The sequence below is a fragment of the Miniopterus natalensis genome, chromosome 5 (assembly GCF_054644295.1).
Source record: "Miniopterus natalensis isolate mMinNat1 chromosome 5, mMinNat1.hap1, whole genome shotgun sequence".
Classification (NCBI taxonomy): Eukaryota; Metazoa; Chordata; class Mammalia; order Chiroptera; family Miniopteridae; genus Miniopterus; species Miniopterus natalensis.
In genome coordinates, this window is record NC_142085.1 from 23,158,317 (window position 1) to 23,302,495 (window position 144,179).

General features: G+C 42.4%; 1 protein-coding gene across 1 annotated transcript; it reads right to left on the reverse strand.

Moving 5' to 3' along the window:
- Window positions 1–13,976: 13,976 nt before the first annotated feature.
- Window positions 13,977–88,060, reverse strand: ELOVL5 (ELOVL fatty acid elongase 5). Its single transcript, XM_016198046.2, has 8 exons — window positions 87,980–88,060; window positions 43,164–43,229; window positions 39,957–40,144; window positions 22,998–23,075; window positions 21,995–22,166; window positions 20,119–20,243; window positions 17,620–17,754; window positions 13,977–15,840 (listed from the first exon to the last, which is right to left on the reverse strand). The coding sequence occupies exons 2-8, from the start codon at window positions 43,219–43,221 to the stop codon at window positions 15,697–15,699; spliced, it is 900 nt and encodes a 299-aa protein (XP_016053532.1). The 5' UTR covers window positions 43,222–43,229; window positions 87,980–88,060; the 3' UTR covers window positions 13,977–15,696.
- Window positions 88,061–144,179: the final 56,119 nt, after the last annotated feature.

Below are 144,179 nucleotides of genomic sequence, written 5' to 3' on the forward strand. Positions count from 1 at the left end.
GAAAAGGTCATTCTGGGTTTTTCAGGTGGGCCCTGAATACAGTGACAAGTGTCCTTATAACAGACAAAAGGATAGAGTAAGAAGTGGAGAAGGCTATGTGAACATGGAGGCAGAGACTGGAGTTCTGCAGCCACAAACAAAGGGATGCTGGCAGCCATCAGAAGCTGGGAGAGGCAAGAAAGGATTCTCCCCGCCCGGCCGCGTGGCTCAGTGGTTGAGCATCTGCCTAGGATCCAGGCGACTGAGGTTCGATTCCCCTTCAGGGCACATGCCTGGGTTGCGGGCTCGATCAATGACTCTCTCATCATTGATGTTTCTGTCTCTCTCTCTCCCTCTCCTTTCCTCTCTCTGAAATCAATAAAGATATATTAAAAAAAAAAAAAAAAAGAATTCTCCCCTAGAGCCTTCAGAGGGAGCACCGCCCTGCTGACACCTTGACTTCAGACTTCTCTGGTCCACAGAACTGTGACAGAATTTATTTCTGTTGTTTTAAGCCACCAAATTTGGGGTAATTTGTTATGGCAGCCTTAGGAAATCAGGGCTAATTACAATAATTACTAATAATATTAAGCATTTATTAAACTTGATTATGTGCCAGGCACTCTGCTAAGCCCTTTTTATAAGTAGTATCTCATTTAAACCTCACAACAGCCTCATAAGATAGGTGCTGTTCTTGTGTCTATTTAACAGATGAGCAAAGTGTGCTTCAAATAGGCAAAGTAGCTTGCCCAAGGCCATGGCTAGATAGTAAGCTGGAATTTGAACTCAGGTCTGCCTGACTCAAAGATCTCTTTTAAGTGCCAGAAGGCTTCCTGCCTAGTCATTCCTCTGACTCAACAGAGACAACCCCATGCCTCGTGGATTCTAGCCGAATGTTACATGTTCTTTGTCTCCTTACTTTAAAAGAGGCCTAATCCTTTCAGCAGCCTCTCTCCCGACCCTCATCAATTTACTACCACCTCCAAGTGAGATATAAATTGCAATCCCCATTCCTCAGACCCAGTAGATCCTGGGAACACTGTTTCTGCCGAAAGGAACAGTAAGCACACGCAATCACGTGTACTTCTCTGCGTCTATTTGGCCTTTGGGTTATTCAGTTTTATTTGCAGATGTTGCCAAGATGAGTCAGAAATCTGGAGAAACTGTGTGTCCTTGGGGAAGGATAGTGGTCAGGATGGGATTTTGTTTCTTTTTTCGGATTTTGAATTTGTGTGAAGACTAACTTACTGTCTTGGGAGAAATAGAAAAGTTTGTTTTCTCAAGACTTTAAATACATTCTCTGAGCTAAGTTATCAGAACATCAGCGGGACAATGGTGATGGCCTTGTCTTTTGGGGGCTAGAAGGGCTTGTTCTATTTATTTATTTATAATTTTTCCCCAATTACAGTTGACATTCACTATTATAATAGTTTTAGGTATACAGTATAGTGGTTGTACATTTATGAAACATACGAAATGATCATCCCATAAGTCTAGTACCCACCTGGCACCATACATATTTATTACAGTATTATTGACAATATTCCCTATGTTGTATTTTACATCCTGTGACTATTTTGTAACTGCTAATTTGTACTTCTTAATCTAGAAGGGATTATTCTTATCTGCTGACAAGCCTAGAACTCTGTGTGGGGTAGGGGGGCGGGTCTGGATGTGTTGGCTACTTTTATTTTTCTACTCTTTATTTCTTTTCTTTCAAACAAAATCTACCCCATTTTACAGGTGGAAACATTGAGCCTTGGTGACTCAAAAGGATTTTGAACTCAACCAGGCACACTTCATTACGAATGCTGTGCTTGTCCTCTCAAGAAACCACTTCATTTGGTGGAAACGAGAGCTGTTACACAATGAGTTTGGAGGCTAATTTTAAAGCAAGTCATGTGTCCCTCCTGTTGCTCTGACCCAAATATGAGACAGGGATTCAAAGTTGCACGCGAAGAAAAGCAGAATCAGTCAGGAGACCCTACAGGAGCAATTCGGTTGATTCCGGGAATGCAAGGCTTGATTTTCAGCCACTGCGACGCTTCCTCGCTCAGGACTCCTTTGCTGTTCCAGTTAGGGCCCTGCCCCGAGACCTGAGTCCAGAGCCAGGCCTGGGGCTGACCTGGGGCATTGTCCTCTCTGTCCCCAGATTTCCAGAGCAGTAAAGAGATGCTAATCTAACCTCTCGCACAAAGATGGCTTTGTGCTGTGCTGACCGAGACAGCTACTAAGGTTTGAAACCGGGACCAAAAGCATCCTCTTGTTCTCTTTGGGGGCTGATGGTGAAGGTCAGGACAGCTGGCTGCTGACAATCCCTAAGGCAGCCCAGGGCTGGGAAGAGTGGGTGCAGGCAGAAGGCACTGGCCTGACAAAATGGAAGTTTGCTCTGATTTCACTTCTCTGATCCACTTTTTCCTGTCCACGGCTCCTGCACACAGTCATTGGGCCCTGGGACCTCCCCTCTCTCATTTTTCTAAACAAAACCTGCTCCCAGGAAAGAATCTGATCAACTCCTTCATGTCAAGCAGAATGGACACACTTCTCTTCCTAGGAGCCTTTTCATTTTGAAGGCTTAAAGGAAAAATAAGGGGTCTCTGTGCATGTTCAGATGCCCGTGAAGTTAGGTAAGATGGGTGGACCTGCTCTGGGGGCACGGATCCAGGGGGTGGGCAGGAAAGTTAGGGGGAAAGCGAGCTGGGCATTTCAGAAAGAGAGGCAGAGTCATAGAAAGGGGTTCAGTGGGGGACGAAAGAGACAATGGGAGCCAAGGAGGCAATGAGCTAAAAACCCTGACCTGAAAACTCATGTTGAAAGTTATCTGTCTTTTCCCTCAAGTAAAAGATTCAAGAAAAGAAAGTATGTATGTAAAACGCACATTTATACTTCCATCCATCCAGCCAGCCAGCCAGCAGGCCAACCATCCACCCAAATGAAATTGTATTTATCATGTTCTAGGTATCAGAAAGACAGCCAGGAACAAGATATATGACATTTCTCTATGCATGGAACCGTGAGACTTTCTACTTAACTAGTGGGTGAGGCTAACAGCAAACATATAATTTTATGTGCTTGTTAGTTTTCTGAAAAAACAGGGTAAGGAGATAGGAGAGTAGTGATGAACCCGAAAGGCAGTTGGGGTGGGGAGAGCGTCTGGATGAGCAATTAGGAAAGGCTTCCTAGGCAGGGTGAACAGATTTAGCAAATAAAAATACAGGACCCAGTTAAAATTTGAGTTTCAGATAAATGATGAATATGTTTTCAGTATAAGTATGTCCCATGCAATATTTGGGACATACATGTACTAAAAGTTGTCATTTATCTGCAATTTAACTGGGTGTTCTGCATCTTATCTTATAACGCCCGTGCCCTCAACCCCAGGAATGAGATTCGGGGGTGTTCAGGAGAGAACACAGGAAGTGCAAAGCTTTCCAGGCAGAGATGAGCTCAGGCTGTTCAGGAAGAAGCCCAGTGTGGCTGGAATAGAGGGAGCCTGGCTGGAATAGAGTGAGCGGGTGATGGCAGTGGCCAGATCACGTGAGACCCCAGGTGAGTGTGAAAAGTTTGAGTTTTACTCTGTGAAATTTTAAGGCACTGCAATTACTCATTTTCATGACTATTCCAGTTTAGTATTGGCTCCCCCAAAGCAGGTACCATTAACATTGCTTTAAGATCAGACATTGCCCAGCCAGGCGTGGCTCAGTGGTTGAGTGTCGACCTAGAATCCAGGCGATCGGGCTTCAATTCCCGGTCAGGGCACATGCCCGGGTTGCGGGCTCGATCCCCAGCAGGGGGCGTGCAGGAGGCAGCGGATCAATGACTCTCTCATCATTGATGTTTCTATCTCTCTCTCCCTCTCCCTTCCTCTCTCTGAAATCAATAAAGATATATTAAAAAAAAAAAAAAAAAAGACCAGACCATAAGATGGGAGAGTAGGGGCCCCTTCCCTGGAGAAAAGTGAGCTGCGTTTTCCCTAAATTCACTTGACCTGCCCCATCTCTTTCCACCCTATTCACTATTATCTTTAGTTTTCCTAGCACTGGATAGAGCCTTTTCATTGTACCAACAGAAATGGGTTTAAAATGCTACTGGGAGAAGAGACTTAGGGGCTCAAATTCTTACTAGTGTGTAAATGACTACTAGGAAGTATTTTCAAAGTGAGGAAGAAGAGAGCATGTAGGTCAAGGAATGATGGGGCAACAAAAATGGGAAATTTGGGGTGCTGATGTCAAGTGCTGGCAACTTGAGCAGTTTGCCTAGCTGTGACCCTAAAGCTGAATGTTAGCTAGATAGAAAACCAATTCTCTCCACTTTCTGTATTGAGATGGCCAAGAATCTCTCATGGAAGAGAGATTCAGAACCAGGCTGGTTGCAAATGGATACTACCAGATGGCAGAGCAGTCAAAATATTTAGCTGTAAAGCCCACGATGTGTTTGGGAAAAGGCTGAACTTGCATTCCTGCCACAGACCTTAATGGGCTCCTGTCTGATAATGTTTCCTGGCTCCTCTGTGACTCACAGAGTGACTCACAGCTTGACTTCAGGAGTTTGCCACTTTGCAATGGCTTATCTATCAGAACCACCCTGCTCTCCTGCTTTCTACTAAAAGATCCCCTATGTTGAAAAAGTCTTGACTGAATTTCTGACAGAGTGGCCCTACCTTATTTTCCATGCAATGTGGGGTGTTTTGGACTCAATACTAACTAATCTTGTGAGGTAAACAGAAAAGCAACTGTGCCCTCTGTTATGGAGATGAGGGAACTGACTGTGAGAGGGCCGTCTCACCCAGGTTCCAAGTGGCAGAGCATGAACTTGGATCTTTGACTTGTCAATTCATTTCAAAATTATTTAATGACTTGTGCAAGATCACACAGCTACTTGCTGCCCTCTAAAATAAAAATATGTTCTATAAAAGCATTGTTTAGAAACCAAGAACAGCAGTATCTACAAGGGGGGAAAGTTTCCTCCCACTTTTGAATCACTAATTCTGACCCGTTCAAAAAAGTTAATGACCCCCCTCCACCATTATACAAATAATAAATGGTTATTGCAGAAACTTTGGAAACATTAGAAAAACACAAAGGGGAAAATAAAAATCATCTGTAATTCTCCCACTCAGTTATAATTGCTGTTGACATTTTGATGTTTCCTTCCTGACTTTTTTCACACATATGTGAGCATATTTAAACAAATCGGAAAAAATACGGTATAAACTGATTGGTAACTCGCTCTTTCATCTTTTTTATCTAATGGTGTTTCCATGACCATTTTTTCACATCATTAAAATTTTTCACAGCATGTTAGATTCATAGCATCCTGTCCGTTAACCTAAAAATAAAAGGCCAAAGTGAAAGGCAACATTTTTTTGAGATGCAAAAAAAAGAAAAAGCTATTCAGGGACCTCTGTTTCAAGCAGAGGCCCAAGTAATGTTCCAATGAGGAGACAAAGGCAAGGGGTGTTCATGGGAAGGGGAAGGGAACAATCACATCAGCAGAAGGAAGGCATTTGCATGGGTGCAGATAAGCTAACATAGTGACGCTAATTCTAAAGAATGTTTTAAATTTTTAGTCCAGTGGTCATCAGTCCAGTAGTCATATCTGCTTTCTTGTTATCCTTGCAAACTGTTGTTTAGGCTCAGTCCAAAGGTTATTTTGCCCTGTTTTAACATTCCAAAGTTTTGAAGCCTAAAGTGCAAGACAGTTCTTCTGGGCTGATAGCTCTGGCTCCATGATAAAGTAGTTCCTTTTATATTATTTTTTTACATATCCTATGAATGATGTCCTGAATTTACTTCACCCATTGGGACTTATAAGTTGTTACCAATTTTTAAATTATAAACACCACCATAACCGGCGTGCTCAGTGATGTTTCTACTCAGTAAGTTGTCTGGGCCTTGGTTGGAGAAAAATTATAAGTCGGGGAAGAAACAGAGAAAGTTAACAGGCATTGGTTTGGTTTTCGTCTGTTGGAGAGAGAGGTGAGGCTGCTGATTTCAAGTGTCTCCTCGTAAAGGTGGCTCCCTTCCCCTGTGCTCTTAATCCTGCCCTGCTTTGGCTCCACGCTCCCCCCATGCTCCTCCCGCTCCTTCCGCTTCGGTCCTCTCTGTCCGGCTTTCAGCTGCAGTCTCCGCTTTCCCCGCCACGCCCTGGGGACCCACCTTTCAGAATGTTTTCTGTGTCTCAACTCAGTGCCTGAAAAGTTATTTCTAAGAGCAGCCCATGGAGGATCCTCTTCACAATCGCTGAAGTTGTGCCACAAAGCCCTTTCGCGAACGGCTGCACCAGTTTGCCTGTGGGCCCACCACACACCCAGCTGTCACCGCCCTGGGAAGTGGTAGTAAGTTCAAAGTCATTAATGACGGTGTGAGCTCAGGGTTTCTTTCATTTCTTTGCTAGACTAGGCTACTCCTCCTCCATTCCCTTCTCATTAGGCACTATCAGTCTCTTAGTTCTATTTTTTCTTTTTAATTACTTATTGATTTGAGAGAGAGAGGAAGGGAGGGAGGGACAGACATGGATTCGTTGTTCCACTCATTTATGCATCATTGGTTGCTTCTTGTATGTGCCCTGACCGGGGACAGAAAGGGCAAGCTTGGCATATAGGGCGACACTCTAATCAACTGAGCTACCCAGCCAGGGACAGTCTCTTAGTTCTAATAACAACTAGAAAAATTGGGATGGTTATTATTCCCAGGCTATAATTCAAGAGACAAATAAGAGAGGTCATAAAATCAAATAAGGCTCAACTGAGTGCCCTAAAGGAAAAAGTCTGATTTGTTGCAGGATTCTAAGAATAGTTCCCGATGCTGTCCTTCACGTTCATGATTATTTTCGTCTTTAGCTCTAAATCTGAATGCCACAGAGCAGTAGAATTTATCCGTTGTTCAGAAGGGAACAGACAGCTTGTTAATCCTTAACATTGGTGGGATTTCACTGCTCCATTGATGCTCCATTCTGAAATATAGCTGGGTCCACTTTTCTGCGATGATTAAAATGTCTTAGTGATACACTCAGGGCTATTAAAATACAGTGTCCTTCTTGTGTGTGACACGATTACAGCTTCTCTCTCCAAGGGAGGGTGCAGGGGACATCTGCACTCATCATCTCATATTCATTCATTCACAAATTCATTTATTCAAGTATTTCCTATGTGCCAGGCAAGAGAAAAAGCCCTTGTCTTCCAGGAGGGAGACAAATAAACAAATATCTAACAATGACAACGTTACAAAGAAAAATAAAGCCAAGTAAGAGAATGGAGTGTGTGGGGAGGTGATATTTTTGATCTGGTGGTTAGGGAAGGTCTCTTTGTGGAGGTGGCATTTAAGTGGGGAGCTAAGCCATGGAAATAACTACCTGGGGAGGAGCAGCGGGGAAAAAGGCTTCTAGGTGGGAAAGGCTCCGTGAGAGATCCAGCAGAGGTGAGGGTGGCTGAATACATTGAACGAGGGAAAGGGAGGGAGATCTGAGGGGCTCAGGGCCAGCTGAGGGAGGACCTATAGGTCATGGAAAGATGTAGGATTTTATCTGCAGTGAAGTGATTGTCTAGAGGTGGCCCCAAGGCAGAGGGAAGCTAGTGGCCCTAAGGGGTCCATGCTCTTTCCCAAGTACCCACTCATTATAAACTGGAAGCACTTAGGGATTCTGGGGAGAGTCTCTGGGTCCTGTAAAATGGTCACAACAGCTGCTAGGCCCACCCTCTTGGTGGTTTTACAATCCAGATGATGAGCTGTTCTGGCATCCTAGGTCTACTAGGATGAGATTTTTAGTGGAAGCTGACTTCATTCCTGCTAGAACCACCTCATATCATCGCCAACTGTTATGTGGGGATCATAATTCCTTCTGAGTCCCCCTGTAGACCATGTGATCTATATGTATTTCAATCCTAGAGAATCATTCTGAGTTTTTGGTGAGGAAACTTGACAAGGCCATATTGTGCTGTAGTCAATTCGGGCTATTATAATGAAGTACCATAGACTAGGTGGCTTATGAACAATGGAAATTTACTTCTCACAATTGCGAAGGCTGAGTCTGAGAGGAGGGTGCCATTGAGGCTCAGGTCCTGGTGAAGCTCTCTTCTGGGTTGCAGGTGGCTGGCTCCTCATGGTAGCCTCACATGGCACAGAGCGGTGAGAAGCAGGCTCCTGTGGCTCTCATAAGGACACTAATCCCACTCATTGAGGGCTCCACCCTCATGACTTTCTCTAACTCGAATTACCTCCCCAAGTCCGTATTTTAGTGCCACCACACTGGGGAGCAGGGTTTCAACATATGAATTTGAAGGGGACACAAACCTTCAGTCCATATCACATGGCTGAGTGATGGTGGGATTTAAACTCACATCTAACTGGCTGGACAGCCTGTTTTTCTTACTCTGCACCACACTGTATAATCCTTCCTGAGGACTTCCACTCACTCATCAAAACATTTATTGATCGTCTGCTGTGTGTTTCGTGCTGTACCAGGCACGTGTGAGGGGTGTAGACACAAATAAGAGACAGTTCCTGCCCTCAAACATCTTAGAATCGAGTGGGCTATCTAGAATCTCCACTACGTCTCCCAGAATGGAGTGAGGTTATAATGCACAAAGTCCCGCCCCCCTACACGCACACACAAAGGCACGCACACACCCCATTTTAGACTTTCTGAAATGGAGATTTGCCTTATTTTCACTCAACAACCTTGCCAGCTGCCAGACAGGATGTGCCATCGCCATGCATGAAAAGCATTCGTTGACCCATTTGCCCTTGGTTGGCACTGGTAGTACTGTTCACGGTTGGATTTCACTTACACTTGAATCCTTAATTGTCACTTTAAAAAATCTTCAAAGAGATAACCCTATGATGACAAGTTCACATGACAAGTTATTAATATCTGCCCATCATGTGTGGGCAATGCAACCGAGGGCAGCCGGAGCTGCTAAGTCCCTGAGTGCTCACACAATTGTCAGAGCCACGGGCCGGACCCACTCATGCATGGTGATGCTCACTCAGGTGGAAAACAGACCTATCAACAACTTCGAGATGACTTTCTAGAGAAGGCGTAGAATGACCCCTTAGCTTGAAAAGATGAACTACCAACTTAAACACATAGGTAACAATTCCGATATCCTTCCTTATACCTCAAAATAATCTGTTATAAACAGTGCCTAAGGCTATTCTCAGTGCTAGTACTCTGGTTGTTTCCTTCAGAATAGTTCCTAGAATTTATAATAATTTCATTTGTCTTTCTTCCAGAATGAGGTTATCTTTTCATTGTTGTTTCCCCTGCAACTGGCAAAGCGCCCAGAGCAGAGTATGCCCGCATCCTGTTGTCCTAGAATCAGGAGCAGGGGTTGGGGGAGGCAACACATTTCTGAGATGCTATGTACTGATCCCTGGCCCAGATGATTTGGAACCACCTTTCTTTAGCGTCTGGAGAAGCTTAGACTCAAAAGTTTACTGTGATACTGAAAAGAAAAAAAAATAAGTGTTATGTAGCTGTCTAAATAATAGTTGTCTCAATTTATCTTTTTTTTTTCTTTTTTAAGAAATTTGAGTTCCCCCACCAAAAGCTCATATAGCTTGGTGGAAATAATTTGTGTTGAGTAATAGAATTTGAAAGCTGATGCAAAATTGATCAGTGTGCACCATCTTCTTTGCTTACAAATTTGGTTTTTCTTTTAAACATATCTTTATTGATTTTACAGAGAGGAAGGGAGAGGGAGAGAGAGATAGAAACATCAATGATGAGGGAGTCATTGATCAGCTGCCTCCTGCACCCCCCACATTGAGGATCCAGCCCGCAACCTGGGCATGTGTCCTGACTGAGAATCGAACCCAGATCTCCTGGATCTTAGGTCGATGCTCAACCACAGAGCCACACCTGGCCGGGCAAATTTGGTTTTTCTTAATAAATAAGTGACTGTTACTGTAAAGTCCTGTGCGAGACACTTTATATTGCATTTCTGCATTTAAACTCAGCCATCTGAGCTAAGCATGCATACAGGGTGTCCCAAAAAATTATATACACATTTTAAGAGCTGATAGCTATAGATTCTATCACATTTTGAAAATGAAATGCATTTTAATAAACACTGTATTCAAAGTGTGCATACGTTTCTTTGGGACACCCTGTATTTCTCTTTACAATTGAGGAAACTGAGGTTCAGAAAAGTGAGGTGAACTCGCTTTCAGTCCCATGATCAATAGCAAGCCTTTATTCTAACAAGTATGAGATATCACCTCCAAACATGCAGACCTGTTCAAGCACAGATAGGAGTGCGCCTGTGCCCTAAGACACACACCCTATCGCACCCAGGTCTAAAATAAGGGGTGGGATTTAGGGTCTACTTGGGGCCATAACAATTCCCCTCTCTGGTGCCCCTTTAAGAAAGGCACTGTGTTCTTAAGATTTGGATTCCTACTGCTCCCTTATAGGGATATGTGTGACTTTTGGTCTTGGTCTTGAAATACATTTTACCAGGACTCCTACAGCAGATGGCTGGAGCTCCACGTGAACAACACAGTGAGCAGACAGGTGGGTCAACCCCTGGTCACGGGGCCTTCCAAATGACTGACAACCTTAGCATTTCATGCGGGAGTATAGGATGCCTGAGGTTGCTGGAACCTGGGTTGATGTTTTGCTACAAATAGGCACTTGTCTGATTGGAAACACTGTCAACGGGAAGACGTACAATTTGCCTTGGTTAAAACACTGTCAAATTCATCAGTTAAGGGAAATCTGCATCTATGCCCATTGTTTGAACAAAGAATGCCAGTAGCAATATGTGTTTACATAATGGCCTACACATTTCTTGTTTACAAACCAACATGGAATCCCACCCATGGACAGTCCTCAGGTGCCCCAAGTTTTCAGACTTCAAATGCCATGTCTGGTTAGGAGGGATTTTCAGAAGGGCTGAGGCCCCCTTTTAATCTGTCCATCTGACAGATGATTCCCATCAATTTATAACTAAGATGTGAGTCCCAATTCTTGGCACAGTCACTTTCCTGCTCCTCCTTAGCAAGAGGGCATCTGGGCAGGAGGTGTAGCTAAGATGAGTATGTAAGGCATAATTACTACTTCCCCTGGAATATCTAAGCAACATTCTATTCATTTTATCTATGAGCACACACCCAAATTCCACCCTCTTCCTCTTTACCTCTTATATGAAAAACGAGCAGTTTCCCCCATACATTCAATAGTTCAGTGACATGTGCTCTCACTGTCTCAGCCTTCAATCATTCCCTCATGCCCTCTCCTGTGCCTGGAATGCTGTCTCCCAGGGAACCTTCAGTCACCAACTACTGAAATCCAGACTGGCTTTGCAGGCTCAGCTAAGCCCACTGTTTCACAGACTCCTCTTCACACTTTGCAAGAAGAGTTCTCTCTCCCAGACTCTTACAGTTGTTTTCTATCAATCGCGTGGCACTCACCATAAACCATCCGGTGCTGAAGTCATCTGTAGGTATGTTTGATCCCAATGTAGCAAAGGCTTCTGTAGGGACTGAAGTCATTTCTCGCAGATCCCCATTCGCTCGATACACCTTGCTCAGTCCTCTGCACCAAGCCCTCTCCCAGTGGAGCAGGCACATTCTTCAGAGGTCTGGTCAACTCAAGAACATAAATAGGCAATGGGGGTGCAGTAAGCACCGTTCAGGAGAGTCTGGATGATCTGAGAAAGGGACAACCACTGACAGCCATGTGACTGGTCCTCTGCCACCATTACATCATCAGTTACTGGGTCCCACTCTGCTTGTTCCTACAGCTTCCAGTCTGGAGCCCGACATGTCTTCCATGACCTTGGACCATAAGCCGGGTGCAGACATCCCACAAAAACAATGGCAAAAATCAGCCCAGAAGCTTTCTCCCTTTGGGTGAGTGCCATAAGTAGATTGCAAAAGAGAGAAGATGAGCTCCTAAAAATGTCAACGATGACGAAAATGCATTTTAAATCTGTTTAGAATGATAACTAGGGACTGGTGGTACAATGCCATGAGGGCAGAGAACAAACAAAGGCAAGCATTGTCTTCGCCATCAGGGACACCCTTCTCCAAATGAACAGTGTAGAGAAAAATCGGGTTAGAATCTGACATCTCAGGCTGATGAGGGGATAGTAGGAGACACCTGTTTAAAATGAGTTCCGATGAAATATCCCCAGGTACTGAAACAGCCTGCGGGTGGGACTGCTGTATTGCTGTCAGAGCTCTGGAGAAACAATGAACACTAGAAGACTGGAGATCGAAAACACAGCCTTTTTCCAAAAGGGAAATGAAGTAAACTCTAGAAACTGCGGGATGGTGAGTTAACTGTAAATTTCTGGCCATATCTGGAATATAGATGGTGAACATTTTGACTCCTAACGATTGCTGGCTTCTTTTCAACTCTTGATTCAACAAAGAAAGTGTCATACAGACTTCCTTCCCTTTGTGATAGGATTACCAGAGCTACCAGCCAAGGAAATAACAGTAAAACAGTAGCTGACAGTGCAGCTGATAGACCAGTGAGGTGGACTGAGCGGAATACCATCTTGAAGGTAACAGCTAACACTTCAGTAGTTTACTCTGTGCTAGACGTGATTCCAAGGGCTTTTTATATCTCTTATCTATTTAACCCTCCTAACGACCCTATGATGTGGGAGCTCACATTATCTCATTTGGCAGATGAGAACACTGAGGCCAAGTTAGAGCATGTGTCTCAAGGTCATACAGGTAGGATTCCAACCAGGCAATCAGCCCCAAATCCCAGTCTCACATTAGGCTCTCCTGCCTTTCCACATGAATGGCAAGGCTGATAAAAAGAGGGGAAACGGGAGTATCCCTTTTCCATACAGGTGAGCCAACTGGCCCTCTCACTTCCACACAGGAGGGGGAAAAGTGTGGACACACATCTCGCCCTCTCCCCACTCACTTCTCTGAGGGGAGGAGGGCGACGCTCTGGTTGCCAAGCCTGGGAGATGCCACTGAGCACACTTTCTTGGCGTGGTAAGATCAGGGCAGAATTGATACTACAAGGGGAGCTTGTAGTTTAGGTGGGTAAATTCCAGGGCTGATATATAAAATATTTTAATTACCAGCTCACCATCAGACCAGCAATCAGGAGAGAGGCAGCCATAAACCGCTTATGTGGCTGGTATCAGTGATGATAAGCTTATGTAAATAGGATATTAGCCTGGATATTTAGAGAGTCCTATTGTGATCTCAGCTCCGCCAATCCAGTCTTCTCAGTAAAGGATGGGCTATTTTGATTTCCACTAGTTTGGCTTCTATGTCCTGTTTTTTCAATTTGTTCTGGACTTAAAAAGGGGAAAGACAGGATATGATTAATCATCACCAGCAAACCTCCAATCGTCCTTTGTACTTTTCAGATAATATCCCAAATACCAAATGCAGTTTCTGATGACATTTTCAAGGTGATACTGACAAACTAAAAGGGACTCAGATGCCAGAACCAAGCCTACACTGGGAGCTGTGTGATATAAAGTAGATGGAAGGAAGAGGGGCCCCTCATGTCATCACTCCCACTGTGACATGGATGGACCTGAAAGGCCACAATGGGGTGGGCTGGGAGAAGCCAGGATATGGGACAGGAAATGGTCTTTGGCAAAGAAAGTGATAGAGTTTTAGTACCAAGGCGGGACCTCATTACTTTAGAGTAGGGGGTCAGCAAATGAGGTGTACTGTCTGGCTCTCTGCATTAAGAAAGTGTGAACCTCTGGTCTACTTAGGAAAGTGGCTAACAGCCTGGGGTACGGGGAGAGAGGGGGAGAGAAGCAAGAAAGGAAAAAGGAGAATTCTTAGAGTTAGACTTTCGTGGAGGAACTGGGAAAAGGCAGAGAGGAAAGAATTAGTAGGACCAACACCATGCCTTACTGTGTGGAAAGCCCTCCTCGTGTGCGCTGGGCAACATGACCTCACACTGCATTATGGACATCCATCATGTGAGTCCCCAGAAGGTGAAGAAAGTGGATTTGTCTCATCCTTCATAATCGGCAACACAAAAACCACAGACAGCGCAAGCACAGGTAATCAAAAACGTTTTAATGATTAATGTTCAGACATTATTGAAGAGTGTGGGTATATCCAGATGAGCTAAAGCACACTTTGACAGCACACTACTGAATGTTACAGTTTCTGTATTGAAATATGTAAAGACTTTCACAAACTAGTACCTGGGAAGACGTACATTTACAAATATACACATTCTAGACTTGATAAGGTAAATGAAAACAGATGCTGTGACTCCTTCCAACAGAAAACCCACAAGACTAACTAGAGAACCAACTGGCTCCCTATAATATGAATGTGCAAAATTAAAGCATGATATTTACATAAATATCAAACCAACAATTAGTTTATACATTGTCAATGACTTTCTAAGATGTGTCACGAGTGGTTCCATGAATATTTTTCCCCGATGGAGAAGGTATTCAGAGACTAAATGCTGACACTTTAAAATGACACACACACAAGTCTGTATTTGTTTGACCATTGCCTCCGAAAAGGTGTGAGACATGACTTTATAAGTAGTCTATTCTTTTTAAACAAGCGGTTCTGAACAAATCTTTAGATTCTAAGCAGAAAAAATATGACAAGTGCTACTAGAGTTACATTAAACAAATGATCTCTATCCAATTTCCCAGTTCTCTTATGCTGTAGCTATCTGTTTAATTTTACCTTAAATTTTTTTTAGGGAAGGTCCTTTGCCCCCCCACACTTTATTAATTTTGGTAAGCTAGGCACATTTTAAAAGGAAGTTTGTGTCAACATAGATAGCAGTACAGAAATCAATCTGCATCTGGACCCTGGCAACCACTGCTCATCTGTGGGAGTCCGTCAAATGTTATATAATCAGTCCTCGCGCTTGAAAAATCTATCTCCTCTCTCTAACAAGTGGAAGCAAAATGGGCTTTGTTTCCCGTATAAAAACATTGAGCACTTCAGAACTTAAACATGGCCTACTCATCCTACACACTTCCTAAAATCTTGAAGATAAAGAATATATATTTAAGTTTCATCAAGACTGCTTTAGAGCCCCCCACCCCTTTTTACATTATTAATAGTGGCAATCAAAATAAAAAAATAAGATCTGTTAAAAAGTTAAACTGACTGTTCCACTAGAGTTGAGCCTGCCTGATTTAAAGCCAATATTACAAAACCGAAGGTGCCGTTTCTGACTTCACATGTACAAGTCACCTGAAATCATGTGTCACACGCTAGTTCATAAATCATGGTCTTTGATTTTTCTAATCAGAGCTATTGAAAAGGAATCAAAACTCGAAACGTACCCTAATTAAAACTAATAAGCTTTGGGCCCTGCTTTTAAAATTTTAAGGCATGTGTGTTTCTCTACTGTAACATTGTACAAATTTACAATCACATGCATGATCTACAGTAAAAAAAAAAAAGTTTGGATTACAGTGTTTTCAAATTGTGAATCACAATTCAGCACCTATCATGTTATAACTAATAAGGCAACAGCAGTGTCGTATACTACAATAACACTCCCTCCGCGCTGTGGCGCAGGGGTCGGCGAGAGCCCAGAAATGTTAAAAATCTTATGCCTACTTGTCTACTCTATATATGTTTTTTAGGGGTTTTGAAGTGATGAAAAAGGTCCTACGTGAATCACACTATTGTAGGCCGGACTAGGTACAGCAGCTGTTAACGAGCATCGGGCACAACTCATACTGTGCTTACAATCAGACGACGTGGTTTGGAGGTTTGCAACTCTTCAACCTCAATCCTTCCGTTGCTTCCTCGGCTTCACATTGTTTTCCAGGGACGAGAAGCTGTTGGTGTGTCCGTTGGCAGCGGCCAGGGACCCATTCTGGTGGTCCCTCAGGTGCTCTTTCCGTCGGGAGGCACCCTTCTTGTTGTAAGTCTGAAACACACAGGGGCAGATAGCAGCAGGTGACCTGGCACTGTGCTAGGGTGGCACCCCTAACACTAACCCAGTTTCCCTTCAGGGCCCAATGCTATCAAGAAGGAATTTTTGTAGTCGAGCAACCATGAGAACATTTCTGGGTATTTTTTTTGCCACTGGTTTCAATCACTCTTCTGTTTTTTGAGGCTTAGCCTATAGTTCACTGAGTCATGGGCTGCAATAAAAATACTATTTTAAAAATTAAACAGAAAAGTCAATTTACACTTTATTGTTGTGCCCCTTCAGTATCTGGATGGCAGAGGAGAGGGGTTACGTGACCCCACTGGTTTCTCCTAGTCTGTAGTACGTCTTTGGGAACTCATAGCCCTTGTCTTCAAGAAAAGGCTCAATAGGCCCTGGCTGGGTAGCTCTGTTGGTTAGAGCGTCGTTCTGATGCATTTGATCCCCGGTTAGGGCCCACACAAGACTCAACCAATGAATGAAAAATAAGTGGAACAACAAATTGATGTTTCTCTCTAAAAAAAAAAAAAAAAAGTTGCTCTGGTCAGGTTGCTCAGTGGTTAGAGCGTTGGTCTGCACACTGAAGGGTCTCGGGTTCGATTTCCAGTCAAGGGCTGGTACCTGGGTTGCAGGTTCCATCCCTGGCCCCAGGAGGGGTGCATGTGGAAGACAACAGATATGTCTCTCACGTGTATGCTTCTCTCTCTCCCTCCACCTCCCCCTCTTCCACTCTGTAAGAATCAATGGAAAAAATATCCTCGGGGGAGGATTAACAACAACAAAGTTTTAAAAAGTTTAAAAAAAAAAAGATGTGCTCATTACTTCAGCAGCTATTTCGGCCCTTGTGTACAAAGTGCCATGGCTGTTATAAGCAGCTAACGTCAGCATTATTGCACCTTCATGGGGTCCTGTCCTTTAACTCCCTTGTCCTGATGAAACGTCCCAAAGCGCAGCACGCACTACTAGGCCATCGGTATGTGAACTCAACTCCAAGATGCCAGCCCCGGTGTGTGTGAATCAGAGCACAGGAGGGCAGAGGGAAGAGGAAACGTGGCGGGGCCGCCAGGTGGCTGCTGGACATGACCAGGCTCTACTGCCCTGGTGGCCGTGGTCTCTGTCCTTGCCCCTGACCTCCTGTGCCCGCCCTGGAACCAGACACTGCCCACGGGAGCCGGAACATACATCACCCAGGGGTGATGGGAGGCAGGGCAATCTGCAGTGGCTGCAAAGTGGTCAGGCTCCACCGGAGATAATGTGCCCTAAATGGACCCTTCTGTGAGTAAAACCCGCATTACATCATGCACTTGGAAATGAACTGAGCCTCCAAACTGGAGAAGTGGATGTGCAAGAAAACTGGGACAAAGGGCAGATTTCTATCTATAGCTGATAGACTGTGATGGAAATTTCTTCAGACATTTAATTTAACGGTGGCAGCAGGGCTGTGAGACTTCTGACTGAAAATCACTTACCACGTGTCTGCCGCAGGTCTTCAGGGAAGTGATATAGGAACCTCCTGAGCAGTTTTGCTTTTCCACATAAATCCCAAGCCTCCCTTTCCAAAAATCTAGGACTTGGGAGGCCCAGGAAAGATATAGCATCTTCTACATTAGCAGTGATCCTCCCTCCCAAAGGCAGGGACTGCCCTGTCACTGTGACTAAATTAGTGCCCAGTGCCCGGCACAAGGCAGGGCCTCTACATGTCCCCCTTAAACGAACAGGTGAGGGTCTCTGTGATAAAGCCCCAAAGCCCAACTGCCACCGACGAGGGAGACTTACCTGAATGTAGAAGTTTGTGAAGAGAGTGATCAGAGAAATCATGTATCCAATCTGGAAATATAACCAACCAAGAGGGAACGAACACGGCCAGATGACCCCGCAGGTGGTCTGCACGATTGTCAGCACAAACTGAAGCTGATGGGAGAGAGGGGACAGCTGAGCCCATGGTACAGCCCATGGACAAGGGGCCACGCCAGACTGGGCTCTCTACCCTGCACCCCCACTTGTGAATTACACTTAGAACCTTTCTGTAGGTACCACAAACACGAAGCATATGCTAAATTTATCCCAAACTATACATCTTTCTGTATTTGTCTTATATACACTCTTCTTCCCTTCCAAGCTACTTAAACCACCTTTTCTGAAATTCAAGGAACAGTTAACAGTACTGTATTACATCCTTCAAAGTTGCTCAGAATAGATCTTAAAAGTTCTCATCACAAGAAAAAACCTGTAACTATGTGAGGTGATTACTGTGGTAATCATTTCCTAATACATACATATAATTGAATTGCTATGCTGTACACCTTAAACTCATACAACGTTATATGTCAATTATGCTCAACGAAGCTGGAGACAAAAAGAAAATGTTAAAAAAAACAACACAGCCAAAATACACACGGAAACTTCAGGGACATAGTACAGAGAGAGATGCAAGTTTTTTTTTGTGTGTGTGTTTTTTAGGGAGGAAGAAAGGGCGTGGGGTGCATGTTTAAAGGGAACCAGTGATGTCCCTACAGAATGTCCGATCCTGCTGGACACCTTTCCTAGTCCTTAATTGTGTTCCCTTTTGGTTTGGTGAAGGCTGATAAGTAGGTTTAAATTCTTATCGGACTATAATGCAAAGTCCACAGAAAATTTTTGACGAGTAAATCTTGAAAAGCATGTAGAAGTGCTTGAAAAAAATGACGCAAGGGTGTTACCTTGCTGACCAGTTATTCTGTGCCAGAACTCACCCATGCGGCAGGCTACTCTTCTGTCGTGAAAGGTCAACAAGGTGTTTAAAATGACTTAAATTAATGTAAGTGCGGACACGAGTCATCTCGTGACCAGTCAGCAATGTTCGGACACAGAAGCATGTGTATACTGTGACCCGCCAGCAAGGTGTTAAAATAAAGTGTGGCTACCGGAGGAGCATCTTACAAGAGAAGTAATAGCAGAGGGCAGGGTTCTGCAGCTACATTTTGGGCCTAGCTCCAGTGTTACTGTATAAAGAACTGCTTTTTCTTATTTTTCTCTTTTTTAAGGTAAGTACCCTTGGCTGAGTAATAACTAGAGGTGGCGCTTAAAATCTCGGCAAACTGGGTGTTATCTTCTGCCTCTAAGGGCCAACTTCCCCAGTCAGTTCTTTTAAACTCTGCTTCGGTGGACCAGCGGCTGTGTAGTGTAAGCCAATCTCATCGCTGCTCTTCGAGTGTAACACAAGGACTGTACAACAGCTGATGGGAAGTGATAATGAAATGTCAAACACATCAGGAGTTCAGATCGTCTCCAATTCCCCCCCCCCCAGGTTGTTATTTTTAAATATTGAAAAATTACAATCAACTTGGAGGGATCTGAATCCCCTTGGTTTCTTTGGAAAACCTGTTAAAAGGCAAGGGCAGGTATGTGTTGATGTCTCAGCCCCCCGTCAGCTAGTCTGGGCCTACTGCTTCAGTGTCCTCTTCTGCAAAAGGGTAATGATAACATGACACCAGGCTATTGGAACAATTCGTGTAGAACGGCTTACTAAGCACGAGTGCCCAACATAAGTAGACTCCACAATGTCAGCGTTTATCATTAGTAACAGTATGAATGATGAGTTGTGGAAGAACTCATGAGGGGAGAGGAATAGGGGTCTATGAGATACTGCCAGTGAGGGAGTGCTTAAGAAAGGGATGGTGAGAAATGACCACCAGGTGCAAACAGTTGCTGGGGGGCCCTGGCCTGGTGAACCTGGGGAAGGGGGCTTCGTCTGGAGCACAGCAGGTGTCATTCTCACCAACAGGTGCTCCATTACAAGAGAGCTGAAGGGTCACCTGGCACCTGCCTTAGCAAATATACCCGCTGCCTAAGAAGCTACAAGCACCCTGGACTCATGCCCCTCCATGGCTCCTTCTGAAACTCCTGGGAACACAGATAAACAGCTTTCACTTTGGATTTTGGATTGTAATTAGTGGACACCTAGACAGACAGACACACATATGCACACATGCTTTGTTTACAAACGAAGAACAGAGGACTGAACTTCAAGTCAGAAAATTAGACTCCAGTCCTCATTCTGCAACTCAACTAGCTGTATGCCCACGGGAACAGTTTCTCCATTGGTTAAAATTAAGAAAATTTCCCTCTCTGACCATCTCATGGAGTTTTAATTGGAACACATGAGAAAGGGTGGGAAAGGCATATTGTAGGTGCTACTGAACAACAATCAAGCCAGGAAGGCAGCAGGAGCACCCCCAGGAAGAGCTCTGTGTACCCCCAGCAGCGAGTGCTGGGGAAAGAGGCTGAGGCACTCACCAGTTGGCCCTGAGTGATGTACTTCTTCCACCAGAGGTACGGACGCATGGAAGGGACCGAAGACAGACCATAGTACGAGTACATGAGGACATGGATGAAGCTGTTAAGTGTGGCACCAAAATAAGCTGCAGGGACAGAGAGGATTTGGAGAGGAGGGTGCATCAGTGTTTTATTCGGAACAGGTAAAAAAGAAAAACAATCCAAGATCCTTTTTAAATCTGAAATCAGATTATTTTGAACAGGGGCTGGCAAACACTGCAGCAGCGCTACACAGATGTGTAATCGGAATTCAGTTTCCACGTGGCCAGGCAGCCTTAAGCCTAGGGTCAGGGGCAGCTCCAGGTGGGTATCTAACCCGGAAGCCATGAAAGCACCTGCCACCCCCCCCACACATCTAAAGGCTTTGCTGCCAGAGCCTCACCCACTCCCAGAGGCAGCTGCTTTTCTCTGCAAGCCCGGGGCCTCCGGGTGCTGAGTGGAAGGCTTGGGAAGACTGCGACGGGCGCTATGTTCAAAGCCAGCTATCTCTGCACACTGGCTGCACACGGGCCAAGGCTTGGAGAGGCCTTTGAAGTCACCTCCTAATTACTCCCCAGGACTGCAGTACTGAGACCATATATTTTTACTGCTAATGCAGTTCAGAGTCCAGTTCCTTAGAGATGAAAGACCCGCCTTTTATCAGATGATTTTTAATTTCCAGTCGGATCCCCAAGTTCTTTTTTTAGACTCTGTCTTCCTCCTCCACAGCAGGCAACCAAACAAAGCTATCTGGCTTTCCATGTGCAGTCAGAGGTGAACAAGGCTGGGGGCAGGGAATGAGATTCGACCCCTGGCTATGACAGCAACTGGCTGTGTGATCTTGGACAAGTCACATCCATTCTCTGGTTGTTTCTCATGGGCCAGGTTAAAATCTGTCATCCTGTAAGGTCTTTGAAACTTTAAAGCACTCTTCAAAGGTAAGGGGGTGGTGTTTCTATGAGAAAGCTAAGCCAGTTAATCCACAGCTATAAAGTATCGAGGGTGAGGAAAGAAACAACAGTAGTGAGGGGCCTGCACCCCGAGTGCACCAACCCTTCTACCACCTCAGTTTTCTCTTCAGCTGAAAGGAGCTGTATATGGAAAGTCTGTTCCAGTTCTAAAATTCTGTGACTGAGTCTTGGTGGGCTGAGTGAATTAAGGGCAGTGCTATCCCTAAGGGGGGGAGGGGGGAAGAGAATAGACGCAAAGGTTCTCATTCAAATTTGTCAGTGATGGATGACAGGAATTTTGATTAGGACATTTGTGATAACTCCCAAGCCGAACCGGAAGGTGACAACTTACTCTCTGACAATTGTGAGAGAGTTCAGGTCATAAGCTTCCCAAAGCCACCCACATCCTGCTAAACATGCTTCATGGAATGTGAGGGCCATGATGCTAGAACACGTGCGCGTTCCCTGACGCAACGCGTAGCTGAAGCTCTGCCTTGTTATTAGCCCTGCTCTCTGGGGTTCACTCAAAGGCGTGATTCCATCTTCCCGGCCTGCCCGTCAGTCAAACACCTTCCAAATCGTACAGAAACAATTGGAAATAACCTGGAACAGCTGCCCTGTGTGACAGGAAGTACTGTCCCTATTTCTTAATATGCCCCAGGCTGGGACTCTATTAATAATTTCCCTCCTCTTGCCAAAATCAGCACAGGACATTTACTAAACTAGAGAAAGGTTTTGGCCACGTACTGAGCACACAGGCCACGCAAACTATCATTAGCAGCATCCCGGACACCACGTTCAAGTGCTTGACCTAGAAATCTATGGAAACGGCTCCTTGTCTAAGAGCATTAGTTCCAATTCAGCGCTTTTCCTCACACCCCCCCCCCCGCCCCGTCCGTGAGACTTACAGTGGCCGCAGGGGACCCAGTTCATCACGAACCACCAGATGTTCAGCATGGAGGCGTGGTGGTAGACGTGCAGGACCGTGATCTGGTGGTTGTTCTTGCGCAGGATGAAGAAGAAGGTGTCCATGAACTCGATGAGTTTGGAGAAGTAGTACCACCAGAGGACACGGATAATCTAGGAGGAAGGGCGTCAGTGTTCCTCTGAAACATCTCCTCTGACATGTTTACTGACATCCTGGAATCAAGCCCAAGCACCCTGCTGGCCCCACAGCCCTTTGGCAGTCGGGAGCACTGGTCATTCTGCAGGTGGCTTTCCCCAAAGAGCATGACTGGGGGTGGGGGGAGGTTTGAAATGACAACAGAGCAGGTTCTGAAAGGGCCGCTGACACCCTTTAAGGCTCTAATAAAACAGGATTGTTTCTTCAGAAGGAGCCTGCAGAGCCATTGGGACAGAGAAGCCACCTGAAAGGCACTCCTGATTCCAGGGGCTGGCATGGGGCAGGTGGCAGGGCACGAGGCAAAGAAGAAGAGGAACTGAAACTGTCAGTGTCAGGTCCCCGCCCAGCTGAACAAGCCACACAGGTGCTCAAAGGAGATGACTGCCCTGCTGAGCTCGCTCCAGCCTTTTATGTAAGAACAAAGCACTCCAGAGTGGGAGTCAGAATCTGGGGCCACCACGCAGAGGGCACTCAAAGGAACCAATAAAGCATTTAAGATGTTACTCTATGATCCTGCTCACATAAATGTTGCACAAATACTGATAAATGTATGCATTTTCCTCCCTCAAAACTGTTGAGGACTTACTTTTGCAGAGAAGAAAACTTTAGTTTTCATCTTATACCTTTTCATGTGGTTCAAATTTCATCTTATGTGTACATAACGTTTTTTAAGATTCTTTTTAAAATGTCAATAGGGATGACCTGGACAGTGAGGTTATAAGCCGTTTTGTCTTTTGTGCAATTTCTTTATTAAAAAAAAGATTTAAAATAATAAAGAGGGACAGTACCTTCATATCTGCTTCTCCTGCGCTGCGTGTGCCCTGACAGAAGAAGTTGTATTTGCCTTCCCATACTCCTGTCACTAACTGAAAAAAAGGAGAAAAACCAATTACCAACACTATCAGAACCATTAAAGCCCTAATCAATAAAAGTTCATTAGTTTCAGAATCACTGAAAATTGACCTGGCTGAGGCAAGTTTGCTCTGAGCAAAACACATAACAACAGGGGAGTGTGAATTAAGTATAAGTTGAAATGATTTGAGTCTCAATTTCACAAGGGTGGACCCAGTGACAGAATGAGTGGACCCAGGAAGCACTCCAGGATGCAGTTTTCCAAGCTGCTTTTTTATCAAGCTCACTTCCTCCAGAGCGCTCAATTCCCGAAGCCATCACAAGCGCCCTGCCAACTCCAAACCCAACCACAGGCTCCCAGCCCTGCCCCCAGAGGCCTCAGGGTAGATCACAGCGCAGGCTTTCCTCACCCACTAATTCTCAAACCTGAGTCCAACCAGGATCAGCTCAAGGGCATATTACAACAGATCGCTGGCAGGGTTTCTGCCCCAGCAGCAGGCTGCCTGGGCAGGGTTCTAAGAATTCCTATTTCTAACAAGCGCCCACACTTCGGGAACCACTGCTGTAGCCTCGGGATAATTTAGTCTAGCCTCATCATTGCTTCCTGTTGCTGTGTCATCCGCTGGATCCATGCATTAGACCTCTGCAGACTGAAGAAATTGAGCCCATTCCTCAGAATTCACCTACAGCAGAGCAGGCATTGTGGTGTCACAGAAAGGACCCCAGAATCAGGGTGCAAGCTCTAGGTTACGGACCTGCAGTATCAGGAGCTCACTGTGGGGGCCTCAGTTTCCTCATGTGCACACAATGAGCACCCAGAGGAGAGCCACAGTCCCACTCCACCAGTCCAGAGGGAAGGTCTGATTTGACCCCCCTCTGCATGTCCACTGTCTACTATGTTCTAGACAAACACCCTCGAGATGCTATTCTTTGTCCATGTAAACTGTTGCTCCCTGCCTCCTCCTGAAGCCTAGGGCAACCTCGAGTTTTCCTGGTGATAGTGCCTCTGGTGGCCAATTGGCACCAGATGGGGAGACATTTGAGGTGGCCTGCCTTGTGCCCGATCTCATCCCGGTATCCAACCCAAGGACTGACCCTGTTTCTCAAAGTGCGTTTCCCAGTCCAGCTGCATTAGTCAGATGGAAACTTATAAGACACGCAAATTCTTGAGCCCACCCCAGACCCTCAGAATGAAAACTCTGGGGATGGACCACCAAGGCAGGGCCTCCAAGTCCTAGATTGCAGACCCTTTAAGAATCTAATACTATGGTTTACAAAGTGTGGTCCCAACCTAGCAGCAGCAGCATCACCCAGGAATTTGTTAGAAACACGAAATTGCAAGCCCCACCCTACACTCACTGAATCAGAAAATTCTGGATGTGAAGCCCAGCGGTGCGATAACACGTTGGTTGCTTTCCAGGTGATTTGATGCAGTTAAAGTCTGAGAACCGCTGGCTGGGAGCTGTGGTTCCCATTCCAGCTGCTTAACAGGATCACCTGGGGAGCTTTTAAAACTTGCTAAGGCCTAGCCTCCCCCCAGACCATTAAACCGCAATTCTGAGGAGCTTTTACAAAGCTCTCAAGGTAACTGATGTAACTAGGAGTGGTAACAACTGGTTTCGAGCTCTTTAACTTCAAATATGATTTGCATACTAGTGCCTTGAGAAAGATGTAACTGAGAAAACAGGACTCCAGAGCCTCCCCCCATGCCCCTGCCCAAGGACTCCCTCAGGAACAAAGGATTGCAAGGGTCTAAAGACACACTGTTAAACCTTCCCCCAGTCTGACCTCAGAAATAAATCCTGGCAGTGGGTGCAGCCACTGAACACCCTGCTTAGAAGCTGAGTGTTCTATTAACTTCCTTTTTGTTGTTTCCTTCTGCTTTGCCATCTTCTATATATAAAAAAGTATTAAGAGTTATCACAGTTTTCCATGGCCGAAGATCAGCACAGAGATTTAGAGTACACCTAAGGGGAGGCGTCATCCTATGATGAAAGCACTGGAATTAGGAAGCACCGGGATTTCGTCATACTATGATGAAAGCATTTAGGATTAGAAGTGCCAGGGCCAGAGGCAAGGCAGCTAATTCCCTTAGACCTTGGCTGTTTTACTGTAAAAAGACAAGGGTGGACTAAATCTCTCTAAAGGTTCTGTTCTAATTTTCTACAATGGCTATGTTAAGACTTCTTGATCTGATCTTCGAAAGACCAGCACCCACAAGGTAATTTATCAGAAGGAATATTATCCTTTTGGTCTTATACAACTCTCTAAAGTTATGGCTAGATAAGCATACTACATGCAGACCTATCAGAAGTTCCAGGAATCAAGATAAAGCCTGAGTCCAACGTGCAGTTGGGAGAAGTCCAGCAACTAAGGATATAAAGAAGCCACACTGAGACTGATAGGAGGGGTGGAGACGTGGAACAGGCTGGTCCCACACATACGTGTGGTGAAAAAATCAAGAGGACTATCTCAGCTATACAGGCCCCCCTAAGGAGCGAGGGGCCCAAGCCCCACACCATGCCCCCAGCCCAGGGTTCCAGTGCCAGGAAGAGAAGTCCTCATAACTTCTGGCTATAAAAACCAGCAGGAATTGAGGCTGAGTGAGATGAAGGGCTGCTGGAGTCCCAGGCAGTTCCTCCAAGGGCCCACACAGGGACTTACTTGGACTCACTCCCTCTGAGCTCCAGCGCTGGGGCAGCAGCTTTAAAAGTACCAGAGACACACAGGGAGGAACTGAATTGTATGGCTGCAGGGTGAGGATTAGAGCGGCAATTTTCTCCCAGACAGAACTGCTGGCAGAAGCCATTGTTCCTTTGCTGAGCCCTTTCCCCGCAGAGCTGGCAGGCAGGCATCATATCTGAGTCTCCATCAACCTGGCTCCCTGGCTCACACTGTTTGCCCCACCCTGGTGATTCCGAGACCGCACAGCACCCAACTTGCAGGTCTACTCAAGCTGTTTCCAGTGGCTTTTCCATACAAATGGCCTGTCTTGGCTCATGCTTCAGACTTTCCTAAGATCTCTTAAAAAAGCAGCATCTGGACTCAGCATGCCTGTACCTCTAGCTAAGTGGCCGCAGGCCCGGCACCAGCAGCTGGCCTTGGTTTGCAGCTTGGCCTCTCCTGGGCACCTCCAAGCCCAGCACAAGTAGCAGCCATCTGCAGATCGCTCTGTAGCTCATGCTGGGTGGCTCCAGGCAGAACGCAGGCAGCGGCTGACTTTGGCCTACACCGCTAAGAGCCCCAGAGCCAGTGTTCCTGGTTGAGAACTTCAGACCACACCACAATGAAGCACCATCCAACCGCCTCCACAATGACACACGTAAGGGGCAGATTCAGTGGGCAGCTGAACCCCACTGAAGTAAGTACTGCTCCATGGGATGGGCTCCTGCACAGCTGATCCTCCAGGGTGGTCACAGCCAGTCCTTGCAGCTGATTGGCCTGGGGGTAAATCCCTCACATGATGGGCCAACAGCAACGAAGGCTCAACTACAACCAAAGGGTGTACACAGCCCACATGGGGGGCATACCTTAAGTGCCCAGCTCGGGGGAATGGGGAGGAACTGTGCCACAGGACCTTACAGGACACCTTATACATAAGGTAACTCTACCAAGCCCAGGAGATGTAGCAATTCTACCTAATACATAGAAACAAACACAGGAGGCTGCCAAAATGAGGAGACAAAGAAACTTGTCCCAAATGAAAGAACAGAACAAAACTCCAGATCAACAACTAAACAAAATGGAAACAATCTACTAGATGCAGAGTTGAAAACACTGGTGATCAGGATGCTCAAGGAGTCTAGGGGAAGAGTAGATGAGCTTAGTGAAAACGTCAACAAAGAGATGGGAAACATAAAAATGGGACTAGAAAACATAAAAAAGACCCAGTCAGAAATGAAGAATACATTAACTGAAGTGAAGAATACATTATAGGGAACCTACAGTGGCATAGATGAAGCAGAGGGTCAAATCAGACATGGAAGACAAGGCAGCAGAAAACACTCCATCAGAAGTGACAGGATCTTAAGAAGCTATGGAAATTCCTTGACACATGAAATAAGGGAAACTGAGCCAAATAATTAAACAAGGCCAAACGATTTGAACAATTTACAGCCAGCTAATGAGTCACAAGGTTTTATATTCCCTCATCAAGGTCACCTAAGAGCAAAGGGTTTACACGTTGAGACTGTTCCCGGACAGGATGGCTTGGTCCTGATGCCCTCTTTTGTTGACATTCTTTGAAAATAAAACTAACCAGAAAATAACTTCTGACCCTTCTATACACACATTTTGATGAATCAACATATTGAAGGAGACACCTGCAAAGCTAATGAATATTCTGTTAAGACCCTCCCCTGAGATCTCCCCTAGGATTTGGCCAGCCAAAGAAAGATAAAAAGCTTCAAGACCAAGGTTCCTCATGGCTTTAATCTTCAAAGTTTCATTGTCCCTAGCTTTATTATTATTATTTTTTAAAATATATCTTCATTGATTTCAGAGAAAGGAAAGGAGAGGGAGAGAGAGAGAGATAGAAACATCAATGATGAGAGAGTCAATGATCGAGCCTGCAATCTGGGCATGTGCCCTGACCAGGAATTGAACCCCAATCGCCTGGATCCCAGGTCGATGCTCAACCGCTGAGCCATGCCCCGCCGGGCTGTCCCTAGCTTTAATAAACCTACTTTACCCGTGGTGCATTCTCACTAGAGCAAACCCATGACTCGTATCTCTGTTCTCTTTCTCTAAGGGTCCCCATGAGACTTGCAACCAAGGGAGCAGCAGGCTGTGGCAGCTCGTCCCGGGCTTACTCCCTGAACCTGTCTCCAAGGCCCCCCTTTTCTCTGTCTCTCTCCTGTTGCTTCTTCTACTGTAAGCCCTTCCTTTGTTTCACTGTCCCCAGCTTTAATAAAGGTACTCTCAAAATCACCTGGATTCATGTTGTGAAATATTTCCTGAACAAAGTCAAAAACTTACACACTACTGACGGACCCAAGGCAGACCTGCTCCAGGTCTGGTCCCCATCTGGTAACAACAATAGAAAAAAAATCCCTCAGAAATGAAAATAGTTTAAGGAGCCTCTGGGACACTTTCATATGTACCAACATTCACGTCATGGGGGTGCCAGGAGAAGAGCAAGCAAGGAATTGAAAACCTATGTGAAAAGATGACGGAAAACTTTCCTAACCTGGTGAAGGAAATAGGCTTAAAAATCTAGGAAGAGTGGAAAGTTCCAAACAAGACGAACCCAAAGAGGCCCACAGCAAGACACATCATAATTAAAATGCCCAAGGTTAAAGACAAAGAGAGAATCTTAAAAGCAGCAAGAGAAAAGCAATTAGTTACCTACAAGGGAGCACCCCTACGATTGTCAGCTGATTTCTCAACAGAAACCTTGCAGGCCAGAAGGGAGTGGCGAGAAATATTCAAAGTGATAAAAAACATGGAACTACAACCAAGACTGCTCTACCCAGCAAAGCTATCATTTAGAACTGAAGGTCAGATAAAGAGCTTCACAGATAAGGAAAAGCTAAAGGAATTCATCACCACCAGACCAGCACTACAGGAAATGTTGAAGGGTCGTCTTTAAGAAGAAAAGAAAAAGAGAGATAAAAAATATGGATAATAAAATGGCAATAAATACGTATCTATCAACGAATGAATCTAAAAGACAAAATAAACAAACAAGCAGAAAAGAAATAGACTCATAGGTACAGAGAACATTTTGACAGTTGCCACATAGGAGGGGGGTTGAAAGGGTGGGTAAAAAAGCTGAAGGAATTAAGAAGTAAAATCAGTAGTTACAGAAGAGTCATGGGGATGTGAAGTACAGGACAGGGAATATAGTCAATAATATTGTAATAACTATGTATGGTGCCAGGTGGGTACCAGATTTATCAGTATGATCACTTAGTAAGTTATATAGTATCTAATTACTGGGATGTACAACTGAAGCTAATATAATATTATATGTCAACTGTAATTAAAAAAAATATATTTTGAAGTAAAAAAAAAAAAGTGCAGTTGGGGGTGGGGGCTGATGGCCTGCGGGTCCTTGGGAGACCTGAGGTAGGAAGAAGGAAGTGCTGTCTTGTACAATGTACCTCACTGTTCTTCCTTCTACCGCACAAGGAAACTGATGAATTATCTTCTGTGGCTGGAGGGTACAGAATGGGAACTGAGGGTTCCTGATGAAATTTTTACACAATAAGGGCAACACAGCAAAGTTTTCATAAAGATAAATTTGTACAATTTAAAATATAGCTTTATTTGAAATAGCCATACTTAGCAAAATTTAAAATTTACTAACATGATTGTTCTTGTGGCTTGTTTTCAATTTTATTATCATATGAATCTAAAATTCTAGGCCATACCATCATTGTTTTCCAGCTACTGTTCTGGTTTATGGTGTCTCTTGCCGTTCCAGAATGGACGGCTGATGTGTGTGCACGCAGAGGTCCAGGTGACTGCGTTCACCAGTGTGTACCCTGCGAGGGTGGGAAAGCAAGGGACCGCTCTGGGGAAGATGACGACCACTTCTTCCCCATGACCCCATAGATGCCGACCTCAAGGGTGGGCACAGGTTGAGGGGCCTGTTAACTCTAGCAGAAGGCACTCTCAGACACACGCCTCCTTTCTCTTAAAATGTCTTTCAGAAGGAATCCAGGTGGGACTGCCTTGACTCTAAGTTAACCAACCTAAAATTCCATTTACCTTTCCCCCATAAATGACAACAAAACAAAACAAATTTGTCTAAAATACCTGTCTTTGGAGGCTAGAGAACTCAAACCTAGGTCCTGGATGATGAACTTCCTGATACTGAGCATAAGGCAAGTACACAAACCAGAAGCTTCTCATCCAGGGCCACCTCGCTGCACTGAGCCCCCCACGCATCTGCCCTGGAGGCTCCTGCGGGAGCTCTGCCAGGCTTCACTGCAACGCTTGACCCATCACTGTTGCCACTCAAACCACAGAACTGTGTGTCGAAAACCCTCCAGTGACTCGCCACTGACTTCAGAATTAGGGTACCCTAAACCCCAGGCACAGTATTCAGGTACCCACGTTCTTCCACAATGTTCCTCCAAGCTGATCCTCCCTCCCCTACCAACAGCAGACAGGACCCGCTTCCGCGGTCCAAGCCTGCCTCTCCTTAACCACTGCGCGTGCCCAAGGGGCAGGGCGCAGGTTTGGGCACCCGCCAGAACCAGGTTAAACCCCAGCCTCCCAACTACGTGTAGCTGGGTGACCTCGGGCACGCTATTTTAATCTTCTTAGGCCTCAGTTTCCTCAGCCCTCAAATAGGATAAAAATAACTCCCGCCTCTTAAGGCCGATGAAGTGAGCAATGCTTCTCTTCTCCCACCGGGAACGCAGGGTAAGCACAATGAATGTAAGCAGAGACTGTTACTTTCTTCCTTTCAGCCGAATGCTCTCCGCAGCCACGTACCCCACCTCCAGCTCTTACAATCCTATCTACCCTTCCACGTTCAGTTAAAACTATTCTCTTCATGACTGCTCCCTGGAGCCCTCCAGCCTAGAGTCCCTCCCCTTCCTCCAAGCTCACCCGGCCCTGACTCATTCGCTCAGGTGCTCCCTCCCTTTTAAGCTCTTGTTAATGGGGCTGTCTGAAGCTTCTCGGCAAGCTCTAGGCGGGGCCCGTGGCTCCCCTCCACAGTACACGGAGGTGCGGAACAAATACCTGCTGAGCGAGTGACAGCAGCTCAAGGTGCTGCTCTTGTCCCCCAGTTCTAGGCCTCATGTTTTATTTGCAGGGGAAAAAAAGGCTTTGTTTTTGTTTAGCAAATGGAGGAATTGAGATGCAAGAAAGTGTTCTAATGAGGCTTGAACATGACAACATTCATCTGAATTCTGTTCAAGAGATGAAAACCAGTCCTCACAATATATACTCGTGATATGAAAAATCCCATTCTTAAATATCCTTGGCTTCAGGAGGGATAGAACAACTTAACACACGGGGACCAACACCTGAGTTAAGGTTTACTCATCTAAGAGTCTCAGAGCATCCTCCATAAATGGCCAGGATCAGGATCTCCCTTCATTCCCATTCAGAAGAAAACCAGAGAATTCTGTGCTTTCAAACCCTGTGGTGACTCATGGCTACAAGTAACAGACTCCAGAGGCTTTCCACTCGAAGGCCTGGCCTTACCTCCAGTCAGTCTGAGGAGGAGACAGTGCTCTGGTCAACGACACCTCAGTCACTATTTCCCTCCAGGGCTCAGGCTGCCTTGGTCAGTCCCTGGAAATTCAGGGGAGAAGGCCAGGAGGCTGGACAAAGGTGAGGCATAAAGGAAGGGCTTCTTCGAATCAGCTCAGGAGAGGGCAGGACTACTCCAATGAAAGAGGCCACAACGAGCAGCTCCCCACTACCTGCCCGTTCCCTGAGCACCACCGACCACTCTGAGAGCATTACACCCTCCTGGCTTTTTCCAAGTAATCAAGCCACAGCAGCATCACTGCAAACCATATGTGCTTTCTCTTTCCTTGGAGCAAAGCAAACTTGAATCAGTCCACAGCATGTGAAGAGCTGTAATTAACACTGAGCAAGAAGCTTTCTTCTCTCGTGAGACAAACTCAATAAACAAAGGTGGTTTCACGCACCTTGTCATTCAAAGAAAAGTTAGGCGTGTACCACAGCTGGGTCTGGGATGACGCAGTTCATGGAGTGAGTCATATCTAATGCTGAGAGTTGGCTTTCCTCATCTGACACTACATTTACCCACCAATGAGGTTTAACCTTCTGCTCTCCATTTCTACGGTACTTTATGGAATGCTACCAAGGCAGCTCCAGGAACAAGGTCATTTGAAACACTTAAAAAATAAGCAGAAAAATGTCATCATGGGTGGCTGTTATCAGTCATTCACCCCCACATCCCAAGGTGTCAGAGCAACAAGATAACCCTTTTGGTGAGAAGGGCCTGATGAGCCATGTGGTGATTAACTCCTACGCAGAAATGGAATGAAAGGTAATGAGACAGACTATCCACACTGGCATTCAAATGTATCAAGGGACATTTCTAAGCAACACCACCAAGTGTGTGGGGTCGGCAATTTACAACTTGGTTTCTATGTGAACCTCTGAGTGCATACTTTTTAGATCTGGTAGAAGCTCATGTTTTTCACAAGGAAACAGACGAGAAGTGATAATGGATGGCCTGAAGTCATACAGCTTCTTGGAGGCAGTGCGAGGACCAGCACCCAGCAATCCTGATTCTCAGTACAGACGCAACATGAGACAGCGGTTCCTAGCTCCCCTGACCTTCTTTGTGTCTGAATCCTTAGGGAGGCAGAGTGGGCTACTCCACACATGAAGAATTCTGTGGAAAATTCTGCATCTTTATCTTTGGCAGATGCTTGCTTTAAAATTAACCACCAGCTACTCCAAAATTAAATGTACCTGTTCCCTTTAGGGTTTAGCTGGCCAATCTCCGCAGTGCCATTACGGAAGGGGGTCAGGTGAAAGCCCATGGTTTTGAATTTCAAGCCTTTCATGTCCAGAGCATAAGGATGCTCATTAAGATAATTTTACACCTATGACCTCCAGAAGTGTTTTTTTCCCCTTATGACGGGGAATACCATTGGGTTACAGCTGAATGGAACACTTTTGGTTAAGTCATAAGGAGAGGCTCTGTACACTTGAGAATTCTTAAGAACAAAGCACAAAGAAACAGCTTGTCCTGAGCCCAGCCTGAAACAGGTATGCCTGGCATTTCTCCCTGAACTCTAGGCCTGGCCCTCTTATGCTGGCAGTCCTTTTCTCTCTGTTCAGGCCTCCAGGGAGGTTGCTTCTACATACCTGGCAAGAAGCATTTATTTTATATTTCACGGGAGTGCTAGTGGAGAAAAGTCTCAAGCTAAGGCTTAGCATTTTCAGGCAGTACTGTCCAATGGTTTGGAGTACAGACTTGGGTCCCGGGTACACCCCGGCACTTTCTCTCTGCAGAAAGGGGACAATAACACTGCAATGAACATTAAATGAGTTAGCCCAATACGTGGCATAAGGCAGGCACTATAGAAGTCCTTGCTATGATTCCAGCCAAACGTTAGCTCGAAGGCCCATGACTAGGTCTGAAGTGGTGCTGCTCCTACTTGTGTCCAGAAGCTCCATCCAGAGCATCCTTTGCATAATTTAAAAAGAGATCTCCAGCCTCCCTACTGACTCTGGCTTTGTAGCCTAAGTCTGCTTCATTTGAGGATTTGTAGAGCTACGTGCTCCTGTTACACCAGCTGCAAAGCTGTGTCACCATTGGTTTGTAGGGTCAGTTTAGAGAAGTCAGGCTGGTCTTTGAACCAACCCCAAAGCTGCCTCTCCTCCTGGAAGGCATTCCTGTCTCTTCCCATGGGAGCGGGAGTGAGGAGAAGGCTGTCTGTGAGGCATCCCTCTCTCCATTCACCCCCTCAGGGCAGGGCCAGATACAGGGGGGCAAGTGACAGTGGAGTGCTACTTCCTGAGAGGTTTCTTTCTGAGCAAGCAATTTCAGCTGTAAGGGAACTAAGGGCGAGAAGTATTTCAGACAATGGTCAGGCCTTGTAAGTATTAATCTCACCAGATGTTTCAACTTTTCTGTACCTCTCCTCAATGGAAAAAGCAGAACAGTAAATATCTTTTTCAAAGTATTTTGGTAAACGAAATAACTTTTTTTTATAAAACTCAATAATCAATTGCAAGGTCTTTTAAGTGTTTTTCCAAATGTCATTTTCCCACAATAACATGTCTATTTTAGGAAAGCCTGAAGGGAAAGAAAAACAACTAGACAGTTTAGAATATAATGTTTCCAAAGCAACTGCTCTGTGGTTCTATCAGAGATACTCAAAAGCCAGAGCCCTGGGAGGAACTGCCTGTCAGGTGCCTGGGGAGATACTGCAACAGCACTCACCCTACAATGACAGAGATTAGAAAGCACAGAAAAACACTCATCCCCTGAAATGCGCAATTGCTTTCACCTTCCCAATAATGCAGCATCAGAAATCAAAAGAAGTTTAGAAAATACTGACGTCTGGTTCTGGCAATGCAGCAAACTGAACAATAGCAGAACCAACTCCCCACAAACACAGAAATGCTACATGAATCACACCAAAAAAACACCAACATCACTGATGCCCAACTACAAGGTGAGGTTTTCCCCCAAAAAAAATTATTCTGAAAAGAAGTCAGCTTATATTCAAGTCCTTTAAAAATCCTTCTTTTATCTGGGAAGACACATTTACCCGAGATGACCCCAGCAATTGCCAGTTTGGGATGCTTAACAGGATGCCCGACAAGCCATTCAGTTTTTGTTTTTAAAAGGTAAAGAAATTTAACGTAGATTTAATATTATTCTCAGAGGGATGACATCCCAGATGTAACTGAAAGAAAACTTTTTAAAGAATATTTTTAAAGGCAATATAGTGAGTGGTTGAGTTTGGAGATCACTGTCATATATCATGGATGAAAAAACCATAGTGTTTCATGTTATAGAATGAAAAAAAGAATGAGCAGTGAATTTTTAGAAATAAAAGATAAGCACTGAACTAAAAGTGAATGAAATGGATGAAACAGCAGGTTAGACAACTGAAAGTATGAGTGAATTAGAAGAATGCAAAAATAGAGCTAGAAAGCTATAAAAAATACAAAAGAGAGGATATGTGGAGTCTGCGAATGTCCCACTGGTGTCTATCAGGAGCTCGAGGAGGCAATGGAGATGGAGGGAGAAAGGCCACAGTCAAGCGGAAGACGCCGAGTACTTTCCCAAATTAATGAACCATAAATGCTCAGAATTCAGGCACACAGCCCTGAATGAGGTAAATAAAAATGGATGACTAGGCACACTCTTTTATTTTTAAATGCAGTATTAAAATACCTGGAAAGAAAAAGATGACCTACAAATGGACAAAAATGAGACTGCAGCATAATTCTCTGGAAGAAATCTTCAAAGTGCTAAGGAAAAATAGCTGTTGATTTAGACTTCTACACCCTGCTAAAATACTGTTCAAGCATAAAGACAAATAAAATGATGTCAAACAGAGAAGAACTACTTCAGAAGAAGAAAACCAAACCTCAAAGGAAAGAGTGGACTTCACAGGTCAATAGTGAGAGAGAAAAATCAGTAAGCATTGACTGTGCTAATGATTGCTTAGGTCCCTAACAGTAACAGGGAGGATGGGGAATCAGAGATGAAATCTTCTAAGGTTCTTGTATTATTTAGGAAAATAGAAATAACCACTTTAGACTTTATTAAGTCAAGAATGCATGTTAAAAACTTATGGGTAACTAATAGAATTAGAATGAATAACTTTTAAATCAGTAAAACAAAAAAAACAATACAAAAATTCAACAGAAAGCAAGGAGAAAAAAAGAACAAAGAAAATATGTACACAAGCAAAAAAGAAATGATTCCAAAGAATTATTATGCTAGATGAAAAGGGATTAAATTTCCCAACTAAAAGGCAAGAGACTGTCAGATTCAGTCACTAAACTCCTAAATGAGTATCTGGTAAAAATAAAACAAGACACAATCACATTTGCACAAGGAGACCTGTCCAAGGACATTGAACATAACTGTTAATTGGAAACCTTTATGTTCATCCAAAAAGAAAAAAAGAAAACAACCAGATAAAATGGTATAAGAAATTCTAACACTAAAATAACACAGAGAAGTTAAACCTAATAAATTAAATCTTTAAGATTCAACATGGATTCATCTCAAAATATAATGTTGACTGAAAAAAGTTATTTGAAAAAGTATAAACAGTATACCATTTAGCTAAATTTGAAAAAACTATCTCAGAATAGACTATATATTGTCATGTATACACACATATGTGGTAAAATCATAAAAACACATCCAAAGAAACATATGAACTTTAGAAAGTAACATCTGAGGAGCTGTACTTTAAATGCATTTTGTAATGTTTTCTTTTACAGGGAAAAAATTCAAACCAATAAGAAAATGTGCATAGATGTCATTTATGTGATTTTATTTTCCATATTTTAAAGTAGTTCCAAAATTAAAATTTAATATGAAAATTGCAAAGAGAAAGAAAGGAGTTTTGGATCTGTGTCAATCCTGATCCATCTATCCAGCTAGCTATCAATCATTGTTTTAAAATTACATTTTAAATGTCTGAAAGTGTGTGCATAGGAAGATTTTCTCATACTACTCACAGCATACAGCTCTAACTGCAAGGAAATAAATACTCAAAAAATAATCTTGTTTGAAATCTATCATTTGTTTTTGTTAAATAAGTAAAGCCGTGGTTCTGGCATTTGCTTTTTTCTATCCTAGTGCTCAGGACACATTTATGAACCACACCAACAATGGGAAGAAACAGCCGTCCTGCAAGCCAGGGATGTGTGTGAGAGGATGCTAGAGGGCACATCCACCCGTGCCCTTTAATGGGAAGGAATGTGTCACGTTCCTTGGGGACGGGAAAGCAAAGCTAAAAAACCACTGCTCTGTAGCCAAGTCCTTCATAGCTTCACAGGGGAACTGATCCCGGAGTGGAGTCCTCGAAGATGAGATGGAGGCTGTCAAACCGAGGAGGGCTTGGGCCAGAAAGGAGGAGGGAGTTTTTAAGGGGTAGGGACCAAAGCCTGGTGCTGGAGGGGGGAGCGGGGAGTTGAGCAGAGCTGGGCACAGCTGACAGGTAAGAAAGCTCAGGGGTCCCTCCTAAGGACAGGCCAGCCGGCAGTTCTCTCGGTTCAAAGCCACGCGGACGGTGCGGCACTGAGCCCCAGGACCAGTGCGCGGGAGCAGGCGGACAGGGCCGGGCCCTCCTGAGCTGTAACAAACCAGGCCCTCAGGTCCTCTCTGCTTCGGGGGTGAGGCCCGCGGCAGAGGCCAGTAGACGCCAGGCAGCAGGACGGCCGCTGCCCAAGCGGGGCCCGGGTTTATATGCGAACGCAAAGGAGTCAGCGGCGGCTCCGGCAGCCCGCAGCGCAGGACAAGGGAGACTCGTCCCACCTGGATGTACACCGCGTAACTCAGAGAAGCTGCAATTTCAAATCGGGCCGATGGGATGCCCAACCTGGGGTTTGGGGACAAGAGGGCAGACATGTAGATAGTTTTAAAAAAAACAGTAGGGCATTTATTCAGATGAAATATGCCCCGAATCTTCGGGTAGACAGGAACACAAGATTTTTATGTTTGCCATGAGGGAACTTTCACAAAGCTGAGCGATGCAAACTAGGTTGTTTCCCTTCTATAACTTCAATTTTATTTCTGAATAAGATGATCACCATTGACTGTGATCTTAGACAACACCTAATTTAGCAAGTAAACGCTAGCTAAAAGGCTTGCCATAAGTCCTATACTTTCGATCTAAAACATCCCACTGTTCAAATATACTTCTAATCGGGGATCTACAACTTTTTCCTGGAAATAAAAACTAAGTTCATGAGATAACTGAAAGTAGTGCCACAACTCTCCTTTTCATTTTCTACCAAATGTATAAACTATGAACAAGTCTACGTTCTTTCTACATTTTAAACTCAGTTACTCGATTTTAAAACTGTCAATTATTTACTTTCTTCTAGTAATTTTAAAGTTTCTGTGTTCCTTTTTATCTCCCTTCTTTCAAGATTTCTCCTTCTTTGCTTTACTGACAATTTTATTTGTCTTAACCTAGAACTTGCAAAGGCAGCTATGGATTCTTGCCACAGGATTAAATAAACAAAAATATCAGTGACTAAATATTTATTTTTTTCAATTCTTTCCAGACCCAAATATGTAGATAAGCAAGAGGGTAAATAGAGACTAACGGTCATGACCATGCCAATTGTGTGACCCCAGGCAAATGGCTCTAACTCTTGGGATACTTCTCTGAAACAAGGAGCCCAGCTCGACTCCATGTTCACCTGTTCTGTTCTACAACTCTGTGGCTGCCCTCCTACATTTTAGTATTCTCTAGACTATAAATGCTAAGTTCAAAAATAAAAACCAGCTGCTAAAATGAAATTGTAAAACTTGACAAATGATACGTCATAATGCTATTCCTGATAAGTATATGTAAGTACAGAATAAAAGAAAAAAACAACAACCGAGTGTAAATATTTAAGCTGGAGTACCAGGGCTTATTTGGAACTCAGGCATATCTAATCTAGGTAGAGTTTATAATCTTAATTTAATTTAAGGAATCAATGCCCCCTTATCTATTACTTCTCTATGTACTTTAAATTGTGAGTTAAAATTGTTATTTTCCTCCTCCATATACAGTATTTCTTAAATCTCTACATTCAATGCTCAGGCACTGCTCAATGCCTTCTATTGGTCTCACAAAGCTGTGAGAAGAAAATCTATACTTATTATAATGCTTTCAGACCCCCCCAATTCATTCTTTCATACAAAGCAGCAATTAATACAGCACTTTCCTCTCTTCACCATGAAGTGATCTGTTTAAGAGAGGTTAAATTATGAAGTTATGGCTATATCTCTAGGGTTAGAGCAATATTTAAGGCATCAAGTGCTTAATTAAGCTCTATAAGACTTAATAATCTTACATATTTTTTTCTCTAGACTATTGCTATGTGTAAGCATAAACTCTATACAAGATTTCTTAAGGAAATCACTCTAGCATCTATCAATTACGGGAAAGGAAATGGTTCATTCTGAAAAACCTGCCAGCTTGCTGCAGTTTTGTCCCTTGAACACAGAGATGTTCCCAGTGCTGGGCCCAGGAGTCACTCCTGTGCACTGGCCCTGCCTCCAGTCCTGCAATATCCATCTTGGAGGCTAATTAAACTGCCTTCGTTCTAGAACAGGACAGAAAGAAAGCAAAAAAGGAGTTGTAAGCATTTGACAGAGTGTCAAGCATAAAAGCAATGATAGTAGCATCTAGCGTCCTACTCACAAAATCATTACCGTGGCTTATGAAATATACACGTGGGAGAACAAGACACAGACCTCCCCCAGCTACAATACCTCCGATGATCAAATGCAGTGTTTACAGCGGCTTACACACCCACATCTACTCACACACAGCCAGCCACACTCAGGCAAAGAGACATCACAGCCCGAGGCTGACGGCAAATTTATTCTTTCTTAAAACACTAATTTTAAGATTCATATTGAGCTCTCCTCCCCTTTATCTTCTTTACTACTCCTTGAAGAATTAAAGCCACAATAAAAGGTTGAAAATCTAAATAGGACTGCCTAAAAATGTCTGTTTTATGTATGGCTTAATTCTCTACCCCAGAGCTGTAGCAATAGTTTTGTGTTGTAAGCCTGAAAGGTGAAGTCCTTCCCCTAAAAATGTACACAAATTGTGCTTACCTCTGGAGGGCAGCCCCCTGCCCCCTCTTAGCTTTAAAGGCTATATGATTATACTTTGCAAAATAGGAAGGCCATAGTATTGATTCTGATTTGTCTTTCATCTTTGTGACCATTCAAACCTTAAATACATCTCATATCCACTCTTCTTACTTTTTAAAAAATAACCTGTCAAATCTCAAAGCTATTTACAGTTACATATCAGGATAGAGGCTGACTTACCACAAACACAACCAAACACTGGTAACACCCACTTCCTTCCTCCACACCCTGAACGAGAACCATCTATTAAATGCTTAATAATAAAATGCTCACAGATCTGTTTTTCACGTTTTGTTCATTTTCCACTCTGTATTCTGCTTGCCTAAGAGCATTTCTGAAATATCTAATTCTAAATATAATACGAAACATGAGAATCAAGAGCAAAGGCTTCTATTTTACATATTCCAGAAGGCATATGTGTGTGAACAACTCTGGCATTTTGAAAAATCAGTTTTAAAACATACTCAAAGTGCATTCAAGTATTTGCTCTCCCAGAATCCCCCACCCCTTCTTCATTTAGGAACACAATTCAGGACAGCGACATGAGCGCAGTCAAATGCGGGGAAGCCCGAGTTAACCTCGGACCTACCTCACAGAACATGTAGAGGGACAGCAACGTGAGCCCAAGGTTATACACCACTAAAATTCCCCGGCACGAGAACGGCTGCCTGTTCTTCATGTACTTTGGTCCCAGCCATACAATTAGTAAGTATATGATGGAGCAGATAAAAGTAGGTATATAATTGTCCAGAAGAAACCATCCTTTTACTCTGGTATCTGGAAAATAATAAAGTGACAATATTTAGTGATTAATAAGGTAGATACAAAAATTACCACATTTTTCAAATATTAAATTTTTTTTTCTCAAACCACAATGTTATAATAGTTTCCTAATACTAACGGTCCTGATACCAACAAAGCAACAAGGGGAAGTGTGAGTTTTCGATCTGCATCATACCAGGTGAAACTCCTTGCTACATGTTCTGAACAATAATGTATATATTACATATGCTTTTGCTAAGCAAAATAATAATTAAAAAAAATCCTTTCCAACAAATCTTTTAAAAAAAAGGAGAAAGCTAAATTTTCCATTAACTGGATTTATCACAGGCTTGTTAAATTATGCATGGGATAATGAAACCCTAGAAGCGGCAGTCTTTGAACTCTGCAGTCCTCCATCTCAGCCAAGCGCTAGCAGGCCCTCCCAGCATGTGCAGACTCAGGGACGTGCCACTTAGCCAGCTTAATGACAGTCCCTGATTCCACAGGCAGCATCTGCTGTGAGCCTGATGGTCACCAGCACAGGGCACAGCGATTGTTTGTGAGGGAGAAGCAGCAATGATCGGTAAGTGACTATTTAAGGTATTAAGAAACCATGCGAGGAGTAGAAGCTTGAGAGCGAAGACCTACATGGATTCAAGGGAGCTACTGGGATAGGAGAGAACTCCCTTGCTCCCATCCCTTTTCCGGGCAGAAGTGAGGGGGAAAAGGAAAATTCATTCTAAGTAGTTGCCGGCAGCAATGTGACAGCCTTCTCCTTGGATGGGATCAGCTCCCTGGCAGCCAGATGCCGAGGTGTTATCTGTCCACCGCAAGATTCAGCTTCCTCTTCTGGCTGACTCCCAGGGAGCCACCTCTGCACCAGGTCCCCCTCCGCGTCCTGCTCTGGTGAGCTCCCAAAGCCTGTGGCTTCTCCAAGGCCCCCTGCTCGGGAGCTCAGAGGCACACGGAGGTTTCACCTCCTGCATCTTCTGAGACATGGCAGCGAGTGGGGACAGCTTCTGCCCCTTATCTGACCTCCTGGCTGGACTATCTTGCCATTCTCTCCAATGCTTTTTCCCTTGACCTCACAGGACAAGCCTATGTCTACTGGGAGGACCTACTGTCAGTCTGCTTTCTTGCAGACACCTTAAATTCTCCCAGCGTTTCCTGGCTTTCTCCCTTGGCTTCAGAGGGAGACGGCCTCCACCCTCTCCACTAGTTGTGCTAGGGTGGTAGAGGGTGCTGCTGAACTTGTGGTTCTCAGAAGTCCTTCAGGGAAGTGGCCAGCCCCAGTGAACTCAACAAGGGGGTTCTTAACACCTTTGTTTTCAGCTGTCAATTCTGAGAAAACAAGTTGTCACTTAGCAACTAACATCAGATATTTGCGTGTATGTTATGTAACATAAACACAATGCACACACAAAAATCTCCCATTTCCTTTTACTTCAAGCTCGGTTTGCACCTTGCTTTTTAAGTTTTATAACATATCTTCATCCTTCCATTTTAGCAAGTATCCAACCTCCTTCCACAATGTATTTCCTGGGCGGCTGGCTCCGGCCCCAGGCGGGAAATCCTCAGGGATCTAGCTACTTGTGGTCATCCTAACCCACTCTGGTGACTGGTTCAGACAAGGGCATGTGAAGCACATATGGCCACTGAGCTTTGAGAAGATGATAGCTGGTGAAGGGCTCCGGGAAGAATTTCCTTGTTCTTAAACCCAAGCAAATGAGATTTCTTCTTCCTCCTCTGGAGGTGATGCCAGGAGCTGCTGCAGCCATCCTGCCATGACAGGAGGGGGACCTATTCTGAGGACAGAGCTGTTGCTTTACTGAGGATGCAAAGCAGAAAATCACAAGAACAGGGATCCTTGCTTAACAGCATAGAGCCACGGAAATAACTCAGGAGTTACCTGATCTCGTAATACAAGCTAGTAAATTTCATTACATTTCAGCCAGTTAAAATGGCATTTTTGGGTCCCATAAAGCTGAAGTGGGCATCGTCCCAATACAAGCAAGTACTGATGGGTCCAACTTGTTCTTTTTCATTGGTTACAAATGTATGTAACCCGTCACCTACTGATGGGCATCTAGGTTCTTGCCAGTTTTGACATGCAATGCTAGAAGGAGCATCCTGATACATATCTTTGCATAACTGATTAAGTTTTAGGATACATTCTTAGAAGTCGAACAGCTGAGTCAAAGGGCATGTGTCTTTTAATTTCAATAGAAGACACAACTACCTTCCAGAGAGGTTACGCCAACTTCGACTCCTTCTCCACATCCTCACTATTATCACAAATGGCATCACACACGATTTCATCTGTGCCACTGAAATACAGAATCTCTTGTTGCTTTCTTTGGTGTTTTAAAAATCATGAGTGAAACTCAGAATCTTTTTAAAGATCTGTTTTAAAACTGCAGTGGTTCTGTAAATTCTTTCTGTGATCCTAACAAGTTCCTTGTTTACAGATAAGACATTAAGAGACATTTTAGAAGACATTAAAGGAACGCAATATGGAGCTGACTTACTTCCTCAAAAATAATAAACGATTAAGAGACCCATAAAAAGTGAGTACAAGTGTATATATTTACTTGTTGACATGACACAACCTGAAAGAACATTAAAAAGCCCTAAAAATAGTCAAAGTGAAAGAGTTTTAAACTCCTAGTGCAGCAGCCCATTTTGGAAGACAGTTTCAGCTGGAGGCTCACAAGAACTGAGGAAAACATACAGGCAGTAATGGTGAAATCTTGGCATTTTCAGGCTACAAGCTTGACAGCAAAATTTGATCTCGTTAAAAGAAGCAGAGGGTAACAGTAGCTGTGTCTCTGCTCCAGCAGCCAGGGGACACTACACCACTTCAATAACCACCAAATGGCTTCTCCAAGCCCCTTGTTACCCAGGGCAAAGCATTAGTTTTATAATAAAAATTGCTAATGTTTTCTAGGAGCTCATCATGCAATATTTACAAGTGGCTATATCGGGGAAGGGGGAGGGTAGGGAGGGAAAGTAAGCAAAACCAAAACCACCTTACCTCGGGGGCCTAGCAATGCCTTGAAATAGGTACTAAGTGATGCATCAAAATTTTCCATTTTAAAACCTATTGAGAGAAAAGGACATTGATTAAACTCTACTCAATACTTCTTACGCAGTAATTTTTCATAAAAGAATAAGAACAAATTATTTTCAAATATGCTATGGACAAGGTTAAATTTCTCATGCTAAAAAAATTTTTTTAAACTCACAAAAGTAACTTATGTGTTAGTTCTAATTTGAAAATTAAAACAAAAGACACAATCCTGTGAATTCAGTTCAGAAGTGCCAGTCTAAACTTCTCTCAGATCCATAAAAACTTCCCAGGAAGCTAAAATCTCAATGGCGGGAAGAGTGGAATCGGACGGAAAGGTGGCAGACAGGAGAGGATCCCATCCGACCAGAACCAGAGCGAAGACAAGCAAGACAGGAAGAGCTGCACGGAAGCAAGGAATGCCTCGGCGAAAAGGCGGGTTCCTCTGCTTGTTAGTTTTATTATCATCTTTAATACTGCATTCATGCCCACAGTAAAAAATTCAAATATTAGAAATGAAAAGAGGTGGTAAAAAATCTCATCACTTCCCTCCAACCACAATCCTGAAGCCCCACTGCCAGAAGGAACCTCATGGGAAGATTTAATAGAAGACGCTTCCCAAGATTTTTGTTTTTGCAGCACAAAAGAGGTCACGCCAGATGGGTGTTTTTATCATTGTGGATTGTAGATGTAGATCATATATCAGTAGATGATCAAGTTAACTTAGAATTAAAAACAATGAACTGGCCCAGCCGGGCGTGGCTCAGCTGTTGAGTGTCGACCTAGGATCCAGGAGATCGCAGTTCGATTCCCGGTCAGGGCACATGCCCGGGTTGCAGGCTCGATCCCTAGTCAGGGGGTGCAGGAGGCAGCTGATCGATGAAGACTCTTATCACTGATGTCTCTCTCTCTTTCTCCCTCTTCCTTCCTTTCTCTGAAATCAATAAAGATATATTTTTTAAAAACCCAAAAAAACAAAAACAAAAAAAACCAATAAACTGGTCATAATAATCAAAATGAGAGAGAATGAATATTGTTTCATAAATCTTCAATGTTATTGTATCATATTTATAAATATGATGTCCTCAGCTGTGATGTAAAATATATCCTTACTACAGGGGGTGGTCACAGTAAAAAAGAAACTTAGAAAAATACTGTTATACTGAGAAGTGTATCTAGTAAGTCCTCACTTATCGTCTTCAATATGAACTGCGGCAACATGACATATAAATGAAATCAATTTTACCACAGGCTAATTGATAGAAACAAGAGTAAAATTCTTATAGCTTCTCATCAACATTACAACAAAAGGACGTTATTCAAGGACTGCTGTATATTACTTGCTTGTTTTCACTTAATAAAACATCCTGAGGATAGTGTCATATTAATAATTACAAATCTAATTCCATCTTCCAACATTTCATAAATCCCTACGTTTCCCCCCTATTCAAGATTTACATTTACAGGGTAGCTAGGCATCTTTTCATATACAAATTGACTAGATTTTCTATATTAACATTGGGAGTATACATTTTCAACTTTCCTGGTCATTACTCTTACAGAAATAACCACAAATACTTTACCTTCCAAGAGCAAAGGCAAACATCAGTTTTATTAACCAAGCTATTAATCATTTAATGCTACCTCTCCCTCCTTGGCTCGCCATACTGAATTGTATGTGTTCTTTGGCTAATTCAGATTATCTAACAGGCTCTATTCAGCCCGGCTGTGAGATAAGAGATAACATGAAGCCATCAATGACACTGAAAGCAGTAGCTACCAGGGTTCCGGTCCTGACATCTGTCCAGCCCTGGAGGGGATTCAGGGAGGGGACTCACCATCCCAACCCATGGCTGGAAACAAAGAAGCTACCACACACCCAAGTGCCAACAATTAGGTACCACCTCTGTCCCTCACAGTTACACAATCAGCCCTACCTGGTTTGGCTCAGTGGTTAGAGTGTCGGCCCTTGGACTGAAGGGTCCTGGGTTTGATTCCGGCCAAGGGCACATACCTCAGTTACAGGCTCAATCCCTGGCCCCAGTGGGGGTGCAGGTAGGAGGCAACCAATTGATGTGTCCCTCTCACATCAGTATTTCTCGTTCTCTCTCTCTCCCTTCCACTCTCTCTGAAAAGCAATGGAAAAGATGTCCTCGAGTGAGAGTTAAAAAACAACAACAGTTATATAACCAGGCCACTAGGTCACTTCCAAAATTCAAAAATTAAATGGCCCTTTAACATACTTTATTCCTAAGACCATTCTTATCCTGAGTCATGTTCCTCCCTCAGACTGGCCTCTTCAGGGGACAAAAATTCTAGAACATCTTAAGAAGAATCTGTTTAACTTCACATTTCCTTAACAGAATTCCTCTTAAAAAAGATTCCATCCTTAAACAAGAAATACTTTCTCTATTAAAGGCTGTTAGAAATCATGCCGTTAAAAAAATGATAACCTTATCTATGTTTTCATAATCTATTGAAAATTATCTGGAAAATGCAAATTTTGGAAGACAACCATTATATTTTTGTGCAATCTAAATCACTCTAACACAATTCAACTCTGTCTTTGATGGACAGTAGGCCATGTCTATGGAGGGCTCAGGGTCCCCTGCACCTCAATCAAGAGCAAATAAAGAGACTCCTCAAGGAGGAACAAGGTCATAAAGGCCATGACTACTGGAAGAATTACTAAGGGACAAGCTGTCGCCCAGGGACAGACTTACTGTCTTCCAAGATATTTCAAATTTAGACCCTGCTATTACTTGCTCGGTATACAGCTAACTAATAGGTCTAATACTTAAGTATTAGGCACGAAGGAGGTGAGAGCAGACATAACAGACTGCCTGGCAGGCGATTAGGTGGTTCAATGCTGGGCTGTTTATCAGACAATTTGGGTTTGAAACTTATTTTTTCCACTTATTAGCAATGTGACTTTGGACATGTTATTTAACCTTCTATCTGTAAAATGGGGGAAACAGTAATTGCCTCTTAAGGTTAAGAAGGTCAGATAGTGTCCACAGGGCAGTGCCTGGCATGCAGTAAGCCCTTGGTGAAGATTTCCCACTGTGTTCGCTGCATAGCGAATACTGCCAACCACTTGTGGGCACTGGGCTTCTCTGCAGGTGCACTGCTGACACTCTGTCCCTGATCCCGTCCACTAAATGCCATCAGTGACCCCCAGTTGTTGTGATAACCCACAGTGTCCACTTCAAGTCCTATCACCCCCCAGGGGCACAGCAACACAGGTGGAGGAGTTGCTAACACCTCGGGAGAGAGGGACTTGCCAGTATGAGACATTACCTAAACAGGAAAGACAAGGCTAAAATGAGCATGCTAATTAAACACACAAATATCAAACACCTATTGTGTACAAGACTGCTGAACCAGAGTAAACACAAAGGAGACCTAGAACAAGCCAGACTTTCACAATGGGGAAAGAGCCAGATGCAAAGTCCAGCTGGCTGAAGATAGCTGCTAGAATGCTGCATACTAAAACAAGCTGTATACACATACTTGATACCAAGCTGTAAAAATAAGGTTTGAATAACAGTATTCTGGGACCTAACATCAGGAATGTCCCTGACAAAAGCAGTCAGGGGATCATGACAATTTTAAACTAAGAGGCCTTTTAGAGAGCTGTGACCAGTCTGGATTTCCATGTAAGGATTTAGAAAAGTTGGAAACAGGAGTAAAGAAATGGTTAAAAGTGATAGGAAACAGATCTGTGGGATGGCGTTGGGGGAGGAGGGAAGAACATGAGTGGACTTTTAAAAACATGAGGCCCTTAAGAAAGTGGTATAAATGACCTGTCATTACAAGGGCAATGCCCAGGACAAAGTTGAACTTGAGAAACTAGGCTAACACTATGGCAATAGAAAAACAGCTTGATTAAACATATGGCAAAATTTCAGTCCAAGCGGACTGAACCCAGCAGCAGGCTACCAAAGAGTGGGAAATTTAGTATTGGGAGATACTGAAGAATTCTGTTACGAGCCATCTGTCCTGAGTACTCCAAGTCGGAACTATCTTGAGTAGAGGCCCCGTGGAAGCATCCTGTCTTTCTCAGATGGGCCAGCTCCGCAAAAGCACACGCGAGGTGCCTCTGTCTCAGACTGCACTTCTCAGCTGGAGGAGTCTTCTCTTGGGTTTGCAGAACTTTTCACAGTCAAACTCAGGAGAGTATAAAATAGCTAGTGAAACATTCTCTGAAAAGACGTGTGTGGAAAATAACCAGAGTTCTCAGACAGAGTTGCTCATTTTTCTGGAAATGTCTGTGGTGAAAAGGAGGGAAAGATGTGCAGCGCTGGCCCCTGGAACACAGGCCCTGATCAGGTGAGTCCTGGTCCGGGAGTCACAGGCCTGATTCTGCGCTGGACTCTGACACGTTTTCCCCGAGCGGTCCCCCTACCCCACCCACAGCTGGACATGCACTGTCACCTTCTTAGGGTGTTTGTTTTTACACAGGTCACCAAGGGACATCATCACAAAGGTTTACTTCCATCCTTTACTCCACACAGTGTTGTGCTTCTGTCTAGCTGGCCAGTATCTCCCATCCTGTGCTACCGGGTGCTCCTGCCTTCACTCATACCACACGCTTATGAGTGCCTCCCATGTGCCAGGCTCCCATCCTGTGCTACGGGGTGCTCCTGCCTTCATTCATATGCCTCCCATGTGCCAGGCTCCCATCCTCTGCTACCGGGTGCTCCTGCCTTCATTCATATACCTCCCATGTGCCAGGCTCCCATCCTGTGCTACCGGGTGCTCCTGCCTTCACTCATGCCACACGCTTATGAGTGCCTCCCATGTGCCAGGCTCCCATCCTGTGCTACCGGGTGCTCCTGCCTTCATTCATACCACACGCTTATGAGTGCCTCCCATGTGCCAGGCTCCCATCCTGTGCTACCGGGTGCTCATGCCTTCATTCATACCACACGCTTATGAGTGCCTCCCATGTGCCAGGCGAGGAGGCACTAAGGCCCCGAGGGAACAAAAATTCCAGGCTGGGGTAGATACACACACATATAAAATGTTACGTAATGTAACTGATGGCAAGAAAAAATAAAGCAGGGTGAAGGGGGTGGGATCACGAGCAGGAATAACTTTGGAGTGTGCTGTTAGAGAAGGCAACCCTGAGAAGATGACGACAAAGCAGAGACCTGAATGCACAGCACAAGCCACCTATCAAGAAAAAGGGTGTTTCAGGAAGAGGGACAGGTGGGTGGGATGGTCCCAAGGTCAGGGCTACTTGGCATGCGCAAGGACCACAGTCCTCCACTCCCTGCAGGTGTCCAGACCTCGCTTAGAGGTGACCCACAGACACCAATCACCCGGCACAACTTGCAGAGAACATGTGGACAGGCTAGGAACAGACGAGTGCCAATCCTTAACTGCTCACTGCCACCATCTCCTCACACTCCTGGCTGCAGCCCGCCTGCCAGCACCGTGCCCTTTTCCTTCGCATCTCCCTTGCTGAGCTTATCTGCTATGCCACAGGAACAGCACAGAACGTGTCAGCAAATGAATTCTTCACTGCCAAGTGGGGCCGGCCTGCCCCACTGGGTGAAAGGACCACTTGCTGAGCTGCCTGTGGGCCGAGCCATACTCTTTTGTACTTTTTTAAAGGATCAGGGGAGGCACAGGGCCCTGCAAAACCCTTGACACTTTGCCTATTGATCTGGAATCATGGGAACATCATGACCCATTTTGCACAAGACGTCAACCACACTGCCAGGGCTGTAGCCTGCCTGCCTGCTACACTTCCCATCTCCTGAGCTGCACGGGGACCAGTGACGTCACTCCTCAATAACCAGTGTCACCCTCCAGGCAGCTTGGGCGAACGGGGCCAAGTGGGAACACAGCTGCTCTGTGCAACTGTACTAGCAGGGACCAAGCCCAGGCGCTGGGCCCATGGAAGAGGAGCTTTAGTCCGAAATGAATCAAAAGAATAAGCCATTCTTTGATCTGGCTGGTCCCCCACACGCAGACAGCAACAGGGGTGGTCACCCCTCCCAGGAACCATACCACGCTGGCACCAAGCTAAGCGTGGCGTCCCCACCTCTGTAGTCGGGAGTCTCTGACACCCACGCAACCTATGGGGCTTCCCAGCACTACAGGTTGTGACAGGGAGTAACAGGATCCAATAAAAAACTTCCAATCACCACAGTATCCAAAAGCTACTAACTCACTAGTTCAAGGGCCATACACAGAAAATGACTATGAAAACAGGATAAGGGTAGAAAACAGAGATATATAAGTAAATTGGAATAGATTTTAAAGAATTCCTCTTTTATGTACATTTTTCAAAAGCTACTTCCTACTATCAAATATGGGAGTGTTTTTGGTAACCATGCAACTGTGTTATAATTGTGCCTCTCTGTAAGTCTCTCACTAAGAAAAGACATTAATTGGGGCTGGCCATTCTCTGTGAATTACCCTGTGTATTAAAAGAGAATGTGGGCGAGAGTTCAACAGGCTGTCACCTAAAGTAAGTGTTGGTGCAGGTGCCAGGAACTTGCCCTGGACACAGAACTAAGTGTTTTAGGACTGAGGTGAGCCTCCGGCCTGAATTCAAAAGAAACATTGGAACTACCATAGCAAAGGTATAAAGACCTGGAAATACTGACGCAAGCAGAACACAAAAGGGCAAAAACCGAATCCCCCGAAGAGAGCCATGCTCATGCGGAAAATCCATCTGTCTATTCGTTAGCTCTCTGCAGGAGCGGCATGCCCAGGTGAGTCATCCGCATGAGGTTAAGTAAGCATTAGTGTTCACTTTGATCCAATATCAAACAGAGTCTGCTGGAGGCCTGTGGGGAAAAAGGCACCACAGTAAGCTTTACAGCAAACCAGCCCCCCTTCCTTTCCATTCGGCTCCCCAAAGGGACAACGAAATGTGAGAGAATGGAGGGGGTGGTACCAATGGAAGAAGGTTGCTGGGGTTAACGAGAGATGGCGTAGTGAGTTGCCTCCATCACAGACAGATCTCAAGATGAAGTTGAGAATTATGATGGAAGCAACTTATGAAGTTATCTGCCTCGATAAAAATGCAAATACTAATCATTTTGGCCATTTATATCTGGAGCAGGAGAAAGCGAGAAAGCTACTGGGAAATCTTAAAGAATATCAAGATTTAAAAAAAATTTATTACAGCGGAGAAAGTCAATTTCCTAAACCCACAAGTAGGCTATTTGCTGACTCCAAACAAAGCTGAGCAGTCGAGACCTTTAGGGTCAGACCTTGGTTCTTCTTGCTGCTAAGGTGACGGCAGCAGGGAGCAGTCAGCTTGCTCTGAGAGCCCCCTTTCCTGTGTTTAATAATGTGTTTATTGTAGATGTTTACCTACTGTTTAGCATAACTTCTTCATCATATCTTGTTTCATTATCTTTTGAATTGTCACAGTTTGTCTAAAGGTAAGTCAGCTGAGCTGGCCCTACAAGCGACAAGAGGTCAGCATGAAATTTCCCTCCCTTTTCTGTTCCCTCCGACCCATCCACCCTTTTTAACAGTCAGCTTGTATTAAGCAGGCATGGGAACATTCTTCAGATTGGCTGCCAATAACACAAAAAATTAAATGGCACTTTAACTTGGCAGTCATGACACTGCTTGAATTTAAAAAGGTTTTTCTAGGTTGGAGAAAATCGGCTCAGGAATGAGAGGAAGAAAACAACCGTACCTTGGTCGGAAATATTAAAATATAAAACACTGTCCTAAAGACCACGAGGGAAGGAACATCTAAGAGCTGGCACACTTTCAGCTATGAAAGTAAACTGACAACAGAATCCTTTTAGAATGTCAGCATTTAAATCAGTAAAACTCTGGGTTAAATCTTGGCTGGAGAGAAGTATCTGCCACATCAACAGTGGTACCATCATTCTGACAATCCAAAAATCTAGGCTTACCTTTTCCCTCATAGAATTCCCATACCTGCTAACCTTCATTCTAAGAGCATAACAAACTCTTGTTAATAATGACTCCCTGATAAGAGTCATTTTTTCCTGCAGAGATCATATATGTGGAGAAAGAACACAGCCTTGTTGGGGGCCTTAGATAAGTAACTGCAAAATTTGGGCACTGATACGCATTATAAAGTACTGCTACAGGTTAGCTCCAAGGTTAAAGGAGGCTGAACCTCATTCTGGCATAGTGGACATTTGAGGGAAATTTTTAAAATGTTGCAACAAAAATAAGATTAGACAGGTTAGAAGATAAACCCCTACCTCCCACTCCTTAGTTGCCACCAGTTAATCAAAAAGTACTATTTTAGCCATTCCCGGAGAAGGGCATTTTTCTAAAGGAGTCATCCCAGTGGCTCTGATTTTAAATGAGCCATCTGTGGTCCTCCTTCCTAGTCTCCCGTCCTCACTGCCCAGCCCTTCTCCAAGGCCCAGATTAGATGTTACAAAGGCACCTCTGTCCTCTTGAGGCTTCACTCTCTGGGCAACTCACTCAATTTTCGTATGACTTAGATACTTATGTTTTCAGGTATGATGGGAACCCACTTTGCACTTCCTCAGGTAAAGCCCACATCCAATTTGGTCTATGCATGCAATAATTATCTATGGGTGATACTATAAATGGGGTGATATACCTGCTATTACAAAATAACAAGCAGGGAAAAGTGTCAAGCACTGACACACGAGCCCACAATGGCAGTTCCTGAAACATGGACTAAATCCTAGTTACAAAGGGTGACTCTTCAGAGCAAAGGTCTTCCAAGCTAGTGATCTGGAACCCTAACAAGGATACTCTACTCCTGTCTATGACAAGATCAGTAAAGGCATTTTACAAGTGTGAAAGAAACAAATACCAAAAGAATAACACACACCCCCTTTAAACATTCAAAAGAATTGTTTCCCCACCCAGAGAGAGAGATAGATGTATTTTTCTGCTTTTGGGAGGCAACCCATAAATATATGAGATCTAAGAAGCTCAGACATGGATAATTTTTTTAGCAGTGGGAAGAGGCAGAGTAATATGATCTTAGAACTATATTCTTGGGGAATTCTTACAGCTAAAGAACAGAATGTACCATCAAGTTCAAAATTCTTCCTCCAATTCTCAGCAGGGGGAAATAAGGACCCCACACCCCAATTCACTTAACCAACAAGCATTTGGAGAGGGGTTCACTGTAGAAAATTACTCCCACAGAACTTTACTACCTTAAAGATAACAACCTAATTTAATTTTCATCTGAAACAAGAACAAGAAGCAGTGAAGGCTTTGCTCGGGTTGAAGCACACTCATTTGGGAAAAAACAGTGCTAATCCACACGCAGAGTCCTCCTTGCTGGTGGATGAAGGCCAGCCTGCCGCAGATGGACTTAGAACTCTGCTCTGACAAACAGCCTGATGACAGTAACTAATTAATCCCCGCAAGGCTGAGGTAAGACAAGGTAAAAGGTCCACCAAGTGCTGGGATCAGGTCATCCCCAGGACTTGTTTTATTTCTATGCTCCCCAAACATCCTCAGATTCACTGCCCTTCACTCTACCAGTCACGTGAAAGGCAGCTGACTCGCTAAATTAACAAAGGCCTTACGAATGCCTACTATGAGCCAGGCTGCATACTGCTCATTAGGACAACGACAATGACAGGGACAGACATGACCTCTGCTCTCTTGAAACATAAAGCAGTAAAAGCAGTGTGCAGATACCTGTGAGTCATTTGCTTTTGGGTAGCACTGGTTAGGAGCACACGCTCTGGAGCCTGACAGTGGGTTCAAATCCCTGCTCCACAACTTACTACATGTGTGACAAGTTTAGGCAAGTTATTTTAGCTTTTCATGCCCTAATTTACTCATTTGTAAAATAAGTAATTAAGTATCTTCCTCCTGTGATTGAGTTAATGTATATAAAATACTTAGAATAGTGCATGGCACACAATAAATATAGCAAACACATATATATTATTATCATCATTACAAAGAACTTTGGCATGGACTAACTTCACATTCAGTGTTTATGAAAGAGTTTTTTGCTAAGTATAAATCAGAGTTCACTGAAAAATCCACAGGCAGTGAAACTTGCCCACATTCACACCTTACAGCTCTGTTATTCCCCATTTTGGATGGGATCACATAATGATACTTGTTTTTAAGTTACTAGGCACATTCCTCTCGAACAGCGATTTTCAACCTTTTTCATCTCATATCACACAGAAACTAATTACTAAAATTCTGAGGCACAGCAAAAAATATATTTTTTGCCAATCTGACTATTGTTGTGTTGACTGTCGTCATTTTAAATTTTTATTTACTTATGTATTTATTTAAATACGTTTTTATGATGTTTAGAGAGAGAGAGGAAAGAAGAGGGAAAGAGACACATCTATGCGTGAGAGAAACGTCGACTGGTTGCTTTCGTACGCACCCCCACCAGGGATGGAACCCACAACCTGGGTATGTGCCCTGATCGGGAATCTAACTGGAGACCTTTTGGTGCATGGACAATGCTCAACCAACTGAGCCACACTGACCACACTAAAAAATAACTGGCTATTATTTTTTAATATGACAATCTAAGAGAAAAGAAGTGCCCCTGACTAAATAGTCAGGTATTGCATGTTTTAACATTCTTATGGCACACCAGTTGAAAATCGCTGCTCTAGATGTGAAGGGGATTCTGGTCACTGACTTCTTTGTAAGTAGAAGAGAAGATCAGTGTTCATACCATCCTTAGAACAGAGCGGAAGTCACTTCGTAACTGATACACCTTTTTTGTATTCCAAGCATCTAGCACATGGTAGATGCCCAATGAGTTTTTTCCTTTACTGCAGTCAGAGAGGTGGCTGAGTTGACAAAGGTCAAGGAGCTTGGGAGGAGACAAAGTTTGAACCCAGGTCTCCTACCCTATGACCTACCATTCTTAAAATACCCCATCTATGGCTTCCCAAGACAGCATCTTCACATGGTTATTGTTAGGATGATGGTGACAATATGTATTAGTAGTGTTTGAGTTTATATAGCTTTAACCATGAGAATAAAATCCAGAAATAACTTAATTTTAAATAATACTATCAAGGTAAAAAAGAACACACACCGGTTGTATTCACTATAATACTTGGCCACAGAGGCCTTAGAAATCTCTGTAATTAAGACCTATATGGGAAGACAGTGGAAGAAAGGGCGGCAATTGTCCTTGGCCTCATTTTTACATGCCCATTATCACTTTCACTATCTCTCAATCAGTGATAAAATTATAGGCTTATTTTTTAAGTATTATAATTATCGCTTATACTGTAATTATCTGCTCATTTGTTCACAGTCCCCATTAAGCTCTAAGCTCTCCTAGGGCAAAACCTCTGATATCCCCATTTGTATCTCCACAGAGCCTGGATCCGTGCCTGACAGTGCCGATTACTGGTTGGAACCATGAAGGAAGGAGTGAGAGAATGCATGCCTTCCTGCCTTTTGGTGTCATGTCTGTCAGCAACTCAAATCACCTAGGAGCCTCAAAAAACAGATTTCCAGAAATTCCGATCCAACAGTCTGGAGCCTGAGACGTCGGTCTCTTTGCAGCGTTTCTTGGGCAATGCTGATGAGCAGCCTCCTCTGGGAACCACTGCTGTCGATAGAAATTCCGCTTTGAGACTGGAATAAAATCCTCTGCAGCTCTTGCAGTTATGTCACCCGGACAATAGCCATTTCCTGACAGTACTACACTCACAGAGTCTCGACTGGGGTGGTGATCAAGGACAAAAGAAGTTTCATTCCTACATATTTGGTTGTAATTCTGTTTGCGTTAACTCACCATCATTTCCTTTCAAACCATCTCTCAAGCTGAAATAAAACCCCATTAAGTTAGAGATAAGTTCCATCTGTCAAACACTGTTACACAGTACGTATCACATATAACCAGTGTACAATAAATAGTGTAAGCGCGTTCTCCATTCTGGAGTGTTGTCGGAAAGAAACCCGTGTCGGCAGGAGGGACCCTGAACCTGCCACTTCCTAAACCCCGTGTCAGTGGCCGCCAAGTTTGCAACGGCTCAGTGAGGGCGGGAGCATCTCCGTCTTGTTCGCTGTAATCCCCAGCAGCCGTTCTCAGGACACAGAGGAATTTAGTAACTGGCTGTTTAATCGTATTGAACTGGGATGGTGTGGGATGCCACTGAAGGGTTGCCACCGCCAGAAACTGGGGCACATACTTGGCCACAGCCAATTGTACATACTCCGTGGAAGGAGAAAAGGTGAGCAATGGGCAGAATCTAGATACTGGGTGAGATGTGGGCTCTGGTTCAGGCCCCACGATTAGTTTTAGACATTTTCTATTAGCTTCACTTCCTGCAACAGAGGACCAAGGTTTCAGGTGAATTTGGAATCTGTGGAAGGCAGCCTCTGAGATGGTCCCTAATGACCCTCTCCCGAACTGAACACAGCAAAAAGGATGGTATGTCACTTCTGGGATCAGGTTATAAAATACTCGTGACTTTCATCTTGGTCAGCAGTACGTTTCACTGTTTCCCAGGTCACGGGCTCCGGGGAAAGCCAGCTGCCCTGGTGTGAGCGGTCCTACGGGGAGGCCTCTGCCAGCGGCCACTTGAGTGAGCTCAGAAGCAGATCCTTTGGCCGCAGTCAGCTTCAGATGACAGCAGCCACACTACAAGCTCATCAAAGACCCCGAGCCAGAACCCCGGGCAAAGCCTCTCTGGGCTTCCTGACCCTCAGAGCCTATGTGAGATAATAAATGTTTACTGTTTTAAGCTGCTAAAATTTTGCAGTAGTTTGTTACTCAGCCATGGATAAAAGACTTAGAAACTACTAAGGTCAGTGGGGGTGGGGAAAGAGGTTCTTAAAAGTCAACTCTCCCTCCCCTGAATAGCTTTCCTTTTGGTTACTACACATAATCAAGGCATAGCCCTAAAAAAATAAATGCTCCCCCTTTGATTTAATTGGAACTGAAAAGGAAATAAAAAGGCCTGTTATCTAAAGTACAGAATTTGGTTATGAAAACAATACAACACTTATTACTAGCCTGAAGCTTAACAGACAAGTGAGCTAACATTTATTATCTATTATATACCTAGCTTTTCAAAGACTCCATAAGGAATTATCCTCATTTTACAGATGAGGAAACTAAAGTTCAGAGATTTTAAGGAACTTGGTCAAACAACAAGTAGAGCCATTTAGTTAACTGTAGGTTTATATGACTTGCCGTGGCCAACCGTCCTGGTTTATTGGAACTTGGGAGTTTCCCAGGATACAAAAAATCGAGAAAAAAAAAAAAAAATCAGGAAATTCCCTGAGAACACTGGTTACCCTACTATGTCCAATATTGTACTCTTTGAAAATCACCCCCTTTTTTTTTTTTTTTTTTTACCACACAGTTGATTTTTTTTAAAGCACATTTTAAAGCTATCATTTTGGCAGTTTATAATCTGCAATGAATTTTGAAATGGCACCTATGAAAGTGAAAACTACAAGTCTTTCTAGTCTTTATCCCACAGTATCCAAGAAAAGCTTTTTTGTTTTTTCTGTGAAAGAGCAAAACAATTGCTGTTGTTATGACACAAGCTAGCATGGAAAGTTTTCAGTGTAAGAATTTCTGCAAACTCCTGTTTCAAAACAGCAATACAGTCACAAAGCACAGACAGGTGCTCCCCATGGGCCTCCCCAGCAGGCCTGTCCAGCACAGCTAGCTCACAGGGCGGGGGGCACGACAGGATGGGCTCCCGCAGAACTGCACACCGAGTCAGGGGCTCCGGTGGGAGGCGCAGATGGGGTCACCATTTTCTCTTCTACAGAAGCCCAGACGCAGCCAGCTAAAACCACCAGGATCTTCACTTTAGCAGTGTACACACCTGGGAGGTCTGGAGGGCCAACTATCAGCAAGTTGGGATAGCCCAAACAGCTCTGGCCCTTTCTCTTTTTTTCTTTTTTAAAAAATATATCTTTATTGATTTCAGAGAGAGGAACGGAGAGGGAGAGAGAGAGATAGAAACATCAATGATGAGAGAGTCACTGATCGTGCCCGCAACCCAGGCATGTGCCCTGACCGGGAATCGAACCCCGATCGCCTGGATCCTAGGTCGACGCTTAACTGCTGAGCCACGCCCAGCCGGGCTGGCCCTTTCTCTTTTAAAAAAAATCCACATAACACCCACCAGGATGGCTATAATCATAAGGGCAGACAATAACAAATGTTGGCAAGGATGTAGAGAAACTGGAACGCTCATACATTGCTGGTGGGATTGTCAAATGGTACACATGCTGTGTAAAAGTTTGGTGGGTCCCCGAAAAGTGAAACAGAGCTGGGGGGTGGAGGAAAAAGAGGGTATAGGGGGATAAATAGTGATGGAAAAAAATAAAAATATACTTTACAAAAAAAAAAAAGGTGAAACAGAGCTACCATCTGACCCAGCAATTCTATCCTAGGTATATATCCAAGAGAAATGAAACCGTATGTCCATGCATAAACCTGCACACAAATATTCACAGTGGCATCATTTATAAGAGCCAAAAATGGAAACCCAGATACCCGCCAACTGATGAATAAACCAAACGCAGCACATTCACACAGCGGAGCGTTCCTCGGCCATGAAAAGCACTGCGGCTCCCATCAGGCCGCGATGGGAATGAACCTTGAACCGATCATGCTAAGCAAAAGAAGCCAGGCACAAAACACACTCCTGTATGATTCCACTTACATGAAATGTCCTTACCAGGCTGATCCACACACACAGAAGGTACATTCGTGGGTGCCAAGGGCTAAGGGGAGGGGTGATGGGACGTAATTGCTGACGTGTATGGAATTTTTGAGGTAATGAAAATGTTCTGAAATTAGATTCACTTACAAACATTAAAAATAAACTTTTAAAATGGAAAGGTACTTTAAAAAAAGCTTTAAAATATTGCATACTCAAGCCCACTTCTAGAAATACTAAGGATATAAAAAGATGTGCATTAAGATTGACCTATAAGATTGTCATCAGTGGTACAGTGGCAGAAAAATGGCAGGGGGAGGGGGACACCTTTAAATATCTATCTAAAAGTAACCTGCTAAGATAATTATGGTACAGGCATACAATTAAATATTATGCCGTCATTAAATTAAAGTTGTTGGGCATTTATTCCAGAGAAATGAAAACTTATGTTCACATAAAAACTTGTACATGAATGTTCATAGCAGCTTTATTTGTAATAGCCCCAAACTGGAAACAACCAAGATGTTCATCAACAGGTCAGTGACTGAACAAACTGTGGTACATCCAGACCACGGAACATTGCTCAGCAATGAAAAGGAACACACTACTGGTACACTTAACAACATGGATGAATCTCCAGAGAATTATGCTGAGTGAAAGAAGCCAATCCATTCATATAACATAACATTTTTGAAAAGATAAAATTATAGAGATGCAGAAGAGCTTAGTGTTTGCCAGGGGTTAAAGATGGAATGAAGGCAGGAGGAAAGCAGATGTGGCTTATATAGGGCACAGGGCTGACAGAACATTCTGTAGCTTATACTTTGACTGTAACAATGTCTGTGTCCTGGTTGTGATACTGAACTGCAGTTCTGCAGAATGTTACCATTGGGGAAACTGGGTAAGGGTATTTAGGGATCTCTGTATTATTTCTTGCAATTGCTTATGCATCTAGAATTACCTCAAAATGAAAAGTTGCATTAAAAAAAAACCAAAAAACTACAGAAGAAAAACAAACCAATGAACAAGAATAAGCCTTTGACTTTTAAAAATTCAACTACCATGCCCCCCAACCCAATGATACATGGTTGTGAAGTTTTAGCATCTGTGAATACCTGTAAAGGAAGCAGGTTGAGGCTGGAAAGGAAAGATCTGAACTATGACTCCATTCATGAAACATTAACCCTTCCTCTTTCTTCACCTACATGTTGGTGTTTTCACTGTTTAAGCTTCCACAGCAGTCTAATTAGCTTCCGAGTAAACAGTTATTCAGATGAGCCAAGCAATGGAGAATACTATTTTGATCCATCTAATGTTCTGATTCACTTCAAAGGACCATACATCTTACACAGGCAGTCTTCATAGAGTAAGAAAATCATTATATCAAATAACATCTTCCTGAATAAAATTTAATCTTTGATGATTCTGAGACATTTTGGGATCTTGAAGGGTTTCAGCGTCAGAATTATGAATGCCAAATCCTGTTTTACAGAACTGTGAATGAGCAGGCATAGATAATTGAGATAAATCTATAAATCTGTGTTTCTATGCTTTAAATCATAAGTTCCTACAATCAGTTACTCCCTTACCACTTTCCATTCTCATAAATGCAATGCAGAAAACTTTAGATAAATAGTATTGAGTTGTCAGATTTGAGTTTTTTTTACCTTTTTATTGAATTTACTGGAGTGACAATGGTTAATAAAATTATATAGGTTTCAATTGTATAATGCATCACCTGTATATTGCACTGTGTGCTCACCACGTGCGATGTTTTTCCATAATAAAACTATTAATAAGATCTTTTTGCATTATGAAAAATAAAAACTGCTTTCTTCTATCTTTTGGATAATTTTCTTGTCAACTCACTGAAAAACACACACAGTGGTTTAAGCAGCACTTTTATAATGTGGAGGAGTTCCGTCATTAAGAGACCGCAGTGTTCCGGGTGAGCACTGTGCTGGAGTCACAGGTGCGCTGCAGTAGCCCTGCTGCCTGTCAACAGGAAGGAGCCACTCGACTCCCACGGTTCTCCAGACGACAGTGGACACTTTCCAGAAAAGGCTGCGATGACGACCTCTGTAACCCTCGCTGGCAATTCTCCAGAAAGATCAGATCTCTTCCCAGAAATGCTTTCTTCTTTTCACCAAGTGCTACTTTCACAAATGTGCCACTGTGTTTAAAACCCCCTTGACAACGATTAAAAGTGAAATACGGAGAATTAGGCCCTAAGGTGATTACATTTTAGTGGTACTGCAAGTATTTTAGCAAGTCATGTTAATGTAACTGAATATTCTGACTGACTAATAAGATTTTCCCTTCATTTCAATTCTCCCCAAGTACCAATATTCAACTCCAAGCTGTCATGAAAGCCATCTTGCTGTAACAAAATAAAGGGAAGCCAGTGATCAAATTAACATGAAGCCAATTAGGTGCCTACCTACAGCCAGAACACCAAGGGAGAGACACTAACAGGTCCCAAAACAAAAATGAAGGTAATTGTAAAGGAGAAAAAATTAGCTATTTGTGTATAAATCTTGTAAAAATTCTTTCCTGGAGAAGTCAATAAGGTGAAAATTTTAGGAAAAAGGTTTAGGTTGTAAAATGGCATATATCATTGTTTAACAACATGCCTTTGCTGAGCACCAAATGTGTTTAAGGCATTATGGTAGGTGGTCATCCAGTTGGGATCCATATTTTTAGCTCATTTCGAAACACAGAAATGTAGCATAAATCCACAACAGCTCAACACACATCCCCCCTCTGAAAGGTAAGTATATTTTATTGGTGGGGAAGGAGACAGACACAAAATGACACAAACTATGCTACTTTGATTTAGAAAAACTATGCAGAAGCAAGTGAAAAAAATTCCTTGAAGAAAAGAAATGTGACTATAGAAGCAGCGACATGTTTAAAGTGTATTATGGGTTTTTTTCCAATGATTTTGTTTTCATCTACATGAACAATTAATGTATGCCACCAAGTTGGAGAAGGGAGGGAAGAGTGTCTTAAGTGAGCTCAGGCTGCGATAACAAAATACCACAGACTGGGTGGCTTCAACAGAAATTTATTTCTCACAGTTCTGGAGGCTGGGAAGTCCAAGATAAGGTGCCTGCAGATCCAGTTCCTGGTGAGGGCCCTTCCTGACTTGCATACAGCCACCTTCCAGCTACATCTTCAACCTCAGGAGGTGGGGAGAGAGGGCTCTGGTCTCTTCCTCCTCCTAATCTCATCATGGGGGCCCCATTTTCATGGCCTCATCTAAACCTAAGTACTTCCTAAAGGCCTCACCTCCAAATACTGCCACACTGGGGGGTTAGGGTTTCAACATATGAATTTGAGGGGGTGCACAAACATTTGGTCCATAGCACACAGGTAGTTATAATGACTCACTATTTACAGAGTCTAGAGAAAATTGATACTTTTTAAAAACCTAGTCTCTAAGGCAATCATTTTCATTCATTCATTCAAGTTTTCAAAACACATTATCTCTACTCTGTGTTCCAGATGTTATTTTGTAAACTAGTCATGTGGCCTTTGGAAAATTCTATTTTCTATAGAAATGATGTTATATTAGTTCTTAAGCTTTTGGGGATCCCACACTAATTGTAAAAATTGATTAAAGCAAAAGAGACCTCTCTATTCCCAAATGACAAAGAGTTTGTATTAAAACTGACATTTAGAGTCCCTGAAATCCTAGGGACCCTCAGTCCCCAAATTAAGAACCCTACCTGCATGTGGTTGATAGATCTCCAGATGAGCCCTAAACTACTCAATTCATAATGAAGTAGTACCTATAGGACAATAGATTCTCACTATTTCTATGAGAAAATCGAATCTTTAGTATGCATAATTTGAGTGACACCTCTCTGGGCTCTGACAGAACACTGTAATATGATCTTTGGTATGTTGCTAACCCTGTAGAGACCTCAGTTTCCTGATCTGTAAACATGTGCATAATAATGCCTACACCTCATGGGGTTGTGGTGAAGGTTAAATGAGAACCTACGACACACCTGGCACAATGCATAAGCATCTTGATCATGGCAGCTGTTTTTTAAATTATCATCAGCAAATATCCATCGACCATCATTTAATCCACTGTGGTGGGTGCTGGGCCACAGAAATCCACCAGACAGATCTGCCTACAGAGAAGTCAGTGTCTAGCAAGAGAGAGAGAAATGATAAATAACTACAATAGAGTGAGGTGGGGGAGTTAAAAAAAGAATAGTAGATTTTACATAGGGACAAGTGGGTCAGGTGAGGCTTCAGAGTAGTGTTTGAGTTATGGCTTGCCAGTGGAGTGGAGGGCAGAGGAAAATGATGTTGGAGAAATAGGTAAGGGCTCCAGTGTTCGATTTAAACAGGGAAGGGGGCTGAGAGTGGGGTGTGCAGGAGACTGGAGAGAAGGTGTAAACTGGGTCAAGTCGGTCAGAGTTCTACTGCACAGCCACATGCAGGATGGAGAACATCATAAGGCCACAGGGAGGAACGGGCAGGTGAGGGACAGGAGGAGGTCCAAGCGTCTGGCCTCTCACTCTGCACCCAGGACGGGGTGCTACTCGATGAGTCAGGGAGCGCAGGGCAAGCGGGCTGGAACAATGGAACAAGGAAAGTTCCGACCACCTAGAAACCCACTGTTCTGCTACTAATCTCATCAATCATGTATCAACTATACAGTTTCATATGTGCCTGGTGAGTTAGACAGGCTATATATTCTGAATTGTTGGAGTGCACATTAGTGAAAACTCACTGTATGACATGCTCACGTATAGGGGAAAATTTGTTAAATATAGGAAGTTCAAGCTTAAGCTGGGACCTAAGCCACATATTTGTTTAGGGATTTACATACTCCTGTTGTCCTAAGAAAACATTAAGCCAGCTATGCTCTATCATGAATTACACACTTTGAGAGGTTGAAGTATTTAGCAAATTGCTATTTCCCTTCACTAAATGGTCTGCTAATGACTGACTGCTCCAAGGAAGCTTTCCAAAGTCATTCTATCACATTAATATCTCTCCAAGAAAATCTAATAACCATTTAGAACCTCATCTAGCCCATTTCAAATGATTATTTAAAATTTTCAAATCCTTTTCTTTGAAGATCATAATGGTTATAATAATAACTAACACTCAGTCCTTACTATGTGCCAGTAGTTTTTCTGATATAAATTACAAAAATAATCTCCCTTAATCCTCATGCCACCTCTTCCACATGTCCCCTTTACACACAGGAGTACACCAAGGCAGAGAGCAATTAAGAACTCATCCAAGGTCACACCAATGACAGGCAGAGTGACTCCAGAGCCTGTTCTTTAAACTACTACACCTACTTGCCTCTCCATGTTAACATAAACTTTTTAAAAAGATGTCTATTACAAAAAATCTAGAATGTACAGAGAAGTTTTTATTTGTTAGTGTCATTTTAAAATAAAAACAAAAAGCAACCAAGAATGTGGCAGAATCCACATTCCCACTTCTACCATTTACAAGCAGAGTGACCTTGGACAAGTTAAGCGGTGAAAGCCTCAGCCTCTCCCTCGCCTGGAATATTTCTCTCCTTGAAATGGGAATGACAGTAATTTGAATTCTGGAGCAATATTTATATAAATGCTTTAATTATTCCCCCATCATTAGTCATTTAATTTGTTTCCAAGATTTTACTATTCTTAAATAATATTGCAATGAACATCTTTGCATACAAAACATCAGCTGTATATTAAATTATTTCCTTGTGTGAGATTCCCAGAAATTGGGCAATTAGGTCAAAGGGTCTTAATATATACTGTAAAATTTCTTTCCAAAACATTTCTACCTACTAATGTTCCCCCCAGCAAGGTCTACATGAATAGTGTATACACTGCACGCTGGCCAGGACTATGTAATCCGATGAAGGAAAAAAAAATTTCCCCCACTAATTTAGTCTAATATAAAATGCTCTATACATATATTAAATAAATCATACAGGAATCCCAATGGCTGAATAAATAAACATTGAATATATACACTGAAAATTTGTATAAATAAGGGGTTAATATCCAAAATTTATAAAGAACTCATACAACTCAACACCAAAAAAGCAACAACAATCCAATTAAAAAATGGACAAAGGGCCTGAATAGACCCTTCTCCAAAGAGGACATACAAATGACCAATAGATATATGAAAAGATGCTCAATGTCACTAAGTCATCAGAGATGCAAATGAAAACCACAATGATGTCTCACCTCACGCCTATCAGAATGGCTACTATCAATAAATCAACAAAAGTTGGTGAGGATGCGGGGAAGAGGGAACCCTCGTGTACTGTTGGTGGGAATGCAGACTGGTGCAGCTGCTATGGAAAACAGTATGGAGAGGCCTCAAAAATTAACAACGGAACTGCCTTATGACCCAACAATTTCACTTTTTGGGTACATATCCAAAGAAACCCAAAACACAAATTCGAAAAGATATATGTACCCTATGTTTATTTTAGTGTTATTTACAATAGCCAATATATGGAAGCAACCCAGGTGCCCATCAATAGGTGATTGGATAAGGAAGTTTTGGTACATCTATTCAATGGAATATTACTTGGCCATAAAAAAGGAATGGAGTCTTACCACTTGTTAGGACATGGATGGACCTAGAGGGTATATGCTAAGTGAAATATGTCAGACAAAGACAAATACCATATAATTTCACTGTACGTAGAATGTAAAGAACAAAATAAACGAACAAAGGAAACAAAAACAGACTCAAATGGATAACAAACTGAAGGTTGTCAGAGGAGAGAGGTTTTTTAAATAAAGATATATTTAAAAAAGAAAAAGAAAAAGGTGAACGGGTTGAGAAGTATAGGTTGGTAGTTATAAAACAGTCACAGCGATGTAAAGTACAGCATAGGGAAAAAGTCAATAATATTATACTAGGTATAGTGCCAGGAGGGTACTTGAATTCTGGGGGGGAAGATAACTTTGTAAATTATGTAATTGTTTAACCACTAAGCTATACACCTGAAACATATAAAATAGTATTAAATGTCAACTGTAATTGAAGAAAAAAAGAAAATTTACATAAACCATTTGTGGCTGGTACATGGAGCAGAAAAATGAGTAATAAATTCTGTGTATCTTCAGCTCTCTAAAGGATTAACATGAATATAAGCTGGTATTTGTTAACTGATCACTTATATTAAGAGTCTTTCACTCAAGCTATTATATTAGTACAGTGTTCCCCACTTTTTAAAAGTTTGCCTTCTTCTGCCACTTCACTTTAAAGTACATCTATTTCACTTACTGGAAGAAACCTGAAGAGGAGTTAAGCTTTTATGAAAAAAGTGAAGTCAAAATAGCATTCAGGTTTGTTTTGCAGCGAAAAGAACTACACTCAGCATCTCAGCATCAAGCCGCCAGGGCTTTGATCCGTGTCTGTGAGCATCTGTGCTTCATCTCCATTCGCTCCGTGCCTCTGTTAGCAAGATGTGTCCTAAGGTATCAGAGAAGCCTCGGAGAGCTCATAAATGTGTTATGTTTAGTGTAAAACTGGACATAAGCGTTTCCATGACAGTGAATGAAATAAAGACACTGTGTATGCATTGAAGTTTGGGTCTGGGAACCAAATATTTTCATATAAATCAGTAATGATTTCTTCTTTGCTTTAAGGCATCTCAGTTTACCAAAGGTTTCATAGGAATGCTCCACTTTTGGATATCAGGGGACACCTATAAATGAAACTGTCTGCTTTCCACAAAAAATTCCCCATCAAACCAAGGAACTAAGTCTAGTTACCAATTTTTAAAAACTCTCAGAGAAGCATAACATTTTACATAAACAGTAACGATCCTTGAAAACAAGTATGGATTTTAAAAAGCACTGGTGTGGCTCAGTTGCTTGAGCGCTGGCCCCTGAACCAAAACGTCACGGGTTCAATTCCCCGTCAGGGCACATGCCCAGGTTGCAGGTTCAGCCCTTGTCGGGGTGTGTATGGGAGGCAACGGATGGATGTTTCTCTTTCACACTGATGTTCCTCTCTCTCCCTTTCCCTTCTTCTCTCCATAAAATCAATAAAAACATATTAAAAATAATAAATAAAAAGCATAGTTCAAGCATTTGTTAAGTACCTATTTTGTCTAGGGACATGGACTGTTTTTTAAAACACTGAATCTACAAAGTCAATCACAAACAAGCCCTGTAAAAGTAAATTCAACTCTATTAAAAGAGGCTCAGAAAACTGGCTTTAAAAAACAAAACAAATGTTTTATGAATTTTAGGACTTCAAGTAAGAAGACTCTTTCAGTTGCTTTTTACTGTGTACATAACATTTTGCAGAAGACAGGTCAGTTCTGCTAATCAGTAGCCAAGTCAGCCAAATTTGGTTTATGTCATAGCATTATTGTCAATAAAGCGTCATAAAACAGCTTGAATTTTCCAATCCCATGTGGAGGCACTGAGTGAGCGGTTAGAAAAATATTTGACTTGCTCACAGAGAAATTTCATATGTATTTCCCAGGACACAAATGAAAACCCAAGTACCCTTGCCTGCACTTTTCAACTCAGTGACCACACCCAGAATAAATAAGTGGCGTAGGACCCAGCAGCTCCAATTTAGAATCAACCAACTCCCACTTGGGTCATAAAAATTCTCATGATGACAAGTGGCCCACTGTCCGTGAATTAAGTCACACTGAAAGGAAACTGGTAGCACAATGTCAGCAGGCACTGGGATAAGCTACCCAAGGTCTAAAAGGATAAAATGGCATTAACTCTGGCCTAACTGTTCCAGCATCAAACAAATCTCGCTTCATTATAGATTGTAATGCCTCACTAATGAGTTAAGAGGGTTTCATTATGAAACTATAATATTCTTCCTTTATAGAGTCCCCAGCTTCAAGATAATATCATTAAAAATAGAAAACACAATGATACTAATCATATTAGTAACTAACACTGAATACTTAGTATGTGCTAAGCATCATATTATGTTCTTCACGTACACTATTTTGTCTTCTCGGGAACCCTGTAAAGGGTGACTTTTTCCACTTTACAGAGGAAATCAAGGCTTACATACTAGAAGTTACTGCACGCGATCACTGGGCCTATATCAGGGATTCAAACCTGGCTGCCTGGCCCCACAGCCTGGGCTCTTAACTGCCTCTTGTAGTGAAGTTACACTGACTTTACCCTTGCTAGGAAAATAAAAATGTGCATCAACCTAGCAACCTACAAATACCTATAACACTTCTGGGTCCTAAGAAATCATCTCAGGTTTTTTGAGGAACAATTTATGCCCAAGGCAACCTAACACCAAGACAACGGGTATACAACATAGTGTCAGTGAGTCAATGGTTACCACTGGTAACAGTGCCTATGTGACACACTTGACTTGGTTTTTCTTCCCCATTCAAATGAATCATTAGACAGACTTCAGTGTCCTGTAGACAGCATCAATGAGGTCATATTAATTCTCAGGTAGCAGGCCTGCTAAGAAAGTGACATAAAAGCAAATAATCGTGATAAAGTGATTCCAGTGAGGCTATGACTGAAAAAAAATCTCAGTGGGAAACTTCCTGTTTGTGTGCACTGGAGTAAACATGATACGGAATGAGAAATGCATCTACTGTGCTCAGCCCTGGTCAGTCTCTAGAGCCAAGATTCCTTTTTCAAATGGGCCTCTGGTGATGAGTTGGGATAACTACCCAGTCTAGACCAAAACAAAAAGCTGAGGAATGAGCTATAATAAAAAATAAGAATGTCTCCATCTCCAAAGAGGATCACAAAGTGGAAGTATTAGCTTGAGGAGTGACTTAAGAAAGAACTTTCAGAAATATGCAAATGCTAGAAAAGGCCCCTGGCTCATGCATAAATAAGCCCTGACCCCTGTTCAATGACCAGAAGAACAGATTACCCTGAGGCCAAGGACCTTTTCTGGACACTGATAACCCTATTCCACGTAGACTGAAAAAAGGTAGAAAAGCACTGTGTTAAAGGTCAGCGAGTCTCCTGACTTTGCCCCACCCTCCAGGCCTACTTTCTAATGTGAAAACCTACCCTATGGTTAAGTTCTTTCAGGAAGGTCAGCTCACAGTTTATCCTCCAAAATGCAATTTGTTCCACACTCCGTTTGCTACTAACCATTTCCTTGTGTTTATATGTCCTATCCAAGAACAATTTATGGAAAGATACAGCAAAGTGAACCATTTGGGTATAACCCTTCAATTTAAAACACAAATTCTAGGTTAAGATACCCATTCTTATATCATAAGCCAAATTATGACATATATCCAAATACTGTTTTTTTAAAAAATTGCCGATATCTATCATTTATGGGAAATAATGAAGATTATGAGCTGTCTCTGGATACTTACACATGGCAACCACTTACAAGCACTCTTCTAGATGGAGTGGACCTGAGAGTCTGTAATTGTTCAATGTAACTGGAATTCCATATACATAGTGTGGACAAAAAAGGGGCTCAATGGAAGGCACCCTCACAATGTGATCTAATCACATTATTTCTAACTGGGCAGGTTATGGTGGGTAGTCATGCCCCAGGCATGACTTCTTTGGTGAAAGGTTTCTTTGCCTTAAGCAAGCACTGTCCATTGTTTTGTGCATCTAGGTTAACACACCTCTGAAATAATCACCCTCAAGAGCACATAACCTTGTTAACTGTTTGGATTCAAATAAAACTCTTATAAAATTCTTCACAGGTTTGGACGTTGCTTCCATTGACAACAGAAAGTTACCAATACCACAACAGCACCCAGTAAAAGACAGGGAGAGCCAAAGGGGTGAGGGATGTGGTGGGAGGGAGCTCTAGGGCTGGGACATCAAGAGGCTTCCCCAGAGGAGTGGGGCTTAAACTGATACTGACAAGACTAGTAGAAGAGGGGAGGCCAAGAAATGAAGGAAGGGTACCCCAAACACCTCAGAGTGGAGGTGGGCGTGGGCTGCCATGCACTGTGAAGAACTGAGATCCTGGGTGGGCCTGCGGAATGTTCCAAATTCTACCTTAATTTTATCAGGCAATCATGTGCCAATCGATTGGCATGTGATTAGCACTCCACCTTCACTAGAAAACCAAGTCAGCAATGATTTGAAGCACAATGAAACAAACAAACATTCTGTAAATATTTGCTAAATGAACTGATTCTGAGCAGGGATCAGGGAAGACTTTGTACCAGTGACATGTGGCCAGGTTACGAAGGATTTTACAAGGTGGAATATTGATGTGTATTTCAAGCTGAAGACACAGCATTAAAAAAGGCTTGAAGGCAGGAAAGGATATGGCAGGGAGAAGGGGCAGGGTACCAGAGCAATGCAATCATCTCAGTCTGTTGATGCTATCTCCCAAGCACCTTACAAATATGCTCTTCTTCCTACCACCCCCCCAGACAGGGGCACCATTTTCTTTCACATGGACTCCCAGGTGGCTTTCCAGCATCCACTCCTGTCCCCTCCTATTTACCTCTATACTGCACCAGAGTGATCTTTCTAAACCCACCAGAATTGATCGGGCCACTCCTGCCTGAAGTCTTTCAACTTGTGTCCCCTTACTCTTTGGATACAACCTACAACCCCTCACTTTGCCTAGAGCCCCCTTCATGCACTGGCTCACACCTGCTTCCAGCCCAGCTTCTGCCCTCCGCTCCTGCTCACTGTCCCCAACCACACCTGCCTCCTTCCACCTTCTCCACTGCACCCTACACTCAGGCAGATCCAAGCAGGGAACACTCCCTTATCTGCCTGCCCCACTTTCCACTTACCTCATATTTATGCTGTAAACCTCTGCTAAAAGTCCACTTACTCCAGAGAAATCTTCCTTGACTCCTCCCCCAAAGCCTCAGGCTAGGTTAGGTCCCCCTGTTTACACTCTAATCACACCCCAAATACACAATACCATTTGGTTGGTATCTAAGTCCTCGAGGACTAAGGGCTGTGCCTGCCTGGTTCCCCATGCAGCACCCACTCAGCCCTTGGCACACAATGGGCACCCATTACATATCTGAGGAATGAGTGGAGAGCAGATTGGGGACAAAATGGATAAGACCTTGAAAGCCAGTAAAGTCTGTTGACCTTTATTTGGTAGGCAGTTGGGAGAAGACTGCTCCAGGTATTGACCTTGCTGTGGACGCTGCTGGCCTCCATCACTGCTCTTGGCACCAACCAGAAAGGCTGACTCAGCTTTACCAACCTTCATCAAAGGAAGCCGAACAAAAGTCAAGGTCTGCTTTCTACCACCCTACTTCCAACTGAGCAGGAAGCCCTCAGAGCAGCAGTGCAACATCATTCACTCGGCAGGGTGAGATCACAGTCTTCCACCTCACCTGCCTCCTTGGACACCTGGCCTGTCTACCTGCAGTGGGCAGCTATGGGTGATCCTGATCTACAAACAGAAGAAATGACCCCCACTTCAGGTGGGCTCATGTTCCTGCATGCATACTCTAACTTGAGAACCCCAACTTAACCCACGTTGAACTAGGACATTCCTCGGCCTCTCAATGAACGTTCCTACCCACCCTCCCACCCACCCACTCCTCCTCCCCTAGCCCCCATGGGCAGTCAATCTGCTCTTGATGATACCAGCACCTTTACTGCCCCACCCTCCCAGCTCTGGTCCCTGGGGGTGTTTCCCTGCTCAGGCTGGACATCCCGGCCAACCATTCACAAATATTCATGATGAAACATCCACCTCTGCGGAGTCTTCCCTTAATCCTGTTTTCCCCTTGAATCTCATCTAGAATCATCTCAAGAGCTATGTCATAAAAAGCAGCCCATATTAAGAGCTCTACTTTTTTAGCTCCAGTATTCCCTTCTAGTTCCATTTCTGGCAATGAGCTGTCTACACATAATGCAACCGCCTGCTACCTTTCTAAAACTGACAGACCTTGTAAAAATGAATGGATGAACTTGCATGAAATTCAGGCCAAGAATGAGAGGGGCATGAGTCTTCTGGAAGCTGCCAGAAGCCCTTCAGGTTGCACTGTCCAGTAACTGAGACACGAGCCACATGTGGCTATTTAAATGTAAATTGATTAAAATGAAACTAAAGTTCAGTTCCTTGGTTGCACTAGCCATATTTCAAGTGCTCAATAACTACCTGTGGCCAGTGACTATTATTATATTTGACAGTACAAAATATATTCCATAGAAAAATCTCAGTATCTAGAAATGCAGCAGCTCAATGTGTAGGTGGTACCTGATTCAAACAACAACCTGAGATCATAAAGTTATCTTGAGAGAACTCCCTAGAGGGAACCAAAGGGGAGGAGGGTGCAGTATTTACTACTCCCCAAAGCAGAGCTCCACACCATCAGACATTATACAAAAAGGGCCAGAGGAACCTTTCTGTAACACATGAAATGATAAAGGGTAAATGGTTAAATAGAACAAGGCGGAAAGTGGGGCCCAATGTAGCAAGTTTTTATTAAAGCAAAAGCATTGTCCAAAATCAACATTAAAAAAAAAAAAAAAAGTCAAGTAGTACATACCAAACAGGCATGAACGAAAAAGGAAGCAGCTATTTTGAAAACTATTCCAAAAGAAAACAGCTAATCTGAAGGCCCAAATAGGATCATGGATAGCCAGCAAAGAGAATGGGGTAAATAAAAAAATAAAGTGAACATCTAAAATGCTGCTTATGCTACACTGAGACCTCAATCTGTTCATTACTCACTCCTTTCTGGTTTGCACTTTTATTTTAAAAACGGACCACTACGGTCCTCCAACAGAACATCCATGCAAGCAACCAGTGTTGTTAGAAGACATGAGTTTACTTTTAAATACTATTCTACCTACCTAGGGTACCCTGCAGATACATTTACTTGATAAAATGGCCAAAACCAGTCTACCTGACAAAGTTCAAGTACAAAGGTGGCATTCAGGGATCCTGTGCTTAAATCAAGAAATTTACTCAGGCAGAAGGAAACAAGAGGCAATAGCTCCTGCAGAAGAAAAAAAAGATGTTTTCATAGTTAAGTAAAGTGTGGTCCTTATTTTAAAATACAATAAATAGGATCTGGTTAGAACAGAGGTTCTCAAAAGTATAGCCTAGACACCCTTGAGGGTCCTTGGACCCTTTTTCAGAGGTTCCATAAGATCAACACTATTTTTGTAATACTATTAAGACATTCCTTTTTCAGTATCATCTCTCTCATCATTGTAAAGTGTCCCAGAGGTTACATGACGTGTGATCTCAAAAGACTGAATGCAGAAGTAGATAGGAGGATCCAGCTGTCTTCCATTAAGCCAGATATGTAACAGATTGGCAAAAATGTCAACGTCTGTTTCCACAATTTTATTTTGTTTTGGAAATATATTTTTCATACAAATATAGTTTCTTTATGTTATATAACAGGCTAATTATTATTCTTAGATATATTGCTAATTGTTTAAAAAATTTTACTTAAAAATAATGCGAAAGTAATTTTTTAATAGGGTAACCAATCCATGTAAACAAAAGCTCTCTAAGGTTCTCAATTGTTGTCCTAAAACCAAAAAGCTTGAGAGCTGCTGCACTAAAAAAATGTATACAGAATTCTTCCCCTCTGTAAGGTTTTACTTCTACAAAGACATTATAAATTTTGCTTCCCACCTTAAAGGCAAATATCCCAAACAGCTCAAAAGGGTATGTCTTCACACTTAACTTTAGGAGTTAAATTTAACTTGGAGGACACAGAGTTTAAAAACCGAACAAGTGAGTCCTTGAAATGTGTTCATACATAGTTACTTTGAAAGCAAACTGAGAATAACAAACGAAACTTACAATAAATATTTTACTCTAGAAATAATTAAGTTCCTCCCGGTTCCCCACGAACTCATCAAATCTTCTGCAGTATGTTATTATGAGAAACTCAACACCAGTGAAACAGAATGAGCTGTTTTCACATGACTGTATGAACATAAAAACTCTGAAGGTTCTTTAACCGAAGCATGATACTAACCCCCTCTCCAAATGAGGATTCTCCTCGTGGAAACACTTAGTCACCAAAAACTAAACTTTTAAGTCATAAATAAGGAGAGACACAAGTTTCCTGTGGCTAACTCTCATTAGGCAGTACTGCAAATACTAGGATGTATTCGCTCTCGTCAAACACTGTACAAAAGCTGAAGTGCTCATTTATATACAAAGAGAGAGAGTGCTAGGTCAGAATCAAAGTAAAAAAATTCACATTCCTGACCTCGACTTGCCAAAACAAGACCCCCTTAGAAACCACACTTCGCATTTGCCATCTATCGCCTAAGTTGTCCAGTTTTCACCAGGTCTCAGTCTCTGACTCATTTTGCTAATCAGTTCAAGTTAGCACTGTGCAGGTTTCTTAAAAATTCATAATGTGGCCTCCTCGGAGGAAAAGCCACCCTCCCCCGCAGCTGCAGCCCCAGGTGCTATCTACTGCCAGCATCAGTGGCTGGGGCCTGTGGGTTCACCTCCTTCCTTCCTCTAAGTGGGGTGTCAGTTTCTGGTGTGGCCCTGACACTGCACAGGAATATAATTACCAGAAGGAAAGCAGAGTCCCAGCTGAAGGAAGAAAATGAGGTCGGCAAAAGTGACAGCTTAAGAGACAGCCAGATAAATATGAATACAAGCGGGAGGAAATTACATGGCACTCCCCTCTCCTCCAAGATGAGAATCTAAGTGACATTTCGCCTCTCCAGGCAGGACTGTCACTGCTTAGAAGCTTATTTCTTTGAAAGAGAGTGGTGTCAATGAGAGAACAAATCCTGTGTGAAGCTTAACACTTACTTACTATAAAGGTACATTACATACTCCTGTCTGTCAGGAACACGCTTGAAGCTTTTAAACCAGAGCTCAGAGCACTCACCTTTTGGTCATGGACACAGAGCAGATATTTGCAGGTTTCTCTCTAGAAAATGCTTCCTCTGTTTGCTTTCTTAGTTTGGAAAGCATTACAGAGAAATGCCTACAAGCCGAGCAGACTGTCTCTTTAGTGGAAGCAACCTGATTTCAAGAAAGAAAACAAAAAAGCCATGACTGTGTGGACGGTGCAGTTGAAATGTAATAATGGGCACTGAAGTGCAGGACTAACAATTCCTCCCTCTCCTTCTAACATGGCTTAATCGTGTTGCACTCAGTTTATGCTTTCTGGATGACTGGGGGGCTATGTCTTACAAGAATACTGATTGATGTAAATGACAACCCAGGATTTTGCACACATAAATCTTATTTTAGTCAAATCAAAGGGAAGGGAGAACAGAAAGTTTAGCCGGTCAAGTTAGAATAAATGGGATCTCTTGTTTCAATCTCATTTCCTTTTCTGGAGAAGGAAATATAAGCAACTCATTGAAATAGAAAGTGAATGTCATGTGTGATTTATGGAAGTCATTACTTTATTAGTCATACCTCACATCTCTATAGGCTTTAAAATTATTTAAATGATATTCAGTGCAATTTTCATTAAAAAATCTTTTCATGGCAGGAACTAGGTGGAGGGGAGCAAGGGGGAAAAAAAGGGGACATCTGTAATAACCTCAACAATAAAGATTAAAAATATATATTTTTTCATGCCCAGCCGGAGTAACTCAGCTGGTTGAGCCTCAGTTTGGTGTCATCCTGTATAGCAAAAGGTTGCCAGTTCAATTCCTAGGCAGGGCATGTGCCCGGGTTTCGGGTTCGATCCCCAGACGGGGCACGTACAGAGGCAACTGATAGATGGTTCTCTATCTCTCTCCCTTCCTCTCTCTAAGCATGTTCTCAGGTGAGGATTAAAAAAGAAAAATAAAACTTTTTTTTCATTGTAAGCTCAAATAATGCCACCCAGCAGAAGGACAGTGATCCACGGGCGATAAAACAGTAACATAGACAGGCAATATGTGGTGCACAGGAAAAAAATCTCTAAAGTCAACACATTCTACACAGTTGCTCTGAAATGGTTTCTCTCCCAGTTCTCAAGAAATAGGCTAGGATTTCAATCATTACAACCAAGTTTATTATGATGAACAAAGGAATTCAGAAACCAAGAACTTTCAGGATGTAACTATGTCTAAAACAAGTCTATATATAGTTCGATGGCAAAATGGTATTTTAAAAACAGATGTAGAAATGTTATAGCAAATAGCATCCATTTCCCTTTTTCCAGCACAAGCCAAGTTTTGCTTAGGGCTCCATCCTCTGACTCACTGGGTGAGATTTGACTGTGTCAGGACTGGGAGGGGAGGAGCATATGACCCCAAGTGACTGGCTGGGTGACAAAAAGACCAACCAGGGACAGACAGGCTTCTGGAAAAAGGGCCTGCAAGACAAGGTAAAATGTGCAAAGGAAGGAAAGAGGGTTACAGAATTATGTTTTGTAGTTTATTTAAATGTGTTAATTATATATTTAGTACTAATTTATTTTTATTAAAATAATACTTAAGGGTATATAGAATTCGCCCCGGTAGGGTAGCTCAGTTGGTTAGACTGTTGTCCTGATACGCCAGGGTTGCGGGTTCAGTCCTAGGTCAGGGCACATACAAAAGCAATCAATGAATGTATAAATAAATGGAAACAAAAGCAACTTTTCTCTCTCTCTCCCCCCCTCCCTCTCCTTTCCTCTCTCTGTCTCCAAAAAAAAGAAAAAAATCAATAAATAAAAAAATTTCTTTTAAAAAAGGGTATATAGAATTCAAATGGTAACAAAAATAAGTTAGATGAAACATCAGAAAAAACTTCTTAATGTTAAGGACTATGACATCTTGGATTCTTAAAAAGGGTTGCTAAGTCCCCTGACTGGAGAAACTTAAAGAAAGGCAGCTACATCATGACCAATGACACCCGATCCTGTATCCCCAACCCCAGCCTCAAAGGCCAGTTTCCATCTGATCTCTCTCCACCCACATACACATGGTCCTCCTGAACTCAAACTCAACAAGCCCAAAACTGAGTTCAGCACACTTCCCTCACAACCTTCTCTTCCTTTTGACTCTCTCATCTCTGTGACTACCCCACAGCCTTCCTAGGAATCCAGTCTTGAAAGCAGGCATGCTCCATCCTTCACCCTGCACTGGATACCTGGCCACCCAGGCTTCAGGTCCTGTTGATGGTGCTGCAACGTCAGTGACCCCCATTTCTACCTCCACCCAACCCTCTCTAGTCTCATCCTCATCACCTCTTTGCCGGAACTGTCTTCTAGGGACTCCTTGACCTCCAGAACTTTCTGCTGTCCAATCCAATTCATAAATGAATGTCACATTGATCTCTGAAGTACAGCTCTCATTCACTTAGCAAACAAATACTGACCACTGCATTAGTTCTCTAAGGCTGCTCTAACAAATGACCACAAACCAGTGGCTTAAGACAAGACCTTTATCTTACTTTCAGATCGGAATTCCCAAACGAGTCTCACTGGTTGGGAAAATCAAGGTGTCAGCAGGCCTGTGCTCCTTTTGAGAGGCTCTGCAGGAAAATTCTCTTCCTTGCCTTTTCCAGTTTGCTAAGGCTGCCTGCATTTCTTGGTTTATGGTCCCCTTGTCCATCTTCAAAGTCAGCAACACTGGGCCAAGTCTCTTTCTGTTGCCTTTTTTCTAGTCTCTTCTACCTCCCTCTCCCACATTTAAGGACTCTTGAGATCACACCGGGCCCTCTGGATGTCTAGGATGCTCTCCCATCGGCAGCATTATCTCCCAGCTTCCTTGACACACCCTAGTACCTACTGTACTCCAACTGCAGAACTCAGGAGCACTAAACACGCCTGGGCTTCTCCTCCACACCCACTTTCACATAACCTGCTCTATCTAGCAGGCCCCTCCACGCTCCTGTCCAAATTATACTTATCTTTTAAGGCCCAGCTCCAATGCCAACTACCCTCTGTATCTCTCTGCTTCCTCTGAATGCCCACAATGCCCTGTTCCCCCAAATTAGCACATTCAGCAGTAACAAAAAGAAAGACTTTGGGCAGAAAAACAGTTTCTGGTGCTGCCCTACAGCCAGCTGTGTGAGCCTGGGCACGCCACCTTACATCTCCACCTTGGTCTCATCGTCTGCCAAGTGAAAAGGCCGACCAGCTGCTAAATTCTTTCCCAGGTCTTAAGCTCTAGGAAACTGAGAGAGAGGACTTTTAGTCACTTCTTTTTATCTCCAAGCCACTACCTAGTCAAGGCCACCATTATGTCAACTGATGAATGCACTCCCTTCCTAATGGACCTCCCCTGCCTCCAAGTGTTGCTCCCCACCCCCTAAAATGCATCTTTCTAGGCTACTCTCCTCCTCAAAACTAGTTAAAGGCTCTTAGGAAAATGTGCAAAGCCCCTAGAACCCACATGATCAGGCCCCTGTTTCCTCCTTCAGTTTCCCTCACTGGTTTTCTTTCAGTTCCTCACACACTCCTCCATCCCCCAGCTACCTGCCCCCTCTCCTCAGACCCTTCCTTGAACTTTTCTCTTTCCGTCGGATTCCTGCTAATTCTCCAGGCAACCTCTCCTGACCTCCCAATCTGATTTCGGTGTGCCTCCTTGGCAACTGGGCTTCTGTAGCTCTGTACTCCAACTACCCTGTGGGTGGGACTGTCTGAACAAACAACTGGTGGTTGTTGCCCAATTCTGCAGCAGGGTATTCAGTTGCCCACAACCACCCAGAATCAAGATGAGATTTTCCAGCCTTTTTTTGCAGTTTCATGTAGCCACATGTTTAAGTCCTAGCCAAGGAGACACACACAAAATTGTCTAGGGGCAGTTTCTGGGAACTTCCCCTAAGAGAAAGCATGACCTCTGTCCTTTCTACTTTCTTTCTCTCTTCCTCTTGCCTGCTGCCTGGGAGGAGGCACCATACTCTAAACCTGATGTACATTGAGCTAGAAGGAGCGTATGATTGGTCATACCAGCTCTGGACCTTCCACCCTCTATCCCCTCCCCAGCCTATTTTAGGAGCGAGAAACTTCAACCTGGTTTTGAGATCCCATTATTGGGTCCACTATTATTTTGAGATCTCCATCACTTGCAGCCAAACCAAAGTACAACAGGGCCATATCCACAGTACCAATAATTATCTGTTGACTCAAGTACATATCTCACCTCTTCTACTGGATTATAATCTCTTTGCCAATAGGTATATTGTCATGTGTCCCTGCAAGATCCATGCTCCTGAGCAGAGAGCAGCACACAGAAATCCTCCACAGTGAGTGAGTGAGTGTGAATGATCAATGAATTAGTGACCCCGTGCCCACTGACGCAGGCAGGCTCTGTCCAAACTATACGGCCTACTTCCACCTGGGCTCAGTGTAGTGGCCAACCAAAAGAAGGTTTAAAAAACATGTCGGTTTCCACCATTATTTTATCATGGAATAGTCGGGTGCCTAGACACCAGAGTTTATGCTATTCCCTGCTTGGGCACAGTGCCACCAGCGTGGTCTACAACTGGCACATTCTACCTGAATGCTCTACAAGGAAATATGCAAATAAGTAAGGCTCTTTAAAATAACAGCATGAGTCACCTCTGCTCCTGGGCATGTGGGATGTCTAGCAACTTGTATGGTCTGAAGGCTGTTGCTGCTCTACTCTGGAGGGGAGAATGGCAGCACTGGGCAAGGGAGCTGACCCTCCAGAGTCTCCTGCCCGGGTGGACTCCCCATTCTTGAAATATTATGTATTCTCAGGTTATCAAGGTACACTCACCTTCACAGAGCCATTAGTACAGATTATTGAATGGATTACACTTGAAAGGTATGTATCTAGAGAGACACGGATACAGATAATCACTAGATATCTACTATATGCCAGATGGTATATAGGTACCAAGGATACAGAGATCAACATGCTGGACACTGAACAAAGAGAAGGAAACACAAGTCATTTTCACTTTAAGAATAAGAAAACTGAGGCACACAAAGGTTAGGTATCAGAACCAAGGTTACACAAGTATGAAGGGGGAGACTGACATCTAAGTCAGTCATAAGGATCAAAGGTCCTAAGGTGTGGGTGGCTGACCTATGAAGAACAGGACTCCTTCTGTTAAGTTCGCTTTGCTTTTGTGTTTTTGTTTTTGATGAAAGCAACTGATAAGGAAGCATTCAAATACAGCCTGTGTGGAACAGAGATGGGAGCAGACAAGGTACATTTAGGGAAATAAAGTCTGTGGTGGCGTATGGAGTCAAAAGAGCAGGCGGAAAAATGGTAGGAAATGAAACTGGATCAAGGATGGCCCAGAGAGGGGGTATGAGGTTTGCAGGGTGGAGCCACATGATCCTATTAACATGCCAGGAAACCAATGAGACAACAGGTTAGGGGACAGAACTCAGGGAGACAGAAGGGGGCCAGGGGGCAACTGCAGTCATCCAGGAAAGGACTGATGTGCCTCCAGGGGCAGACAATGGGAGGGGAAGGGGCGGCAGAGAAGGACGGAGAGGAGCTTGAATGGACAGTACATGGTGAATACAGGTGGAGGGAGTGGGAGAAGAACCCGAGTACTGCTCCCATCTTGATGGCTTGGGAAAATTGGTGGGTAGTGGTGCTGCTGACCATGTGACCAACAGGAAAAAGAGGTTTGCAGGGCATCCAGGTGAACCTCGCTGATGAGAAGTTATGAGTCTGGAGTTTAGAGGAAAGAAGTGGATTAGAAATAAGTATCTGAGGTGATAATGGGTGGGTGGGTGGATATTTCCTACTGGGTCACCCACTGACATCGGTCTTCCAACAGTACCTTGCATACTATTCAACTAAATCTTGAATTCTGGGAAGCCCTTTAAAATACGCCAGTCCCTTCCCCACCCTTCCTCCCCAAAAATTTTAATTAAAATAAGTAAAAAATAAATTAAAAGAGAAAACCAAAAATGAAATAAAATATGCCAGTCCCATTTCTTAAAAAGATGAGAAACTCAAGCATAAAGCTCTGTGCCAGTGCTCAATGAGACGCACCTCCCTCACTGCGCAATGCACTTATCTTCCTTTGGGGTCACTAAGCCTATTCCAAACCTACTGCTCCTTGCCAAGTAAACCAAACAGGAGCTGTTCTGAAAATGAGGCAAGCACAGTATTTATAGCATTCTCTTGGGGACACAGAAGTCCTGAGATACTGTCTTTCAGGGGCTCATTGGAGAAGCTCCGAGCTGTTGCACAGGGCAACCCCCTTCTTGCTTGGAGCACACTTGTAGAGGAGGCAGTCAATGCCAGAGCATTGGTCATGGACCTCAAGATCCGCAGCATGCCTCTATCACTCTTGAAGACCTTAAGAAGGCTGAGCTCTATCTCAATCATATTCCTAACATTAAATTAGACTATAATTACAAATAGCTGGGAGACAAACACTTAAGAGGAGTTTAAGCAACATTCTCTGCTATGTGCAACTAATAATTCTTATCTGATTGCCATCTCTTAACTGATGTGATTACCTGAATATTCAAAGTAAGTTATGTTCTCTAAGCTCATTCGTACAAAATATACAAAGGCAGTGTTGTCACCTTGGTAGAAATTAAAAGAGGGTGGAGAAACATAAATGCAAACCTGTGGAATATAAATAAGGCATGTGACATAAAAACACATTTCTTTTTAAAAACTGAATTTAAACACCCACATTTTATAAACGTTGTTTGGGTGTGGGAGTGAATGAGGAGAGGGAGAAAGAGTTAAATGTGTTAAAAACAAAACAAAACAAAAAACCCCCTGCTGCGATGTCGCATTTTTAAAAGCAAGCACAATCTAGGAATCATGTCTCCATCTCTTCCATAGAGGGTGTCTATAGAAGTTGTTTTATCGCTGGTCATATTCCATGTTAATATATAAGCCATTCTGTGCATTTTGTGATTCTCTTATTTCAGGAATTATGGTACTCAAGGCCAACATAATGTTCTCAGACCTGGTGACCACACCCAGGAAGAATATAAAGACATTCTAAAAGAGTCTAATAATCCAAGAGAACTGAAGGTGGTGGAAAATGGGTCTATCTTCAAAATGAACAAGTGGTCCTTGGTGGGGCCTGTGTCAGATGGCCTAGTAGATGTTTTCAAAATATACATGACTTACACCTCCACCCAAGGGAAATCAGACAATCTGGAGGCAGAGGCTCCCTAGAGGATTTGGGTGCCTTTCCCCCCACCCCGGCCCACACCTTTTGGGTCTTACTACCTTGTAAATCAAACCTAGGTGAGGCCAGGTAAAGGAACCAATGCCAAATGTCCTTGGCCAGTCATGCTAGTACAGCCAATTGACAATTGGGCTTCAAACACTGATTTCTTATACCAATAATTATAGAGCTCGTCTGTGTTTGCACTTCTGATTACACCAAAAACAGGAGGCTTAAGTGCAAAATCTCTAAAAGAGGTGTCAGGAATAAATAAAAGGTCACCTTTTCAAGGACTGATCATAAAGGTTATTATTCCCCTATTAGCTTACTTTCTCTAATGTTTAGTTACTGTCAAAAGTTTTATATTGGGCCCTGGCCAGTTTTGCTCAGTGGTTAGAGGATCAGCCTATGAACCGAAGGGTCGCCAGTTCGATTCCTGGTCAAGGGCACGTACCTTGGTTGCAGTTCAATCCCCGGGTCTTGTGAGGCCACAGTGAATATACGTAAAGAGCCTTAGAAAAGTGCCTGGTATGTGGAATTGAGGAGCTGTACTCAGTACCCACAGATCAGATCAGCCTTGTTCTCCTTATAAGTTGCAAAGTATCCCACTGCCCAGCTGTAGTATAATTTATTCTTCGGAAGGCCACTCTACTCTTTCAATCTTTTGCTATTATGAACAATGCTTCAGTGAACATCCTATACAATAGAGGGATCTTTTTACCATGATCATAAAATAAAGTCAGTCCCCACATGTAATAACTGACGGTCTGAATACCCTCCAGAGTAGGTTCAGGTATAATCACTTCCAAGTTCTACAAAGAAGTCAAAGAGGTGGAACTTACTGCCAGAGTTGACACAGAGCTGGAACCCTATCCAGATGTGCAGCTGCTAACGTGAAAGGTATTTATTTCAATTTGCTTCCTACAGCTTTGCCTAATTTTTTTTAAAAAACACAGTAGCTGGTCTTATCAATGCACCTCAGATCCACAGTAGAGATATTCGGAAGTTCTATAAAAAGTAAACTCAAATTTTTACAGAGGTGCATATCAGCTCACAAATTGGACAGATGGAGGTGTTAACTTGTTTAAATATTAAAGTAATTTATTTCTTCTGCCAAAGACTGAAGCAAAGTACCCTGGACACTACCCCTCGGGACAGACGCCATACTGCCAAACTCCCAGGAAGCAAATGAATAATTACTGAATTTGGTGTCATGAGAACTATTCTTTGGGGAAAGAGAAATTCATAACAATTACTTTGTAGTAGCATTTGCTGTGCCAAGACAAAGGGGAACAGGTATTCTGGGGTTCAGAATAACTCAGATAAAATAAAAACCTGAGTGGCCAATTCTCCAACATGACTTTATGAGGTCTGGTTAGTATGGGCTTATAAGAGATTCATTCTGGCAGGGCAAACTTGCCGACAATGGGGAAAGGAAAGGGCAAAGGTAGAACTTAATAGAGATGGAACCTTAACTCTCATGTGCTAACAGGAAGGTGCTAACCCAGTGTAAGGATTATCATTAGAAAGTGCAGGTATGTTTCAAGAAAATGGTTATTTTCCTAACTAGAGGAAGCATGACAGTACCAGCATAAATCTGAAAACAAACTACGAGGAAGCGTGGGAATTGTGTCTTTCTGAACATGCACCAAGCATGAATATTTTAAATCCAGGCATCACACAATTCTAAAAGTGAATGTCTACAAGTCAAATAAAAATGTTCCCATGGACAAAACATGCCAGCAGGAGCCCAGTAAGAACCAAACGGTTTGATTATAACAACATTCACGGGTTGAAACTGGGGTTTGGGGCATGTGTGGGTGAGCGGGAGTTCCTATTACAGTAACTCAAAATCAGGCCAGGTTACCTTCCTAAACAATTCACTTTGCTAGGCCAAAACATCTCCCAAGCTTATGTTTAAGCACTTACAGAGAAAACTGTAATTTCCATTATTGATTCTGACATCTACCTTTCTAAGACCTAAATGAGTCCAACTTTCATTCTCTATCCTCGGTCAAACAGAAAACAACGGATTTGCTCTTGGCAAAAGGGAAAAGAAAAAACTTAGTTCTGAGACGGACCTGGAAATCACCTTAGTTTAAATCTTGTATTTTTAAAGAAAGGGAGGCCAATGCCCAGAGTTGATTTTCTTATGGTTGAAGGCAAGTTAGAACAAGAAACCACGGTAGCTAGGTTCTATACAAGGGTGAGGTATCCTACCTTAAACAATCATGCTTTCCAATCTTCTCAAATTACTTCAGTTGTAATCAACAAAGAAATATGCGTGTGCTTTATTACAATCCTGTCTCGTAAGGCAACATTTACTATCACATAATAATATCTATTATGTGAGCTGATGGAAGGAGCCCAGAAGCCTTGGTTCTTACTCTTGGCTCCACCAGCAACTGGCTGCATGAGCTTTAGCAATATTGCGATCTGCCTTTTCTCACCAATGACACTTCATTAAAAGGTGGGACACATCCTAGTTACAGCAATATTAAAATGTGGAAAAAAGCTTGTAGTGATTTTAAGGTGCCACTGATTATAAGCTGTATCTCTACCCAGATAAGTTAAAATGTGAAAAACTGTGTCTGAAAATGGATGAAATGTGGTGGAAACATGTACTAGCAGAAGGGCAATAGCAACAACAAAAGGTAGCCCAGGGAGACTGGCTGCGAAGAGGAGGAACTGAGACTTGAGAGGAAGAAATGGGTTGTGTGGACATGTATCTGGACTGTTAGGATATTTCTACCTGATTACAAAGCTTCCTCCTCTTCCTTTATGATACCATGTTTCTACCACCTAATCATAAGAGTGTCCTTCCTCTTGTTGGCCCTGGAATCCAACTGGTCTCCAAGCCACAAAGCTCTTATCCTAGCAACAAGCTGGTTCAATTAGCTCTTTCCAGTCTGTGTTCATGGCCAAGGCTCCAAGTGGGGCTTTATCACAGCCCTGGCCTCCTCTAACAGCCTCCCAGCCCATCTCCACATTCCCAGCCTCTGTCCACGCCAATCCATCTTATACACTCTGACAAGACTCATATTCCGGGAGCACAGAATTCATAATAAACGCCTAGCTCAAAAGCTTCCGCAGTATCCTGTTACCAGACACCTCAGGAGAGAGAGCAGGCAAGGACGTACAGTGACCTGGCTGAAATGCTTTGTGACCTTGGGCAAGTGTCAACACTTCTCTGAGCCTCATTTGTAAAGTGGAAATGCTCATAGTAACAATCATTAGTAATTGAGATAAATCCATGTAAAAAGTGCTCAGTGCTACGTTTGACACATAATAATAGCTCAATAAAAGTTAGCCATTATTATTATCAACAACTTGCCTTTCTAACCTTTTCTTCCTCTTCTGCCATCTCTATCAGCTTCGGCCAACTGGTCTACTTGTTTTTTTGCTCAATAATTCTACATGCACTTGTTTGCTCTCCAAATTCCTTCTCTTAAAGGATGCCTGTCCTCCTATCTCTGTACCTAAAATTCCTCTGTGAAACATAAGCCTAAATTCAAATGTTAGTGAATTTTATTTAGCTTCATCCAATCATTTCTTTACTACTGACATCCTTTGAGGCCCTTCCTGCCACCACTGTGGCTCACTTCCTCATGTCCATACTGGCCCTTCCTGAAGATGTAGTAGCAGCCAGGTAGGTAAGGTGAGATTTAAATCCACTTCCTCAGTTCTGGAATGGACCCCAGGTTATCAGATTTATATTGTTTTAATTATTAATTACTTCAAGTAAACAAGGCCCAAGTCAATTACCTGTAGGCCAAGGACCTTCTCTGGAAGGTGGAAGGAAGGGAAGTTCCCACAAGAGAATATGGTAACAGGAGGGTCCAAACTGTTGCTGGCAGTCACCTTGCAAAATCAGATTCTGGATACAACATTTGAGAGCAGTTCAGAGAAACAAAGCAAAAAGTTCTGCCATTAGGACTTTTTGGGTTAGGTGCTCATGTAAGCCCATCTGAGTCAGGTTTTCTGTCTCTTTCACAAAAAGCACCCTAACCAAATCAATAGAACTAGGTAGGCATATGTCTAACATGGACAGCTCTGCCATAAAGCTTTCTCAGATGTAGTTAGACAAGTCCTCCAGAAATCTGCTTCTGATCTCCTTTTAGCCCAAAGTGCAGATTCAGTATGGGTATAAAAGGATTAAAAGTGTAAGCTAATTCAGGAAGCCCTTTGGGGTCATTCAAATTTGTATACAACCTCTCCTACCATCACACCCCCCCCCCCACATTCAATAACTGACAAGTCAATGAATAAAAAGAATGAACGAAATATGGGCAAAAGGAAGGGAATAGGTTTTAGGCAGATTTGAATGATGACAAATTGTTAATCTTGGGTGGCTTGAAAATGGGCCTTTAAACATGGGGCTAGATTTTTAAGTTTTAGAGTAACAGAGTTACATAAATGGCACATAGCCCACTGAACAAATCCTAGCAGGGCAAGGAGAGACAACAGAGCAGGTATGATACAAGGGAGAGAGGTACGTGAATTTGAAAAAATCACTTGGCACTTCTAGGCCTTAGTTCTTACTCTTTAAAAAGGAGTAGGGATAATGCTTCTCCCAGGATGACATAAGAATTATGCATGGAAAGCAACTATTTACAGGAAGTACTCATCAAAAATATCTGAAACTGAATGCATGTAAAGACTTAGTTATGGATAACTAAAGGAAAGATTATCCAATCAGGAGCAGAAGAGTTGGTCAGTGACATTGGAGGAACTCAAATTCCAAATAATTACAAACTGTCTTCAGGGAGAGGAAGAAAGTGGCGAAGTAAAAAAGAAGTAAAACCATTACTCACACCCTTTACTATCTGCTTAGGCAGCAGTTACCCTGAGGAAGGTAGCCAGGTTTACCTTGATTTGTGTAACGCAAGTGGGAAATAAGACACCCAAAGATTGAAATCCTCACCTACAGCAGCAAGAGAACAACCAATAATTATGCTGAGCGGAGGTAGTGAAAAAAAAGGTCCCCGAAAGGTCCTCGCAAACATACAAAAATCAAGGTCTCTAACCAAAAAAAAAAAAAAACTCTGTTGAGCCCAAGGAACGAGATAATTTATCTCATTTTTAAAAGTGTCTTCATAAGGATACTGAAATTAGTGTTTGTGAAAAACTAGTTTTGAATATTTTCCCAGTTACTTGTGATTCTCAGGTGTCATTGTTGGTCACAACTCCTAAACCTCACTTTCCCCTCCCCAAGAAGAAAAAAAAAAAAGTGAAGAAGGAAACACATGCAGGCCCCTGTTGGGCTCTTTCACTTGTATCATCTCCTGAAATCCACAGTAACAATTCTGTAACATGAAACCCCCCTTTGGAGACAGACAAGGAAACTGAGTCAAGGGAATGAGGGCAGTCATCCTCTGAAGTTATGCAGTATTTATCTTGAAAAATCTGACAATCGATTTTTTCAGCAAAGTTCTATTCTATATTCTGTAAAATTAGCCATCTGTAACCATCAACAATATTTTCGTCTTCAGTTAGAAATGGAAGAGAAGGGGAAATGCAAAAAGAGAAAACACTACAGAAAAGTTCCTGGCAATGAGAAGGCATAATCTGGGGGTAGGAATCTCAAAGGGACATGAGTGACATTTCTCTTTCAAGTGAGGGGCTTTCCTGGAGAATCAAAGGCAGGGGCTAAGCTGACTAAAAGATGATCCACTTGTCCCCTACCACAGATGGAAAGTAAAAGTGTTCATCCACAGACACGGAATGCAGAATAGGCTGTGTCTGTATCTGTAGATTCTGCACCAAATGCTGTTGGCTGAGATGTTCGGGCAAAACAAGTGCAAACCAACAGGTTATCTACCAAACGGTTAGAGGAGCAGTTACAAAGCCTAACCAGCAACATCAGCTCTTCCGTACCACCCTGTACAGCACTTCCTGCCACGGATCCCGCTATTAAAGAATTAAGGCTGCTCGCTCCGCACAATCCTCGCGCCTGCACCCTTGGGTTCCCCAGCCCAGCTAACACGTCATGCACTGGATTCATCCATACCCCCACCCCAAAGTTGGCCAAATGCATTCTTTAAACTTGCAATCAAGAAGCTGGGAGATAGGCTTAACAACAATCGAGGGGGGGGGGGGAACCACCACCCTTAAAGTGCAAGAGCACGGAACGGTTGCAAGATACAATTTGAAAGAACAACTCTTGCTGCAGGCACGACTCTCTCCACCCCAAGACGGGCGGGCGGACTCAGGGAGTCCTACTAGCACCGAAACTGTAAAAGAGCACTTTTCCTTCCAATTCGCAACACACACGACCAAGGGCTTCCCACAGCCCAGAGCCACTCCCGGGCCGCGCGCCTCCCTCCCCGCCGGCCGCTCCAGCCTCTCCCGCGCCGGGACTCCTAAAGGGCCGCCCGATCCCTCTCGAGTCCCCGCCCCTCGCTTTCGCACTCGCCTCATCCCTCCCCAAATACCTTCGGCTGCAGTTATCTGTTTTTAATAAACAACGAAGTGGTCCCGGGCTAGCAGGCTTCCCCTTGGCGGGAGGGGAGGGGAGGGGGGGGAGGCAGAGGCAAGACAGGAAGATCCCCGCACCGCCCGCTAAGCGCGGGGCGAAGGCAGGCACGCCCTGGGTCTCGGTGCCAACCAGACCAGCGATCCCCGATCCCTGAAGGCTCTCCGAACTCACCCAGGTTTTGTTCTCCCCAAAGAAAGCGCTCTATTTCAGAGGGTACCTCCCTGGACCTCCCACCCGCGAGTTCATCCCGACCGGGCGGGCGGATCTGAGCGCACAAACCCATCCATCCCGCCTCCGGTCTGGGCACAGAGCGTGTTCCCGCGGCGCCCCTCGGCGTGCAAAACTACCCGCCCGCCCGCAGCTTCCACACGCGGAACAGGTGAGCCAGCATCACGGCGGAAACTCCCGGGGCGCCCAGGACCAGTCACCTCGCGCCCAAACAGCTCTCCCCGCGCCCGCCGTCCGTCCGGGGGGGGCCGGACCGGGGCCCCCGGAGCCGGCCGGGTCGGCGGCCGCGGGCCGCCGGGGCTCCTAAGCCAAGCGCGCCGAGCGGGGGCCGAGCCGGCAGCTGTTCCTCCGCACCGGGTGCAGGACCTAACGGCGGCTCGCAGCCCTCTCGTCCCGGCCGCGCGCTAGAGCGAGTGTCATGGCCGAGAGGCGGCCCCAGGCGAAGTTTCCCGGTGCGGACGGCTTACCTCTCAGCTCCAGGCGCGGCAGCGGCTTTGAGAAGCGGCGAGGCGGCGGCAGGAGCGCCCGCGAGCAGCCGGAGCCGAGGAGGACGTGGGAGGCAGGCGCTGGGAGCCCAGAACCGCCGCGATGGGAAGAGGAAGGCGCCGGGTATCTATAATCAGAACGTGGGCTGACCGTGACGTCACAATGGCGCGGCCAGCCAATCGGGGCCCCGAGGATGAATCAAGCGCTATGATGTCATGCGGCCCCGGAGCCAATCGCGAGACAATAGAACTTTCGTGATTGTAAATTTCAGAATCCTATGCAGTGGGGAGCCCGGGCCCGGGTCGGTCCCCTTTGGTTCACGTGTTTCTGGGCAATTTTATCCCCTTTCTTCCTAATAAGCCTGCGTGGGACGCAGAGCCTGCGCAATAGCGGCAGTGAGGTTCCCGACGCCCTGAACTCCGATTCTCCCCGCGCCAGGCGTGGCACGGTCCCGCCGTCGGTTCCGACCGCGGCCGCGCGCTCTCCTAGCGGTCCCCCCGCACGGCTCTGAGACGGAGCCGGGTCTCGGTGTTAGCTAAGGGCTTGAATGCCCGCGGAGACCACCGCAGCTCTTTATCTTGAACAAGATAAAGCAACAGCAAAACCCGCTCAGAACTGATGTTCGCAGCTTCTCTCTCACTTGTGGATGGATTTACTGTGATTTTTCTCAGGGATTGTGATTTTTCCTCGGAGGTCACTACCATCGCCATTCCTACTCCAAAAATTATTCCCAAGAGTTGGAAAAGGAAGAACGGTCGTGGAGTAAGTGACACATTTTCAGCTGTAGAAATTTAAGCACTTAAGACAAAATGCTTTGTGCCCGGGGCACACATAGAAGATCCTTACTGTTTTTCATTGTTGTTTGGATGATTTGAGGTTTTCATCATCCTGATACCCTACGCTTTCCCCATATTAAGCCCCAGAAATAAACACTCTCTCTTCGTGCCTTCTTACTGTATTTCTACGACTGCATGTCCTTGGATCCAACTTAGTTAACCATTTAATGTAGCCCAATTTTTTCCCCACACTTACAATGCAATGTTTATCATGTGCCAGCTGTGTGCCAGGCACTGGGCCTTTGCAGTAGGAAAGCAGATGTACAAACTATATACAAATTAGGTAATTTAAACATACACAAATGAGATTTGTAGCAGTCAATTGCCGTGGGACTCCACAAACACTGAATGACTTCAATTTGTTAGATACTATGCTAGGTGTTAGGAGTAAAAAATTTCAAGGACCCTTCCACCTGTAAAATGATACGATCAGGGAACAACTACTGTGCAGAGTGGTAAATGCTACAATGGAAGCCAAGATACATAGATTAAGAATTTTTTATCAAGGGGCACTTGAAAAACATGCTGGAGGCAGAGGAGAGTTTGGCAAAGGTGCCTTCACTCTTCTGCCAACAGCCCAAGACTAGAGCTGGTTCAGCTCTGTGTTACCCTGTCCAAGTTTTGTCTGGTCCAGGTTTTAAAAGTTTCAAATTTAACTTGGTATTTCAAATGTCTCAAGTCTTATGTCACACTCAATTGTTTTTATTGTGCTCATCTATCAAAATGTGTAAGCCCATATTGCCAAAATATCTATATTTCAAATTATGAACTTATGTCAGCAATTTTCAACTGGTGTGTTGCAAGAATTTTTTTTTAAACATGCAATACCTGACTATTTAGTCAGAAGCACTGACCTCATTTCCCTTAGATTGTCAAAGAAAATAATGACAACCCAACACAACAACAGCCAGGGTGTGAATGCCCTATATTGAACCATAAATATATAGGCCATATAATAGAGTTGCATCTTATTGGTCACATTGCATAATAAGATTGTGTCTGATTAGTGAAGCCTTGGTACCAGAAATCCTTATGTACAAGTATAGGCACCTGAGTTTTAAAAAGTCACTGTGGAGCAAAAAGGGTAGGTAATTACTATTTTTTTGTGTGTACATCAATTAAAATTACACCTATTTTTTGTCAGATTGGCAAAAAATATATTTTTGATGTGTCACAGAATTTTAGTAGTTTATGTGTGCCATGAGATGAAAAAGGTTGAAAATTGCTGACATATAACTGTCAAGTCATACATTAAATTTTAAATATTTTTAAATTTTAAAATAAAAGTAAATGTAAAGTTCTAATATTTTATTCCTGTTCCCCAAAGAATGCCTTTTCACATATCCCTTGACAGAAAACTCTTGGTTGATCCGTGGATCTTGGTTTCCATTATAGCATTTTCCACTCTACACTGTAGTTGTTTCCTGACTGTACCTCTTGCTCAGTCCTTGGGGTGCTTTTACCCCCACTTTAAAGACCACTGCTTTGCCCTGCTGGTGTGGCTCAGCGGTTGAGCCTGGACCTATGATCCAGGAGATCATAGTTTGATTTCTGGTCAGGGCACATGCTGGGTTGCGGGCTTCTGCAAGAGGCAGCCGATTAATGACTCTCTCTCATCAATGTTTCTATCTCTCTCTCCCTTTCTCTCTCTGAAATCAATAAAATATATTTTTTAAAAAACACTGCTTTAGATTGTAAACTCCATTGTAGGGGAAAATGTTGAATTTTGCTCATTATTTATCTGCAGATCTTAGTGCAGTCCCTGACATATAATAAGAGCTTAGTAAATATGTTTTCAATAAGTAAACTCTTACTTCTCCTCACCATTACCATTATCACTCTGGTGCTTCTACTTTCTGCTCCAGAATTCCAACCCTGTCAGATAACCTATTGGCTCCTCTTAAACCCAAGTTAGTAAGGTCATGTTCTCATTCTTGCCCAACGAAAGACTTAAGATTCCCAAACATATATGTTAGGAGGAATCACCACCCCCTTCCAACAGTGTGAACTAATTACCATGACCACTAGATGAATTGCTCCATATTGCAGCACCATTACATTCATGGGTAAAGCTGCAAGAAAAGCAGTAGAATTGAAATGACTCCTCAACTTAACTCAAAATAAATCAAAAGAATGCCTAGGACTCAATGCTGGCATTCAAGAAAAGTGTTTTAGTTAGCATCAGAATCAGATTCTTGGCCTTCTGGGTTCTAGACACTGTGCTGGAGCCATCCCAGTCCTTATAACTAACCTATCAAAAGTGACCCCAGGTAGGATGCAGTAACAAAGCCCTGTAACCCTTGCCGGTTTGTTTATAGCATCCATATAGTAGTACCCTTAGAAGTAATTGTTGAAGCATCTTCATTAAGTAGTCAACTATATTCTTATTTCTCTTCTTCCTCCTGCTGGCCTTTATTTAAATTCTGGTATCGCACAGGCCAGTGTGGCTCAGCAGTTGAGCATCGACCTATGTTCCAGGAGATCATGGTAGATTCCCAGTTAGGGCACAGTCAGGGCACATGCCTGGGTTGTGGGCTCCATCCCCAGTGAGGGACGTGGGGTCCAAGAGGCAGCTGATCAATGACTCTCTCACTATTGATGTTTCTATCTCTCTCTCTCCCTCTCCCCTCCTCTCTCTGAAATCAATAAAGACATTTAATAATAATAATAATAAATATAAAAATAAAAATAAATTCTGGTATTGTTTTTCCTTCTGCTCTTAGTTTTCATCAATGGTCTCAAACCTCCTCCCACCATACACTTCCAAGTGTATTAGAAGGTTGCTTCACTATTGCTATTGAGAAATAAAGTATTTAACATCTTGGAGAATTTATTCTATTCTTCTTGCATCTGTAGGTAGATTAAGAAATATAATTGAAAGTTTCTTTGGAATGCAATTCTAATTAGTGGGACTGTTTCATTTAAGGATGAAATACTATATGTGCCTAGGAAGTATTTGCATGGTGGTGAAACATGCCTCTTAGAATAAGATATATGCCTGTGCTGACTGACAGATCTCAGAGGGAAAGGGGGGACAGAAAGAGATTATAACCAAAGAACTTACGTGCATAGCCCGGGGACACATAGTGTGGTGAAGGCCTGTGGTGGGTTGGGGGCTGGATGGAGGGGGTAAAGGGAGAGAAAATGGGGGACATCTGTAATACTGTTAACAATAAAAAATAAATTTAAATTTAAAAAAAGAGAAAGAAAATTTAAAAACTGAAAAATATATATATATTTTTACCTCTGGACATTTGAAAGTTGACGAAAATATAGGCCAAGTATAAGCTAGTTTATGCTAAGGATGCCACTATGCAATCACCATTGGTTTCTACTTATTTTTTTTTTTTCTTCTTTCCTGTGATCTTACCGTTTTTCTTTTCTAATTTGTATTTTTTATCTTGTTACCATGGGTTCCCATTGGTCTCCCTTATCTTTGCTGGGGCAGATATTAAGTAAAGGCGGTTTCCTTTCTTCCTCAGATATTGGAGTCAATTCCACTCCCATTGTCACTTTGCTCCTCTTCATTGCTATTCAATAATATGTCCTGAGGTTTATCTCTATTCCTGTCCTTGAGTGTCTACTTTGGTGGATGTGAACTACTTGAAGGCACTGCGCATGGCCTGGTCCACCACGCTGTTTCCCCAATGCCTAGCAGAACCTCTGCCAAATAGCCGGTGCTCATAAATATCAGCTGAATGAATGGACAGTTCGAGCTACTCCTGGAATCTCTGGTCTTTTACCCTCTTTAGTACTCTATCCAGGAGCAACTGGACTATAAAAGGAATCTGTGTCCTCAGTGCTCTCTATTTACATTTACTTCCTAGGTGATATTATCACCCCCTTTCATGGCTTTGGATTCCATCTATACTCTGCTGACTCCCAAATGTATTTCTCCAACCTCTCCCGAATTCCAGACTTATACACTTAATTGCCTATTAATGACTTCTCCTCTGAGATGTCCAAAAGGCATCTCAAGATAAGAATAATAAAAAACAAACTTCTGATTTTTCTCCCCACACCCGCTCCTTTCATGGTCTTCCCAGCTCTGTAAATGACAATTCCATTCATCCAGTTTCCCAAACCAAACACCTTAGAGTTATGTTTAGCTCCTCTCTTTTTCTCATGTCCTACATCCATGCATCAGCCAAATCCTGCCCGCTCAGTCTTCAAAACATATTCAGAATCTGTTAACTTTTCACAATTTTTACCAAACCATAAGTTTAAGTCACTATTAGTTGTCCAGAATTTTGTAATAGCCCTCTGCCTGAACCTTTACTTCTGCTTTTGCCTCCTACAGTCTATTTCCAACCCAGCAGCCTGAGCGATCCTCTTAAAATCAAAGCCAGATCCTGCCACTTGTTTGCTTAAAACCATCTGCCAACCTCTCGTCTCAGCAAGAGTGCAAATCAAAACCCTTAGAGTGGCCTATAAGGTCCTTCGTGACTTAGCGCCTCACCTTTTCTCTTCTAAAGCTACCCTGCCTTCCGCCCACAGTGGCCTCCTTACTCCTTGAGTACACCAAGCACTCGGCTTGCTTCAGGGCCTTCACTTAATCTTTCCCAACGCAAACAATAATCAATCCAGAAAGCTCCAAGGCTTACACCATACTTCGCCTTGACCTTTATAATTGCCATCATCTTGGGAAGTTCTCCTAGATCATCCTCTACATTTGCAATATCTCTTTCCTTGCCTCCCACATTCTGGAACCCTTCTACCCTGCTTTATTTTATTCCTTAGCACTTAGGACTGCCTACGTCCTATAGGTTTGCTTACTTTCGGTATTTGTTTATCGCTCCTCAACATAGGCTCACTGAGGGCACAGGCTGTTCTGTTCACCACTGTCCCCTCGGCAGTTGGAACACTGACTGGCACCTGGTAAGAGCTCAATAAATATTTATTCAGTGGCTTAATGAACGAACACATGAATGGAAATATTGAAATGCAAGTCAGTAAGATATGCTTTTACTAGGTACCGCTTGGCTGCGAATTCAGTCTAAGAGAAAGAAAATACCAACTGCAATAACTTAAAAATTATTATCTATGGGTATTATTTTTCTGTACTCCATTAAATTCAAGATAAGTTTCTCCTGCCACTTTCCTGAAATGTTAAAATCTGAAAAATTAACATGATCCAAAGAATATATAACATTTTAAAAGTGCTAAAAGGAAGAAAGACTGTAACTACAGTTATCATGAGGAAGAAATACTGTTGCCTTAAACTGGTATGAATTTGGGATATCTTACTCTTCAATAAATGTAGCAGTTATCTTGAATATTAAGCACTTTCTCTTGAAATAGAAACTGTCAGGATATTTATTTCAAGATGAATCAAATTTGGCACTAATTTTTTCTTTTTTTATTACTTCTAAATTTCTAAGGCCTTTCCCAATACAGTCTCATTTTATACTTTCAGCACCATAATGAGATGACAAGAATTAAGCGGCATGCCCAAGGTTGCAAAGCCAGTTAGGGCAGAATTAAGATCAACTTCTTCAAAGCTTAGCTACGTTGAAGATAAGATGTTAAACCAGGACAGATTCTCAATGTGTCTTCTACTTTGCTGACTACCAAAAGATAAATTTCATAATTTACTTATATCCTATAACATATTAAAGAGCTAAAGCCCAGTCAGAGTAGTAGCTCAGTTGGTTGAGGGTCATCCTGTGCAATGAGAGGTTACCAGTTCGATTCCCAGTCAGGGCACATACAACAGGTAAACAACTGATGTTTCTCTTACATCTATGTTTTCTCTCTCTCTCTCTCTCTCTCTCTCTCTCTCTCTCTCTCTCTCTCTCTCTCTCTCTCTCTCTCTCTCTCTCAGCATGTCCTTGGGTGAGGGTTAAAAAAAAAAAGCTGAAGATTTCTAGGAAGTAGACAAAAGCAGATGATAACCAAACTTCTAGCCAAAATCTATGTGCAATTGGCAGAATAGTATTGTGGTTTTTGTGATTGAGGAGTGCGTTCTGGTTAAGCAATGTATTCTACAATTGCTCTATATGATTTTGGGGCTGATGATATAAGACAGGACATACTTCAGCTAATTCTATTATTTACAAAACAAGATCTCCAAATATTAGCTGTAGTAATTTAGTCATTCTAGGTCACGTGATGTTTTAGTTGCATGCATAATGTGTCATAAAAGGCCTTGCTTCTACATAGTTTTAATCTATATCTAATCTTTTCATTTTTCTTTCCACCTCTCCCCACCCTTTTTACTTCTCTGAATGTCACCTAGAACAGAATGTTTCTTTCCTATTCTCCCCATAACCAGAGCACTCTGTGTAGGCCTTGTTTTATCACTTATAATATAAATATTGTAATTATTTGCTTATACTTCTCTGCCTCAGGTTAAGGCCAGGAACTGTATCATTCATCTTTGTTCCTTTAGCATCGTGCTATGCCAGATACATAGTAGGCATTCAATATATATTTATTGAACTAGACTCTCAAAAGACAATTTATTTTCTTTCTGATAAGGAAAACATTAAGACATAGGCTGTCTCAGGATATGCAAGAAATAGTGGTGGAGCCCCAAATTCATTTCATCATTTTACTATGTTTTGACAACATGGTAGGTAGGTTCTGAAAGTCATCTCTGGCACCTGATATTCATGCCCATGGGCTGGATCTAGTGACCTGCTCATAAAGGATACAAAGAACATGGCAAAAATGATGGAATGACACTTCCCAGGTTAGGTAGAAAAGAAGTGACTTCTCTCTTACTAGCATTCTCTGTATAGCTTCTTAGCTTGCATGCTTTCTCGCTCTCTTTTTTTTTTTTAATCCTCACTCAGGAATATTCTTTCCCATTGATTTTTTTTAGAGAGAGTGGAGGGAGGGGTGGGGGTGGGGGAGAGAAACATCCATGTGAAAGAACCACATTGATTGGTTGCCTCCTGCAGGAGCCCCAGCCTGGCCAGGGATTGAACCTGCAACCCAGGTATGTGTCCTTGACTGGGAATCCAACCGGAAACCCTTCAGTGCATGGGCTGACACTCTAACCACTGAGTCACACTGGCCACGGCTTGGCTAGCATACTTTGATGAAGCAAGTTGCCATGTTGGAGATGTTCATATAACAAACTATGGGTGGCCTCTGGCTAGTAGTTAGCTAGTAACTGAGGTCCTCAGTATGACAGTCCACAAGGAACTGAATCCTGCCATGACCACATGAGTGAACTTGGAATTGAACTTCCCAATAAAGCCTTGAGATTACTACAAGCCCAGTCAGTATTTTGATTGCAATTTCTATGAAGTAATAGATAACTAATACAGATTGCATCAACAGTTTTATTTAAAAAAACAAAAAACAACAATACAGAATCAGAGACAGAAGAACTGAAATAGTTTATTACTTTACTTGACAGAAAAATCAAGGTAAGCCTAGTATTTTGATAACTATGTCAATATTCTAGCTACAAGAATTTGTCTTTCCCTGTATGGTTTTCTCATATCACAGAAAACCATTTACACATATGGAGATAGGTTGTCAAATTTCAAAAGGAGGCAGTAGATATCAAGGCAGGCCACTCGGTAAACAAATTAAGCTGCTGTTTCATTGAATGAGGGCTGACTGGGAAGGAACCCTCATTTCCAACCCATCAATAAACATTTTCTCAACTCAAGGGGCTAGTCAAGTGCCTTAAATTTTCATTTCATTTCATTTACTACTTTAAATTAAGGCATTGCAGGTTACTATTAACATGAAAACAACCACAAACATTGTATGGGAAGAATAACTCATTGTACTTTCACTAATGGGCGCAGACCCAATTAGTTTACTGGATAAGCCAGTTAAGTAGCTAAGCTCTGAAAGTATGAAAGTCTGGAAAGTTGGGTTGTGGTTATATAACAAAGAAAAATTCCCAAAGACTGAGGCTAAAGGGTGCCACAGTGGGTGTATAGCACAAGCATAAAAGGGGCAACATTAATACTCAGGAAACATTCCTGAATGCTCTGTTCACTTTTTTAATTACCCTGGGCACCTAACAGGGTATCTGGAAGTCAGTGGATGCTAAGTATATATCTCCTGAATATTCTTTGGAGACCTGGTCTGTGCTAGGAATTGAGATAATAAAACTACAGCATTGGTAAAAGTGATGTGCCTTAAGAAGTAGCCCCACCCCACCCCCATACTATGGGAATTCAGATGTTGTAGGATGAGAAAGGGGGATTGAAGTAGCAGGGCCTTTGCAAAGGATCTATCCTCTAAGGAAAGCTGCTCATCTCCCCCTTTCTGGGTCTCAACTTAAAAGTGACCTTTTCAGCTTGGTCTCCTCATGGCTAAAAGCAGCTTCTCCTCTTCCCCTTCCTCAGCCACTAGTTTATGCTTATTTCACAGCACTTATGACACTCTATAATTGTTTTACATGTTTTTATCCCTACTTTCCCAATTATTTAAACTTCAGGATTGCACAAACAAGTCTGCCTTGTTCACTGGGGTGTGCCGGGCATAGAAGTCGACGCGCAACAGACATTTGTTGAATGATCGAATGTAAAACGTGAAGTCCAAAAAGAGCATCGGTGTAGAGAAGGAAGAGAGCTGGGCGTCCAAACGGGAAGGCCAGACACGGATTCCAATCATAGCTCTCCCTCGGAGGAGCCGGGCCATCTTTGCACTCCGCGCGGCGCGCACCCCGCAGGGACTCTCGGGCGCGGGCGCGGCTGGCTCAAGCCCTCCCGCGGCTCCCACCCGGGGTGTCGACCGCGGGCCCTCCCCGCTCCCGTCGCTTCCAGGCCCCCGCCCCCGCCGGCGCCCCCTCCTTCACTCGCAGGGCTGGGGGACTTCCTACCGCTCGCGCCCCAGGGCGGCGCCGCCTCCCCCGCCCCTCGGATGCTCTCCCAAGGCCCGCGCCCTCGGCGTCCCCGCCCCGCTCCCCCGCCGCGGTCACCCCATTCATCCCGCGGCCGCAGCCGCCAATCACGGCGCCCAAACCACGTCGCCTCGGGAGATGGGGCGGGGCCTCGCGGGGCGCGCGCTCCCCGCTCCCCCGCCCCGAGCTCGCCCGCCCGCCCGCAGGGTTATTCCGGGGCAATGACCTGACCTCGTCCCCGCGCTGACCCCTTCTGGGGGACCCGGGCTCGGGCTGCGGGAGGCGCTCCGCGAGGGGGAGGAGAGTTGTTTGCGCGATCCTGACGGCGGAGCCCTGGGACTGGAGGGTGGCCGAGGCCTTGGGGGAAGATTGGAAAGTGGCCTTGACTCCTGGGGATCCCACGCCCCTTGGATCCAGGGCTCAGGACATCCAGATCCGCGCGTGGGACGTTGTCTGTCCCCAGATACGCGGCTGGAGAGGAGGCAGCAAGACGCTGCGCCTCTGTGGGCAGCTCGGCCCAGTGCGGCCGTAGGGAAGGGCCTCTGCGGAGAGGCTGAAGTCCTTACCCAGCTTTCACCGCTTTCGGGCATTAGCCCTAAATTGTAGATTTTGTTAGTGCGCGTCCAGGCTGCTGAGAGTGAGGGTAAAATAAAAGGCTGCTCCTGTTGATGTTAAAATTATATTTACTTTTTGTATCAGAAATTGTGTGATATTGAAAGTATTTATCTTAATATATTTCATAATTTTTTTTTCCATTCCGAGATATTTTTCATAATATCTTATTCACCAGAAAGGATAAGAGGAAACCTAGTAGTAGCTTTTCTGTTGGCAGCAAAGGTTACTCCCTACTTCCTCCCACCGCACCCCCCTTCCCCCCCCAAAAAAGCCTTAAAAGCACCGAAAGCAGTTTGACCACAACTCAGGCTGTTTTTACTTCTCATTTAATTGTTTTTACTTCTCATTTAATCCTCCCAACCAATTTGCAGATACAGGCGTTATCACCCGTGTTGGATGTCGAAACAGGCTGAGATTAATCTGGCCGAGGTCACAATTGGTAAGTGACAGAGTTTGGGCCCTTTCCATCCTTGTTTCCCCCAGCTCATGAAATTCCAACCCACCATAAATGGCAGGTGGAAAGGAATCCAATGCTTTTGCAGTCCTTCGCTGAGCACGGTGAGTTAGCCAACCCAAGCACCTCTTGGAGATGGGTTTGAGTTTTTTGAGAACTCTGTTAAGTGTATAGTTTTCATGCCAGAACTTGGAAGGGTAGGAGGAGAGTTCCTTGAAGCTCTGAAATGCCAGGTCGCTCGTGGGCTGATGTCTTTTATAACCCTAGCCTGACCTGAAACAAAACCCCTTTTCGTAATTCAGTATTACCAGCCCACAGGCTGGAGGGCTGCCCAAGGCTTGCTTGTTCAAGGACTTCAGTCTTTGTGGCAAGCAGAGTCCAGAAAAGTTGGGTCAAAGGCAGAGTTAATTAGGTCACAGAATACTTTTTTGGGAAGAGAAAGTAGCAAACTAAAAGCAGACTTAACTCAATCCAGTTGAACAGATTCTTCCAGTATATCTGCTCCATGCTGTGAGCACGCAAGGATAGGTGAGAAACTTTTCCTGCCTGCTGGAAAAGATTACAGTTAGGGTGAGGTGCATTAGTGAGTCAAGTATATGAATAATAGTAAAGGAAGGCAGCACTTAAAATGACAATAAATACAAGGCAGGAATTATGGCGGATGGGATGAGCTATAACCCAGTAGTGTAAGTCTAAATGCAGAGGAAGGAAAGGAGGCCCCTTTAGACTCCAAGTTGAGTGGTCTTTAAAAAGAAATGCCAGCCCAACACCTTAAACATCCTATAATAGCTTTCACATTGCATGTAGTAGAAAATTCCGAATCCTCAGTATGATGTAAAGACCTGCATGAGCTGGCCCTGCTGACCTCCTCCTGGAGCACCATGGTCTACACTTGCCCCGCACTGCTCATCTCTTTGCTTCTGAGATGAAAGTTTTTCTCACCCCAGGCTTTTTACACATGCTGTCCCTTTTGCCTCCTTGTCATTTCACTACCATGTCTATGCCCTTGCTGTTCCCCTTTCCCCAGTTCATCTGTCCTTCCATCTCAGCTTCAAGTTGCTTCCTCTGAGAAGCTTCCCTTCTAAATAAAACCCACAATTATAACTCTGATCAGATCCTTCTATTTTTTCTCACACACTTATCTGTAAGATATTTGTGTGATCATCTTTTTGATAGCTGCCTGTCCTGTTATTGCAACCCCCCCCATAGGCTTATAACAGTCTATAGTTTATATTTATTTGTGCAATTATTTGTTTTTATGTCTGCTGCCCACCTGTTTTGGAGCTCCATACAGACATGGTTTTGTTTGCCATCACATCTACTGGGAGCACAGTGCTTGGCACATTGCCAGAGCTCAATAAATATTTGTTGAAGTGATGTTCAGGATCTAGAATACATGTTGGGGAATAGTGGGAGGCAGTCTGTGTAAGGGAAGATGGTGCGTGATTGTGTGTGTGGGGGGGGGGGCAGAGAGAGACATTTCTACCCAATCGGTTAGACCTGCATGCTCAATATGGAAGCCTCTAACCACATATGGGTATTGAACACTTGAAATGTGACTGATGAGCTGAATTTTAAATTTGAGTTAATTTTAATTAATTTACATGTTCTAAAGCACATTTGGAACAACGTGGGTATGTGAATCTATCTACTTTCCCAACTATAAATTTTATGAAATCAAAATACAGATCAAGAATTTTGGTGAATATTTATCATTTGAATTGAGAAGTACTGTAAATACACTGGGTTTTAAAGACTGTAAATTATCTTTTTTCCCCCTACTGATTACATGTGGAGATTACAGTATTTTGCATATGTTGGGTTAAGTAAAATATATTTTTCGAATTAGTTTCACTAATTCTAGGAATATACCCAAAGAATTGAAAGCAGGGACTCAAACAGATGCTTGCACACCAATGTCTGCAGCAGCATTATTCATATTAGCCAAAAGGTGGCAACACCTAAATACCCATCAACAGATGAATCGGTAAACAAAATGTGATAGGTAGGTATGAAATGAAATATTATTTAGCCTTAAGAAGGAATGAAATTCTGACATCCTATGACACAGATGAACCTTGAAAACATTATGCTATGTGAAATAAGCCAGTCAGAAAAGAACAAATATTGTATAATTGCAGTTACATGAAGTACCTAGTATAGGCAAATTCATAGAGGCAGAAAGTAGAATAGGGATTAGAAGGGCTGGTGGAGAGGGGAGAGGAATGGGGAGCTATCGTTTAATGAGTCCAGAGTTTCTATGTGGGATGATGACAAGTTCTGGAAATGGATAGTGCTGATGTTTACACAGCATTGTGAATGTACTTAATGCCACTGAATAATACACTAAAAAATGGTTGAAATGTGAATTTTATGTACATTTTACCACAACACATTTTTAAAGAAATTAATTTCACTTACTGCCTTGTATTTTTTAAAATGTGGCTACTAAAAAATTTAAAATTATATATGTGGCTTTCTCATATTTCTATTGGACAGCACTGGGTTGGGCAATTGGGAACCCTGGGAGAAGGTGAGGAATTTTCTGTGATGAAGATTTCACTAATGTCTTGCACCGGGAAGTCTGCTTGTAAGGAGGGCAAGAGGATAGCAGATAATGATAAACCCAAGAATTTAGGATTTGGTGAAATACGTTGTGTAGAAAAAGGCATGTGAGGAACAGCCTGGGTGGGAGGGGTGAATGGACAGTAGGATTCAACCTGGGAAGGGATTTATCTGCGGCTGAGTGAGATCGTTCTAGAGATAGTGTGTTCCGTGCTGTAATGGGATAACTTGGCCGTAAGCCCAGTGTGGTGTTCTTAATTGTTGTGAGATCAAATGAGTACCACGTGTGAAAGAGCCTTCTCCTCTGAGGGGAGAGCACATGTGAGGCACGGGTAAGGTTGATCACAAGCACGGGATCGCTTCGGTGTGTTCACGGTGACACTCTCCATCAGAAGCTCTAGCCTTGAGGAGTTTTCTACCAGTGCCACACATTTTATGTTTTAGATAGAACTGTGAGAAGGCTCATCCCTTACGATTCCGGATCCAACCCACTCCTCCGAAATTGCACCGTTACCGCTTTAAGAGGGTTGCTCTTAGAGAACGATTGTCTTCACGTGCTCATGGGCGTCCTGGTATTTATGAGGTTTTCCACCACCCAGAAGCCAAGCAGGGACTGACTCAAACTCAGGAATGCACCCTGGGCCCAAGGACCAAAGGTATGTGAGAAGGTGGTGGGACAATGTCCAGAGACAAATTCAACTTAGTCTGATGCTCAGGGAAGCCAGTGTGAGACAAGTGCTACAGAACTGGTGCAGGGCTGATCTTGGGGGCTCTCAGGGATTTGAGCCCATTGGGCACCTGCCCTGGCCCCAGCACATCCTTACAACCCTCCGTGCAGTTTAGGAAACAGAGCTTGTCTTTGGCCTTGTTTCAGATTAAAAATGGTCAAGACTGGAGGTAGAAAACCAGGTCCACCTTGGTCAGAATAATGCATGTGTCTCCATAATTAAAATTTTGCCTAAGTTCACTAGAGGGGAAATATATATAGGAATACAGTTAATATTCTACAACAAATGCCGGGGCATTCTCTGCTCAAATGAAATTAGAAGCATAGTAGAACTGCTAAAAAATTTTGCACCAAATAAGCTTTTACTCTATTTATGTTTATTGCTGGTTTAGATTAGTTGTGTGGATCTTAGTTTTTTTAAAGATTCCCATAAAGCCTGAGGTTATGGCCTGGTCTAACCCTTCCAATATCAAAAGTCAGTTCCTGGACCAACTGTGTACAGCATTGTTGCAGGTTTGGGAAGGAGTATGGGATTTTTAATACTATCTAAATTCCTACGCCCTAGTCCTGGTGTAAATAGTATCTTTGGTGGGGCTTTACCCTTAGCTCCTACTGTGATGGCCGAATCATGGCTAGGATCTTGCATTATGTTTCTAAGTATCACAAGTAAACTGAATTAGTAAACTGTTCCTTTTTGTCAGTTCTGAGAAGAAAGCTATTTCTTGGTTCCACTGTATCTAAGGCTTCCATGGCTATGTTTGCTATTGACAAAGTAGGAATTAGATAGAGGTAGTTCTCTGAAAATAAAGAAGATTCACTTTGGCCTGAATCTCTTAAGTAACAATTGGTTTTTCTTGACCTGAGAATGATTCTAGTATCCGCAACTGGCCACATCATTGGGAACCGTGAGCATTGCACAGAGTCCCAGGAAAGAAGGAGCAAGTACTCATCTACTAAATGCTTTAATTGCCCAAAAATGAACTATTAAGACATGCTCCAAACAGACTTTTAAAAATTACTATTTTATAAATTAGCAAGCTCCTTGATCCAGTTCTTCTTGCCTGTAATGCCAGAGAATGCATTTCAGCAACAGGTGCTGAGGGATTAAGAGATACCTACATATTTTAATCTAGCAACACATGTGAGATAAATGTCAAAGTTCTTTCATCTTCTGGATGGTTCTTGGAAAACTGCGTGGTGTTATATGTAATGTGATTATGATGTCTGCCCACTAAATTATTGTGCAGCGAACACTTCTGGGTTCTAAATTTGTGGTACAGTTACTGTAGTTGTTTTGTTTTTTATGAGAGGCGTTAATGGTTATGGTTCTGTTTTGTATCTTGTCCCTTTGTCCACTGACAAATCTAAGCTGTTTTCCTACAGCCAAGTAAGCGTTTACTCATTAACATTAATTAAAAGTATTTGTGGGAAGGGCAGAAACCAGAACTTTGGGCTTTTTCTATTTTCTGAAGTGTTTATAAAATCCCAGGTCCACATATTGCTTGGTCTGAACGGGTACAGGCTTTAAAATTATCTGAACAACATTACAGCCCTCCAAATAAAAGGGAGACAGTAATTCACTCTCAATATTTTAGATGAACAAATAAATATGTTCCTTCAAATCTATTCTGCACCTTTGTTGTCCACCCGAATATACATCTTTTACACAGTTGTACAGCTTTGGTTCTGCTATTTTTAACTTAATAGTTAATTATGCTGTTTCTCCATGTTGCTACATTATCTTTTTTTCTTTTTATTGAATTTATAGGGGTGACACTGGTTAACAGAATTATACAGGTTTCAGGTGCTCAGTTCTACAGTACATCATCTGTACACTGTATTGTGTGCTCACCACCCCAAGTCAAGTCTCCTTCCAGCACCATTTATCCCCCGGTACTCTCCCCTACCTTCTCCCCCGAAACAGCCACATTATCTTTTAAAAAATGTTTATTAAATGATTGTACCACAGCCATTGCCTGAGTCATTGGTGCTCAATACAAATTTCAAGGCCTTAAACCAAACGTGCTGAAGATAAAACACTGGGCTTCAAGCACTTCTGTTAAGTAAGTTCTGCTTTACCACAAGCATTGGCTCTGAGGTTGCAGGACGTTGGGTAGCCCTGGAGCCCCTCCATTTCTGGATAGAAATGTTATGACTTTCCACTGCTGTAAATAATGTTGCAATGAATATCTTTGTGAACACATTATTTCCCCTCTTTGAATAGTTTTCTTCTTCTTATTTTTTGGTATGTCATAATCCTAAATGCAACGAACCAAAAGTATGCCTAATTTTTATCTACTTTCCTGACTTTCTTATATTCTGTTCTCATATTAATTAATCAACGGCTATTTCCAACAATAGTAAATCTGATTTTAGCTACATTTTAAATTCTAGATGTGAGACAGCCAGTAGTTTAAATCTAGGGAAGTTAACAGATAAAATATAAACTTCTTCAGTATTCTACCTGGTTGACTGATTAGGTCGGGGAGGAAGGCTGTGGGGATGTGAGGTGGGCCTGGAGTCACACATGGGGAACCGATCAGTGGTGATAGTTTTGACCAAAGTTGGTGAACGTTCTTTCTACTTAAAGAGCTACTTCACATTCATTGTCTGATTAGAGTCTCTCCACCCTGTGAGTGGGTGTGATGATTCTCCTTGCATTTATGAGGAAGCCAAGGTCAAGCCTTTTAAGCAATTTGCTCAAAGCAGCTAATCACTGAGTGTGGCAGGTTTTCTGCTTCTTCTGATCTCTGCTGACTCGTCCTTTTCTGGGATCTATTTATTGGGCCACTTTTCTTCATATAACATTCAGAGAGGTTTTCTTCTCAGTCTCTAATTTTGTTTCTGTTTTAAAAGTTAGACAATTGCAGCCCCATCAGCTCAATTTTAAAAAACAGGCAACACTTAGTTATAAGGTATTTATTTCTGCACCAGGGGTTATGAAGATGAGATGGCACAGGGGCCTCTAGGAACTTCCATGTTTAAGACAAGAAGGGGCCAGGGATTGTAGAGGGTTTAGTCAACTTTCTCCCTTGATGGCTGGGAAAACCAAGCCCAATCATCCACTCATCTATCTATCTGTCTACATCTATCTATCTATCTATCTATCTATCTATCTATCTATCTATCTATCTATCTATCTATCTATCTATCATCTATCTATCTATCATCTATCTATCTATCATCTATCTATCTATCATCTATCTATCTATCATCTATCTATCTATCATCTATCTATCTATCATCTATCTATCTATCATCTATCTATCTATCTATCTATCTATCTATCTATCTATCTATCTATCTATCTATCTATCTATCTGTCTATCATCATCATCATCTACCTATGTATCATCTATCTATCATCATCTATATCATCTATCTATATAAAGATGGTTTGGGTTATCTCAACGTAATGTAGTCTGTATATATAGACTGGGGCAATGCACACTTTGGCGATTTCTTGCTACTGCTTCTGAAAACTTTGACTGAAATGTGAGCGTCTGCTTTCTTTGGGCCGATCAATTCCCAGGCTAATGAGGGCAGTTTCTTGGAGCACTGTAGTAGACCTTGTAAACACTTGGGCAAAACTCTTTTGAAGCTCATAGATTTTTCAGTACTATTTTCCTGAGTTTATTTGATAAAAACTAATATGCATTTTCTTCTAAAACTGTCAATAGTAAATTCTTCAGTAAGGAGTATGTGATAACCAGGTTGTGCCACAAACTGGTTGGTGTCTGTCTCCTTCCGCATGCGTGGGTATCTCTGGAAGTCCATGCCTGGTTGAGTCCAGTACAGTTACTTATAGTGTCTTTTAAATTTTTCCTTAAAATATTCAACCATTGCTTCAGAGGAGGCAAACCCTTCACTGAGTATCATATCAAGTATCCCATCAGGTCCTGCTCTTTCTGAGTTAGTTTCAAACTATGTGCACTCTCGTCTTCTTATTCCTTTGTGTAATTTCCCCTTTTCTTGGCATAAGAACAAGTTGCTCTGGTCTTCTAGCTGGGCAATATTTTTTCACATCTCAAGTATCAAAAGAGTTAGGAGTATGGTCCATGATTCTAGTGGCTCTCTTTCTTTGTTGTAGATAATAAACTTTGTTTTATTTTCAGAGTCTTTGTTTTATTAAGTCATTGTGAGGTTGGCTTCAGATGGCACATTGATGGTTAAATGTAGACTGAGACAGATCCAGAGGTGTGATTCTGCATTCTCTTACTAGAGATAGTCATTGTTTTCAGTTTGAGTGTCATCTGCCCAGCAAATAGGAACACCTGCACTCTCTTGCCTTTTGTCTCAGGACTAGGAGGGTTATTGGGACCACCGGCAGACTTCTCAGCATCTCTCAGCCAAAGCCTTTGCAGGGCATCAGGCTGGATGCTAGAGGCGGCCTCAGCTGAGGATTGTGCTCAGGTCTCCTCAGCTGGGAGTGCTGATTTTAAGTCTGCTCTTAAATATGCGACGGTTCTAGCTGTTTGTGTTGACAGTCTATTTAGTTTTCAAAAATCCTACTGTCTTTTTGTATGTTTTTTTTTTTTTTTTTTTTTGCTTATAGAAGTAGTATAGATTTATTGTAGAAAACTTGAATTGTAGAATGCTGAAGTTTGAAGAAAATAATCCAAACTACCCATTGTATCCCAACTCACTGTTAATGTTTTATTTTATTGCCTTCCTGTCTTTTTTCTTTTGTTTACAACATAATTTATACATATACATTATTTAGGAATATACATATAGATATGTGTGTGTGTATAGATATACACACACATACATACACATACACACATCTATGTGTATATATATTCTAGGAATGTATCTAGTTTCTCACTTTAATTTTGCTTAACAAATTGTGTGTGTGTGTGTGTGTGTGTGTGTGTGTGTGTGTGTTTAAAATTTATTGTGGAAAGAACTATAGGTGTCCCATTTTTTTCTCCCATTGACCCTCTCCACCTCATTCCCACCCCGTCCCCAGGCCTTCACCCCGTTATTCATGTGTCCATGGGTTATGCATGTATGCATATAACTTCTTTGGTTAATCTCTTCCCCCTTCCCTCTTCCCTCTGAAATATGATCATCTGTTACATGTATCAATGTCTCTGGATCTATTTAGTTTGTCAGATTCTTTTGTTCATTAGCTTCTTCTTAAAGAAGACCCTTCAACATTTCCTGTAGTGCTGGTCTGGTGGTGGTGAACTCCTTTAGCTTTTCCTTATCTGTGAAGCTCTTTATCTGACCTTCAGTTATAAATGATAGCTTTGCTGGGTACAGTAATCTTGGTTGTAGGTTTTTGTTTCTCATCACTTTGAATATTTCATGCCACTCCCTTCTGGCCTGCAAGGTTTCTGTTGAGTAATCAGCTGACAATTATAGGGGTGCTCCCTTGTAGATTACTGACTGCTTTTCTCTTGCTGTGTTAACCACTGGAATGTGTTACCATGTTTCGCCTTCATCAGAGTGATAGTCTCCATTCTATAGACCACAGAGAGGTTAATGACTTTCCCGAGGTCATGGAGCCAGTAATGGCTGAGCCAAGACTGAAACTCAGGTCTGCTTGACTATAAACACATGTGTTAAGCTGTAAGTTTTGTGCATTACCTCTTGGTGATTAGCCCTTACATCTTGAGATATTAAAGTCTAGGCTGTTTTACTAACCTTAGGCTCATTGAAAATCTCATAGAGCAACATTAAGCCAAGACTTCAGGTATAGGGTGTAAGCCTTCTCCTGCTGTTCTTTTCCTTCTCAATTTGGGATTCTGGCACAAAAATACAAAAGTGATGTTCTTTAGTTTCAGAGAAAACTTATTTTTCTTATCATTTAAATCATTTAAAAACACTGCAGGTAAATCTCACATATGTTAAAATCCTGAATGAAATATTAGTACACAGAATAAAGGACTACATTAAAATTGCAATGAGCTCTGGCTGGGTAGCTCAGTTGATTAGAGCATTGTCCCGATATGCCAAGGTTTCGGGTTCAATTCCTGGTCAGGTCACATACAAGAATCAACCAATGACTGCATAAAATCGATGTCCCCTCCCTCCCTCCCTCCCTCCCTCCCTCCCTCCCTCCCTCCCTCCCTCCCTCCCTCCCTCTATTCCTCCCTCCCTCTATTCTTCCCTCCCTCTATCCCTCCCTCCCTCTATCCCTCCCTCCTGTCCCTCTGTACTTTCTCTAAAAACAATAAAAAAAATAAAAAAATAAAAAAAATTGCAATGGGATTTCAAATATTGGTAAATCTAGCAGCGCATTTCAACAGAGCAGAAGTAATTGTAAAATGAGATTGGTATTATATAATCTGCCATACTATCAGGTTAAGGAACATATTATAATCATCCTAATAAATGTTAAAAAGGTATTTTAAAAAATCAACATCCATTTTTGATAAAAATTCTCATGGCATATTAGGTATAGATTAGTATATCCTTCACTTGACAAAAATGTGTATATTTCAAAGCAAACACCACATAACATTTGATAATGAAACACAAGAACATCAACTTTTCTATGGAATTAACTGAAAAAGACAAAGATGTGTATTACACTCTACTGTGAACACGGTTCTGAAAATTGTATCCAAAGGTATTACGTTCATGGCCTAGCCCAATGTCTGGCACACAATAGAAACTCAATTATTTGTTGAATGAATTTATTAATGACATGAAATAAGCACCTCTATTTTGGAATGGAGGAGTCAAAATTATTATTACTTGCAGATAATGTAGTTTTATTCCAAGAGAATGAACTGAAAAATTACTAGAAGTAATAGGAACACTCAGAATAGTAGTTGCTTTCAAAATTAATACATAAAAGTATAAACCACTTAGAAGGTATAATGGAAGGAATGATCCCTTGTAGTCTAACAGAACTAACTAAAATAACAAAAATATACCTGTCCTGTATGAAGGAACCCTTACAATTCTGATGAAGATATAAAAATGTATATATTCTATTCTTAGGTAGCAATAGCCACAGCTCCAATTCTAAATTAATCTACACCATAATAGAATCCTATCAAAATGTCAATAGGATTTTCAAAACCACCAATTGATTAAAAAGTGTGATAGTACTTGAAATCATCAAGGGGTTTGGGGAAATAGTACCCACTGTGATAAAGGGTTAATTGTGTGAAGATTTGAAAGAGCAATTTGTTAATACCTATCACAATACAACATACACATATCCCTTGATCTGATATTTCCACTTTTAGAAATTTACCTTCCAGGCAATTCCCAAAGTGCACACAGTTAAATATGTATGTAACTACACATATATGCATAAGAAAGGTATGTATGTATGTTTGTACAAGGAATTTTTTGGTATCACTGATTCATTTATTGCTTAAACGATGGCCAACATTTATTACATTTAATGAAAAAGAGGTATTAAAGTTTGTCTCACATGCATATGAACACACACACACACACGCACACACACACAATTTTATCTATTCCTGAGAATTCTTCCCAAAAAACACCTTATATGGTAGTTGTTTATTTTTTGAAAAAGAAGGGCTTGTTTTTCCTCCTGATGTATATCTTAGCTCAGGTCCTCTAGAAGGCAGAACCTGAGGCCAAGATCTAGTGCTGGTACTTATTTGGATTGTGCAAGTTTAAGGACTAGAAGGTGATTGATAGAGGGAACTAGATCAGGGAGAACTGTGAGGCAATGCAGTGGTTCCTCGTGGGCTATTTCACAACCAACTGCAGAGAGACCCAGGTTGGCTGGGTGGGCACGCTCAGCAGCTGGACTTACCTGGAGGAGTTTCAGGGAAGAACTGAGCTTCTGACTAGTGCCCAGAAGAGCCACAGTGGGGGGATTTTCTTCTCAGTGCTACTCATCTCAGTTCTTATTAAGGTTTACTCCACTAGCCCTTATCAACTAAGGGCTCCCCCACACTGCTGGGCTGGCTCCTCAATGACTATCCAAAATCCCAAAAGCCATACACCAAAGCCTGGTGCTTTGAGTCTGAAAGTGGAGGCCAACCTGGTGGGCGGTTTCAACCTAGAGAAAGAAGAAAAGAAGGCAGTCGAGGGACTCGGAGCAGACACACAGGCACCTGGCACAGACTAGAAGACACAGTCACAGGCATGTTTGTGTTGCTCCTGACGACAGCGGGCACTCTGGCCAATCTCAGAAATGACTTCATAGCTGAAGGGCTCTGAGAAACAATCTTTCAACCTAGAAATCAGTGGAGAAGCCAGATCTGTGAGGACACGTTCAGTCCAGGAGCACTGAGCCTCAGCCAAGTCCAGTCAGCAGGCAGCTACCGAGCACCACGGTCTCTTCTCAGATGCTCCGAACATCAGTAACTGCTGGCTGGAGACACCCTGAACTGCAGGCGGTTGCTGTTTGCATCCTGTTTGCAACAGCAAAACGCTAGAAACCATCTGTTTAGATAAATTATACAACACCAAACAAGAGAATCCTACCCAGGGGTTGACAAAAGAACAAGTTATCTCTTGATGTTCTGACACAGGAGTATATTTGTCTTTTATCATATATTAAAAAAGAATAATGGTATATATGTTATGATATTCCAGTTGGGGGGAGATAATACTACATATGCTTGTAACTACATTAAAAATTTGTCTAAGGGTCCCTGGCCAGTGTGGCTCAGCTGGTTGGGTGTCATCCCATGCCCTGAAGGGTCACGGTTCCATTCCTGGTCGGGGCACATGCCCAGGTTGTGGGCGAGTAAGGGAGGCAACCGATTGATGATTCTCATATCAGTGTTTCTCTTTCTCTCTCCCTCTCCCTTCCTTTCTCTCTTAAAAAAACATTCTCTAAGGGGACAGAAATACCTGTTGAAACATATTGTTAGCATGAAAGCTCTGAGGAGAGAAACCGGGGGGGGGGGGGGTCTTAACTTCTTACATTATGTACATCTACACTATTTGAATTATTTTTAATGCACTCACTCCTTTTTAAATAAAGAGAAAAGTAAAATGAAACGTACCTATAGTTAACAATACTCAATTTGTTTATAGGGTAGATCTCATGTATTCTTGCCACAATAAAATAAAAATAAAATTTTAAATTAAAAAGAATGTGAGCCATGCTTGAGGTAGAAACTATTAAAAATAGAAAAAGTGTAAGGAGCGTACTATCTCCCCAAATATGTTGCTGTTATCTACTGTGCCACAATTAATATTTTGTGCTCTTCCTTCTGGTGTACGTTCTGTGCATATACGTAATTATAATTTTAATTCAGATGAGATCATACATAGGTATAGTTTGTCATTCCATGTTTTATTGAGTCAGCATTTTCCAGATTAAAAAAACAACTATAAGCCACCCTTTGTGATGACTATATAATGTCCTATTTTGTGGCCATACCATTGTTTGTTTACTCATTTGTTCCTTCACTGACCTTCAGAGCACTTTGGGGGCTCTAAGCACACTGCAGTGTTTTCCTCCTAAGACAGGAGAGGATGGCCTGGGGGACCGCCCGGCGGTGTTTTCCATTCCTGCTCGCATCCTTCGAGAGACCTCCCTGATTGCCATTTTAAAATATTGCAGCCTTCCATCGCTCTCCAGCTCCTCATTCAGCTTTACGTTGTCGTCGTTATTGCTAACAGTGGTAGTGCAGTATTTTTGGCCCCCCGACCATGCCGTAGGCCTTTTTTTGTTGCCTGTCTCCCTGCCTGGACCGCAAGACGCGCAGGCGGCAGGGCCTCCGTGCGGTGTCGTCTGCTGTGTCCCCTGCGCCTAGATCAGCGTCGGCGCGTGGCAGGTTGTCCGTAAACAGGGGCGTGCAGGAGGGGGATCTTCATTGCTCCTGGTCTTCTTTTCTATTTAAAAAAAGAGATAATTACTATTCTAAGTATAAATACTACCTAAGCAGCCCTTGTGGAATCAGTATGATGTGTTTCTTGGGTTTCTACTCTTTGCTCTTAGAATCATCAAATGTTAGACCTACGTAGGGACCCTTTAGGTGATGTAATCCATACTTTTACAGAAAAAAGAATAATTTAGGTTCACTACAATAGTGAGAGGTGAAAAAATGAAGGTGCAGAGGAATGCAAGTATTTAACTCCTCAAGAAGCTTACAACCTAGGCGGAAAGAGAAGATTAAGACGTGAGAAAATGGTAAACAGTTTGAGGTGATATATTATTTGTCGAATTGTGTGTGTCATTCCATGTCTACCTTTAAGGATTTTATAATCTCATGAAAGACTAAACAAGTGATATATTTGCAGAGTTAAATAAAGACCAAAGCAATGAGGAGTACAATAGGGAGATGAACTTTGGGGGCAGACGGGAAGGAAGCACTTGTTTGAAAAAGTCGAGGTGGTTTCCTGGAGGAAGGGATCTTTAAGCTGGTGCTGAAGGGCATGTAAAGAGCACTGGTCAGAGGTGGGGTGTAGGGATGAAGGCATTAGAGGCAGAGGGAGCTATGCAAGTAAAGGCATGGAAAAAGAAAAATGCTTGGCTGATTAAAAAAACGGCAACTCTCTGGCACCTAGAAGACACCAGGAGAGGGATACAGGTGGTAAGGGCTGGCCAGATAGGGGGGAGGGATGGGGGTGAGGCAGAGGGGGTCTTGGGCCAGACTGTGCCTCTGTGTGGAGGGTTTGGACTTTATTAGTCAGGTAATGGGGAGACACTGAGGGTTTTTCAGTAGGGACGTGACAAGATAGGATCTGTGTTTTAGAAGACTGAGGAGGCAAAGAGGAGAATCAGAATTGTGAAACAAGAAACTTGTGATTGATGGTTCAGTGTGAGGTAATGGAGATCTGAAGGAGGGAATCCTTGGAAATGAAGTAAAGATGGTTTTAGAGACTTCAGAGGTAAATCTAGTGGAAGGACTTGGAGACTGGTAAGAGTCCTGGGAGGCTTTGTAGGTGAGATTTAGAAAAACTGTGCTATAAGGCTGGGGGAATGTCTAAGTGTTCAGATTGTGGCCTTAGCCAAGCGAACTAGGAGAGGAACAAACAAACACAAACAATAACAAAAACACTAAAAATAAAAAGTAAACAAAATGAATTCCCACCTTCACCTCCACCTCCACCCCAAGTAACTCAGGTCCTTTGTGTTCTAAGAGTCCCAACACAAAAGCTGCCCTTAGAAATGCCCAGGCAGGCCAGTTCAGCTTTCCTGAACTCTCCCTTCCCCTCGCCCCTGCTTTCCTTCTCAGAAGGTGCTCTGAAGAGTCTGCCTGAGTCAGGAAAGCCTTTCCTGGTTTGGACACAATCACCCTGTTGCCAAGGGCAGAGCCTTTCCTTGGCGAGGCCAGAAAGGAGGCCATCGAAGCCTGATTGTTATGGGATGCTCTGCGACCTCACCCCTCTGCTCTCACTAAACTGTCTGTTGCCCAAACAATATCCATGCATACCATCGGTTTCCATCTCTGACAAGACTGTGCTGGGCTGGATGTGACATTTTGCTCTTTTCTAAACTATGTATATACCCTTTTGTGGCTTTCTCAAAATTTCTCCTTTCCAAAAAAATTTTCTTCGTCAAATCCTATCATTACTGCAAAATCTCTGACCTACTTCTTTGTTAGTCTACTGTAGTAGCTGTGTGTACATTTACTATATGTGTGCCCTGCCTCTGTTATTTGATTGTAAGCGCTTTGTAAGCTCTTCTCTGCTCAGCCCCTCTTTGGTGACTGCTAAATAGTGTCAAAGGCAGACAAAGCTGGACACTAGTTACAGTGCAAAAGGCAGATTTTAATCAGTACTGTACTATTGCAATAGGGAAAAGAGTACAGAGTGAACTGAATTCAACTTTGGTACAGAGGAGAATGGGTGTTTTAAAGAGAGTGAGGGATTGGAGAGGAGGGTAAGTGGGGGCTTCGTAAACTCAGCAAAGTGAAAACTTACAAAAAGTTGGGGGGAAAGGGGTTGGTCCATGTGAAACCCATCTGGGTTTGCTAACTGACACTTAAAAAATTAAAAAAAATTTCAATACAATATTGTATTAGTTTCAGGTGTACACCCCTGTGATTAGACATTTCACAACTTACTAAGTGATCATCTCTATAAGTCTCATACCCATCTGGCACCATACATAGTTATTAGAATATTATTGACTATGTTCCTTATGCTGTACTATATATCCCCATGACTATTTTGATTGCCAATTTGTACTTCTTAATACCTTCCCCTTTTTCACACAACCCCCTTCCATCTGGCAACCAGCAGTCTGTTCTTTGTATCTGAGTTTATTTCTGTTTTGTTTGTTCATTTATTTTGTTTTTTAGATTCCACATATAAGTAAAATCATATGGCATTTGTGTATCTCCATCTGAGTTACTTTACTGAGCAAAATTGGGGCCTATAGAGAAGGGGTCTCAGAGAAGCACGTTTGGCCATCCATGTTGTCCTTAGTGGTGAAATTTCATTCTTTTTTATGGCTAAGTAATATTTCACTGTATATATGTACCACAGCTTTTTTTAGCCACTCATCTATTGATGGGCACCTGAGTTGCCCCCATATTTTGGCTATTGTAAATAGCACTGCAATGAACATAGGGGTGCAAATATCTTTTTGGATTAGTGTTTGGATTTCTTTGGATAAATACCCAGAAGTGGGATTGCTGGGTCATATGATAGTTCTGTTAATTTTTTGTCCATACTGTTTTCCATAGTGGCTGCACCATTCTGTAGCCCCATCTATAGGCAAACTGGCATTTATTAAAGTCACACTCCTACCCTCCAATAGAGATTGGGACACAGGGCTAGCCCTATCTTCAGGCGTTGGCTGGAACAAACAGCAAATTCTTTCGGCAGCCTTGAGTTTTCTAAGGCAGACATTTTAGATAGGGGCTAAGGTCATCCTAGAGACTTGGCCTTGAGCTGTTAGAAATGATAATGTTTGTTCAAGTCTTGACATGCCAAGACTGGGGCCTAGTGGTGAAGGGGGCTCAGCAAAGCCTGACTAGAGTTTAGTCAAGGAGAGAATATTGTCAGTAGGCCAAGAAAACCAAGAACAAGTGAAAAATGCCTTCTACTGCCACAGAAAATTGTGAGACAAAGAGAGAAAAATCATAGGGAAACGAGATAAAGTATAATATTATTTACATTGCCCACTGAAAAACTGCTAAATTCCAACCACCAAAAGCTAGGTATTCTGTCCATACTCTGCATGGCTAAAGTGCAAACAAAAAACTGTTTATTTCATCCTTAACTGGCCCCTTAGGATAAATAAAAATATTGTGAGTTATATTTTAGTTTAAATATTCTGCACACCATTAACTAGCTCCTAATGAAGCATAGAAATCATGATGCAGACTGACTTGCTATTTAAGACATTGCTCTCTTAGAACTAAAGGAAAGTAAACTTTCTTTCAAATATCTAGCTTTACCATTTAAAAACAATGAACAATTCAATATTAGTTCATTAGCCTTTATTATGTACATTTTGTAAATGTACAATGCCCATTTCTTTTTTATTTTTATTTTTATTTTTTGTTAATCTTTACTCAAGTATATTTTTCCCCCATTGCTTATTAGAGAGAGTGGAAGGGAGGGAAAGAGTGAGAAAGGGAGACAGACAGGGACAGAGAGACATTGATTGGTTGCCTCCCATGCAATTCTTGAAAGTGTAAGAATCAAAGGGCTCAAGAATGCACAATGTGGTTGTTTGTGGAAAACAAGTTGTTTTTCAATTTTATTTATTGTTTTAGGTATGGTAAAGATATTGTGTATCAGAAATAATTTTAGAGATACATATCAAAATAATCAAAGATGAGTTGATAGACTTTGGGGGATTTTTCTATAAAACAATTCAATAGTGAGAAGTTGTACTAAGTAGTGGTCAGGCTGAGAGTGCACATTCTTCAGTGATCACTGGGAAGTTGTGCTGGTATCAGCAGCGCTAATCAGCCTTCTTTCAATGGGAAACTCTCTTCCCAGGTCATTAATGGCAACAAAGGAACTCTATTCCAGGTCTTATCCGCCAGGTCTCCTGTTGCTGAGGACTTCATGGAATTCCCATGAATAATTTAGTAATTAACCGTCTCAGCAGCTGGCCATGCTACCCCAAGGGGCTTTGTCCTATCCCCTGTGATTCCTGATATGTTATCTTCCAGAAAGTTATGGTGAGCGCCTGGCCAGATGTTCTGCTCACTGCATAGCTGAATCTAAACATGGGCAAATGGAAGCAGCATGGATATCAGGCCTGTTAACACAATATTCACTAGGAAAAACTCACAAACACAGAATTGATCCCCCCTTGTCCTTCTAGGTGGAGCAGAATACCAGACCCCCTCTTTCGGTGACATGGGGCATTTAAGCTTAAAGATGGAAGTACTGGCCCCTTTCCTGCCACCAGGACTGGGTGCCGTAGCAATACAGTGTGGCATCCTCTAGTTTCCCATCTGATCCTGCCAGATCAGTTACCGTGTTGGGAGAATCATGAGACCTCTCATAATGTGATCAGGCTGCTGGGGTCCAAGCCTTGCAGTTACAGCTCTTTGAGGTGGCTTGCTGGTGGCGGCATTTCCCATGAGAGTGTTCAGGACTGAGGAAATTGCAGCCCCAGCCCAGCCCTGGCATCATCAGGATGACCAGGATGCTGGAATCTAAGCTGATAAAATTGATTCCCTTAAACACAGGCCCACAAGTGTTTCCTGGGAGCTCCACAGGAGGCCACTCCTTTTCAGAGAGACTAGCCTGCAGGGATCAGTCCTGGGCACGTTAATCCTTTCATCTCTGTACATTTAGATTGTTTTCGGGCTTTTGCTAATGGAAGTAGGGCAGCAATTATTAGCATGTGCTCACTTTCTTTTGGAAATTTTTCATCATATCTTTGAGATTGAATCCTGGAAGTGGGATTGCCGCATCAAAAGCCATATGCAATTTTTAAAGAGATTACTTAGTCTCTCTTTTTGGGGTTGTGCTATTTCATCAGAATTTTAAGTTTTCTAAGCATTTCTCATGTGCAGGCAGTATTGAGAAACACTAGTCTAGAATAGATGTCCAAGAATTTCTTATATCACTTGAAATTATTTAGGCTCTTCCATTTCTTGGTAAATCTCTGATTATGTCTTCAGTTAAAAAATCCCATCAAGAAACAGGTGAAATTGACTTTAATAATATATTTTATTTCATCCAATATGTTCAAAATATTTCAACATGTAATCAATATAAAAATTAACAATTGGGACTTTTTACACTTTTTTGTACAAAGTCTTCAAAATACAGCATGTATTGTATGCCTACGACTCATTTCAATGTGGACTAGCCACATCTCAAATACTCCATAGACTCACGGACGCCAGTTACATATCGGACAATGCCAGGCAAAGTGGCACCTTCCTACTCACAGGCCTGTTTTATTACTTTCATAGCACTTATAATCTAAAGTTTTCTTCTTTATTCATTCTTTATGTGCTTACTGTTTGTCTTCCCTTCTAGAATGCGAGCTCCACTAGAGCAGGGCTTGTATCCAGTTCATTGCCGCCTGCCTGGTCATCAGTACTAAACAGTGGATGAATGAGTGAATGCTTACTTGCTAAATAGATGAGTGAATGAATCGATGATTGAAAAAATGGCTGAAGCTGCCTGATCTCTAGAGGCATCTAAATGTTTGATCCCTGCCTTAACCAATGGCTTGACTTTTCTGAGCCTCTATAAGATGGGGGTAAATTTATCAACCCTATGGGGTTGTAAGAATTAAATAATAATGTAAATTTTAAATAAATAAATAAGTAAAATTGTTTCATAAACTATAAAGCCCTCTGTAAATGGTAGTTACTATTATGAAGTGAGTCCCCCTGGTGTATGTTGTTAGTAATTTGGGGTATAAAAGAGTGGGGTTTGGAATCCTGGAGTCCTGGCTCTGCCATTTACCAGTGTGCGCCCTGCGTATATTGCTTACCATTTCTGATCTACAGAAGCTCCAGGGAAGGGGCCTGGCAAACTGGATTTTTAACAAATGTCCCAAATGATTCTTATTACCAAACAAACTTGGGAAACACGGGATATGAAATTACTGTTCTACCAGGGTTACCTGTGATACCACTTAAGACCTGATTATGCTGTTAAGCCCTTGCATCTAGGTTAGCGTCTTTGATTGAGTGCACAGCTTTGGAAAGATTAGTGCGCAGCCATGAGAAAGATAACGCCTCATCAGCTAGATCAGCAGATTCACCCCCGCGATCAATGGGATGACAGATACTGCCGCCAACTCGCCACCTTCTCTCACCCGAAGGCTGATGTCAGCTCTGGCTTCAATCACCTGGTTGTGGTGTGCTTTTCAGGCCAGAAGCTGAAATCAAGACAGATGGCCTTAGGAAGGAGCGGCAGACTCTCTCTCCCTTTGAAAGGTCAGTTGTCTGAAAGAGGGATCCCCTGTGGTGACCCCTGAGAAGGCACTTGCCACCTATTTCCAAGCCCCCAAATAGAATGTCAGGGACAGAAGTGAAAGTCTGTGAGTTGTTTAGGTCCTTTTGGGATGGAGTACAGAAATAGCTAGACAGTCTGCAGGTGAGTTGCCAGGTGGCTATGGTACATATGCACTCTTCACTCTCTAAGATAGATTAAAAAAATATTTATTGCCTTCTACTTTCCTTTAAATATTCTTTAATATTTAGTAAGTATTTAGTATTTGAAAGCCCCCCCCACTGCCCACCTAAAATATACAATCCTCAACTTCACTTAAAATAAGGGACTTCTTTTAATCGCTTCTTCTTGTTTTTTTAAAACTCTATCCAGTTGGCAAATACCCAAAAGTCAAAACATAATGTGTTGGCAAGGATACAGGAATTAGATATGCTTATATACTGCTGATAGTAGTATAAATTGGTAGAGGCCCTCAGTGGGTGGTGTGTTTAGGGTGTGTAATTCAGAAACAGACATAAACATTACAATTGTATGTACCCTAGAATCCAGTAATTCCATTTTTCTCATATGTATATTAACATATATGCAAAATATCATATGTGCATACACGCAATGGAATGTTGTTCAGCCATAAAGAAGATTGAAATTCTGATATATGGATGGACCTTGGCTCAGTGAAATAAGCCTAAGGTAGCTTATAAATAAATGGTTAAGTGAAATAACCCGGACACAAAAGAAAAAATATTACATGTTCCCACTTCTGTAAGGTACCTAGAGTAGTCAAATACATAGAAAGTAGAATAGTGTTTATAGGGCCTGGGAGTGGGGGAGGGAGAAATGAGGGTTATTGTTTAGTAGCGTTTCAGTCTGAGATGATGAAATAGTCTGCAGATGGCTGGTAGCAATGGGTGCACAGTAATGCCAATATACACAGTGCCGCTGAATTGTACACTCAAAATGTAAATTTGTTGTGTATATTCTACTACAATGAAAATACATGTGCAAGGTTATTCATTACAATATTATAGTACATTATTCATAATAATATGAATTATTATTAATAACAAGATTGAAAACAACCTAAATACCCATCCACAGAGGACTGGTTACATATAACTCAGTGGTATAGTCCTACACTGAAATACTATACAGCCATTAAAAAGTTCCTTATACATTGACAGGTGTATGGTATGTTGTCTATTTTGCTCTCCTAATTCACTGTTTACTCTTTCTGTCTTGTCTTGTTCCCTTGGAAGGCTGCCTTTTCTGGACTGAATCAACTGGGCTCCATTGCCCTCTGGTTTCCATTGGTAAGGCCATCAGGAAGCTCCTGCAGGAGTTTGTTCCTTGGTTCTCTCTTCCCTAGGTCCCATGTTGGCAGGTTCCTCTCCCTAGATCCCTCTCCCAGAGGCCACAGCTCCTGTTGGGCAGGGTTCTCACAATATTGCCCCCACCTAAGCCTAGCAATAGAGGAAGCTTCCAACTGATGCTAGCTCTGGGGTGATGTTTCATTGAAGTCTGGATTCAGTGGTGACATGAAATCACTGAGAATGTGTTGTAACCTTACTGGAACATTGTACAGAGAGGAATTCAAAGGCTTAGGGAGAGAGAAACATTTTAATGGATTGTTTATGTGCAAATCACTAAGCGACTTGCTAATTAGGCACCCCAGAAGGTCAGAAGGAGGCTTACTTCCTAAGACATTAGAAAGCACATTAGAAGTCAAAGGAGCACCAGCATCTTTGAAAAGTTCAATGGAGGCCATTCTCTCTGGGCTGAGAGTGAGGGTAGGAGATGCTATAGTGGCGTTTCAATGGGAACGATGGAATCTGGAGGGTGGAGGCCAACTGGCAGCAAGAGACAAGGAGAGCACATTGCTGCACCAAGCCATGAGGCTCCTGAGTGAAGCCAGAGGTTTTGATTTATAGGGATCTGTGATGGTGGCGAATTGATCCCTGGGTCCTTAGGAATGATAAGCAGACTTCCAAGGTACTGCTTGGCCTGATGAGCAGAAAAATATTCTAGGAAAGGTGGGTAGAAATCTGACTTAGTCTCTCATTCAGTTTCCAGATCTAAGACAGCACACAGGCTTACAGCCCCTTTGTTGAGGCGGAGGTAACACTTACTGAGGAAGGGCTGTGCAGTGTGGCCACAAACCTTCCTTGGAGGAATTTGAGTCATTTACTAGGGGACTATACCACAGGAAAAGTTTATAGCCAGACCTTCCTTGAGTTACTAGATCCTGGCTCTAACGTAATACTAATTTTTGGAGACTCAAAACACTATCATGATCCTCCTGTAGAGAAGGGGCTTACAGAGGTTAGGGGGCAGATGAAGTCTTGTTTCAAGCCCATTGCAGAGTGGGTCCAGTGGGGCCCTGAACCCATCCTGTGCTCATGTCTCTTGTCCCACATAGTAGAATGGTAGGAGATAGACTCTGCTTACTGATGAGCCCCGATATTGGATCCCTGACCCAAGGAGTGAGTGCTGTTAGGCAAGAAGGGGTTGAGTAGGAGCTGCTGGAACTGTTCCCATCTTGACCTTTAACCCAAGATAGTAAACTGGAAGCAACACCACATCCCTGAGGGAATTACAGATGCATAACTCAGTCAAAGACGTAAAAAACACAGAATAGATCATTCCCACCATATCTCCATTCAACTGACCTGTTTGGACAGAGCAAAAACCAGAGGGTCTTGGAGAATGTAGATTCTTTCACATTTTTTCAGGGGTAGTTCCAGTCTTAGTTGAAGTTCTGGATATACAGCATCTTTACTGACGCAGTTAACACAGAGCCTCACTGCCACTACTGGTATTCTGTTGATTTGCCATGGACATTTTGTTCACTGCTATCAGTAAAGATAGTCAAAAGCAGCTTGCCTTCATGAAGCAGGGAGAACAGTACCTTTCCAGTTTTACCTAAGGGCTATGTCAACTCTGTTTCTGTCACAACATGGCCCAGAGGGAACTTGGTTATCTCAATATCTGACAGAGCGTCACATTGGTCTTCTGTATTCATAAAGTTATATTAGCTGGACCTAGTGAATTGAAAAGACACTGAATGCCACAGTAAAAAACATGCATGTCAGAGGATGGGAAATAAGCCCAGCAAGGGGATTGGCCACAGTGGGATGTTTCTGTGAACTTCCCAGGGGACCAGGGCACATTTAGATAGCTCCCCTACAGTGAGAAATAAGTTGCTTCATTTTGTACCTCGCACCACGAAGAAAGGCACAGTGCTTGTTGGGCTGCTTTTGATTTTGGAGGCAGGATGCTCTGACCCACGTACTGAACCAGTTTTGAGTGGTGCCCGATGAAAAGACTAGCAAGTCACAGCTGTGAAACAAGATGCCCTACCACTTGGGCCTTAGAACCCAGCAGACTCTGTAGCCTTGGACATGTCTGTGCAGAGATGCTGCATTGAGCTTCTGGTAGGACCCAGGCTCCTAGGATTTCAGGGTAAGGTCTTGTTCTCTCCTCCTGACAACTGTTCCCTCTTTCAAAACCAGCTCCTGGCTTATTACTGGCTCCTGGTATGGACAGAATGACTGTCTGATTATGGCACACTAATCAACTCTGTGTTTGAAGTCACTCATCATGAACTGGATGTTATCTGGCCCACAAAATCTTAGAATTGGACATGTGTAGCAGCATTCCAAGGTTAAATGGTAGTGGAATACCCAAGGCCAGGCTGAGGAGGGCTGGAAGGCCCAAGTATCTGCATGAGTCAAGGGCTCAGACTCCCGGACTGGGCTAATGCACTGCTACCTCTCATGCAACTCATGCTTCAGGCCGCATGGGAGTCCCTAACAGTGAACAGAGAAGGAGAAGGCACAGGTCTGGTTCACATACGAGGTCTACATGGTGTGCTGTCACCAGCGAATGCAGATGGCCGCTGCTGTTCAGCCTCACTTAGAGAAGGCCAGAAAGTCTGGCGAAAGAAAAGTTTCCCAATGCACAGAACACTAGGTGGACATTTGGTTGTCCACTTTGCATGGAAAGAGACATGACCTGATACGTGGATTGATCCTAATTCACAAGCAGTTTCTAATGCACTAGTCTAATTGATTGTCAGGGAAAGAACAAGGCTGGTAGATGGGGGACAAAGAAATCTGGGGAAGAGGTATGTAGATCGAATGGGAACAGAATGTAAAAATATTTTCCACCCACGTGAATGCTCAGCAAAGGTCATGCCCTGCAGAGGCATGTCTCAGTAGCCAGGAGGACAAGATGATCCTTGCTGTACATGTCAGTCAGCCTTTCTCTTCAGCCGCTCGTTTACTTGCTTGTTGAGACAGGGTACAGCATGACCGTGGCAGCAGGGACTTCCCCTCACCTAGGTGATCTGGCTGCCACCACAGTTTGAATGCCCAACCTTTCAACGGCAGAGACCAAGGGTGAGCTAATGTGGCACCATTCCTTGGAGGGATCTGCCCGGCACCTGGTGGCAAGTTGATTATATGAGACCTGTTTTGTCATGGAGGGGCAGCATTTTGTTCCTTTTTTTTTTTTTTTTTTTAATACTCAACCGAGGATATGTTTATTGATTTTAAAGAGAAAAGAGGGGTGCGAGGAGACAAAGAGAGAGAGAAACATTGATCAGTTCCTCTGGTACACACCCTGACCAGGGAGCAAACCTGCAACCTAGGTATGTGTCCTGCCTGGGAATGGAACCCACAACTTTTTGGTTTATGGGACGATGGTGCAACCAACTGAGCCACCCGGCCAGGGCAGCATTTTGTTCTTAATGGGTAAATATATATTCAAGTTATGGATTTGCTTATCCCTTCTCACATTGCTTCGTCCAGCATTTGGTGACTTAGTTTTATTCTTTATCATGGTATCCCATTCAACATTGACCCCAGCCACAGGCACATTTTATGGCAAAGATGTGCATCAGTGGGCTTATGTTCTCAATGTGTTGGTTATCCCATGTCCATCTAGCTCCAAAGAATAGTGGAAACACATCCGGAGGCTGAGGCGCTGTTCCAGAGAATGCAGTGTATGCCTGATCCCTGGGACCACTCTATGGTGGCGTCTGCCTTACAGCGATGGCCCAGGGGTCCAAGAACCAAAGGGGTGGAGTGGGAATGGCCTCACTCATTGTTTCTTACAGCTCACTTTCAGAATTTCCCTTTCTATTCCCCATAAGAAGGCCCAGGCGCCCAAGGAAGGAATGCTTTTCCAGGTAAAAGACTCAGGCAATCTTGTGAAATTGAAAATCAAGACCCAAGACATCCTCTCTGGCCTTTTTTTAAAAAAAATTTTTTTTTTAAAGATAGTTTACTGAGTGAACCAAAGACTTTATTTTTAAAAAAACAGATTAACATCAAAGTACTATATAGTATCCATGTTCGTTGTAGAAATAAATAATCACTGGGTTTTAAAACATTAAGTGAATAAGCTGAATCAGTGGTTATGACTATAATTTTCAACCAATACACAGATTTTTATTCAAGGTCTGCGCTTGATTTCTACATAGTTTCATTCACATGCATTCCCTGCGCCTATTTTTTTATTTATCAAAATGAGGTCTTTTGAAAGTTAAGCCTGGCTTTGTTTTGATTTTAAAGAGGTAGCTAAAGAGGTGACCATAGTGGTTGGGGTGGTGAATCTCAGTTCACAGTGAGGAAATGGAGCTGCTATATAGTGGCGGCCAGGTGGGCAATGTTTGAAACCAGTGGTTCACTTTAGCAATCAATCAAGGTAAGACCCCCAAAGACTGAAATACTAAAAGGATGAGATTTGACTATGAGGAGTGAGGTTGAGACTATGTCTTAATCTGTTTGGGCAGCTATAACAAAAATACCACAAACTAGGGGGCTTATAAACAACAAATAGTTATTCTCACAGTTCTGGAGGCCACGAAATTCAAGATCATGGCACCAGCAGATTCAATGTCTGCTGGGAGCCCACCTCCTGGTTCATATACTGTCTTTCTGCTGTGTCCTCACATGGGAGAAGGGATGAGGGATCTTTCTCTGGGGCCTCTTTTATAAGGGTATGAACCCCATTCATGAGGGCTCTGTCCTCATGACCTAAGCACCCCCTAAAGGCTCTACCTCCTAATACCATCATCTTGGAGGTTAGAATTTTAATGTATGATTTTTGGGGGGGACACAAGCATTCAGTCCATTAACACCCTATCAAGTAAATAACTCCACTCAACTGAGGTGGTGGCAGACGGTCAGGAGAATGTGGAATGAATAGAAGAAAGAAGCTATTAATTCTCAAATTAGGCTTTGTAACTGGTAGAAGTGAGGAATGTAGCGGCTGTGTTTTGCTAATTGTCTCCCCCATCCCCTTCCCTGCTAATTTTTTTTGGCAATCTTTGAAATGAAATATTCTTATAACATAAAATTCACCATTTAAAAGTATACAATTAAATGGTTTTTAGTGTGTTCATATGCTGTGCAGCCATCACCACTATCTAATTCCAGAACATTTTTGTTATCTTAGAAAGAAACCCCATACCCATTAGCAGTCATTTCCTATGCCCTCTTTCTCCCATCCACTAATCAATTTTTTGTCTTTGTGGATTTACCTGTTCTGGAAATTTCATATAAGTGGAATCAAATATCTGGCTTTTTGTGTCTGTCTTATTTTACTTAAAATAATGTTTTCCCTGTACATCAATGTTGTAGCATGTATCAGTACTCCATTATCAGTACCAAAAAAAATAATGGAATATTATAAGGCTGAATAATATTCCATTATATGGATATACCACTTTTAAAAAACATTAGGATTGTTTCTACTTTTTGGCTGTTATGAATAATGCTGCTATGAACATTCACGTACATGTTTATGTATGGGTTTTTTTCTTTTGGTTATGTGCTTAGGAGAGGAATGGCTAACAAACAGTAATTTTATGTTTAACTTTTTTATGAACTTCCAAACTGTTTTCCACAGTGCGATACCATTTTACATTCCCACCAGCAATGCACGAGTGTTCCATTTCTCCATATCCTTGTCAGCACTTGTTATTTTATTTTTTCATTCACTCATTTTATTATAGCTGTCCTAGCAGGTAGCAAGTAGAATCTCATGGTGGCTTAGATTTGTATTTCTCTAATGACTAGTGGTGGTTAGCACCTTTTTCGTGTGTTTATTGACCATATTTTTTATTTAAAACATATCTTTATTGATTTCAGGGAGAGGGAAGAAGAGGGAGTGAGAGGCAGAAACATCAATGATGAGAGTCATTGATCGAGCCCCCTACCCGGGCATGTGCCCTGACCGGGAATCGAACCCTGATCGCCTGGGTCCTAGGTTGACGCTCAACCCAGAGCCATGCCCGGGCGGGCTATTGACCATTTAAATATCTCGTTTGGAGAGCTATTTGAATCCTTTGCCGACTTTTTAATGAAGTTATTTGTCTTTTTCTTGTTGCATCGTTAGAGTTTGTTATGTATTCTAAATACTAGACCCTTATCAGATATCTTATTTGCAAATTTTCTCTCCCCTTCTGTGGGTTGTCTTTTCACTTTCTTGATGGTGTCATTTGGCACATAAAAGTGTTAAATTTTGATGAAGTTTAGTTTATCTATTTTCTTTGGTTGCTTTTGGTGTCATATCTAAGAAAGTGTTGCCTGCTCAAAAGTCAGAGATTTACACCAATGTTTCCTTCTAAGTGTTTTTTAGTTTTAATTTTTATGTTTGAGTCTTTGTTTCATTTTGAGTCAAGTTTTGTACATGGTGTGAGGAAGGAGTCCAAATTTATTCTTTTCATGCGGATACCCAGTTGTCTGAGGATCATATGTTTAAAATACTGTTCTTTTCCTATTCAATGGTCTTGGTACCTTTGTTGAAAAATCAATTGAATATAAATGTATAAGTTTGTTTCTGGACTCTCAATCTATTCCATTGATCTATATATCTGTAATTATGCTAGTAACCCAATGTCTTGATTATGGTTGCTTTGTAGTAAACTTTAAAATGAGGAAATGTGAGTCTTCCAACTTTGCTCTTGTTTCTCAGCATTTTCTTTGCCTCTTTGGGATCCTTGCATTTTTATTTAAATTTTAGGATCAACTTATATATTTCTACAAAAAAAGGGCAATTATGTATTTGATAGGCATTGTATTAAATTTGTAGATCCCCTGCTAATTTAAATGAAAAGCAATGTAGTGGCTAAAGTTGGATGATTTTAGAATATGACTAAATGACATCACCGTATGATGGCTTGGTAGCTGATGGGACTTTGTATGTTCCCTGTGTTGGGGACATATATTTCTCATCTAGACACAGCAGAAAGCAGATGCTGAGAAGTAACACGGGTGGAGAGCACTAGGTATTTTCTGTTTGTCCCTCTGGCTGCACGTTCCCCCTTCCCCATGCTGCTCTGGGCTCAAGGAGGCTGTCCTTGTGGACTGTGTAAGCCAAGCTCCCTTGCTCTCTTGCTTTTGGTTGGATTCAGTCAATAGGAGGCACCAGCAGGAAACGATAGGATAAGAAGAAAGAGATTAGGATATTCCTTAGGCTCCCTCTCTGCTGAGGTGAAGGTTTTCAGTGGCTGTGTTTTTCTGTCAAAGCCACATTCCTGTTGGGTCACCCTGTCCTGCAGCCACATCTCTCTGGGTTCTGATAATCAGTCCACCTACATATCTTTTCAGGCCTAAGGGTTCAAGTGGCTTCCCACTGTGGCTCCCCCCTCCCCCCTCCCCTACTGGTTTCTTGTAACCCTGCCCAAATCTTTATAAAAGTCCTTTTACTTTCCACTTTATCACTTGTTTGTAGTATACCATCTGTTTTCCTACCTCCCTGACAGTACACAATGGAAACATCTACAAGATATATTGTTAAGTCAAAGAAGCAAAATACAGAGCAATGTAATACTGAATTATGTAATAATCCATTATTTTTGTAAAAGAAGGGGTAGAGAGAATATATCTTCAGATTTCCTTTTTTTAAAAAATGTCTTTATTGCTTTCTGAGAGAGGAAGGGAGAGGGAGATAGAAATATCAATAATGAGAGAGTTATTGATCGGCTGCCTCCTGCACGCCCCCCACTGGGCATGTGCTCTGACCAGGAATCGAACCTCAATTTCCTGGATCCTAGGTCCATGTTCAACCACTGAGCCATGCCAGCTAGGCAGATTTTCTTAAATATTATACTAAAGTTAAGAATTAGGTTTAACTTCAAGTGATAATACTCCCCTCCCCCCAAAAAACCCCACTGGTTTAAAAATATAAAAGATTGTTCTTCTCTGTCAAAATGTGTAAGGGAAGGCAGTCCTGAACTGCAACAGGGGCTCCACTGTATGCTACCCTCAGGGAGCCAGTTTCCTTCTAGCTCGCAGGCTCTCCATCCCTAGGCCATGGCCTTGTCCTTGTTCAGAGAAGCAGCCGCTTTCCAGGCAGTGGGGTGGAGAACGAGAGGGGGCAAAGGACATACACAAGGGAGATCCTTGGAAGCTGGAACATAGCCCTTTTCTTTGTATCCCCCTGGTAATACCTAGTTATAAGGGAGCCTGGGGAAGATAGTGTTCATTCCTAGCAGCAATATGTGCAAATAAAAATGAAATACTATTTTTAAAGAGGAGAATGGATAAGTAATGAACAGTCTTTGCCACATATGTGCATTTAAAATAACTCAAGAAAACTATTGAGAAACTAGTAGCAGTGGTTACCCGGGGAGGGGGTTGGCAGGTGAGAATGGGGCAGATGAGGGATAACAGTGGCACATATCTTGTTATATATTTGATTTGTGAGTCATGTATACACATTACCTATTTATAAACCTAAATGGGTTAATTAAAAAATTCTCCCTAAAGATAAGTAAATAAAAGAAGAAGAAAAAAAAGAAAGAAAGAAATGTTCCAGCCAGCCTCAACTCTGGTAAAAATAAAGGAACCATGGAGTTCAGTGAACAATGGCCCCAGCAATTAGAATCAAAAGAGGAAGTTATAACAAGACTGTATTAGTTTTCTGTGGCTGTGTAACAAATACCACAAATTTAGCAGCTCAGAAGAACAGAATTTTATTATCTCACAGTTTCTGCATGTCAAAAGCCTGGCATGTTTTAATTGGGTCCTTTCTGTTCAGGGTCTCATGAGGCTGAAATCAAGATGTTGGATGGCCATGTCATTAATTAGGAGGCTTGACTAGGGAAAGACAGACTTTCCAGCTTGTTTAGATTTTTGATAGAATTCATTTCCTTGGCTGTCAACTGGGGGACACTCTCAACATCTAGAGTTGCACTCATGTCCTAGCCATATGTCCCCCTCCATCTCAGCAACATGTATTTGTCAAATCTTCCTTCAGCCGGTTCCTCATGTCACCAGCCAGCGAAAGCTCTGTGCTCTAAAATGGCTCATGGGATTAGGTTAGGCATACCCAAGTAATCTTCCTCTCTTAAAGTCGGCTGTGCCCATATAAACCAATGAAATAGAATAGAGAGCTCCGAAATAAGCCCTTATATATATGACAAAATGACTTTTGTTAAGGATGCCAACACCACTCGGTGGTGAAAGGACAGGCCCTTCAACAAACAGTGGTGGGAAAAGTTATTAGCTATATGCAACATAATAAAACAACCCTTGTCTTATATCATATACAAAAATTAACTCAAAATGTATTGAACATCTAAACTTAAGACCCAAAATTATAGCCCGGCCGGGCGTGGCTCAGCGGTTGAGCATCGACCTAGGATCCAGGCGATCGGGGTTTGATTCCCGGCCAGGGCACATGCCTGGGTTGGGGCTGCAGCCGATCAATGACTCTCATCATTGATGTTTCTCTCTCTTTCTCTCTCTCTCCCCCTTTCCTCTCTCTAAAATCAAGAAAGATATGTTTAAAAAAAAAAAAAAAGACCCAAAATTATAGAATTTCTAGGGAAAAAACCATGGAAAACTTATGACATTGAATTTAGCAATGATTTCTTGGATATGACATCAAAAGCACATGCAACAAAAGCAAAAACTATACAGTGTGAATATACTGAACACTACTATGATGTAGACTTTAAAATGGTTAAGGTGGTAAATTCTGTTATGTTTTATACTACAATTTAAAAAAGGTCAACTGCACCATATAATGTAACCTGATCACAGGAGTAATATCTCATCGTATTTGCAGAGTGTACCCATCTAAGGGGACGTTATTACACAAAGGCAAATGTGATTTGGGGGTCATCTTACAATTAATTCTGCCTACCACAATTAATAAGCCACTCTTTCAGAGACCTTTCTTATCTGGATTTTCACTTCCCAGCGATAAGCTTTGGTGGTTCTGGAGTCTATTTTATTTAAGAGAGACAGGATTTCCTGTTGGTAAAAATTTCTTTTCCAGAGTAGAATGGCCACTCATTCATGGTGTGTCCTTTATGGTAGACTGAACTGCATGTGGCAGCTCGGGGGTTGTCTGCCTGAGATGATCGTCAAAGCTTACCTGGGAACGCCTTTCTTTTAGTGAGGAGCTACCTTCAGAGTTAATGGTTTAAATACATGCAGGAACTAGGGAGAGGTGAGGACTCAAAAGCATTGTTTCTAGTAATTTTAACTCTGTTCCAGGTCTCAAGGATTAGACAATACCCATGGACAACCTGAGCTTGAGTCATATAGTGCCTAAGTCTTTACTCTCAAAGCTTAAGAGCTTGAGAGGACTGCGAATGCAGTATTTTACAAAGCAAAAATGTACAAATGAAGACATAATGGCTGGTTTGCAGAGAGAACTTAATATAATCATAGTATATAAAGCATAACTTATCTATAAAAGAGGTAGGCAACAAACCAAGCAGTTAACAATTTATAGCATCTAGTATTCCAAAAGGCAAGGAGGGTTGGCTGGGTGGCTCATTTGGTTAGAGTGTCATCCCATACATCAGAAAGATTGTGGGTTCGGTTCCTGGTCAGGGGACATACCAACTATGTGGGTTCAATCCCCTGTTGGGGCGCATACAGGACGCAACCTATCAATGTTTCCCTCTCTCCCTTCCTCTCTCTAAACAATCAATAAAAAAAAAAAAATCCTCAGATGAGTATTAAAAGCATAAAAATAAAAGCAAAGGGAAAAACAATCTTTAGGTATATTTTTGTATATATAAACTGTAAGCAGAGAGAGAAGACCCCTCTGAAATCAGTCAGGATATGAACTTTCGTTTATGGAGCACACAAGATGCTCACAGTTTTTGCCATCTCAACATCTCTTTCCTGGTGTCCTCATTTTTAAAAGTCAAATGACTGACATTATTCTTGTGGGAAGGAAGATTAGTGTAGTCCGTTTAATGATTTTTATCATTAACCTATTAGATAACCCCGAATTTCACTCAGCTTAATGTTCCCAAAATATCCCAAGGAGTCTGAAGGGCCATTTTTCTCAGCAAATGAAAGTCCAAAGAGACTGCATCTTGGCTGTTTGCCTGCCCAGCTAGTGAATGCCAGGAGAGAATACCTGAGCTTGAAAATAGAGGTAATGCCTCTTTCCCAGACAGATGCTTTCAATTTTTCAGGGACACTCCGTGATGTGTTGCCAAGAGCATAACCCATTTTCAAAGCTATTCTTGCCAAAGAGCCCCATCAGTGTTTTCCAGCAGTCCACTGATTGGTACCTTGGGTTGTCAACAATAGCCTGTCCCATATCAGACAATGGGAGCTACTGATGTGAGCGTCTCCTGGCAGAACGGTCTGCCGACATATGAAGGAGACAGGCTGTATGGTCTGTTGACATGGACAATACAGACCAATTCTCTTCCACTCTGAATCCAGCTTGGATAATATAATTTCTCCTTTGGATGAACCCGAAGCCTCTTTGAGTGATCTCCAGACTCTGGGGCCGTTAAATGTGTGTTTTTTTTTTCCTGCCTTGTCCAAGACTATGTATATCCTGTAAGAAACCAATAAGTCATTCAGATGAGCCTAGAAATTTTCTTAAAAACCATTCTCACCTGGCCGGGCGTGGCTCAGCAGTTGAGCATCGACCTAGGATCCAGGAGATCGGGGTTCGATTCCCGGTCAGGGCACATGCCCAGGTTGTGGGCTAGGCAACCGATCAATGACTCTCTCATCATTGATGTTTCTCTCTCTCTCTCCCCCTCCTTTCCTCTCTCTGAAATCAATAAAGATATGTTAAAAGAAAAAAACAAAAAAAAAAACATTCTCTCCTAAGTACCACTTGAACCTATTATCTGATTTCCCTGATTTCTGTCCTCGTGATTTTGTATTTGCAATTTGTTCCCTCTGCAGGGGCTTTTTGGTTGTCAGTTGATAGTCCCCTGGGGTTTGGGATTCAACTTCTCCCTGAGGGAGGCCTGGAATCCAGAGCACCCAGGCGTGGGCGGGTCTGGGAGGGAGGCCTGAGATTTGTGCGTTTTGTTTCTGGTAAATGGCTTTCTGGAGGCAGCTCGTACTTTCTGTCCCCAGGCCTATCTGTGCTGAAAGGCAATTTGCTATGGCATCCCTACACTTTTGGGACTGTCTGTACAAAGATGTTTGAAGAGCAAATGACCTTGGAAGCGAGATATAAAGCTTAGAAATGCCTCTTTCTGCAGACACAATCCAGGGTAGTAAAATCCTCCTCTCCCTGGAGAGGTTTGCTTGCATTCCAGAGAACAGGTGAGTTCTCTCTCTTTCTCTGGAGAGGTCACCAGCAGCTGTATGTAAATTGGTTTCTCCTAAGTTGAAGGCTCGTCTCCTGTGATACATCCCAGCATCTGCCCGGGTAACATCTGGTCCTCTCTGCGTCACAGCAGGGGCTGGGGCTTTGGGAACCATTGCAAAGTATTGCTTTGGCTGCCATTTATGTTGTGATTAATAGACAGTCTTTGCCTCTGACCCAGAAGGCGTGTGTCCTGTCAGCATATGTATATAAGCCTGTAGCAGGCTCACGTTTTAGCTTGCAAGTAGGGTAAAACTTCAACCCTTCCCTTTCTGATCTAAGAGTTTCCATCAGCCGTCCAACGAGATTCCAGATTCTGAAATAGAAGGGTACAGTGAATGGATTCTAATTCTGGAGCAGAATAAAATCCAGGCCCCATTCTGGATTTTTATGATACGCATGTTGGCACGTGGAAGACCTAGCTGTAATCTAACCACATTTAACCTAGAACATTCTCATGGCTCTTCATTAGAAGGTCCAAGCTGTTTGTTCCTCACTTTTCTGTAATAAGAAAGAGATTTTGTGAGGAATAACATCCCAGAAATAAACACAGTGGATAAGAACAGGAAGGAAGAGACTTCCATTTGAAGTCTGGAGGAAAGAAGTTCATTTTGCCATGGAAATAGGTTAAACACAGCGCTGCAGCTGTGGAGATATTGCTCAGAGGATTATCTGAAGCTCAGTTCTGTAAGCCAATTAGGGGAAAAACAGCGAAATGGAAACAAGCAACAACCTAACATAAAAATACATCCAATTACAGTACAAGAGCTATGGAAACATTTTGTTTTCCTTAGAATAAAATAATATTGAAGTCTCTGGAGGAGTGAGCTGTTTTCTTTTCATAGAAACGTTTTGACACCATCAGGTGAGGTGTGGAAGTTGAATTAGGAGTAATAAAAACAAATCTCGTCCTAGCTTTTTAAGAATTCCCTGTTCTTTTATCATTTATCTTCTTTGCAAAATTAAGTTAGAGTTCCCATTTCACCTTGAGCCCTTTTCACTTCTTGGGCCCAAAGTGAGCAGCATGGCATTAAGGAAGAATTGGTGACATTTTAAATGCAATCTACCTACTTGCATTTGTTGCTACATCCATGGAGAGAACAAAGGCATATTTAGTAGGTTGTGGGATCAGCAACTCAGAGCAACAACAACAACAAAACAATGTTTTAAATCAGTACAATCCACTATTGTGTCAGGATATTTTTGGCGTAGTCACTAGAAGTAAGCCTTTTGCATGCAAAACAAATAGTGCACATATTGTTTAGAGGTGACCATGACTTGAAAGACCGTGCGGGCGAACCAAGCGGTGGCTTTGTGAGTCGTACAACAGAATAGTGGTGTGAACAAGACTAGAAATGCCTCCTACACTGTGCAGCATCCCTGTGTTTGATCTGTGCTCACTAACCATTAGGTGGGACACTCAGGTGAATATCAGCACTTACCTATGAAGAGTTTACAGAATAGTTTCTGAGTTAGTTTCTTTGACTATTTTCTGTATTTGACATCAGGATGATATCATGGCCAGGAGCTTGGGCTTTGGTGTCAGTCAGACCTAGACCTGAATCTTGGCTCTGACGCATAGATTAGCTTGTGATCTCAGGTGAGTTATTTAACCTCTCTGAGCCCCTCAGTGTTCTTGTCAATAAAGGGCATGTAATAAGAATCTTATTTATAATGATTAAATGAGATAATATATGTAAAGCACTTAACATATTTCTTAGAACACAGTAGATATGAAATGAGTGATTAATATTATTACAGTGATCAGATACATAGCATTGGACTGGGAGCAGTCTTCATATTCATCTGCCTTCGAGATACACCTCAATATGTGGTCTCTTTTGTTAATCATTCTGTCATTTCATTGCGTCTTTCTTTATGCTTCTCTCCACCCTTAGAGACCTACTTTATGTTCAACCCTGTCCCTTTTACTTTACATTGATTTTTCTCCCTACTCGGAAGAGCAAGAACAAAGTCAACTCTTCCTTTGTTCCATCTCAAGTCCCCCTCCTCCATGAAGTCTCCTCAGATTTTTTTAGTTCCCAGCTTCCCTTTTTTGAACTACTGAATGATCTCTTACATCCATAAGCTGTTTACTTTTAATTTTCATTTTTTTAAACTATATATTTATTTCAGAGAGAGGAAGGGAGAGGGGGAGAGAGAGAAACATCAATCATGAGAGTCATTGATTGGCTGCCTCCTGCACGCCCCCTACTGGAGATTGAGCCTGAAACCTGGGCATGTGCCCTGACTGGGAAACAAACTCTGAAATCCTGGATCATGGATCGATGCTCAGCTGCGGAGCCACGCTGGCTGGGCCATGAGCTGTTTAATTGATGGCTCTGTATCTTCACATATGCTTGTTCAGTCTCCCCACATAGTCTATAAGCTTCTATAAGATTCCCCTCCTTTGTTGGACTGTCACAGCAGAGTGCTGAAGCTGTCAAAGGGAGTTAGTAAGTAATTAATAGGTGAGGTGATATATTGTGCCCAGCTGGGGAATAGACATCAGTGTAGGAAATTCTTTTTTCTTAGTGATTCTTCTTGGCAGGCAAAGTATTTTTGAAACTTTAGTTTGTAAATCTTTTGTAGCCAATGAAAATCTGATGACCTTTTCTGATGTTGTTTTTTTCTCTTTCTGTTCCTCCTCCTTGTTTTTTAACAAGTTGATTTAATTTCGAATAATTGGGGTAATAATAGTGATCGGGAAAAACAAGTAGAGAAATTTAGATAACTGTTGATCAAGTCTTAACTTTAAAATTTGTAAGAATGTCTGAATAAGTGTAGCTCCTGTGCATGCCATCAGGAATATCTATGCTTTGTGCAATAGAAGTGTTCCTGAGAAATTGAGTGTAAGCTGATATCTGGAAAGGCTTATCATATTTTGAATTCGTAGGTCTTCATATTTGTAGACATTCTACAGTGAATCCTTCTGCCATGTGACAGGTGCATTAGCCTTATATTGTTATATAAACTATTACCCCAACATCTAGCAGCTTCAAACAACAACATTTATTACCTTGCAATTTCTGCAGGCCAGGAATCTGGCTCTTCTTCTCTAGGGCCTGTGGTTTAGGTTCTCTCACCCGCCAGCAGGGTGTGAGCCAAGCTGCAGTCATCTCCAGGCTCAACTGGAAGTGGATCCATGTCCAAGTTCATACACATGGTTGTTGGCCGCAGGCCTCCCACCGTTCCTGCTTGTGGGCCTCTCAATAGGGCAGTTTACAGCATGGGCTTTGCTTCACCAGAGCGGGCAAGCGAGCAGAGCCAGAGAGAGAACCAGCAAGATGGAAGTCAAATTCTTTCTAATTTAACCTCAGAAATGACATCCCATCACTTTTTTTGTATTCTGTTCATTAGAAGCCACTCGCTAGACCCAGCCCATATTCCAGGAGAGGGGATCACATAAGAATGTGAACACCAGGAAATGTGGATTATTGGAGGCCAAGACAGAGGACAGAGGTTAATGAATTGTCTTTCTTAATCTGGATTTTTGCATTTTAAGATTGTGTGCCATATCTGCAAAGTGGAGTTGCGAACTTCCTAGTTCATGTTTCAACTGTTTGTATCCCCTAAGAAAGTCCTGTGGAGACAACTTAGTCATTTAGCATTAACCTCTTCTCCCATGCTGTTGCAAAATTATAATTTAAGTCAGGAAAGAAAACCATAAAATGAAGAAAGTTGCATATTAAAAAATTTTTCTTACTATAAAAAATTTTCAAGATACAGAAAAGTAGAGGAAAGTCTAATAAATCACCTAGTACTCATACCCAGAGAAGCAGTTCTATCATTTATTAAACAGCTGTGGAAATCATTGTACAAAATGTTTCCAGAACATTGTTTTTACTTCAGTTCAGTAACCTTGTAAATAAATATTACTTTACTTAAGGATAAGATAAAAATACTTGACCTGTGGAGAACATTGAGATGCAAATTGCATAAAAAGAAATCGCCCAGGGTTATACAACCGGTAACTGGCAGAGCTAGGAATTGTTTGTTTATTCTCCATTTATTTTCCTATTCTAATAACATTCCTTTCTGTCTCTCCTTTTTTATGCTATTTTCCTACAATTACACCTTTCTACATTATGAACTCATCAACAGTTTTATAATTATTGCTTTATGTAGTTGTCTTTTAAATCATATAGAAGAAAGGTTACAAACAAAAATATGTTTATCCTGTTTTTTACATTTACCTATGTAGTTACCCTTACTTACTAGTGCTCTTTGTTTCTTTGTGAGGATTAGAGTTGCTGTCTAGTGTCCCTTCATCTCATTTGAAGAGCTTCACTTTAGGATTTCTTATACGGTAGGTCTTCTAACTCCAGGGTCAAGACCATTTTTTTTTTTAAATATCTTTATTGATTTCAGAGAAAGGAAAGGAGAGGGAGAGAGAGAGAGAAACATCAATGATGAGAGAGTCATTGATCAAGCCCTCAACCGGGCATGTGCCCTGACCGGGAATCGAACCCCAATCGCCTGGATCCCAGGTTGACGCTTAACCGCTGAGCCACGCCCGGCCGGGCAAGGCCATTTCTTCTGTCACACCTCAGGAGCAGTGAGAAGCCATAAGTCCCAGGCCCATTTTCTCATTAGGAGCTCAATGTCATCATTGTGGGTATTGATCTGGCCCAAAGTTCTCAACACTCTCACAAATCATTTTCACCTTTGTTGCCCCAGATGCTACTATGAGCAAATTAGTTACACTATTTTCTTGGTCTATTTTGTACAATATCACACTATTACAGCCAGCAGGGGTCAATAAGCAGTGAGGCAAGGGGAGGGAGGCACTGAGACTCATAAGTGTGATGTAAGTTCAGGTGGCCAAAAATAAGTAGATGATCTAATCAGAAATCTAGTTGTAAGAAAGGCAGTGAGCTCTAAAGTTAAGATTAGGAATTGACTTGTCAGGTCAAAGAGAAGGCAGACCAAAGCCAAGCCAAATATAAAACAAGTAATCATCCTAAGCATCATAACTCAAAGATATCTGTGGGTTGCATAACATGTTCCAATGCACAGATATCTTTGGACTAGTTCCAGAAATAGTGACCAAAGATTAACTGCCTCTTCCTTAGCGCTTGCAGATGTAGTGGCACTGTCAGGGTTGCATCGTATTTGCCTGGTAGAAAGTTCTAGACTGGGCACAATTTAGTAAAAAGAGGGAGCCTCTAGGATTCCTCCTCTGGTTCCTATCCTTTCCACTGTGTTAGGTCAGCATTTCTTAACTTTGAATAATGTCCCCAGGGCTTCTTAGGTATGAAAGAGGCATGGACATCTTGAGGCTCCAGGTATAATTTTTCAAAAAGTGCTATATTTTAAACATTTAATTTTGTCGGTGTATCTCAGTTACAGTGTATGTGTCTTCATAAAGAGAGAACTTTAAAAAAACTCAAAGTTTCTAGTCTTTGTAAGTTTGAGACCCATGATCAACAGGCCTTCTGGTCAACTTTCTTCTTCCTGGCCATGTCCTGTGATAGTTTGGAGGGCAGGGGTCCATTTAAAACATACTGGTTTTGTAAAACTGACTCATGCTTATCACGAAAATTTGAGTGCTACAAAATTACAGAAGAAAATCAAAACAAAAGCAAACCAAACACCCACTTTCCACTAGCCAGAAGTAATCATCATAAATATTTAGCAGACATCCTTAGTTGTCATCTCTCTTTATGTATGTATCCACATATGTACACAATCACAATTCTATAAAAATAGGATCTTGTTATAAATGCTTTTTAAAAAGAAAAAGTACTAGATTTACCTTTACTTAAATTTAATAGGAAAAAAGCAAGTGAAATTGATAGAATTGCTCAACTTTAGATTAATAAGAATTTCTTTATATCAAGCAATTTTATTTCCTAAAAGATACCTCTGAATTTTCAAAAAATTATTTCACTTAAAACACACACATGGATAAAGAGGTGAAGGGAATTAGCTAAAGAACATATATGCTTACTCCATGGACACTGACAATAGTTTGGTGAAGGCCAAGGGAGGGGGAGGTGGGAGTGGGTGGAGGTGGGCAGAGGCGGGGCAGAAAAAGGGAAACACCTGTAATAATGTCAACATTAGAATTTTTTAATAAAAAAATTAAACACACCAAAATGCTTCCATTTAAATAGTATCTATGGACATTCTACTCCAAAGATGAGAAACTTGACACTACCCTTATCTTACTTCAAGACCATATTTCTGTTGTTATTATTTTTATATTATCAAAATTCATAAATTTGCTCTTCTCCTGCAACCATAATTCTCACAATGTTGCTTTTTCTTTAAACCATTGAATAGGTTTAATGACCCACCATTCACTGGTCATAGAACCTCCATTTCTAGGCTCTTAATTTGTATTTATCTGTTGGTTTACTGGACTTTGTTTCTTGCCTTTATGTTTAAAGTACAATGGTTATTGTACAATGGTTATTTGTACTTTATGTTTAAAGTACAAAGGATTACCCAGAAGTATAATTTCTGGCTCATATGGTAGTTTTATTTTTAATTTTTAAAGGAACCCCCGTACTGTTTTCCATAGTGGCTACAGCAATTCATAATTCCACCAATGGCTCACAAGGGTTCTCTTTTCCCCACATCCTTGCTAAACCTCATTGTGGTTTTAATTTGCATCTCTCTGATGATTAGTGATGTTAAGCACCTTTTCATATGTCTATTCGCCATATGTATGTCCTCTTTGGAGAAATCTCTATTCAGGTCTTCTGTTTATTCTATAATTTAGTTGTAATTTTGATGCTGTCATGGGAGGAGGTGAGCACAATGTTTACCTACTCTATCATCTTGACTGGAAGTTCCCAGAGCTTTTTGTTTTACTATCTGCTTTTTTCTTTAGACATGCCAGTTTTTAAAATTAATTAATTAATTAATTGATTGATTTTTTTATTGATTTCAGAGAAAGGAAGGGAGAGAGAGAAAGATAGAAACATCAATGATGAGAGAGAGTCATTGATTGGCTGCCTTCTACACGCCCCCGACTGGGGATCAAGGTCACAACCAGGGCATGTGCCCTGACCGGGAATTAAACCAGGATTTTCTGGATCATAGGTCGATGCTCAACCTCTGAGACATGCCTGCTGGGCCATGCCAATTACTTTTATATTAGTTCTCCCTTGTCTATATTCCACATCTGTAATCACCTCTCTAATAAGTTATATATTTTCCCATTTAATACTCTGTTTCTTTAAGGCTGTTTTTCATATTCTTAATTGTTTTCAGTCATATATTTTATTTTTGATTGCTTCTACATGGCCCTTATCTATGAAAAGATTTGGTGACACCCTCCCCCGCAGGACTTGCCATTTAGCAGTTTGAATATCAGCATCATGGACTTTCACAGTTTTTGGCCTTGTTCATTTTCTCCTTCCTTAGATCAAAGATTCCTTGCTCTACTTCTTGAATCTGTCAATCCATCTCTTACCTCTTCAAAAACAGGAGGAACTTTAGATGGTTTTTAAAAACTATTTATTTATTTATTTATTTATTTATTTATTTATTTATTTATTTATTTATTTATTTATTTATTTTAGAGAGAGGGGGAGGGAGAAAAATATTGATTTGCTGCTCCACTTGTTTATGCACTCATTGGTTGATTCTTGTATGTGCCCTGACTGGGGACACGAAACCTGCAGTCTTGGCGTAGTGTGACAATGCTCTGACCACTGAGATACCCAGCCAGGGCTAATAGCTGTTTTTATAATCTGCTATTGATTTCTCTTAAAAGAAAGAACAGGAGAAGTTGCAAGACAGATGAGTGGGGAAGAAAATTCCAAGAAGAGGGAACAGCATGTGAAAAATACTTGGAATAGAAAGATTTTAGGGCTTCTGGGGAGATGAGGGAAGGATCATGTGGGTCAGTAAGCACAAGCATGAGAGATGCTGGTGCTAGATGAAGTGAGAGAGATCAGATCGTATAAAGCTTTTTAGGTTATGGAGTTTGGAGTATATTGAGTGGATGGGGAGAGTGGTGGTCACTGAAGGGATTTAAGTAAGAAAGAACTATGCATTACTATGCTGCTTTTTTTAAAAGATAACTATAGTTTAGGTTGGAGAATGGATTGGTAGGATGAGGGGTAGAAAACAGAAGATCAGTTAAGAAGCCCTTACACTTACTCACTGAAGATGGTGGTAGATTGGGGGAGGCATTAAACATAAAAGGCAGCCTGGCCAGGAGTGGCTCAGCGGTTGAGCATCCACCTGGGACCCAGGAGACTGTGGTTTGATTCCCAGTCGGGCACATGCCCGGGTTGCAGACTTGATCCCCAGTGGGGGGCGTGCAGCAGGCAGCCGATCAATGACTCTCTCATCACTGATGTTTCTATCTCTCTCTCTCCCTCTCCCTTCCCCTCTCTGAAATCCATAAAGACATATTTAAAAAAAAAAAAAAAAAAAAGAGGGGTGGGAAGGGAGCAGGGTGGAGGGAGCAAATGGGGAGGGGAATGGGGGACAGCTGTAATACTCTCAGCAATAAAAATAAAGAAAATATATAAACAACATGGTCATAAGACAAAAGATAGAAGGAAGAAACATTTTTTAAATGAAGAAAACAGGATGGATTAAATACATTTTTGCATCCATAACAGTTTGATATGTAATAGCTAAAGGTGGGAAGTATTTAAATATCCATCAATTGATGAGCTTAAATAAATTGTGATATCTCCATATAGTGGAGTACTCAGCAATAAAAGGAACAAACTATTAATACATACAACAACATAGGTGAATCTCAAAATAATTATGGTGTGTTAAAGAAGCCATAAAAATTTATACTGCATGATTCTATTTCTATAAAATTCTAGAAAATGCAAACTAAGCTATAGTAACATAAAGTATACCAGTGACTGCCTGGAGATGGGGAAGTGGGGAGGTGGGGAGGGGTGGGCCAGAGAGATTATGAGGGAGTGTTACAAAACTTTTGGGGCTAACCGTTAGGTTTATTATCTTGATTGTAGACAGTTTTGGGTGTATACCTATGTCAACACTTATCAAGTAATACAGTTTAATTATGTGCAGTTTAGTTCATGTCATTTATACATTAATAAAGCTGTTTTAAAAACTATTAACATATATTTTTAAGGTAGATTAATGGCATTTGGCGAAGGGAATGAGGGAGATAAAAACATCAAAGATGATTATTAGGTTTCTGAAATGAGCCATTTTCTATGAAGATATTTAAAGCCATGGCAATGGGTAAGACCAGTGAGAGTGGGAATGAAAAGATAACATTTACAGATTTTGTGGAGGAGGAGCTGGAGTCTTATTTCTTTGTGTAGATGCATCATAGTCTATTTAACTTTTATTGTTGGAGGGCTCCTTTATTTCTAATATTTTCATTTACAAACAATGTTGCAATGAATAACCTTATATATGTGGAGATTATATATAATGAATAACCTTATATATCTGCCTTCTATTTTTGAGGAGTGTGTGCATGTAATTTGGAAGTATATGTGCATGTAATCTACAGGATACATTTATTAAAGTAGAATTTGCTGGACCGAAGAGTAAGAGTAGTTGTGATTTTGGTAGAAGCTAATCGTCCATCGTAGTTGTACATTTACATTCCCATCAGCGATGTGAAAATGCCTCTTTCCCCATAAAAGCATCAGCACAGTATTATTTGTCTTTTGACCTTGACTAATCTCGTAAATGGAAAATACTAGCTCAGGATCATTTTAATTTGCATTCTTTATTTATGAGTGAGGTTGAACATATTTTCATATTTAGAAGATATTTCTATTTCCTCTTTTGGAAATTGTCCACTTAAAAAAAATGGAATTGTCTTTTTTCTATGCAGTTTATACGTGTGATCTTTAGATTAGGAAAAGCAGACCTTTGCAGTATAACTTTGCAAATACATTTTCCCACTTTGTTGTTTGTCTCTGGAATTTATTTATAGTGGCTTTTGATTTTTATATTGTCAGATTTATAAATTTCTTTGTTCATGGTTCTTGAGTTCCGTTCTTTAGTTAGGAAGACTTTTCTCACTCTGAGTTTATTAAAGATTTCCCTCGTGATTTCTTATAGCACATTTATAGTTTCATTATTTAAACTGAAATCCTTGATCCAATAGGAAATTTTCCTGGTATAAAGTGGGAAATGTCAATACAACTTTAGTTTTGTTTTTGGATGGCTACCAGTTTCCCAAAATCATTCATAAAACAAGTCTATCTTTTTATCATTGAATTTAAGATCTTATCTTCACTAAGTAAAAGAAAATGTTTTATATATGACATTTCTAGAATATATTTAAATACTGACAAGGATGATCCAGTCTAGAGGGAGTTGATCATTCAGGAGTGAATTCCCTGAGATGGTGAGAAAGGAGAGAATGAAAAACATTTTAGTAATAAATAATAGTTAACATTTATTGAGAGTTTAGTATATGCCATGCAGTGTTCTAAGTGCCTTACATGGAATAAATAATGAAATCCCCTGAATTAGAGTCCATTTATAATTATAACATCACTTGCCTAGGAAATACCAAAACCAAATGCCGTATTTCACTATAACTGGTTCTAACCAGCTGAAGATGGAAAAACAACTAAGAACTCTGGGCCCCTGTGTAGCAAACACTCGTCGAATTTAACTGAAGGTTCTTTTTTGACCAATGAAAAGTGGACTTATGCAGAGCTGTGGACTCACTTTTCCTATCAAAAGTACAAACTGTTCCTTTTTTCTTTCTTTCTAATCCTCACCTGCGCAATCAAAAAATATGAGGATATGGGTGAACTGGATAGAGGATGTTTCCAGAAAGGAAAACACATTGGGAAAGTAGCAGAAGCCTCATCCTATCAATAAATATTTAACAAAAGCCGATGGCAGGGTAGACACCGGGTTAGAAGACTAAAGAACCTTCTAAGCCACTTCCACAAAGGCCAGGGGAATGATTCCAGCTCTCAGCTCATCTCTGAAGACACTGGTCCTGGCCCAGGTGTGAAGTGAGAGTTTATTAAATGATCGCTCAGTGGCTTATTCAAGGAAGGAGGAAATAGCTCTGTGTCTTTGATTGTGCCATTGTCCTTACTTGGAACCCTCTTTTGTCTTTAATATAACTACAAAAATCTCAACCTCGTTTGAAGGTTCCCTCTCCTCCATGAAGTCTTCTCTGACTAACTCCTGCCTGTAGTTAACGTCTCCCTTTATAATGTCTGTAGTACAGATGCTATCTAATAGTTTGCTTCAGTGTCTCTCTCACTCCTTTGTAATTTCTCCATCTGGAAATGGTCATTCATTCCTTTGAACTCTCCATAGAACTTAACTTGTAACACTTTCTTGCTGGAGTTTTAGTTATAGCTGTATGTAAGATCTTCCTCAATGAGCTAAAAACGTCTTAAAGGCAAGGAAAGTACCTCGGTATTATTTGTACTAACCACAGCAGAGCATTGTGGCCTGCAAAAGTTGTGTTTTTTTTTAATGCTCACTAAATGCTTATTGAATGTAAATAAGCTCCTATGGTGTATACAAATTGTTAAGATACAAATTCATTCACTCATTCACTCATTCATTCATTGAAGAGGTTATAAAGCTTGTGTAATCAATAGACCATGGGGCAGAGAACTTGTGTGGGTGAGAAGACTAGTTGAGAGTAGGCGGAGACGTATGAATGGATGGAAAAGAGCAAGCCATCCTAATTATCTTTCTGCCTCCAGGCTGGTGGCCACTGTCTACACATCTGCCTGAACAAACCTTTTACAACTTCAATTACATAATGTCACTCTCCTGCTCCAACGCCTTCACTGATTTTCCATCCTTGTATTCTGGTAAAATCCAGAGTCCTTACTCTGCTCTACAAAGGGCGGGGTCCCAGCCCAACTGTCCATCTTCATCATCTATTGCCTTGTATCGACTGGATCTCTGTAACAGCAGCTTAGCTCTTACCTGGCTAATTAATTTTTCAAGTTACATAACCTCTTGGGCCCCACTTGCTATGTCCACAGGGGACAACTTTTGGTTCTTTTAACATGTCACTCTCACTTTCATCTGGATTGGCCCAGACCTTCCCTCTGCCTGTAATCTTTTTTTCTCTTTAATTTCCCTTGATGGGCTTCTTATTTTAACAGCAAGTACAAAGCCTCAGAGGTGGTACCTTGCTTGACCTGCTTAAGAAGGAACAGAGTGACCACTGTGGCTGGAACTGGGTAAGAAATGGGACGAAGAGAGGAAAAAAAAACTGAGCTGCAGTCAGAGGCAAAATGGGTACAGTTTGTTCACAATAGTAAGGGCTTTGGATTTTATTCTGGCTCAGAAGAGAAGCCAGGGGATATGGAGCTGAGCA

Excerpts from the sequence above, each read along its gene's own strand:
- ELOVL5 (XM_016198046.2), bottom strand. The coding sequence starts at position 43,221 with ATGGAAAATTTTGATGCATCACTTAGTACCTATTTCAAGGCATTGCTA. Across the intron at positions 22,167-22,997 it reads CAGGAGAAGCAGATATGAAG|ATTATCCGTGTCCTCTGGTG; the intron begins GTACTGTCCCTC and ends CCTTCCTCCTAG. Across the intron at positions 15,841-17,619 it reads TCACAAACTTCTACATTCAG|ACTTACAACAAGAAGGGTGC; the intron begins GTAAGTCTCCCT and ends TGTGTGTTTCAG.